Raw genomic sequence first — 144179 nt, 5'->3', positions numbered from 1 at the left:
AAGGCTGTCTGCACATCTCATTTAGGACTTTGCCCCAAATTTAAGTGAGACATTTGTTAAGTGGGTTTTGTCCCATTTTGCAACCTTTCTTGTCAGAGTTGTTAAGTGAACCATTGCATTTGATAAGTTAGTAACCTGGTTGTTAAGTGTTTTCCCCATTCACGTTGCTTCTCAGAAGGTCACAAAACATGACCTTGGGACACAGCAATGATCACAAATATGAGCCAGTTGTCAAATATCTGAATTTTGATCACATGATCATGGAGATGCTGCAAAGGTCGTAACTATGAAAAATGGTCACAAGTCATTTTTTTCAGTGCTGTTGTAACTTTGAATGGTCACTAAACGAACTGTTGTAAGCTGAAGACTACCTGTACTCCTTCTTCCTCCTATTTTCCCTACAACAACAAACCTATGAAGTGGGTTGGGTTAAGAGAGAGTGACTGGCCAGAGTCACCCAGCTGGCTTTTATTCCTAAGGTGGAACTAGAATTCACCCTCACCTGGTTTGTAGGCCAGTATTTTCACCACTAAAGAAAACTGACTTTTTAGTTCATATGGTTGGTGCTGACTCTGCCCGCTTTTAGGAAGGTGGTTAAGACCTGGCTGTTTCCTGTTTCATTCAGGGTGAGCAGAGTCCTCAGTTACACACTTGTAGATTTTAATACTGATTGTCATGTTAACATTAATGGGATATGTTGTATAATGTATAAAGCAAGCCTGCTGTATTGGAAATGCATGTGGGTTTTTCAGAAAACATTTGCAAGTTTCTTTTCTCAGTTTTTCCCAGCAAGGGCGTGGGAAGACTTGACTGGACCTTGAAAGATGGTCGTGCAAAAATTTCCCAGCGTGGGCCGTGCAGTATTGATTTTAAACCAACAGCTTTAAAACAGAGGCAAAGAGGTGTCTGACTCCCTTGCTGATGTTATGTTATGATTAGAAGGTGCATTATATTTTAATGACTTCAATTAGGGAAATTGGAAAGCTTTAAGCAAGTGTAGTTTAAGAAGCTTCTGCTAATTAGACTTTAATAGACCTTAATATTAACAACAACCAAATTCCTGGTTTGTTTTGTTTTGTTGCCTGTTTCAAACTTCTACTTTTCTTTTTTTTTTCCCTGGCTACTAAAGCAAATATTTGAGCAAGGACGACAAAAAAACAACTGGCAAAGAGCTTGTAACTTAAACCAGCCTTTCTGAAAGCTTCATAAGGCAGGGCCTAGTTACTGCCTATTGCAAATCCCCCCTCAGGTAATGAAGTTTATTCTAGTTTATAACCTCATAAGAGGCTTGGCAACAGCACCTCGGCTCTAAAACTCACTGACGCACAAAGCTAGTAGCCATGGGCAGAGGGATAGGCTCTGCTGTCAGCAAGCTATTTTTCTCTGTCTAGGACTCTAAGACAAGGCAACAGGAATGGAGTGTGTTCCAGAATTTAAGCTGAGATTAAATTGCTGATTTGGGGCCTGTTGCTCTTGAAGAAAACCTGCACAAACTCTCTATTCCCTAGGCAACTGCTTCTTACAAAACCTAATTTGCCTAACAGCAAAGTTCAACATAATAAATCCAAGGTGATTTTCTGTTCTTCTCCTTTGCTGATACAAAAATATTTCTCTCAGAACAGCTTTGGGCTGTATTGTCCCCTCCTTATCTACAGACCAAGCATGTAGTTTTCATGTTTTCAGAAGAATTAGATAAAACTGTAATATCTTAATGCTATCATTCAGGCTTGTCTGCAGAGTGTGTGTGTGTGTGTGTGTGTGTGGATATGTCCAAATCTGCAAGATTTGGGTTGGGGATAGAGATGTCATGATCCAAGCTCCTCCCCTTTGATACATATAACAAGAATTTGATTGTAACACTTTGCCCACCTTCTGGCAAATTTTGGCACACAATCCCCACATGCAACCCTGCTGGGATGTATACATTCTATGTTTTAAAGCATTTATCTGTTGCATTTCTTTTTTAATTGTCAACCATCCTTTCCATGCTACAGGCTTTTCAAATGGCTTGATTTTATTACAGCTACTGGATCTTATTTCAGCTACCAAAGCCGGTCATAAACCATTAGCAGTCCAAATGACATATATATGAGCTACCTATTACGTAACTCAGAAACATCTCAGCATAATTTTTCACCCAAATGTACCTTCAGTCCAACATTTGCCTTGCCCTTTTTTGTTCAATTCGTTTCACAGTTATCTTCCAAATCTCTAAGCTGAAAGAAATGTCAAACTGATCAATTGTTTGAGAAGATGCAAGAAATGGTCAGAATCACCTATTGATGGATTGTATTGCATGGGATCAGGAGGCTTTCATGCCTAAATGAGGACTAGAACTCATGGTCTTCTATTTTCTTCTTAATCACTGCATCAACTGGCTCTGGGTCATATGGTTGGCCATGACCCTGAAGGCCTTTAGGGAGGGGGGTTAAGACTTGGCTGTTTCCCACGACCTTGGGCTTTGGGTGAACAGAGTCCTCAGCTGATCTTAAGCTGTAGACTTTAGTTCTGATTACTAAGGTAAAGGTAAAGCTTCCCCCGCACATACGTGCCAGTCGTTTCCGACTCTAGGGGCCGGTGCTCATCTCCGTTTTAAAGCCGAAGAGCCAGCGCTTCTCCGAGGACGTCTCCATGGTCATGTGGCCGGCATGACTAGACGCCAAAGGCGCATGGAACGCTGTTACCTTCCCACCGTAGTGGTCCCTATTTTTCTACTTGCATTTTTTACGTGCTTTCGAACTGCTAGGTTGGCAGAAGCTGGGACGAGTAACAGGTGCTCACTCTGCTACGCGGCACTCGGGATTCGACCCGCCAAACTGCCGACCTTCTGATCGACAAGCTCAGCGTCCTAACCCACTGAGCCACTGAGTGTTAATGGGATATTTTGTTTTCTACGTCTTGATTATAGAAACATTTCCCCCCTCTTCTTTGCTTTTTATATGCTACGCAGTGCCATATAATTTGAGTTGGGCGGCTACATAAATGCATAAACAAACAAACAGCTCTGTACACTCTCCAAAGACAAAGTAACTTGCTTGCTTTCCTTCCCCATGATAGGACTGCCTATTACGTAAACAAACGTAGCTGGCCTCCAAAAGCTAAGCAGGATTGGAGCACCAGGAAACATGGTATCTAAGAACCTAGAGTGAGAAGTTGACTTCCTGGTTGCCAAAAACATTACATGGATATGCTTGTGAAATCTCTAGCGGTTTTACTTGAATCAGAAACTTTTTTAAAAAAGGAAAGAAAAGAAACCAGAAGTCCAATAGAAACCAGTCAGAAGACTGAATGAGCCCCAACTGGTGAGTCATTCAGTAGAAGTGGACTCAATGGACCATTTATCAGGAAGGGAGAAGCATTTTAAAACGTAATGTCTGGATGCTTGAGTAATGTTGGAAATGTGGTAGAAAAAGCACATTTTCTGTGGCATGCACAAGGACTGGAGAAGATAATACTAAAACAACATTCATGTCGCCTTCTACCACCTTCATTCAGATGGAAGTAAATGATCTGAAAACAGCCTCTTCTGGAGCCAGAAGATCCCAAGTCTTGATGCCATCACACTACTGTCCTTAGTGCCATTGCTATGGTAAAGACCCACCAAGTATTTCTCTGGATTTTAATGAACCAAAATGGCTATGCAGTACTGTATACATTTGTTTAAAATGAAATGTGCTATTGACGTTTGAGCAACTTGGCACTCTTTTCCTTGCTTCATTTTTAGCCTTTGAAGGAGCTTTATCTCTGCAGTGATTAAACTGTACTTGTGTTCTGAACCAATTTGCAACCTTCTGGATTCAGTCATTTGAGTCGGTGAAAAGACATTTGCTTTTATATTATTAAACAACAATCCTGTTGGCAATCCCATTTCAGCATGCACTATACCAGTTGACAATCTGTTGGCAATTCCATTTCGATTCAGCCTGTATTATACCAGTTGACAATGTTTACTTACATAGTTCAATGAACAAAAATGTATATACTGGAGAACTTTAAAGCTTACCTATTGGGTCATTTTAGTTGATTCTGATAAAGAGATGGACCAATTGTGATAAGCCGTAGCAAAATGGTTTTTTTTAAAATGCCTCTTTGAATCTTTGTAGGTTTAGCATCACCTTGCATGAGTGAACTCTGATTTATTTAATTTATAGAAAATTCTAATGCAGAATACTTTTCTACTTGTCAAACAGTTCTGAATTAAAATATAGAAAATGCACTGTACTGATAGAATACAATAAAGTGGAGTGTGAATCAGAAGGTTTCCATACGGAATCAAGGACATTTCCTCCCCCCAAAATACAGTTCTTTCACCAAAGAAATGTGAATCTCTCTCTGCAGAGCAATCTTAGCACTTTCCATTCTAGGCCTTTTCTACAGGACTTTCTCAGAAGATCATGTCAGAGAAGATGTAAAAAGAGTGGTTGTTGCAATCTCATAGAATCCAAATCTTCTGCAACAGAAATCCTTGATATGGTGAGTGTAGATGGAAAAGTGGCAACTTTCTTCAAACAGATGGAAGCCCACAGTTGGTAAATGATCTGTTTATCCTTACTCTTATTTCAGAGCCTTTCAATGCAGAGGTCAGCTGAAGTCACAGGCAGCAGGGCTTTTCAACCTTTTCACCCATTGTACCACTTTTAGGATATGGCAACATCCGAGTACCACGTCGCCTAGCAAGGTGTCAAAAACTTGATGACCCAAAAAAAAGAAAAAGAGAAAGGTGATGAAGTACAGGTAGTCCTCGACTTACAACAGTTCACTTAGTGACTGTTCGAAGTTACAATGGCACTGAAAAAAGTGCCCCCCAAGCCACAGCCGAGCAAGACACCTGCCTGCCCGTCGAGCAGCGTTTTTCCTCCTGTCCAAGGTTTTCATTGTTGTGAGCATTTCTGTTGAGGATTGGCAGTGGGGGTGGGGTGGGGGGGTGTTTGGTTTTTATTCCCCCCATCTGCTGGGTGGTTGCAGCAGGTTTTGGTTACTTCACATGACCCTGGGACACTGTGACCGTCATAAATATGAATCAGTTGCCAAGCATCTGAATATAAATCACAAGACCCTGGAGATGCTGCAACATTCCAGCTGATCGGCACTTCTTCTGGGCTCAGCAGAAGCACCAGGATCAGTGCCGAGCTCCAGCTGGAGCCTGGCGCTGATCCTGGCGCTTCTGCTGAGCCCTGATAGCCCTGCAGCTCCAGCCATCTCTCGCTCAGGCTTTGCGGTGCTGCCACCGGTTCAGCTCATTCCCCTCCCCCACTACCACTTTTCTAGGATGGTCGCATACCACCTGCCAGATGCCAATGTACCACAGGTGGTACCCGTACCACTGGTTGAAAAGCCCTGACATAGAGCATAGGGAGAAAAAGGGAGGAAATTACCAATTAAATGCTTCTAATCCGTCACAATCCACCCATGTTTTTAGGCTCACAAGATCTGCCAGACATGAGGAGCATGTTGATTCTTTTTTTCCAGTGAACCCCACTAACAATTCTAGACCTACCATTCCCAGTGGATTTGGTAATCAACTGCCTGGGCACCAAACCTCCAAGATTCAGCCAGTTCGCACCATTTCGGCAGAAGCGGTAGCTAATTTTTTGTTGCCCAGGTCTAGAATGGACTTCCGGAAGTGGCAACCACACAGAGGACTGTTTATTCACATATTTGAATCCCACCACTGGGTAGAGCTACCTTGAGAGATGTGTGTATTTGTATAAGGAGCCATCCTAAGGGAACTCCAGCAGCTCCTGATCTTTCTCCTGACTAGCTTCGAAGTTCTGATTGGAGTAGGAGTGAGGCTGCTTCCCAATATGTGGCTAAAAATATGTGGGTATATGTGGCACAATTCCCTTTCCCCCCCACATACACACCCCAAACCCCTCATGTTGGGTAACTGTATCTCCACCAAAACCTGTTTCAGGTAGGGATCTTTGGGGGATAATCAAATAGGCCTTAACTGATTCCTTGGTTCATATTTACCTTCCTTTGCTATTCAAAGATCAAACTAGGCCCTCTTCCCCTCTCCTTCCTCTCCCCCATTAATCCAATACATTGGTTAATCAAACTCAATATAAACTTTTAGTTGAATAACTTCACAGTTGTTTCCTGTGAAGTTTCCTCGTTTGAGGAGAGGCCTTTTTTCCTGCTTCTCCGTCATCAAAGGCACATTATCCAGGCGTTCTCAGTGGCTGCTTCCCAGCTAAGGCCCTCCAGCTGACTTGTTCCTTGTTATTCTTCTGTCAGCGGTCCAAGAGAGTCCTATTCAAGTGGGCATTGGCCATTTGGCATTTAAGCTGCTTTATCTGCTGAGCTGAATTTCCGTGGATCGGAGGTGATTTGGTTTTTGGTTTTTTGCTTCTTGATGTGTTCTTAATGGCCCCCATTGTTTTAGATTATGTTTTGATCTATGTTTCTTCTGTTTTTATTTTTATTAAAGCTGACCACCTTGTGCCATTTGGGTGGCTCTGGTCTCTAGGTTACACACACAAGAGCCTCACAGTTCTTTAGTACACAATGCAGGAGAAAAACACTGACTTCTTAGCAGCCTCCTGGCAAAGTGCCTCGCTTCGAAATCCTGTGCTGAGAGAGAGGAAGAAAAGGCCCCATCAAGAAAGAAAGAAAAATTAAACTTTGCAGCCTCATTTAAAGCTGTGCATATGTCTACATCAGACTCCAAGCATGAAGTTCCTTTGATGCTGGTATAACAATGATTAAATCCTGTGCATGTATTGGCAGGATAATTATTTCAATATTTAAGTACTTTCTGATTTGAATGCACACCTAGGAAAATTCTTTCTTCAGGCATTAGGCATATTGATCATTGCTAGGACTTAATGCATAATGCAGGGAAGAGCCAGGATGGTTAAACTCAGTGGTGGGATTTGGCCAGTTCGCACCAGTTCAGCAGAGCCGGTAGCTAATTTTTTGTTGCCCAGGCCCAGAATGGACTTCCAGAAGTGGCATACACACAGAGAACCAGTTGTTCACATAATTGAATCCCACCAGGTGTCAAAACTAAGACAGGCAGCATGACTTGTAGCACATCACCAGACCCACTATTAGCATCTCTGGTCTCCTCTCCCTTGTTGAGTTGGCCATTATTGGCTCAGAACAATAGCAATGAAACAATATCAATGCTTGGTTAGAGTCTAGATATGGGAACAATTGAGATTTTGAACTGGATTTCTGGCATGCTTGCCATAAAGATTGGCTACCAGAGGCAATTTATTATTTCCAGTGAAAGATAGTTCCATAGTTCAGGTTTCATGTTGATATTGATGCTTTTTTATTAAAAAAAAGCTGCTGTGTAAAAAGTAAAAAGTTCCATGGAATTGTAGTCTTCGTCACATGGCTTGCAGTGTTCAGCACCATCTTGAAAGCTGAGGCATAACTATCAATTGAAAGTCACATTTTCACTTCCAGTGTACCCATCTTACCATAGTCATATTTCAAGAAATGATTTTCATATTGACGCAATGTGTGAAAGCTGAAACATATAGTTTACTAATCATGGACCAGCCTCTTCAGAGCACTTGGCTCTTGGCAGGATACTGCTATGCCCAAGTTCCCCCTGTTTATCGAGGCAATGTAAATTGGCTGGTTATACAGTCTGGACATGGATTCCATCTCATTAGCTTTATTATTCAATGAAAGAATTAAACAAATAACACTCAACCATATCTTTAATCCATCCCAAGTAGGTCACTTCAAATGGCTACTGAAAAGCTGCTTTCCTTAACTTTTGAAAACCTGTATACCAACTAAGGATTGGAAAATGCAACTGTAAACTTCTAGAGGAAAGCAGGGGGCGGGGTTGAGGGGGTCTTTAAAAACAAGCGCGCGCGCACACACACACACACACACTTTATGAAACCTGAAGAAGGAAATTTTAGGTTAGTTCTTAATTGTGTGTTGGATTTGCGGGAATAACAACAACAACAACAACAACAACAACAACAACAACAACAACAACAATAATAATAATAATAATAGACTACAAAAAGGCTTTTGACTCTCTGCCACATGACTGGATAATCAAGTGCCTAGAAATAACAGGAGTCAGTAGAAACATCAGAAAATTTGTGCAAATGTCAATGGCACAATGGAAGACACAGTTGCAGGTCAATGGTGAAAGACTGGGAGAGGTTAATATCAAGAGAGGAATATTTCAAGAAGATTCATTATCACCACTACTATTTGTTATTGCACTGTTTCCTCTGTCAACAATACTGAATAACTCAGGACATGGCTATCAAACATCAAAAACATCTACCAGACTATCTCATCTCCTTTACATGGATGATCTGAAGCTGTATGGAAAAACATCATTTGAAATAGAATCGCTGCTGAACACTGTCCGTATATACAGCCAAGATATTGCAGTGGAGTTTGGCTTGGACAAATGTGCCACACTTACTCTCAAACAAGGAAAAATAGTGAAAACTGAAGGAATCAAGATGCCCCACGAAAATAACATTAAAAGTCTGGATAAGGAAGATTACTACAAATACTTGGGTATCCTTCAAGCTGACAACATCAAGCACACTGAAGTCAAGAAAAAGATTACAGGTGAATACATCAAGAGAGTGAAGAAGATTTTAAAGTCCAAACTCAATGGAGGAAATACCATGAAGGCAATCAACACCTGGGCAATTCCAGTCATTAGATACACAGCTGGAATAGTGGACTGGACTCAAGCAGAACTAAAAGCAATGGATAGGAAGACCAGAAAAATAATGACAATGAATCATGCCCTTCATCCACGCAGTGACATTGACAGTCTCTATCTACCAAGGCAAATAGGTGGATGTGGAATGCTGCAAGTACATCAGATGGTTGAAGAAGAAAAAATGGCTTTGGAAGAATATGTGAAGGACAATGATGAAGATGCACTGAAATTAGTATATCAGGAAGGCTTACTGACTACTGGAGAGACCAAACTGGCCTACAAGAAAGACCAAATGAGGAACAGAATAGAGGCATGGGAAGACTGAGTATCTGGACCTGTACCAATCGGGTTTCAGGCCCGGGTACAGCACGGAGATGGCATTGGTCGCGCTGGTGGATGATCTCTGGCAGGCCTGAGATATGGGTTATTCCTCTGTTCTGATCCTATTAGATCTCTCAGCAGCTTTTGATACCATCGACCATGGTATCTTGCTGCGACGTCTTGAGGGGTTGGGAGTGGGAGGCACCGTTTTATGGTAGTTCTCCTCCTACCTCTCAGGCTGTTCGCAGACAGTGTTGGCTGGAGGGCAGAGATCAACCCCAAGGCCCCTTAGTTGTGGGGTGCCTCAGGGGTCGGTCCTCTCACCCCTCCTGTTCAACATCTACATGAAGCCACTGGGTGAGATCATCCATGGTTTCGGGGTGAGGTATCATCAATATGCTGATGATACCCAGCTTTTCATCTCCACCCCGAACCAACCCAGCGATGCCCTCGACGTGATGTCCCGTTGCCTGGAAGCGGTATGGATCTGGATGGGGAAGAACAGGCTCCAGCTCAACCCGGCCAAGACTGAGTGGCTTTACGTACCGGCATCTTGTTTACTCCAAGAGGTTCCATCTTTGGTTATGGGAGGAGAGGTGTTACCTCCCATTGATAGGGCGTGCAACTTAGGCGTCCTCCTGGATACACGACTCAGTTTTGAAGATCATATAGGAGTTGTGGCCAGGGGGGCATTTGACAAAAATGCCAAATCCAGTCTGAACATCTGGCTGACTGCAATTATTATTATTATTATTATTATTATTATTATTATTAATAATAATAATAATAATAATAATAATAATAATAATAATAATAATAATAATAATAATAATACATCTGATCAGATATAGATCTACTCCATATAAAACCTCCCTTCACTGAAATCGTAACAAGCAGGATCTTTAAGCCTTATACCCTCCTGGGATTAAATTTCATTTAATAATAGCTGGCTTTATTTCAGGCACCATTAATGAGAGATGCTAGGAATTTACAGCTTAATCAAACACTCTGTCCAGTGCATTTATCCTCCCATAAATTCAGTGTGTGATTGGCTTTAATGTGCGCTTTCCAGGAATTATGATAAAGGAACATATTCTGTTGAGCTAACGGGAAAGGTAGGCTGACTCTGCTTGAAATGGAACAAAATTCTGCCTATGAAAAAGACATAACTGTGATGAGAAGGGGGAGATTTGGGGCTTGGGTGGGGGCTTCCTTGATTTTTTTGGAGGTGAAAGGGGAGAAAGCCCCTTTTTCCTTCTCTGTTTTAGTTCTCTTGGTCTACAAAGACTGCATCTGATTGGATATGTGCTCCGAAGAGAGAACCCAGTTGTGCTCAGCGCAGCACTTTCTGTGACACTGTAGGAGGACAGCTGTGTTCATCTATAGTAGCCAAAAATGGGAAGGAGTCTGGTAGCATCTTGAGGCATCATCAAATGCAGTGGAGTGTCTGGACTGATGTAAGATTTAAATTAGCAGGAGGGGGAAGGAAGGAAAAAAAGACAGGACAGGGGTGGTTATGTGCAGACGCACAAGTAACCCGAAGTAACCCTTCAGTCGGAAAGAACAGACATGGAATGAATTGAGGTCAGGATCCCTGGAGATAGATTCTACTTGGAATGGAGTCACTGAATGATGCACAATCAGAAGATGCTACACATGACCTGGCAGAGTCCATAAAAAAATGCAGAGGAGACTTCATACGCTTTTCTTGGCAATAGTTTGGAATGTTTCTCTCCCCCCACCCCAACTTCCCGGACCAGCTATGAAAGCAGAGTCCTTAAATACTGGTTTTGGAAATTGACTTTCCCAATTCTCAGGATAGAAATTAGTTTGGTCTTAGCTGCTACATTCACTCAAAACTTGATTTGGTGTGCAGTTGGGAAGATTACTTCTAGAAGATCTTCCTTACTGCTGGTATGTACTTGTGGACTATGAGAAACAAGAAACTGATTCAGTGTGACTCAGTGATTAAATGCCAGGATAGTAATATCAATATGGGATGGAGCTATGACTGAATTGTTGCCTCTTACATCATTCGTTTAGTAATCCGATTGATTTTCAAGATATCCTGTGTGCATGTCACTATGTACTTTGCTCTGGAGAACTAACACATACGAAGAATGGCTGCAGGACTTGGATTTGGCTAGTCTAAAGAAAAGAAGAAATAGAGGAGACAGGATAGCAGTATTCCAGTATTTGAGGGGATGCCATAAAGAAGAGAGGGTCACATTATTCACCAAAGCACCAGGGGGCAGGACAAGAAACAGTGGTTGGAAACTGATCAAAGAGAGAAGCAACCTGGAATTAAGGAGAAACTTCCTGACAGTGAGGACAATTAACCAGTTGGAACAGCTTGCCTCCAGAAATCATTGGAGGTTTTAAAGAAGAGATTGGACAGTCACTTATCTGAGATGGTATAGGTTCTTCTGTTCAAGTGGGGGGGGGGCTGGACTAGAAGACCTCCAAGGTCCCTTCCAGCTTCTATTCTATTCTATTCTATTCTATTCTATTCTATTCTATTCTATTCTATTCTATTCTATTCTATTCTATTCTATTCTATTCTATTCTATTCTATTCTATTCTCTTTGCCAGAAGAGGCTTAAATCATGGCTTCTAACAATCTAAATCTATTCATGATAGGTATGAAGTATGAAAATTGTATCCGAGAAGAGCCAAACAGCCTCTGGACTAAAATTGGCCATAGCATTTTAAAAATTGGAGTCATTGATTGATCAAAAATCTAATTATTACCAAGTCCATTTTATTGTTCAGTCATGCGTCAGTTGGATATATGGACCTCATGTTGTTATGCGAGAAGTTGACAATGTTTGCCTTTTCTCTGATATACTTATTGCCCGGTTTGAAACACAGGCATTAGTTTTAAAGTGTATTGACTTCTTTCTGGATTTCTTCTACATTAGAGTTGTGCAGAATAATTCAGACTTGAAACACTGTGGCTCCAAACTATGTATTTTGAGCTTAATGCATATGAAAAAGTTTTGGTGCTTCAATTGAAAGCCAACCAATAAACTGGAAGATGAGTTACTTTCAATTCGATAGGAAGAATGATTACCTTGAACTTCTAAGCATGAAACTGAGAAATGGCAAATTCTGTTAAAAGGAGATGAAGGGCACTTACATTTTGGGGATAAGATTTGGGATTTTAGTCCAATGAATGAAGACAAATATTCATGATTATTTATTATTGTTTAGAAGTTTTATCCCACCTTTGTTATTTTTTATAAGTAACTCAATGTGGTGAACAAAGCCAATACTCCTTCTTTAAACTTTGGACTCATTCCCTGCAAATCTATAAGGTTGTATAACAGGGTTGTCCTGATAGAAAAATCTCACATATCCTTTGACCATTTCTTTCTTTTCCCCTTTCGGTCACCAGTAACAAAGCTTTCTCTATATTCGTGTAAGTGCACACACATATATAAAACTTCCTTTCTCATTCTCTTTCCATCATCTTTCAGGCTTAGGCTGTATGCAGCCAATGGAGGAGACTGTGGCTCACAACAGCTCAGGTGATTATGAATTTATTTTGCCTTTAAGGTGCCGTGAGCTTCTTGGCACCACACTGACAAAAAATAAAATTGAACAGCAGAACTGACTTGTCCTTAAATTATATTCATCTGGTTTTTATCTCTATTGCTTTTTTGTGGTGTTTGTTTGTTCCCCATATTTGTTCCATGGGTTATATATAAATTTAAAGACTGCTCTATTAAAATAATGTCACAGCTGTTCCAACTGCATGCTGGTCTGCCATGGAAGAGAGATAAATTAGAACGCACATCTTAGGATAGCCTGCTGAGGGGTCACTTTGGACTGTGGCCAAAATGCTATCATGAAGCATAAGAAGGAGACAAATGATAACTAAATGGCCATTTGTATAGGTAGAAGCTGCTAATTTTTTTGTCAATTAACCAATAAAAGCAGAATTAACGAAACACCATCAGTTCTACAATGGAGCATCTGAAGCATGTAAGAATGTCTCTTTTATTACTATTATTAAAGAGGTTCTAGGCAAAATATTATAGAGGTCATTTTTTTTCTTCAGGTGTGTCCAGTCTGAGAGATTGCCTGGACAAGTCGTTGCAGCCTTCTTAGCAAGGGTTTTTCCCAAAGCAGTTTGCCATTGCCTCTATCCTGGAGCTGAGAAAGAGTGATTTGGCCTAAAGTCATCCAGCTGCAATGGAGGGATTCAGCCAGTTTGCACCACTTTGGCAGAACTGGTAGCTAATTTGCCTGGGCCCAGAATGGACTTCCAGAATTGGCATCCACACAGAGAACTGGTTGTTCACATATTTGAATCCCACCACTGCCCATTTGGCTTTGTGCCTATGGTAGAACTAGAACTTTTGGCCGCCCAGTTTCTAGCCTGATGCCTTAATCAAGACCCCAGGCCACTAAAAGTATGCAAAAGCAATATTCCAAGAAACTGTTTACATTAAGAAACAGTTCTGATCAAACTGAGAAGACCTGCTACACAGAGGTGGTTTCCCCCCCCCCATGAGGATATACTTATACTGGTGTTTTTTAATTGACAGTTTTGCATTTAGTATTTATTCCTATATGTGAAATCCAGCTCAATAATTATATTCAATTTCTCTAATATGGCACGAGCCTTTTTCTTCCCCGCTCCTTAAGTCTCAGCCACGCTGAGCAGTCAGCATAAATGCTATTCTGTTGCATTAGAGCCCAAAGGAAGTGCTTCATCAGCTGTTTCTGTCAATCCCTTCCATCTGGTTTTAGGTACAGAATCAACAAGAGGTCTCATCTTAAGATGAGTCAGCTCTTCAGTTTCCATCACCTCCGTTTTCCCCCACCCCCACCCTGTACCAGATGAAACAGAGTTTTATGTGCTCAAAATCATTTGCGTTGCATCATAGTGATTTAATTCATAGAAGGCTCTACAAATATTTCCAGTGCCACTAAGGAGTCAGTTCCAGGATTGCAAATGCTTACTACAGCATAGATTTTCTGTGAGAAAAAGTAAGGGCAGCTTATTTTAAAGCAAGATTGAAATTCTGCATGTTGCACCATAACTTCTCAAGATGCAAGCAAGAATAACTCATCGGTATTTTAATTCTCTTAAAATCTACAATGTTCATTTTTTGATGCAATGAATGAAAATGGCAATGGAACTACTGACAAAATCACATAGCTGGCCTGCTTACAAGTCAGCCTCCATCCCAACTCATGATGAAGAACCACGACAATGTTTGCGACATGATCTGTGACACGGCCACTTAAATGTAGATCTCTTACATTCCTTATAAAAGGCATTTTTATGAGATAGATGGCATATATGCAGAGTGGTGCTTTTGTCTTTAAGAGGGAACAAGTTGTTAAATTAAGGAGATGGATAATACGGCCTGTATTATCAAATCATATCTAACCCTTTGGTGATAGATGTGACTCCATCCTTATGACTTGAGCATGTATAGACTTGTTCTTCACAATTGGATTTTAAATATAGAATACACACCATTTATTCACCCATCATGTATTGTAGTGGTATGTGGAAATGGTATGTGGTATATGGGAGAAATGGTATATGGGAGACGGATGAAAAGTCACAGCCATGGCAATGGTTGGCTAAAAAAGGTGTCTTGGCCCACAGCAAGAATGTAGGTGTGGCAAACATCACATCTGTAGTTTCTTAGGCTGCAAAGGCAAGGAGGAGGGGGAGGGAAATGCAGTTTCAGAGTTGCAAGATTCTGTTAATGTAACCTTACAGTAGAATTAGTTCATCTGAGTGTGCTTCTTGTCTGGACTATGAGGCTGACATGTATCAGGTTTGATATTCTACTTTTATTGGGGGCGGGGGTGTGTGCCTTTGAGTCACTGTTGATTCCTGGAAAAACTGCCTGGATAAAACTTGGGTTTTCTTGACAAGAATTCCTTCCTAGGGCTCAGAGAAAATGACTGGCCCAAGATCACCCAGTTGGCTTTCTACTTAAAGCAGGACTAGAACTCATGGTCTCTGGTTTTCTAGCCTGATACTGTAATCACTGCACCAAATTGGCTCCAGTATTTTATTATTATATTAGAATAATTTAAACCAAGTTTAACATTTGATTGTTGTTGTTGTTAGTTGCGAAGTCGTGTCCGACCCATCGCGACCCTATGGACAATGTTCCTCCAGGCCTTCCTGTCCTCTACCATCTTCTGGAGTCCAGTTAAGCTCACGCCTACTGCTTCAGTGACTCCATCCAGCCACCTCATTCTCTGTCGTCCCCTTCTTCTATTGCCCTCAATCTTTCCCAGCATTAGGCTCTTCTCCAGTGAGTCCTTCCTCCTCATTAGGTGGCCAAAGTATTTGAGTTTTAGCTTCAGGATCTGGCCTTCTAAAGAGCAGTCAGGGTTGATCTCCTCTAGGACTGACCGGTTTGATCGCCTTGCAGTCCAAGGGACTCGCAGGAGTCTTCTCCAGCACCAGAGTTCAAAGGCCTCAATTCTTTTGCGCTCAGCCTTTCTTATGGTCCAACTTTCACTGCCATACATTGCAACTGGGAAGACCATAGCCTTGACTATACGCACTTTTGTTGACAGGGTGATGTCTCTGCTTTTTAGTGTGCTGTCTAGATTTGCCATGGCTTTCCTCCCTAGGAGCAAGCGTCTTTTAATTTCTTGACTACAGTCCCCATCTGCAGTGATCTTGGAGCCCAGGAAAATAAAATCTGTCACTACCTCCATTTCTTCCCCATCTATTTGCCAGGAATTAAGAGGGCCGGATGCCATGATCTTAGTTTTCTTAATGTTTAGTTTCAACCCAACTTTTGCACTCTCCTTCTTCACTCGCAACAAGAGACTCTTCAGTTCCTCTTCACTTTCTGCCATTAGAGTGGTATCATCTGCATATCTTAGGTTGTTGATATTTCTTCCAGCAATCTTAATTCCAACTTTTGATTCATCTAGCCCTGCCTTTCTCATGATGTGCTCTGCATATAAGTTAAATAGGCAAGGCGACAGTATACAGCCTTGCCGGACTCCTTTCCCAATTTTGAACCAATCAGTGGTTCCGTGTCCAGTTCTCACTGTTGCTTCTTGGCCCGCATATAGGTTTCTCAAGAGACAAATAAGATGTTCTGGTACTCCCATCTCTTTAAGAACTTGCCACAGTTTGTTATGATCCACACAATCAAAGGCTTTAGCATAGTCAATGAAGCAGAAGTAGATGTTTTTCTGGAACTCTCTAGCTTTTTCCATGATCCAGCGTATGTTGGCAATTTGATCTCTAGTTCCTCTGCCTCTTCGAAATCCTGCCTGTACTTCTGGTAGTTCTCGATCCACATACTGCTGGAGTCTAGCTTGTAGGATTTTAAGCATAACTTTACTAGCATGAGAAATGAGTGCAATGGTGCGATAGTTTGAACATTCTTTGGCACTGCCTTTCTTTGGAATTGGAATGTAAACTGATCTTTTCCAATCCTGTGGCCACTGTTGAGTTTTCCAAATTTGCTGGCAAATTGAGTGTAGCACTTTTACTGCATCGTCTTTTAAGATTTTGAATAGCTCAGCTGGAATACTGTCACCTCCACTAGCTTTGTTGTTGCTCAGCTTTTCTAAGGCCCACTTCACTTCACATTCTAGGATGTCTGGCTCGAGGTCAGTGACCACCTCATTGTGATTATCAGGGACGTTAAGCTCATTCTTGTATAGTTCTTCTGTGTAATTTTGCCATCTCTTCTTAATCTCTTCTGCCTCTGTTAGGTCCCTGCCATTTTGGTCCTTTATCATGCCCATTTTTGCATTGAACGTTCCCTTCATCTCTCCAATTTTCTTGAAAAGATCTCTGGTCCTCCCTATTCTATTGTTTTCTTCTATTTCTTTGCACTGTTCATTTAAGAAGTCATTCTTATCTCTTCTAGCTATTCTCTGGAATTCTGCATTCAATTGGGCGTATCTTTCTTTTTCTCCCTTGCCTTTTGCTTCCCTCCTTTCCTCAGCTATTTGCAAAGCTTCCTCAGACAGCCATTTTGCTTTCTTGCATTTCTTTTTCTTTGGGATGGTTTTGGTTGCTACCTCTTGTACAATGTTGCGAACCTCTGTCCATAGTTCTTCAGGCACCCTGTCTATCAGATCTAATTCCTTAAATCTATTTGTCACCTCTACTGTATATTCAACAGGGATATGATTTAATTCATACCTGACTGGCCTAGTGCTTTTCCCTACTTTCTTCAGTTTAAGCTTAAACTTTGCAACAAGAAGCTCATGGTCTGAGCCACAGTCAGCTCCTGGTCTTGTTTTTATTGACTGTATAGAGCTTCTCCATCTTTGGCTGCAGAGTACATAGTCAATCTGATTTCTGTGTTGACCGTCTGGTGATGTCCATGTGTAGAGCCGTCTCTTGGGTTGTTGGAAAAGGGTGTTTGCTATGACCATCGTATTCTCTTGACAAAATTCTATCAGCCTGTGCCCTGCTTCATTTTGTACTCCAAGGCCAAACTTGCCTGTTATTCCGGTTATCTTTTGGCTTCCTACTTTAGCATTCCAATCCCCCATGATGATAAGGACATCATTTTTTGGTGTTAGTTCTATAAGGTGCTGTAGGGCTTCACAGAACCGGTCAATTTCATCCTCTTCAGCACCGGTGGTTGGGGCATAGACTTGGACTACTGTGATATTGAATGGTTTGCCTTGGATTCGAACTGAGATCATTCTGTCATTTTGAGGATTGTATCCCAGTATTGCTTTTCCTACTCTTTTATTGACTATGAAGGCTACTCCATTTCTTCTGAGGGATTCTTGCCCGCAGTAGTATACCTGATGGTCATCTGAATTAAATTCACCCATTCCTGTCCATTTTAGTTCGCTGATACCTAAGATGTCAATGTTCAGTCTTGTCATCTCTTGTTTGACCACGTCCAGCTTTCCTTGATTCATGGATCTTACATTCCAGGTTCCTATGGAGAAAAAATCTTTACAGCATCGGACTTTCCTTTCACTACCAGACATATCCACAGCTGAGCGTCCTTTCGGCTTTGGCCCAGTCGCTTCATTCTTTCTGGCGCTACTAGTACTAGCCCTCTGCTCTTCCCCAGTAGCATATTGGACGCCTTCCGACCTGAGGGGCTCATCTTCCAGCGTCATATCGTTTTGCCTTTTGGTACTGTCCATAGGGTTTTCATGGCAAAGATACTGGAGTGGGTTGCCATTTCCTTCTCCAGTGGATCACGTTTTGTCAGAACTCTCTGCTATGACCTGTCCGTCTTGGGTGGCCCTGCACGGCATAGCTCATAGCTTCATTGAATTACGCAAGCCCCTTCGCCACGACAAGGCAGTAATCCATGAAGGGGAACATTTGATTAAATATATTGTATTCAACATTGGCTTCAGAAATTTAAAATAAGGTGTGATATAGCTTGGTTATTCTGACGAGGCCTAAGAGGCTGGAAGTCTATGATCCTGTTCTCTCTGGCATTAGGGCTTGTTTGGAGGGCAGGGTTAGATGGCTAAATTAATGATAGTTCCTTGTCGTATAGATAGGTTGTCCAATATTTCATTTTTACTTATTACATTTATATGTCTAAATTTATATTACTGATTTCCTTTAATTGTATTGTTTTCAGGCCACATTATAAACATTGAGATTGGAATAGTCTATAAACCCAGTTTTTTTAAAAAAATAGAGTACACATGAACAATTAAACCATGACAGATGTTAAGAGGCTTACACGTTCATTTGGTGCTTTTCTATGTGAGACAAGCAATCCAAGTGGAGTAACAGATTTTAGGTTTGATATATTTAATATTAGATATGTGGTCCCACTCAAGCTTGGTGTCCCTCTAACTGCTGATTTTCACCAAAATATTATAAATCATATGAATTTAAGATGTACGATGGACTTCATATAAAGTTAAATCTGACCAATATTGATTACAAGTTTGTCTTGCACTGTTCATCTGTTGAAAATCCTCTCCTAATGACAGTATGATATGTGATTCTGAAGTGATATTCAATGATAAATTCCTTAAAAATTTCATGCTTTTCTACTGGAACTGCTGAGCGCATCCAGCTGGCTCCCGAGGCAGAGTATATTTATTTTATTTTAATTTTTTTAAAAGTAGGCATTGCAGTCTAGGGAGAATTCTGTTTTCACAACTAAATGAGGTTGCCATGATCAGTTTCACACATCATGCTTCTTTCAAGCTTCTTATTGTAAAGCTGCAATTGTTAGAATCAATTTTTTTTTATATCCCTAAATATCTGCTTGAATTTTTCTGTTCTGGAGAAAAGAAAGGGCACCATTTACTCAACAAGTTCCTTGATTTTTCTCTTGCTCCCATGATTGAGAAAAGATACAAGTGAGGTCACGAGGGCCATAAAGTGAGATTTTTATCTACCCTGGAGAGGCAGAACCTCCTCAATTTATTCCAATGATTGTAGTGCTGTAATGCTAGACTGCCTTCACCCTTAGAACTTGAAATGTGTTTGTGTATGTGTGTAGTTTTGTAGACAACTATGAAGATTAAAAGAAAAAAAAAATGCCAGTGACGTTCTGCGCTCAATAGACCTTGCAGCCCAGGATTAAAGTTAACTTAATTTGGGAAAGGATGTTAATAGAATAGAAAGAAGTTAATAAGCTTAGATTCGGCATTCTGCACAAGAGAAAAAAGCCACCTCAAAAGTGTTTGAACATGTAATGAAAAAGCAGAATTTTATTGTCATTTTGTCCATTATTCAGCATTGCTGTAAATGGCTTACATTTACGGCAGCTTCTGTACAGACGTGTGGCTTTGAATTACCAGAACAGCAAAATTTAAAAGGAAAATAAATGCTTAACAATTCCACACAAGATTTTACAGTCCAACATTTTCACTGATTATGTTGAAATACACTGTTACTACAGTTATTCGGCATGAATAAAAAACTACAACTTTTGTTTTAGACAGGAGTCACTTGTTTTAATTCTTTTTACACTGTTTAAAATTACCGTGATAAAAATAATGAAAAAAGCTTTTTTTATTAATGCCATACACCAGCATAATATAGCATTTGTCCCCATTATATATTTTTGTATAATATACAAAATAGAATGTTGACAAACTGTTGAATCCGTGCCATTAACTCTGTTGGGTGGAGTGGGTGAGAGGTGACAATTTTCATACATGTGGTCTTTTTCCAGAAAAGCCTCAAAATGGGTCCTTTAATGTTTTTATTTAAAAAAAACACCAATATGAGACTTGCCTGAAAGTATTGTTCAGTGTAACAGCAATAGCATAAAAATGTAGGTACATTAGAATAGCTTAATTCACTTTGTTGTGAACCAGGCGATAGGTGAGGCTTGTGGATGAAAGAGGGGAAAAATTCTGGTCCCTTTCTATAAAATACTCAAGTGCATACTTCAAATTAAAGTGGCTTGGCCACCAGGGCCTTGCCACCCGTTCTCAAAAATTATTGGTCTTAACCCTACTACACTCAGAGGTATCTCAACAGACTTTAAAGAACCATGAAGAAAGTATATTTCCATCCATCCCTGCTGTTTCAGCGTTTAATACAATAAATCTAGTATTTTTGTGATTTGATTCTCTTCCACGTCTGTATGTGTTTGTGTGTGTGTGTGTGTGTGTGTGTGTGTGTGTGTGAGAGAGAGAGAGATATTTTTAAAAGGTTATTAAGAGCGGTAAGGGCAGAATATGAAGGAAATGCACAATATTTACTTTACGAAACTGCACTACTAAAGTAGGCCTACATGTTTTTAAAGTGAATGATTCCACATTTGGGTGGCTCTTCAGAACAGAGAGGAAATGAAAACAGTCACTGGTTCAGTTTTGCAAAGGCTTACACAAGTACAAAAGGAAGCATGCATGCAGCGTCATAAAGGGCAATTTCAATTTCTACAGCCTTCTTGGCTTCTACAAATACTTATGCAAGGGGAAAAAAAGTCTTTGGACTCAGTTTCACTTTCCTTTGGCACAAAATGTAACATATTCTGTTTCTAAAAAGGAGCACCTTCTGCAGATAAAAGTGATACTTTTGAATCCAACATTCAGTTTGAAGGAATATGTGCATTTTTCTCTGCAGTTCCAAGTCTTCTGGAGACAGGAATGATAAACAAAAGAGACCATGCATACATAATGCACTCCTGTATAAATAAAGTCACACAATTTTGTGTTTTTGTTGTGTGAGATCTATTTGACCCAAGGTAGGTTATCAAAGCTCATCCCCTTCCCAGAATGTAGAAAGGTTAAATTCTTTCTGTCATAGTAGTGGACTCTATACCACCATGGAGATTTAAGATCTGACAAACATTTTGAACCCTAAACAAACTGTATGATCCTGATGTTTCTAGGCAATGCCCATCACTTCAAACTCTATTCAAAAACACATCTCATTTCTCCATTCCCTGACTTATCCTTCTTCCCTGTCCTAACATGAAATTATGAAGCTTAGAAGCTGTTTTTAAAGATAGGTTGGCACTTGTTTCCATATTTGTGTTCATTTTATGGTTCTCTTTCCCCCCCCCCATTATTAACTGTATTTTTAGTTTAATCTGACTGGCAAGATTGGCGTACTAATCATAAGCATATATTCTTAGGAATCACTTCAACAGGTAATACAAAAAAGTTAAAAATAAGGATACTTGGGTTTATAGCCAAATAAGCTCCTTCCTTACTTTAGCATTTCATCTCTCCAATTCCATGCCTGAATATATTCTATGAGACTATTCCTACGAATGACCTTGTGAAATGTTAGCATACCACATTCATATATAGCAGACATGTCAAACTCGCGACGTCGTGCAATGTATCGGGACGGTTTTGCCATTGCCAGCAATGGGGTAGGCACGGCTTCCACATAACGCATCCGCCCTGCGGGCTGGCAGTTTGACATCCCTGATATATAGTGCTATCCAAATCATTTCCAGGTCAGCACGATCTGGCAAGGCACTGAAGAGACAGAAGTCACAATTTTCCCGTTTTATTTGCAGTGCTGATTTCCCACAGCACAAAAAAGAATAGCCAAACAAAATCACATTTTGTTAAATGCTTATATATTTAAATGGCTTTTGTTTAAAATCATTTAGCACATTTAAACTGAAATTTTCTAAAATCAGCATTTCTATGTTTAAGAAATTCATAAATTCAACAAATATTTTACATAGAATAAAAGCCTCTTTCCAACCCATAGATACTTTGTCTTCACACAGACACAGGATACCTCACTTGTGTTGGTAAACCATCATCACACACACATATTTGTTAATCATACATTCCTAGCTTTCTTAAACTTTGCAGTGGGGGTGAAAATGCTTAACACATGTCACTTTCCAAGTATAATTTCTGGTATCCTCCTTGTGTGTTATCTTTCCAGGAGCATTTTTGAAAGTAAATACTGAAGCCTGTTAGTGTTAACCAAACACAGTCAACATAGATTTTCAATAGTTTGCATACTATTGTTAAAATATCCACTGATGCTTAAGTAAATGGCTAAACATATAAATGTTTACAAGCTTATTCGGTAGCACAGAATATGATGTGTGCCTGTTTCTGGGTATCTTGTAAATTGTCACTAGAGCAGTAATACTTGGAACTGCTATGTGAGTAGCACCTGAAGAGAAAATCATGCAGAATGCTGGCTTTACACAAAATGCTATTCCAACATGTGGTTTCTCTGTGGCTTATTAGGCTTTGTAAACCTATACAGGGATATCAAGGAAACATGGCTTGGTTTAGTTAGGTGAACCAAGCAAACTGTGGTCTATTCAACAAACTATGATTAAGCAACTGGTGATGGAGAAAGCTTTTTTCCCTGTGCAACAGTCAGAAGATGATTATGTGAAACAGGGACATCTCTTTTCCTTTCTATTCTGTGGTTCTTGCAAACTGCATCTCGGGGCTATCTAGCTGTTTTGAGAAAATTCACAGCAGCTGTTTACAACTAACTCTGCAACTGCAGAGATACCATAAAGAAACATCTTTCCTTTCCTTTCCTTTCCTTTTTTACTCCCAAGTAGTGAATGCAGTGCTCAGGAGATTCTCATTTATAAGCCTCACATTTTTAAAGAGGATTAAGACAAAGACAAAAATAACACAGGTAAAATCTCATTTTACAAGGAGCAATTTTGTTGAATAAGTAGAAACGTACTTGACTGTGTTCAAACTGTGATCTATATTCACATATTGCTGGCACCTATATGCATTTTATTGCCAAATTGGTCTGTTTTGCTATGCTAGAAGAGAGAATATTCGAAAATAATCACAGGTTGGTGGTGTGAACATATAGGCTAAGGCATACATAAGCCCACTATTTAATTTTTTCTTCTTCTGTGTGTTTTGTCTGTAGATATGTGTGTTTGTGTATGTGTATGTGTGTGTGTGTGTGTGTGTGTGTGTGTGCGTGTGCGTATGTAGGGCTTTCATAAACCCATTCAGATTCTAAAGATTCAGTTTGGGAATATGGGGAAACCAAACTCATAGATTGGATTATCATACTTAATTCCCAACCCTTTTTTTCCTACAATGGTCTAATGGATTTACATTTCTGCCCCAGGAACTTCCACTGAATATGGGTAAGTTCATTTAGAACAATAAGGAAAAGAGAAATAACAGAAATACATAATAAAATTAGAGTACCTCTTAGATACTTCAGCACAATGCTGTGAAGACTAATACTTCCAGACAAACCACATTTTTATGGGTTACCATATCAACACATTTGTGACCCTAGAAAAAATATATGTGTCATGATAAAGCAATCTGTCATCTAAAAACCTTTCTTATGATACACTATACAAGCTATTATACAATAAGTTGATAAACTGCATTTAAAGCTGTATTAGCCCTTCCTTTCTTTTTTCCAAACACTATCAGATTCTATACATTTGAAAGTATAATTAAACAAAACTGTATTAGTAACATATCGCATTATGATGGTTAATTCTTGTTAAGCATTATACCTCTTGTTTTATTTTGGCCACTTAAAATATTCTTTTGTTTTTAATGTTTAGAGTGGCATTGTATTTTAAATTTACTGAAAATTCTTAAGGTGCTCAGAGGATGGGCTACTACAGCTTACAAATTGTTTAAAACAAGGGAAAAAATCACAAGACATACATGGTTGTTTTATGGCACACTAGGAGTTTGATAGAGAAGGACTGGAGCTGGACAGAGACCAAATACTATTCTAAAGCACAAAATAAGCAGTGGAATCTTGGTGTTCTCCAGATTGGTTCACTTGAGCGAGAGAGTGAAACATGGAAGTGAAGCCATATACAAGTTTGGGACTTTAATTTTCCATAAAAGTTTTGTCTTCTTCTTGTAGTTTGGTCTGTTTTCTTTTCTGCATAAAGCTAAAAATCTTATATGAATTAAAATCTTTTAAGAACCATTAGAAACATACAGGGTAGAGGTACAATTATTTTGTAAATCCTGATATATATATATATATATATATATATATATATATATATATATATATATATATATATATATATATATATATATATATATATATATATATATATATATATATATATAAAATGTATGTATATGTGTTTGTGTGTGCATGTATGTATATGTATGTGTGTATATCACCCATACACGCACAGTGAAATGTAGTCATCAACTTCTAACTTAAAATGGAGTCAGGGTTGTATACATTTGCCTTCAATCCAGTGTGCAATCTAACAACAGAAACTGGCTTTTTTCAGCTTGCTGAACTGCTTCATCAACACAGCTACTGCAAGAATAGGTGGGGTCTAGGCTCCAGGGACCCTAATCCACTGGAAATGCACTGCCCATCATATTAAGTCTGAACCTTTTCACCCTACTTTCTAGCAGTTCTAATCACATTTGAGGGAAGAGGTTTCCCTTTAGAATCTACCAATTCTGAGATCCCAAAAGAGGTAAATTTGTTATTTGTTCTGAAAAGTATGAATAGGCTACCAATACTGTTTTTCCCCTACATATATATTTTAAAAGCACAGGTTCTGCTATGTCTGAGTGTCGAATGAGAACAGATATGCCAATTTCTGTGCACATCGATTTTGGTATGCACATTATAGCTGCTCTGGATTGTGGCCACTGTATATATAATATACACTGATACACATTGAAGTACACACATATATGGCAATAACTGTGTATGGAAAAAGTTAATTTCTCCATGTATAAGTAAACTTTTAAACAATTATGCATATTTTCCTGAAAGTTTCCTGATGGGCAATCAAGACTGATATTTTTAATGTCAATCCAGCCCAAGATTCTTACAATTATGGCTATTGCATTAAATGCAAATATCTAGGCTGCTTTAAAAATGTTTGTGTTCATTAACACTTTTTAAGACAAAGCTAGTTTTCTAGTAGCTCACAGAACATGCACGACTGATATCAAAAAATAAGCAATTCCAGTGTTCAGGTTAGATTTGGAATATATTTCAATCCCCATTCCCCACTGAAGAAGGCTGAATTATAGGCCAAATTTAGAAGGGTTATTAGGACAGTCATATTAGACAAGCCACTATATTCATATGATTATACTTGAAGTTCATTATTTAGAAGTCATTAAGCTATGAGCTGCCCCACTTTAAAAACAGCTGTACAATAGGCATCTTGAAGTTTTACAAAAATTATGTAAGAAAAAATGAGCAAGCTAGTCCACTGTATATAAAGGTAAAGGAAATTGCTAAAACCAGACAGTAATAGCTATAAAAGGCACAACTTCCCTTTTCTGATATACAGTTGTAAACTTTCCTCATGTTACATGCATAAATCAAAAATGCTACTTTAACTATACAAAACAATCTATATATATACCAAAACAAAAATCTAGAAAATTTTAACCAGCCAACTGCAGAAACTCCTAGCAGAATGTTGACAATGCAGATTCCAAATTTGACAATGCTGCTTTTGATGCATTCTATACTGCCAGCATGATGGTATATATAGAGGAAAAATTCCAAGCCATACTTCTTTCTCTTTCTTTCTTCTTGTATTCATTCAGTTGAGGTGTCTTCTAAAAGCTAGATCTTGGCCCTCTGTAAACCACATGTAGTGCATAATTACAAAACAAAAACAAAAATACCTAATATAGGTACAATAATAGAACCTCTTAGTTTATAAAAAAAGAAGTTATCATTTGACTTTTTTTTTTCTTAAGGCAACCTTTCTGTATTAAGGCAGTCACTTCTGATGAAATAGGAGCTTCTTGATATTCCCATTTGAATATTTTGGTAACTGATTGCTGATGATTTCTGCCAACATTTCTGGAAACTCAATACTCATGGATTTATCCAAAAATGTTTGGAAGCAAAAAGTTAGAAGATTCTCAACCACCTGTAAATGATAAGAAGGAAGGATGAAGATTTTATTGTACTCAAAAATATTTTAAGCATATTTTATCCCTACATCTTTAATACAACAAAGTTGTTTTGAGTACTTATGTAAAAGATAGTATCTGTATGTACACACATATTCCCACATACACACACAAAATAATAGCAAATAAGAAATGTATTTGTACTGAGGTACAAAATAAGATGATAAAAGAACACTGCCTCAATTCAATTATTATATCAAACAAACACAATGCTCTTTAAATATGGAAGGTCTGGACTGAATAGATTCATCATTTGTCTGCATCATATTTTGCATTCCATATTCTCTAGGGGCAGTACATTCAAGAATAGGGCAATTATTTAGGCATCATGCCAACAATAATCAGAATAACATGGTTTATTGATCAACTTTAATTTTGGTATCCAATTAACTAGAAACCTCTTGATTTGGCATACAAATTGTAAAATATAATAAATTCAGTTCAATGTAATGTCATAAGAAAATTCAAGAAATGTGCTTTTCTACACATCCTAGCTTGTTACGTTGAGAGGCAGAATAACATGCAATCTAAATATATATTTAAATAGCCTGCAGCTGGTGTTCAACTTCCCAGCAGGGAACTGCTGTTCAATAAGGATTACAATAGCTGGTATCAATAAATGTAAGTTCTTATAGCTATGCTACTTTATTAATGCTGTGCATTTTAATTATTTTTATATTCACTGAAACAATTAAAACAGGATAATAAGACTATGACCTTCCTCTTCTTCCTTCAATTAATTTAAACATCAATGCATACACATTCACCTGGCTTAAATTTTCCCATTAAACTAAAACATCATCCTTATTGGTGAATTAATTCTCTCCACATTTTTATTGACTATACTGAAACAATTTATAAATACAATAAATCTTACATCATGCATGGAGTCCAAAAGTTTTGTCAGTTGATAAAATCGTTGCCAGTTCTGACTAGAGTTTCCTTCTCTCTTCACAATGGCTTTCCCCAACTCTTTGATGTATGTCATACGAATTTCATCAAAGAGAGCCTGACTCCTTAAGCCCTCCTTAGGAACTGGATTAAGATGACAGAATATTCAATTACATATTACTATTTTACATTCACAATAACCAGTGCAACACAAAAATGCCCTGACCTGTGTTAAGTCTGAAAACATTAGTGTACAACTGCATGGATCATACATGCATGGTAGATGGTCTGTTTAAAAAAAAAGCATGCATTATTGACCAACTTTATATATAGTTAAATACTCTGTAGCAATTTTTGTCCAAATATAGTTATTGGTTCTCTCATTTTTATCCCTTTATTCATCAACATCTATGTTTCTACTGTATTTTGAAAAATGAAACTCTTTTTCAAAAAATCTTAACAAACCAGCCTCATTATGTGGTAGATTTACTGTCAGATTCAATTCAATTATGCATTTATTTACAAAAGGAATGGGAAACTTATGTTCAGTAAGAAACTGTTGGGAGTCCCCTGATCCCTGACCTCTGGTTCGAACAATGGGAGTCACTGAGATAATTTATTTCGAATTTTTTGTGCAATATAACAATCTATCTCAGCAATATGAACTATATTATATATATTGGCCATGGTCAAAATTCCACTTACAACAAAATTGGAGTCATCTTAACAACCAAGCACTATAATAATTTCTGAAAGTAAAATATTTTCTGTCTGGCAGAAATTCTGCAACCTTAATCATCAATAACAAAATAACCTATTTCAATACACTCGGAAATATATTTATAATGGATTCATTACTTATTCCTACTGATTATCCTTAGACAGATAAGAGTTTAGCAGCAAAGAAAATAGCACAGCAACATCTTTTTGGATTGAAACTAGGTTTCATATTTCCCAGATCACTGTTCAGTGATGAAGATGTAGTCACAATTTGCAAGATAGATCAGGGTTGTTTTTTTACAAAAAAAGTAAGGGCAGAAATAACCACTTACTTGTAGAGAGAAGGAGCAAAGTTTTCATGCAGAGATATTCTTCATAGGAAACCTGAAGACGGGCTAACTCATTAGTAACCATCAGTAAACGTTTGCACTGATCATACATGCATGGTAAATTCATTCTCTGCCTGAAAAAAGAGCACACACACACACATCTGTATCAGTAAAAGGAAACCAATAATTTCTTTATGGAATTATTTAAACACTTCTTGAATATCCTTGAAAGTTGAAGAAGTCCCATAGCTTCAATGTTAATATTTTTTTTGAAGAAAATAGGACATATGGCCACATCCCAATACTCTTAAAAGAGACTGCGGTTCAACTAGTTTGGTGGCCAACTATTTACTATGTTTATAAGCTGTATTTACAAAGGCCTCAAATAGGGCTTAAGAGTAAATGTTTCAAATGGACTTTGGACAGCAACTTATATCAACTGGAACTTCTGGACTTCTCTCAAGAGCAGGCTCATATCAAGCATCTTACATAATCTAATCTTGAAATGGCTGGAAGATTTAGGAACTGCAGCAAAAATAGACCAAAAAGGGTTCCTGCTGGCATACCAAATGAATCTGGACAAAAGCTGTCATTATAGCCTTCATTTTTTATTTAAGATGATAACCTGGGAGTGATCCCGAATGAAGTAAACTTCAGAGGAAATACAGATAATTTCATCCAGAACCAAGCGACTGCTCTACTTAGATTCCCCTTCCCTCCTTCCATCTTGTCTGAATAATCGGAACAAAAAAGATTCTGCCAGATTGATAGGAGCCTGGATCGGAGTAAAAGCTAGAATGAAAGATTTGTGTCATACTTCAATTAGCTTACCTCTTCCCAACATTACAGTATCACGCATGTACTCTAAGCAGAACATGACCTAGCTTGAATTTCTCCATTGCTCAGAAATGTATCTTGCAGTTCTTTGAAATACTGACTTATAGGTAGTCCTCAGTTACCAACTGCCTTGTTTAGCAACTATTCAAAGTTACAACAGTTGAAAAAAAAAACCCTCCTATTTATAGCCACTGCAGTGTCCCCATGTTCCTATGATCAACATTTGGGCACTTTTAAACCAGGTGGTATTTTGACAATGACAGCATCCTGCAGTCACGTAATCATCATCTGTATGCCTCACAATCAGCTTCTGACAAGCAGCCAACAGAGAAGCCGGCAGTGAAATCGCAAGTTATGGCCACTTATTTGCTTAACGACAGTAGCAGAAGTGATCCTGTAAGTCCAGTGCGGTCACATGAATTTTCACTTAGTGACCACTGCCTTTAGCATTGGAGTTGCCAATCCCAACTATTGTAAGTGATGACTACCTGTATAATGATGGAGGAAGCAAGGAGAGGGGGTCGAGGAACACAATGCGCTGAGCCTTCTTAATGCCTATGCAGGCAGAAACTCCTGGTGTATCTCTCAACTCTGAAGAACGGCAGCCCCTGAATGGGTAGACCATTTGCTCTTCTCATCTTTCTTGAAAGAGCATCCTCAACACTTCCTTTCAGAAAAGAGCATCCGAATGGAAAGAGGATTGTTAGATATTCTTAGGGTAAGGAACTATGTCTAGAATAAAGGGGGTAGCAGTATATGCTCTATTTCCTCATAATAAATGTTTTAAAATATAATTGCTTACTTATATTTTAGTATGGAGAAAATCAACAAGTAATAAAACTTTTAAAAATTTATCTGTCTTCTTTTCAAACTAAACTTGACACAGTTTAAAATGTTTACCACTGCTGGTAACATTGTTTTATGACTGTAAGATTACTGGAGATGTTTAATGGAAAAAAAATCTGCATTGCCAGTAAATAGTTTTCCCCGTTTTTTCTTTTTAAAAATTACTGAAATATATTTAGTCTCTAGTTGTAAATAGTTCCAACATAGCTTATGAATTGGTCAGAGGAAGGTAAAATTGATTCCTTTTTTCAGAATCCATTTTTGCCAATTACACTGCCATTTTTATACTATGGCAATACTTAATTCCTTAAGAATCCCTAGTTTTTATTTATTTAAGGTGTTTACCGGCCTTCATTTGAGGCAGTTTACAGATTCAAGATATTATCACAAAAGCCATGAAAAGGGGAAGTGACAAACTTATTCACTTCTCCTGGAAGTAAGAGAGATTGAAATAAGACACCCATTAAGTTAAACAACACAGTGATCTTTCTGATTCAAACTTTATGCAATATGCCACTCTGGTTACTTATTTTATTTATTTATTTTATTTTAATTCCATTTATATCCCGCCCTTCTCCGAAGACTCAGGGCGGCTTACAAGCTTAGTAGTAGTAGTAGTAGTAGTAGTAGCAGTAGTATCTATTCATATAGGCTACAGTATTACCTCCTTTTAGCAGAATTCCTGTTTCTCCAGTAAAACATTATTTTAACTAGCAATCTATATGTAGTTCTATGCCTTTTATAGTGTAAGTTAATTACCTGAAAAAATATTTGAAAAAGTAACAATGTTTAAATCAAATTGATGTTTCATTTAAAGATAGGCAATTGTATCCTTTTCTTCATGGAACTTCCTTTAAAGACTATTTGAAAGTTGCAATTAATTACAGCAGCCTTCTGTCAGGTAGCAAAATCCATTACAGCCAGGTACACTGATTTTGTAAGCACTGCATTGGCTTCCAAGTAGAATTCAAAATGTTGGTTGCAAAGCATTTCATGGTTCAGGATCAGTATCTCTCGGATGAATTTTTGGAAATTTATAGATATGGACAAGGAGTTAAGTGCTGACTCACTGCTAGATATGCACGATGTTTGTGTTCCTGCCTGGGGAACACAAGCATTTTGCATATTTTGTAGGAAGGTTAACTTCAACTACACTTGTACAAAAGCGACAATTCATTGTGCTGCTGGAGAAGAATGTGGAGGGCTTGGAGGCACATCCAGCCATATTAAGATTCATCATAAAAGACAAGCAGTTTCTGAGCAAGGCAAAGGGATGTCTATTAAAAGAACACAGGAAAGAAGATGGAAGGAGAAGCTCTGGAAAAGGAGGGTTGACAGCATATAATATGGAGGACCAGGAAAAGCAGGAGGTGGTGCCTGTCACTGAAGAATCAATTCAGTCCTTCCCTGAGGCATGATTCACTTCTGAAGGTTTTCATTCAACATTCAAGTGAAAGGAAAGGAGAGAAGAGAAGAGAAGCTTGGGCTTCCATAGATATGAGGAAACTAATGTCTGTCCTGAAAAGAAAAAGGTGTGTGGTGGTGATAACTGTCTCATTGTTGAGATGAATGGAGTTATCAATTGCAGAAGACAGACTAGCTGAGCCAGGGGGAGGACTCAAATAGGGACTTAGTCTAGAATCCCTACAGGAGCACAAGACAGCGAAGTTCGACCTCCCTTGAATGCTGTTGAACCTCATCTAGTCTCACCTAGATGCAAACCATTAGTCTGAAAACATTCCTGTGTATACGCTTGAGCAATAAAATCAGCTAATTGAATTATTCATGTGTGAACCTGGTTGTTTTGTGCTTGACAACAATCTGAAAATCAAATATGACATCAAGAGAAGAGTGTATTTTCTCCCAGATCTAGGATATGATGAAGAGGCGACCCAACTAATTAAATTACTGATGGTTCCCATCCTTCTGTTTCATGTTGGAATAAATCATACTGTAAGAAAGAGCCTGAAAAGATTATCAAAAGACTATAAGGAGACAGGCAGGAAGGCAAAAGAATTTGGAGCTCAAGAGATACTTTTATCCAACTGAAGATCATGGCCCAAGAATGGAACAGAGGTTTCTGGATGTCAATCATTCTCAAGGGATGGTGTCAGCAAGAAAACTTTGTATTTCTATACAATGATCTACACAATCAACAGGAAGGGCTTTTGGTGAGAGATGGGCTGAGGTTTACCAAAATTAGGAAGAATATTTTCAACAGACATCTTGTTCTCACCATCTGGGGGTCTTTAAACTAAAATGGGGGAGGAAGTACAATACCCAGAAACCCTGAAAAAAAAAGAGTAAAAACCAATAAACCTTTCAATGAGGAAGGAACACACTAAGACAGGGGTGTCAAACTCGCAATGTCATGTGACATGTCGTGACTTTTTTTTTCATTGCCGGCAATGGGGTGGGCGTGGTTTCGGCACGATGCATCTGGCCCGGCAGTTTGACATCCCTGCACTAAGAGATACAGAAGGCAAACCTAAGAAGGTGAAGATGGGGGATTTTAACCATCCTGATATCAACTGAAAAACAAATTCTGCAGCAAGAGGGAAAGCAACAGATTTTTGATATGTCTTGCGAACAACTTCGTCTTTAAAAGAGGGAAGGGATAAACTAAGGTATCAGCTATATTGGGCTTCATATTTAGTAAAAGGAAAAAATGGTAGAGGACCTAGGAATCTTGAGAGACAGTGACCATATCATCCTGCAGGCAGGAAGAACTGCATATAGACAGGTTCAAGACTTCAATAAATTAATGGGAAAAGCAGGAAGGATTCCACTAGCAGAAATTCTGAAGGGAAAAATAGTTTATGAGGACTGATAAATTTTGAAAAATGGGTTATGTAAAGCCCAGGAACAAACAACACTAAAAAGAGAGGGTAAAAGATGGCATCTAATGAAACAGAAATATAATGCCAAGATTGTGTGAAATGATTGTTCTGCTCTTGGCTAGTCAGTTCTGGTTGCCACAGTAAAAAAAGAAAGTTGAGGAATTCAAAAAATGCAAAAAAGAACAATAAAATAAAATAAAAATAAGACAGTGAGATGCTTGGAGAATAATTCCTATGAAGAATGGTTAAAAGATGTAGTCATATTAAAGAAGAGAAGGCAAAGTTGATATATGATAGCAGTCTTGCCATACTTGGAAGGAGGATACAGGTTTATTCTCCATAGGGCAGGACAAGAATCAATAGATAGAAGCATTACAAAAGGACATGCAAGCTTGAAATAAGAAAGAACACGTTTAGGATCTTTTCATTTTTATTATTTTAGTATTAGTATAGTTCATATTTACTGCTTTGTCTTTCATTTTTAAGTTTTATTTGATGCTTTGAGTGCTTGCCTGGCTTGAAAGGAAAGTCAGACAAATAAATGAAGATCTGTAAGTTACTTCAGTTTTAAAACTTTTTTTTAACTTTGTAACACTCCTAAAGCCCCATACTCTGTTACCCGGTTTCGGTTAGCAATATTAAAAGTGCTACTAATAATTATATTAAACATTATTTATTGTGGGATTCAGAAAGCAACAGCTTATTGAGGAAAGGCATGGACATTTAATACTCTTTACTATAATGAAAACAAGGGTTCAAAGATGTTAAAGTAAGATAAAACTGTCTACTGTAGAAATGGATGAATTTATTAGATTTAGTTTCACTTAATATTTCCAAGAAGTTTTTTTTTTCCTATCCCTTTTCTGTTTTCTTATTTGTTCTTTTTTAAGACTATAAAGGAAGTCCAGAACAATTTTTAGAACTTGGGAAAGAGCAAATTCCTTAATACCCAAGACTGCAAGACCTCACTCTAGCAGTTGTGGCTATCGTCTGCTAGCATAGAGACTGCTACATTTTGAACCAGTTGCAGTTTCTGAGTAATCTTCAAAAACAGCCTATTGAAAAAAAGCATTGTAGGGGCTTAGAGCTAACAAAACAGGCGGTTGAGCTTATCTAAAGGGCACTCCATCCACTTCAACCAAATTCATAGGCTGAAATAAATTCCATTTCACATGGCCAAGACTTTTCCCAATTACCACTTCAGAATTTTTCCATAAAGAAATAAAACTCGAGTGAATTAGAACAACTTTATTAGCGAAGTATTACGCAAACATGTCACAGAGGCATGCGGGCAGATTTTTCTGTCCATCCTTCCATAGGAAGGAATGTGCCTCCTTGAATGGCACTGCAGGATGATAAACCACTGGTGTGCAGAGGGGAGAAAAGTATGTACACACACAGTATATGTATGTGCTTATATACAGATAGTCCTCCCTTAGTAATGGTCACTAAGTGAAAAGTATGTGTGTGTGAGAGAGAGAGGGGGGGAGAAGTTGTGAAGATTACAGGTTCCTGCCATCCCATTCAGATAAAGTTCTCTTGTTCAGTGTCTCGTGCCTAACACACATCCCTCCCTTTTACCCCTTATAGAGCAGACTGCTTAAACAAGCTCTCTCTTCCTGAGCTGCTTTTCTCCAGAGCATAGTTCTTTCCTAAAAATGTGCTAACAAGATAACGAGCTCAGCTCTGTGAACCTAATGAACTGACTAGAATAGCAGGCTCGCAGCAGCTGCCTGAAACTGACCAGACCTTAATCAGTTTGCTACTGAAGGCTTTTGTTGTAGTAAATGCACTCGTTACTCTGAAAATATTTTTAAATTATCATTTATTACTGTTGTATTTGTGAATAGTAGCTATCTGAGGTACTGGCTAAATAAGGGTTACCGGTATTTTTTTAACATGGATCTACATAGCTACCTAATCAACACAAGAATCTAGGTGACTTAACAGTCAACAGAACAAAAACAACAACATGTTAAACAAATGCAGTAAATGCATCATAATGTGCCTGGATTGATCCCATAAAATTCACATCCAGTCATCACTCCAAGATGAACTAATGCAGCATCCTGTTCCAATATGTGGTGAAGAATAGGAGATGACAAAAGCTCCCAATAGGAAGTGATAAAAGCATGAGTAACAATATGTATTTATCTCCTTGATCTTCATGGTTTAGGCCAGGGGTAGGCAAACTTGGCTCTTTTATGACTCATGGACTTCAACTCCCACAATTCCTGAACCAGTTGACTCAGGAATTCTGGGAGTTGAAGTCCATGAGTCATGAAAGAGCCAAGTTTGCTTACCCCTGGTTTAGGCTGTATCCTTCCATAGCTATTTTATGTGACCAAAAAAAGGACAAAGCTCAAGAAGACCCAAACTGTTAGACAATTACAGTTACCTCACATGCTAGTAAAATAAAGCTCAAGATTCTGGCATCCAAATTTCATGGAAACATGGAACGAGAACTACCAGATGTACAAGTTAGATTCAAAAGAGGCAGAAGCATCCAAAGCCACATGGTGGACATCCAACAGTAAAAGTAATAATCACTGATGTCAGAACCAGAACTCAGCTTATTATTGACCAAGTTTTGGAAAATGATGGCCAGTGGTTAGAAGCAATTAAACACCACCTAATTAAAAAAACACAAAGTATTTTTATTGATATTGTATTACTTACTCATTAATGATCAAATCTGGAGCAAAACATAGTAGACTTCCATTAGACTGTTTATATGATCTCCATCCTAGAGCAAAAGCCATCAGAAACATCCATGAATACTGCAGTAGAGTCATCTGGTCATCTAGATGCAAGTTTCTGAAGCCTGTGTGAAAATAAATGTGGATCATCTGGACATTATAATTGAAGTACTACTTACCCAAAGTATTGTTTTCATATTCATAACAGTTTCTTGAGAAATTACTTTGTTTAAAGGACTGTTTAAAAACCAAGAGTGGGGAACCTGCAGTCCTTTGCCTAATCTCAAACGTCCACTGAATAGTCAATGAGTGAATTTAGCCTTTTAAATAAGAGCAATTATTCCTCTGATTTCTTGGGAGAAAGAAGAAAAGTGATCTTGCCTATGGTTAATCTGAGGTTCCCAGAGATTACCTTCAAGGTAATGAAAAATATGCCCAAAACAAACAAAGTCACTCCTCCCCTCCTCAACTCATATCACTTACCTGGTATTGCCTTTGCCCATTTCACTGCAGCAACTACTTGTCTTCCACCTAACATATTGAGAGTTGACATTATGCGCCAAGTTGTGTCTGGTATTGTGCTGTCATAGCCTGAAAACATCACTTCTGGCTCAATGACTTCTAGCAGGGAAACGAGGGTAGGAGTCAGCTGTGGCAGTGAGGCAGGAACTATAGCTTTGTTTGTGGGATTTTCAGCAGTATCCCTTCCTGCAGGCACGCTGGATTGTTGAATTCCTTTTATTTTCTTTTTTGTCTTTCGTGCTAGAATGTTATTAGAAAAGAAAATTTAGAAAAGCAAAAACATAGAAAATGTTTTGTTTCAACACCACAGACATTCAACTGATTTTAAAAAGATTTATTTGTATGAACAAAGGATGAAACCATCAATTATATTTGAAAAGAAGCACTGCATGGGGAGAATTAATGAAGCAAGAAACAAATAAAAATATTCTGTGTCTAGCCGTTTCAATAAGCTCTTCTAGTGATAAATAATTATGACACAAAACGTAAGAGACAGCATATATGCTGTAGAACTGGGCATCTTTTATTAAAGAATAAAATTTTGAAACATGGATTATACAAAACTGAAGACTGACTGCTGTACAGTTGGACCAAAGCTGAAAATTTTCCTCGTCAATTCATAATACTTTAGTTAAACCATGGATAAAATGTGCTAGATATACTGCTTAAATTATTGCCTCACAAATAGTGGTCTGTAATTTGCAAACTAATTATTTCACCAGTATGACTTTTTTTACTTTTTATGTACTTAATCCTAACAACAGAATATTAAGGCACAAAACAGCCATCTCTCACTAGACAATTAGATAGGAAGACAGAGATCCAAATTTCTATATATGGTGGTGAGGTAAATTATATCACAGGAATCACACTGGTATGCACATTTCCCTGATCTAATTATTTCCTCTACCTGGTATCTGCCAAGCAACAAATATAAAAAGCAAAGAAATCGTCTTTATGTAGTTCCTGTTATTATTCATTGTAAAAGGACCTATTATTTATTTTGTAATACCAAGAGTTCAAAGTACAAAAGGCCCAACCAATCACCATCACCTATTAGTTAGATGCCACTGATTCAGGTTCAGCTTTTTCTTGCATGAAAATACGATTACCATCTCAGCCTCTCTCTTCAGTAATATTTTGAATTTCTTACAAAGATGTTCCAATAATCTCTTTGATGGCTTACATCCATCCCCTCTATTCAAGATCAATGCTGTCTTCTTCCCTCAGATTTGATAATTGCATTTTTTCCTATTATCATTTGGTTATGGTGCATAATCAAGGCACACAAGTTTCTTCTTGCAGAGAACTCTTTATTTGGTCCAGGGCTGCCTGACAAGAGTTTTCTTATAATCCATGGTATTCTTACTATCCAAATACAGATCCTTAATTTGAAAAGTATCTCATTCTTTCTCTTATTCAGGGTCCAGCTTTCACAAGTGTAAATTACTGCTGGAAAGATGATTCTTTAATTATTCTCATCTCTCAGAACATTTTCCTTTTGTGATCTCGCCTAAATTTGTCATTGCCTTCCTTTTAAGATTAATTGCTCTGCTTTCCAGCTTGCTGTTCTTTTATTCTTGAGGACAAGAAAATTAAAGCTAGTATCTACCTTCTTTTCTTTGTTGTAGACCACATTGTCACAGTATTATATTTTTTGTCATTTAATGTTTAATATTACTGTGATTTTTCATTTTTCAACGAGTTGTTCTAGCCTTATTACTTTCAACTAACAAAATAGTGTCTGCATATCCCCATTCTTACTGTTTTTTAACCAGCAGTTCCCTGCTCCCTCTGGCAATTACTTCTAATCCCTTTCTTGTAGTTTGTTCTCTGTGTAAGTTAAATAATTATGAGGAAAATATGCATGCTTGTTTCATTCCCACCCTTAATTTGAACCATTTCTCCAAATTAAGTACTTATAGTAGCTTCTTGTTTTCTGTAAATATTCCTCACAAAAAATATAAAAATGCATTCTGCCACACTCATTAGTCTTAAAACATTCTACATTCTGGCTTCATTGACATAGTTAATGGTCTTGCTGTAGTAAGTAATGCTTTATTATCCATGTTAAGTTAGCCAAGGCAGTCCTACATTTTCTGAAACCTGCCTGTTCATTTATTATTTATTTATTATAATTTAGCATTTCTTTCTTCACATCCGGTTCTATTATTTAAGATTTTACAAGTTTCCTTATGTGAGGAATTTGTATAATGGTGCAGTAATTTGTGAATTTCTTACATTCTTCTTTGGTATAGCTGTACACATTGAATTTTCCCACACAGGCCACACAGTCTTGTTCCTTACTCAATATTTTTATCTTAATTTTTTGTGATTTTTTTCTTTATATTTCTGTATTTTATATTTTGATAAACTAATAAAAAAAATTGAAATTGATTTTTCTGATCCCCTTAGTTATTTCTTGACATTCTTGATAGATATTAGTGTTTCTTATTTGACAGTGGAAATCTGCATTCAATCACCATATCTTTTTGTTGCACTAGGCTTGTTTTCTGTTCTACTTTGATTATGAAAACAGCTTGTTGACCTTTTTTCTGCTTTGAAACTTTGGACTCCTCCCCCATCCTTCATATTTTTAAGGCATACTAAGTGTGTGTTTGTGTGTGTGTGTGTGTGTGTGTGTGTGACACAGAGAGAGAGAGAGAGAGAGAGAGAGAGAGAGAGAGAGAGAGAGAGAAAGAGAGGGGAGGAGGAGAAGGGGGGAGGGAGATTGATTCATCTAGTGCAGACATGTCAAACACAAGGCCCGGGGGCTGGATCCGGCCCGCAAAGTGGTTTCATGCGGCCCGTGAAGCCATCCTAAAAACAGTGAAGGAACGGCCCCCACTACCTTGGCCCTGGCCCAGAGACCCTCCTTCTGCCAGAGACCCTCAGATCTGTCCCATTCCTGCCCAGGCCCCCATAGGCACCCTTGATGCAAACGATGTAGAGCTGGCCATGCCCACCCAGTAGGCCATACGCACTCTAGCCACGCCCACCCAGTAGGCCACACCCACCCTGGTCATACCCACCCGGCCCCTTGAGGGCAACCGCAATGCTGATGCGGCCCTCAATGAAATTGAGTTTGACACCCCTGATCTAGTGCAGTAATGACGAACCTTTTAGAGACCGAGTGCCAAAACTGCGACCCAAAACCCACTTATCACCGGTTGCCGGGTGAGACGTGGCCCACTGGGTGGGCGTGGCTGTGGTGGTCATGGCAGACTAGGTGGGTGTGGCCAAAGTGGGCATGGTCACCTCGATGTTGCTCATGGGGAGGGGGCCGGACAGGGTTGGGGGAGATCCATGGGGTCTCTGTCCAGTCCTGCGGGGTGAGGCGAAGCAGGATGGGGGTGCCATTGCCATGGGGCAAGGCAAGGCAGGGGCCAGGGCAGCTGCTGCCTGACACCACTGGACCCCGCACAGAGAGGCCAGTGAGTGCATGGGGGCTGACGCTGTCCGTCAGCAGCCAGAGCCTGCCAGCTCCTTGACCAGTGCACTCTGGAGCTCCGCAGCCCACTGCCAGCAGTTCAGAGAAGCTGCCTCTGAGCTGGAAGCTGGCTGACAGCTGAGGAGGCGATGCAGTGGGTTGTGCCCAGGAAAAGGAGAGCATGCGAGGCCAGGAGGGACGGGATGGGAGGGAGGGAAACCAGCCATGCTGGGATGGGTCCAGGCACGTGGGACCTCAGGCAGCTGGCTGAAGAGGGACGGTTGCCATCTCCGGGGCATGGCATGTGTGCCCACAGAGGGCTCTGAGTGCCGCCTCTGGCACGTGTGCCATAGGTTCGCCACCACTGATCTAGTGGTTAAGCTACTGAAGTAGAAAACTGACTGGCTGACCTTGGGCCAGTCACTCTGTCTCAACAATGGTCAATGCTTGGTTGATCTGAAAAAGCTGACCCTACATTTGTAGAAAAAAATGCTAGCAAGAACAAAAGTACTGATTTTTTATTCTTGTAGTCTATATTCTCCATGGAGTATCTTGCTGACACATCTACTATACTGTATTTAATTAACAAGTTTAATCCTTACATCTGACATCAACAATTCATGGTCTGCTCCAAAATTGGAAGAGGTTTTGCTAACTGGATTGCATTTTTCCATCATCTGTTTCCTATTATGTAGTCGGTTTGAGTCCAATATTGTCTGTGCAGTGACAATGTAGTGCATAATCTACGTAATCTAAGGCAAATGTGTATAGTATATAGTCTATGTAATCCGAGGCAAATGTGTATAGTGCATAGTCTATGTAATCTGAGGCAAACATTGGTAATAAACAAAAAAATATTTTTAATAAAATTCTATTATCCCCTACATCATTGCATCTACTCAGCCTATTCCTTCGATTCCCTTCCTTTTGCCATTCTAAACACCCATACTAGAACTAAAACAATTCCCTGATGTTGCCTGATGTATCTCTTATAATTTGCCATAGCATTTTCAATGTCTTCTTCTGTAGTAGATACATATATACTGCTCAAAAAAAATAAAGGGAACACTTAAACCACACAATGTACTGTATTTAATAGTAGGATGTCTTATTTTGTGTTCCCTTTATTTTTTTGAGCAGTATATTTTCCTGTCCCACAGCATTATTTTGTCTGATAATAACTCTGGCAGAATGTTGATAAAAAGGGTACAAGAAATGACAACTACCAAAATTTATCACTTAAGGAATTAATCAGGTAGATGCGTGAGTGGCCTTGGGCATATATTGTGTTTTTGTTTCAAAGCTTTGTTTATTGTTTACCTGATGTTAGCCACTCAGTCACGTCTGCAAATTGGGCAACCTTGTAAACTGACTGAAAGTCTCATTAAATAAAGCACAATATGACGGTAGGCAGGAAATGTGCAAATGTAACTTCTGCTCTTTAGCAAGTCACAAAAGGGTGTATGACCATGAGAAAAAAAAGCATGTTTGCTGAGTTAAGAGAAAATCTATGATGAAGTGATTAGGTTTGCATTATGGGTACAGAGTATATAGTTACCGTATTTTCCGGCGTATAAGACGACCCGGCGTATAAGATGACCCCCTACTTTTAAGAAGATTTTGAAGGTTTTGTCTTATATGCCGGAAAATACTTACCCGCCGGCCCTCCCGCTGCTCCCGCGCTTCTGCCGGCCCCCGATGTGCAGTGTTTCCCGGGCGGCAGGCAGCGCCGGAGGGCAGCCGCCACCCCGCCACGGCCGGCGCCCCTCCTGCTTCCCCCCCAGGCCTTGAACTTCTCCCATTCGGCGCAGGGCGGGGCAGCTCCGCCCGCAGCCTCTTTTTTAGAACTCACGTGCCGCTTCCCTCTCACTGTCGGCCGAGGCGCGCTCGGCCCGGGCTCCCGGTCCCTCTTCCCGGTCGGCTTCCCGCCCTGCCCCTCATGGAGCTGGCCTGGGCGTGCAGCCTCTCGGTGTGGCTGCTTTTCCTGGGCAGCCTGGCGGTGCGGCTCCTGCGCTCCGACCTGTTGCTGAGCCGGCGGCTGCTGCTGCGCGTGCGCGTGGGGCTGCTGGCTGTCCTGCAGGCGCTGGGCCAGGCCGTCCTGCCGCTGCCCCTCAGCACCGCGCTCACGGCGGCTGCCTGCTGGCTCGTCTCGGTTGCGCTGATGCGCCCGAGCGGCTGCTTCTCCCGTCCTCGGTGGCTCGCACTCCTAGTTGCAGGCTGCTCTTCGGTCACCCGCTGGGAAACTTGCCAAACCGGGAGAGCGACTGCCGCGCCCACGCCCCGCCTGGGACGCCGCGCCTGCCTGCCTCTTCTGGGGACTCCTCCTCCTCCTTCCCCCCTCCCGCGGCCCTCTCGCCTCACGAAACGGCCTCTTAGTCCGGCGCGCAGCTCCGATCCCGGCCACCAGGCTGGCTCGTCTCCGACAGCACCGTCCGGCGGAAACGCATCCCCGCGGGGGGAGAGAGCGGTGCTGGTGACGAGTCCGCCGGGCGCGAGGCCCTCCCTATTGATTGGTGATTGGCCCAGCTTTGCTCCTTTCCCGCCAAAGGGGCGCCTCGCCTTATTGTCTCTGAGCTCTCTCGCCTGCTGCGCTGCTGCTCTCAGTTCCGCACTCCGAGCAAGCAATTCTTGTGGTCAGCGCGAGTCAGGCGGTGCCTCGGCGGGAGCAAAGGCTCTCCCTTCCTACGGTCGAGCGGGGCGCCTCTGGGGACCGCCTGCCCATCCTCTCGTCGGGGACCTGACAGCCAAGCATTGGAGGCGCTAGCACGGCCAGTCCTTGAGCGAGCAACGGCAGCAGCTGCAGTAGCCGCCCCAGAAGCTGACGAGAGTTTGCCCTCTATCACCCGTTCGCCGTCGGCCGCTTAACCACGGGTCGCCATCGCCTGCCTCCATTCACCCAGCGATCCCGCCGCCCAGCAGAAAAAAGATCCGAAGGTGTTTTTTTTCCGGCGTATAAGACGACCCGGCGTATAAGATGACCCCCCAACTTTTGAGGTGATTTTCAGGGGTTCAAAAGTCGTCTTATACGCCGGAAAATACGGTATATGGGTTTGAAGGTTGGAGTTGAAGGTTGGTTATTCAATATGGTTAGACAGATATAGTAAGAATCAATGGAATGCCTAGTAACTGGTCCAACACTGAGCAGGGACTAAGATGAGAATATATGATATGCCCTGGATTGTTTGATGTATTTATGGATAATGTACAGTATGGGGAACACATCTGCTGAAATCTAAAGTCTGAGAATATGGAGATTCCCAGTCATTCAGGTCATAGTTATCCAAAAGATGCTTTTTCACGAGGCAACTGGACTTTCTTGTTTTTCTTTCTTCTGAAGACATTTTTCTTCTCATCCAAGAAGCTTCTTCAGCTTTGACTGGATGGTGGGGAATGGAAAGATTTATAATCCTGCAGACAGCTGTTCATTTGCATTCTTTCAAACCAGTGGTCCTCTCTGTCTAAAATGTAGACTTTGCTTTCTTCAAGAGTGGCCGTTGCCTTTTAAATGCAGATGGACTGCTGACTCTTCTCCTGATGTTCTCCTATCTTGTGCCATACGTGTATGAAGTTGTTTTGTTTCCCAATGTACAGATCTGCACATGGCTCACTGCACTGTACTGCATATATCATGTTGCTCAGTTTGTATCTGGGTGTTTAATCCTTGGGGTGGAAAAAACACCCAGCCACAAACTGAGCAATGTGGTATATGCAATACAATGCAACAGAAATAAAGATGGCTTGCAAGGTCAGGAAATTACCAGCAACACCTACTATTTTCAGATGAAATCTAGACTACAATTTTCTATTACCGGTATATTTCAAATACGAAATATATAATTGCTGCATAATTTTCCCCCCAGAATAAAATTACTGCATAACTAAAAACACACATTATTTTTGGAAACCCAATCATGCCTTTAGCTATGATCTAATAAATTTAGTGAATTTGCCTTCCAATATTCATATCATAGGACTAGATTCTAAATTTCATTCTAATATCACATTCCCTCTAAATGCTCACTCACTCGTGAGCTTTACTTTGTTCTACGCAGCTTGCTCTTTACACAGTTAAGTATAAAGAATTCAGGGCAAGACCATTAAAAGTTATTTTATGTCTTTCCTGAAAGACCTGTATTTCAGAAAAATTGAGTTTGTTTTGCTGTTTGAAGTTTCAAAGCACTGCATTAAATCATTAGAATTCATAGCTTCATATATACTGAAAAAGAATTTAGCAGAATATGCAGAATTAACAAAGAACGTACATGCTACTTCCTCCGTGTTTATTTAAGTTTATTTATACCCTGATTTTCTGCTGAGATAAGACTTGAGGTGGCTAACAATTTTTTAAAAAACACAATTCAAAATATTACATTTCATTAATACCCTTCTTGACCAATATTTAAAAAGATGAGGAAAGCGTATTCACAAATTATCTAAATGCCGACACAATAGGCATTTTGTGGGGTTTTTTATTGTTATTTTAATATTTGTATTTACTGTTTTTACTGGGCATATATTTAATCCTTTTTAACTTTTGTAACTCTGTATTTTTTATGCTTGCCCTGTTCACCGCCCTGAGTCCTTCGGGAGAAGGGCGGTATATAAATAAAATTATTATTATTATTATTATTATTATTATTATTATTATTATTATTATTATTATTATTATTATTATTATTATTATTATTATTATTATTATTATTATTATTATTATTATATGAATTCCTGAGAGACTGCACTGTGTGGCTTGGAATCAATACAGGAGGAGGAGGAGAAGGCCATTTCCTGTACACCAGAAGAAAAGTCTCAGGCAGCAGGGTACTCTTTTAAAAGGTCCTTTTCTGCAGTTGGTAATGAGATAGCATACTGAGTTTAGCACCACCTACCATTTCTAGACCCACGAAGAGTATACTGAATGTTCGAAATGGGCAGGCATAGATCACTATCTCTGGATCTGATTGAATCAGGAAAAGTTCCTGCTGACTCATCAAATGTGACAGTGCAAAAGTGTACCAGCCCAGAGTTCTCAACTGGGTTTTAATGAAGAATGAGGTAAAAATCAAGGAGTATTCCCAGATTATCTTTTGGGGGAATAAACTCTATCCAAAACAGGCTGAACCTTCATACCCCATTCCAGTTTCTTATTTAGCAAAAGTACCATCTTATTTAGATTTCAGTTTGTTCTCTCTCATTATCAGACATAAGCAGTGTTCAGAGGTGTTGATTGCTATCTTAGAGCTAGATGGAAAAGTGTGATATGGCTGGCATACTGATAGTATCCAATTCCAAAAACTCTGAATGACACTATGATAAAGCTGTAGTTTCCTAAAACTCTTCCTCATGCCTGCTTTCTTCCTATCCTTCAATCAGGACAAAAGCATGTGGCTATGAAAAGCACTGCCCTATAACCTATTTTAATTGGATCTTGGCCATTCAATGTAATATGGGGAAGTTTTGGAGAAGCGATTGGCTGAATTCCTGCCATCCTCTCCATTCCTATCTGTACAAAAACCCAGAGAAAATGGGTGAAACACCCAGTTGCACAGTCAATAGCAACCTTGCTGCTCTACAGCACCCATTCCATGCCAGGAATAGAGCTACGATCCTACTGCATCATTGTGTAGAGTTTTCTGCAGTGCAATAACTGGTAAAAAGAAGTGTGAATTGACAGTTAAATAGGCAACAGTGAGGAAATAAAGAACTGAACATGAGAAGGAGGGGGAGGTGGAGGAGGATGTAGGGAGATTTCCCAAGGTGAATCATATAGGCAGATACTGAATTTGAAACTGAGCCTTTCTGCAGATTCATTAGTGATTTGGCAATTTAGAGATCACCAATACAGAAATAGTATGACCAAAAAAACATACATTTTTGTCAGTTTGGTATAATGGTTAAGGTGCTTGCCTTAAAAACAGGAGACTAGTGATTTTACTGTGTTTCCCCGAAAGTAAGGCTTACCCCAAAAGTACGGCCTAGTTTGAATTTTGGTGGGTGGGCCTAATATAACCCCTACCTCAAACTTAAGCCCTAGTTTTGGGGTGAAGCACACACCTAAAAATCAAGCTAGGGTGGGGGTTGGTGGAGTTGCCCCACACGCCCTGCACCCACTTACCTTTCAGCCAGGCCTCTCCTCACCAGCCCACTTCTTCTGCGGTGTCTTCTGCAACCAGGCCTCCTTTCTCAGTCCACAGGCCTTTCCGGAAGGCCTCTGTAGCCGAGAACCGAGCTATGGATTCAATCTGTAGCTCAGTTCTGTAAGATCTCTGCAGCCGAGAACTGAGCTATGGTACTCAGCTGCAGAAGCCTTCCGGAAAGGCCTGACTGCAAAATGCAGGCTGGAATGTAGCTGCAGAATGAAGCTGCTCCTTTGGCTGCAGAAGAAGTGGACCAGCTGGGTGGGGCTGTCGGTGCTGGAGGTGAGCATGAAACATTCCCCTGAAAATAAGACCTGGTGCTTCTTTTGGGGGGGGGGAAACAAGACCCCGTGTTATTTTCAGGGGAACACGGTAGTTCTGTCTTAGGGAGAACCAGTTGGTGACGTTAGATCAGTCACTCTTTCAGCCCAACCCACCTTATAGGGTTGTTGTGGAGAAAATAAGCAAAGGGAGTATTATCTGTTATTGTGTATGTTCACTGCCCTGAATTATTGATAAAAATAATAAAAATGGGGAAAAAAATCTAATAAATAAAAATATTTCTTGCCAACCTCTCCGTATAAGAAAAAAGGGTGAAAAAAATAAAATTAAATTCATCATAATTTTACCTCCCAATCTATGTAGCTTGCTTACCATACTTATATAAAAGAAACAAGTATATGCTAAAACATCTCCTATTTTTCCACAATCCGCTGAACCTACTGAATTGAACCCTAAGCCTATTTAAATGAAATTCCCAAATTTAAACTTCTAGAAGAAGCAACACTGTGAGGATGTTTTATCTACCAAGAAGTAACACATTTATTTGTTTATTCAATCAGCAAATGCCACTCCACGTGTGGAGGCTGATTGGTTTTTAATTTTAGTATCAGGACATTAAAAACAAAAATCAATTAATAAAATCATAAACAATGAGTCCAATGTACCACCAGAGTAGCATGATCTTTTATGTCTCAAGCCATAATTGTGGCTCCACAAAAGCATAGTAAGGAAGAATGAGTAGGATACCCAAGGTAAACTGTTCCAAAGGAGTGAAGTCATCTTTGAGAACATTTGAGATGAGGCCACTGAAGATGACATTCCCTTAATAGACTTTCTTTTCCAAATTTTATTTGATAGGCAGATTCCACTTGTACACTTCTGATTGTAATTTAAATTGTACCCACAGCTAATTGGTAGCAGTGGAGGCTGTATTAGTGGTATCATGTAGGTGAATCTTAGTGCAGTTATTATCTACCTGGATGGCTCCATGTTGCACCAACTGAAGCTTTCAACCACATCCCCATGTAGATCACACTGCAATAGCCCAGCTGACAAAGATATGAATAATTGTTAAAAAAAAAAGAATCCACGAAAGGTCACAGCTAGTGCAGAAGATACAATTGTGCAAAGTGCATGACCACAGCTTCCACTTCCCACTGTGGCTACAACTATGAGTTTGGGAGGAGCCTCAAGTTGCAGCTCAGATCGGTCTGAGAAGAACCACTCCATTCAGAGTAAATGTGACTCTCTCCAAAGTCCAAAAGAATCCGTATCCTAATTCAGCCAAAGCTCCTCAACAGGAGTCACCAATGTGGCATCAATCCAACACTAGCCTTGAAATCTAATTGAAAGGGATCCAGATAATCTCTTTCATCCAGAACTGTAACTGTAGTCTAAGCCATTTTTTCCAACAACTTTCTCAAAATAAGGTCAGTGATAATCTAGAACTGTTATCTGCAGTTCTCTTTTACAGCAAACCCAAACTGAAACACGTTAAAACAACCACCTATTAACCTATCTATCATCCCCACATAAAAGTAGCTGTTGTTTCTGTAATTCAATTAATAATAACAAAGAGGCTGTTGTACGATTTTACTCTTAAGCTGAATTTGGGGTCTTTTAATTAGGTTTTGTTGAATTAAGCTATTTCTTAAATCACTAAATAATGTCCGAAGCTCTTAGCTGGTGCACATCCTTAACATTAGCAATTTACATACAGAGAAAATCAGGCTACAATTGTTTAGCATAGAAAGAGAACTCAGTACACAATATGGAAGACGAAAGATTATGAATGCAGAAAAAATGTCCAATTCTATCAAGAATAATGCAGACAGACAAACAGAAGTAGTAAAAAATATGCATTCTAAACATTTGATCACTGTAGTCATTAGTTTAAGCACCTTCATGTATTATTCCTGCAAACAGTTGTTAAATCTGAATACAGGCTAAAGACTCATGAAACTGTACCTAAGCTTGACAAATATGCAGTATCCTAAAGTTCAACATATGATGCATGAATGTCTGAACTATGAAAACCCAATAGATATGAAGTGGACTTTGGTGAAGAATTCATGAACAGCAACAGATACAACTAGAGCAATGTATGCAGCATGTACCTGGTTTAAAAATTCAAGGAGAAAGGAAAGAGTAGCAATACCTACAATCCTACTCCTATCTGAACAGTAACAAAAGAAAGTATTAGAATTTACCTTCAAGGTTCATCCCAGCTTGAAGACATTTCCGGTAGCGACAAGCAGGGCAATTCTTTCTCCGAATTTTATCAATAATACAATCATTTCTTCCAGCACAGAGATAATTGTGCTGTCCTGTATTTAATAAGAACAGAAATTATAAGTAGAAATAAATATAAATGCTCTCAAATGAGAAAAGGAAAGAAGATGCAGCATGCATATTATCCATCCAAATGATACATTCATAAATTCCTTCAATCAAGCATTTAGAAATTCAATTTGTGGTTTTTAAATGTTGTAATAATGTTGCTGAATGGGATCTAGTACTAAAAGTGACTCAGTTTCAAGAGTAAAAATCAAAATAAAAAAAGCTAGGCACGCCACAGCAACTAAGATTTTTATTTCTTTATTAATTAATTTGTAGTATGATAGCTTAGTGACAATATACTGTGAATTAGAAATTTAGTGGCTGCTCTAACAACACATATTTAACTAACTCACATATTGAAGATACAATATTGTTCAAACCATTGCAAGTAAACAATTGAGCAGGAGCAGAAAATCTACTAGACTGGAGTGCATGTATTTCTCTCTTCTGGATCTGGCCCAGCTAACCGTATTACTGAATAGAGGAAAAGCCAAAAAGAACTCCTTTATATAAGGAGTTTACAACTGTAGCATTCATTCCATTTCTTTATTATTTATAAAGGCTTATAGAGATTGCCCAATACTGTTCTATATGTACATGTAGTCCTCAAATTAAAAACCAAAGTTGGGAATGGAATTTCCATCATAACTTGTTGGACCAAATGTTACGACCAATTTTACATGGTCATTAAATGAATCCAGCTTTCCCAATGGACATTTTTGCCAGAAATTGCCAAAAACAGGTTGCAAATTGTGAACATGTGACCACAGGACACTACAACTGATTGTAATTGTGTGCTGACTGTCAAAGGCCTGAGTTGCAATCACATGGCCACAGAGATAGGGGTAATGAGGCTACTTTTTCAGAGACTGTCACAACTTTGAACTGTTGTTATATGATTGGTCATAAATTGAAAATTACCAGCATTTCTGAACATAAGAAAATATCATTAAAATATTACATGTGATTACTTTTACCTAATATTTACATATTATTTTTATATGTGATGAAAGTATCACCTCATCATTCATGATTATGACTGTTTTGTGTCCCAGTACTTAGAATAAAGTTTTCTTCTCTTTTCTTATATTTATTATTAACAGATGTTTTACTAAAAGCTTTTGTTAGCACAGAAGCTAAAAACCTTTTGCTACACACATAAAGGTAAAGGGTAAAGGTTCCCCCGCACATGCGTGCTAGTCGTTTCCAACTCTAGGGGCCAGTGCTCATCTCCGTTTCAAAGCTGAAAAGCCAGCACTTGTCCGAGGACGTCTCCGTGGTCATGTGGCCGGCATGACTAGACGCCAAAGGCGCACGGAATGCTGTTACCTTCCCACCGTAGTGGTCCCTATTTTTCTACTTGCATTTTTACGTGCTTTCGAACTGCTAGGTTGGCAGAAGCTGGGACGAGTAACAGCTCACTCTGTTACGCTGCACTCAGGATTCGATCCACCAAACTGCCGACCTTCTGATCGACAAGCTCAGCGTCCTAACCCACTGAGCCACCGCGACCCTGCTACACACATAGGAATCAGCAAATTCTGTCCAGACTTGGCACTCCTGTATTCCTAAGTATAAACAGAATATATTCCTTTTCTTCCCATGAGTGATTGCCACCTCCTTCCCCTTCATGCATATAGTTGCATGCAATTAAGGAAAAGGAGATATCAATAGTAAAGTAAAATAGAATCTGCATATATCTGTCCTATATCTCTAATCACATTCCATATTTGACATATGGAGCAAAGCTTTCAAGCCTGCATTGATCTGTTTTCTAAAACTTACTACAATATGGATCTATGGTAACTAAATAAAATATACCCCCTCCCGCCCCCCCAAAAAACCCCTGGCTCAGAGTTTAGAACTTATTACCATTTGCATTTTTTTCCAATCCTGCAGATAGTGTGTCCTTTAACATCCAGAATTCTCAGAAATATCCTGCCTTGGAATTCTAGACTCTGCAGTCCATGAATGTGTGTCTGTGTGCGTGTACATATCTTGAGTCAGCACTGACTTCTGGAGACTGCTTGCACTAGTTTTCTGTAGTTTTCTTGGAAAGATTTTCAGAAAACATTTATCACGGGCTTCTTCCTAGGGCTGAGAGACAGTGACTTGCCCAAAGCAACCCAGCTGGCTTCATGCCTAAAGCAGGACCAGAACTGTCAGTCTCACAGTTTCTAGTGTGATGTCTTTAACTTCTACGCCAAACTGTAGACAAACGATGGCAAGACTCTCCCAAATTGAGAACACTGACCTAAGTCACAGGCAAGTAAACTATATGTAGCAAGAGGAAGATTATCATCAAATTCATCCCCACATATGGCCAGTACAGAGATTCAGTCCATGATATTTTATTACAAATGCTATTTTTAAGGGTAGCAAGCTTAAAATGTAATCAGCATGCTTAAAGTCAATTTTAAAGCTACGAACATTAAGACTCTAAATTAAGTAACTTTTGAGACTTAATGTATGTTACTTCTTCAATTATATACGTTTTATAAGAAAAGTATATTCTTTACCAGCTGCTCCAGGAAGAGAACACTGCTGGAAAAAGAGAGCAAAAACAGTACTGTGGAAGAAACTGTGCATGCACCAAGATAGGGATGATCAAAACCCCTACTGAATGAGACCAGTGCAACTAGATATGCATTACTCATCCAAAAAATACAGTATGAGGCCATAAGGAACAACAAAAAAGGAAGAAGAAAAAATTGTCAGAGGAATGTAGAATGGGAATATATAAAGTACTATATTCCTCCCCTCCACCCCCCTCCCACTCTTTTACCAGTCTAATTTAGTTGTTGGAGTGTTAATATGCCTCCAGATATCTGAACTGATTTTATTTATTTGCGCCCCCACCTTTACTATTTTTACAAATAACTCAAGGTGGTGAACATATCTAATACACCTTCTTTCTCCTGTTTTCCCTACTACAACAACTCTGTGAGATGGGACAGTATGAGGCAGAGAGAGAGTGACTGGTCTAAAGTCTCCCAGTTGGCTTTCATGGCTAAGGCAGAACTTTAACTCATGATCTCCCAATTTCTAGCTTGGTGTCTTAAACACCAGACTAAACTGGCTCTCCAGTTTCATACTGGTTTTATTGGAGGTTGGCAATTTAATTCTCCGAAGGATTCTTTAGGGGTGAAAGTAAAGGAACTTGGGATGTTTTCATTACTTCTTACAAATTTGGGTTTTGATTTATTGCCATGAAAAATAAATGGTTAAATGAAAAGTATTTCATCACTATGCATGTGCATACTCACCCATATATATGTAATTTCAATTGCTTTTCTAATAGTGCTGTATTGCCTCTTCAATATACATTATAATAAGAGCAAAAATGTATTTTTATAACTATGAAGAAATTCAATGTAAGATATCTATCAATATTTTTTCCCAAGAAAGGAATGATGCATTATGTGCATTTTTTTTAATTTACATGAAGTTGGAAATACCACAGTAAGCTTCTAGCAAACCCAGTTTGAGAAATCTAGTTTTGAAATGCTGTTTTAGGATATATTGATTTTACCACTTTAAAAGAGCAGGGAGGAAACTATTTGGGTTTTGGAATATATGAAGTGGGCAAACTAAAACCTTTGGAATTTTTATGGAACCAGAGATTCAAGTATAAGCAAACCTTGGCAGCAAACTAAATCTAACTATAGCTTTTAAAGACCAGATTCTTTCCAAATTGAATTATGCAGCAGTATTAAACATGAGCAAAAATAAGAGAAAGCAATGAATAATAACAGATCTCTTTTTATCAGGGTCAGAATAACAGAGTTGGGAGGGACCTTAGAGGTCTTCTAGTCCAACCCTCTGCTCAAGCAGGAAGCCCCATACCATTTCAGACAAATTGTTGCCCAGGCTCTTTTTAAAAACCTCCACTGTTGGAGCACCCACAACTTCTGGAGGCAAGTCATTCTACCAATTAATTGTTTTCCCTATCAGGAAATTTCTTCTTAGTTCTAGGTCAGTTCTTTCCTTGATTTAATTTCCAGCCACTACCACACCAACTTAGAGAGCAATAACGATTTCTTAAAAAATAAAGGGGAGGGGGTGTTAGGGTATTAACTCTGAACATCACAGTGAAAACAGGTCAAGGAGATTAGGGAAAATTGACAGAGAAGGGGTACTGAAGATTCTAGAATGTAAAAACAAACAATTCTTTCCTGATTCAACTTAGAGCTGAATGAGAAGGCATAAGTCTGTTCAGCTGTTTCTTCAAGAACAAAAGAGGTTCCTAAAATTCAGGCCTCTGAAAATCTCTGGACAAAATACCACAAGCAAAGCATCATGATAGATTCATAATTTGGAGGTCCAAAACAGCATCCAAACCTTCTCTAAAGCTTCCGTATATCGTTCCACCTTGCTTCAACACTACTCCACAGAACTGCCTTGTCTGCATGCACGCACGCACGCACGTGCACACACACACACACACACACACACACACACACACACACACAAAGACGACTAGAAGACTGTAGAAGGGCTGCAAAGTAGATGTAGGGAAGCTTTAAGGACCTGCATTGTGCTACTAGCGTAGTCCTCCTGCATGATTTCTCTTTTGCTACTTTTTGTTTTAACTAGAATCTTTATCTTCTTTATAATCAGCTAGTAATTCCTCAAGAAAAAAAATAGTTGTACTGAGATTATGGATATAGAAGAAAACATTTTTTATTATTATTATTATTATTATTATTATTATTATTATTATTATTATTATTATTATTATTATTATTATTAATTATTATTATTATTATCATCATTATCATTATTATTATTATATTATTTAATTAAATTTATATGCCGCCCTTCTCCCTAAGGACTCAGGGCGGCTCACAACAATAAAAAATTAAAAAACATAGAATACAAAGATTACTTATACAATAAAATCCTAGGGACTCAGATTGTAACAATCATATTGCTTCCTACCTTCCACAGCTCTTTTGAAGAATACTTTGCAGCTGCCACATGTCAGGACACCATAATGACACCCAGAAGCCTCATCTGAGCAAACAAGGCAAAGCTTGGGAGGTGGTCCCGTAGTTGCTGAAGAGGTAGATGGTGAACTGCTCACATCAGATCTCACTCCAGGGCTAAAGAAATATTTCAAATAAAATTAAATTTCAAAAAGGAATCCATGGACAAAAAAGTTATAAGAATATTACCAAAATTTAATTTTCTTTTTTGTTCTGGGATCAAAAACCAGTTCAGAAATAAGTTTGTAAAATAAATAGATTTTATTTCTATTTATTTCTGAATTAGAAAGGAAATTTGCTAGGATTGTTATTTTAGCAAATACTGTTAGAGTATCAGCTAGAATCTACCCAAGACAGCTTTAATCTGTTAAAAGCATTGTCTTGAGGCCATTAGGAACAACAGAATGCTTTAATATGTACACATGATACTTTTAGAGAGAGAAAACCACAACACTTTCTTGAGGAAGAAGCATCACATAATTACTGGCACAACAACAACTGGAATGGAGCTGGCTGTTGAAGGAAGTTAAAAATTCTGATGCAATCATTTCCATTAGATGAAAATTAACATCAAAGTTATACAGCAACCTGGATACTTATTTCCGAGACATTTGCTGTGAGTTAGAAACCAGAATCTATGACCTTCCAATTGACACTAAATTGCAATGGCCAAAGTACCTCATCACTGATATAATAGCTTAGGCTTCTCAAAGTTATAAAGCATATCTGGCGAGCCATGTTTTCTACGTGTCTCACTCCACTTTAAATAATAACATGATTGAAGTTACTTTAAAATACAATGCTTTCATATGATTTCAGCAAAAATTTAGGAAAACTATGTCAATTTAAGAATGATATCCATTCAAATAAGTAAATATAGAATAATACTTTTTAACCATACCTTTAATAATTTCCTAATTTTACATTATTGCAGTTAATGAACAGGGGAGAATGGAAAGAGTAAAATTACTGTCTTATTTTATGTTACTTTGCACTTCCTTTTGAGAAAGTATTTTTTTTCCTGAACTGTAATTTCGCAGGATATTTACAGGACTATAGGTAGTCCTCGACACAATTGAGTCCCAAATTTCTTTTAAGCGAGACATTTGTTAGGTGAGCCCCCATTTATGACCTTTCTTGCCACAGTTGTTAATGTTAATCACCACCATTGTTAAATAAGTAAAATGGTTGTTAAGTGAATCTGGCTTCCCCATTGAATTTGCTTGTCAGAACGTAGCAAAAGATGACCACATGACACTGCAACCATTGCGAGTCAATTGCGAAGTATCTGAATTTGATCATGTAACCATGGGGATGCTGCAACTATTGTAAGTGTGAAAAAAGTCACTTTTTTCAGTGCCATTCTAACTTTGAGTGGTCACTAAATGAACTGTTGTAAGTCGAGGACTATCTGTATAATGTTGAAAGCAGGGGTGGCAAACTGATGGCCCGCGGGCCGGATGCGTCATGCCGAAACCGAGCCCACCCCATTGCCGGCAATGAAAAAAAAGTCACAATATGTCACAACACGTCACATGATGTTGCGAGTTTAACACCCTTGGTTTAAAGCAAAAAGAATCAGGGTTGGAGTGCCAAAAGATGCTGAGACTGTAAAAAAGATGTTGAGACTCTAGAAAGAGTACAGGGAAGAGCAGCAAAGATGATTGGGGGACTGGAGGCTAAAACATATAGGGAACGGTTGCTGGAATTGGGTATGTGTAGTTTAAGGAAGAGAAGGGTGAGGGGTGACATGATAGCAGTGTTCCAATATCTCAGGGGCCGCCACAAAGAAGAGGGACTCAAGCTATTCTCCAAAGCACCTGAAAGCAGGACAAGAAGCAATGGATGGAAACTAGTCAAGGAGAGAAGCAACCTAGAACTAAGGAGAAATTTCCTGACTGTTAGAACAATTAACCAGTGGAACAACCTGCCAGTGTTGGATGAATGCTCCAACACTGAAAGTTTTTAAGAAGAGACTGGACAGCCATTTGTCAGAAATGGTATAGGGTTTCCTGCCTGAGCAGGGGGTTGAACTAGATGACCTCCAAGGTCCCTTCCAACTTCTTCTTCTTCTTCTTCTTCTTCTTCTTCTTCTTCTTCTTCTTCTTCTTCTTCTTCTTCTTCTTCTTATTATTATTATTATTATTATTATTATTATTATTATTATTATTATTATTATCTAATCAATTACTATCACTCATGAGAAAAGCAATCTAGTTAAAATTACAGGCAGAAAAGTGAGTTAGAAATAAATATTTTAGATTTTTCAGAAACATTAAAAATTCTATGATTTTTCTTAATTATAAATTAAGCTGAAAAAACTGAATAATTATCTACTTTATTTGGGTTTGAACGCCAAAAGTTACTTTTGCTTAATGGCTTATGCAACCCTTTCCTCTATCACATTAATCAGCAATATAAATTCTTTTCTACTCAAACCTTCATATCCCTACCTTAATACAGTATTACAGATCAAATATATGAACACTAGCTTCTATAGTTTATTATCACAAACAAGGTTTACCTCAGCTCCCGAAAACAAGATTATTATGGCAGCTTACAAAATATAGAAAGTTTCCCATAAATACCACCTAGAATATCCCAGGTTTATTTCTGACATCTTAAAGTAAACTAGGAAACATTATTTTGGTTAACAACAGTAACTGGGAGCTGGCAGGAATAGCCAACACTTCAGAAGACAGGCTTAAGATACAGGAGGATCTGGACAGACTTGAACACTGGGCGCTATCTAACAAAATGAAATTCAATGGTGAAAAAAGTAAGGTTCTATTTAGGCATGAAGAACCAAATGCAAATTGGTTGCAGGTATAGTATAGGGGGTACCTTGCTCAATAGTAGTAACTGTGAGAGGGATCTCGGAGTCATAGTGGACAATCATTTAAATATGAGCCAGCAGTGTGCTGCAGCTGCCAAAAAAGCCAACACAGTGCTAGGCTGCATTAACAGAGGGATAGAATCAAGATCACGTGAAGTATTAATACCACTTTACAATGCCTTGGTAAGGCCACACTTGGAATACTGCATCCAGTTTTGGTCACTACGATGTAAAAAAGATGTTGAGACTCTGGAAAGAGTACAGAGAAGAGCAACAAAGATGATTAGAGGTCTAGAGGCTAAAATATACAAGGAACGGCTGCTGGAATTGGTTATGTCTAGTTTAATGAAGAGAAGGACGAGGGGGGACATGATAGCAGTGTTCCAATATCTCAGGGGCTGCCACAAAGAAGAGGGAGTCAAGCTATTCTCCAAAGCACCTGAAAGCAGGACAAGAAGCAACGGATAGAAATTAATCAAGGAGAGAAGCAACCTAGAACTAAGGAGAAACTTCCTGACAGAACAATTAACCAGTGGAACAACCTGCCTCCAGAAGCTGTGAATGCTCCAACACTGGAAGTTTTTAAGAAGAGACTGGACAGCCATTTGTCTGAAATGGTATAGGGTTTCCTGCCTGAGTAGGGGGTTGGACTAGATGACCTCCAAGGTCCCTTCCAACTTTACTATTATGATTAATTTCTGTCATTAAACGATGCAGTTGCACAGTGCTATGTCACATGAGCACACTGCTTAGCCACTGCAATCTCAGCAGTCACATTGCCATTGTTAAGCAAGGACTTTCAATAAGCAGTCAGTGGGGAATTCAGGGCTTGGGGTGGCTGGTACTGGGACGACATGCAAGCAGCTATCCCAGCATAATGCAAAGCTGCAGCAGTCCCTGCATAGCAGCATGGTATGCAGACCCAGCTACCCCAAGCTTAGCAGCACAGCATGAAGACCCAGCCACACTGACACCGCCAACCTACACTCCATGGACTCTGTTGCCAGAGGACTCTTCTTGTTCTTTGCTGTCTTCTTGTTCCTGCTGCTGCTGAGGTGTGCCCAGTCTGGCCCTGTGGAAGGCAGCTGCTGGCCATGTTAGGCCTTTTTCCTGAAGTCACACAAGGAAACTGAGGAGTCATACCAGGCACACTACATCAGCTGTGGGAGCAAGAAGATGGTGAAAGTCAGCGGGAGGCAATGGAGCATAGGTTGGAAGGGCCTGCAGAGTGCAGGGGGCAAAATGGCAGAAATGGGGGAGAGAGAAAGGTGGAGTTCTGAAGTGGTCTGCCAAGCACCTGAATTTTGATCAGGCACTTGGGGCACTCCAACTTTGGTGGACTAGGTGAAAATATCATTCATTTAGCACCATCATAACTTCAAAATTGTAGCTGAATGAATAGATGTTAAGCAAGGATTTCCTGTAGTTTTTAGCAGCAGTCAATGTAACAGAGAAAGAGATGATGCAAAATTTAGCTGTGTAGCAATGCTTGAATTATGGTCTGGTAACATGTAACAAACATGATACCTTAAGGTTCAAAATGTTAGAGTAAGAGAAACTGGACTACAGATTTACGTACACATCAGATTTCAGGGAGCCAACTGCAGCACACCTAGAGAAACAGGATCTCATGCACCAAAATTGTCAGATCAACCAGAGCATAGGAAATTAAGAGCTTTTCAGAAATAAGATACTGAAAGTGCCATCACAGGCCATTCCAATGAGAAGAAAAAAGCGGAGTAGGGCAACTGAGAAAATAGCTGGGGATGTATAGGGAGTTCTGACTGAGTTAAACATTTAGAGGAAATGGAAGATGCGCTTACCAGCAAATAGCTAATACCTGCAAGGGGAAAAAAGTCAGAAAGGCTAAAACACAACTTGTGTATGTGTTTTAACTACGTCAATAGTCAAAGGAACTGATGGGCCCACTATATGGGAAGGTTAGTAAGATAATTATAGATAACAAGGAGAAAGCAAAGCTCTTTTTAGTCTTTACCTCAAAAGGACCGTGTGTCGAAATAGACCAAAGTAGAATAAATAACAAAAGGGAAGAATAACAACCCAAGGTAAGTAAAAAGATGGTTAAAAATATTTGGCTACCACAAGCAATTTTAAGTTCAAGGACCAGATCAATATCTTATATGTAAGATATACCTGAAGGAGCTTGATAATATCATTTTGGAGCCACTTTCTGTGCCTCCGAATAATCACTGAGGGCAGGCAGAGCACCATAGTACTGAAAAAAGAGTAGAAGTTTTTCCTATCTTTAGAAAGGCGAAGAAAGGGAATGTAGGTAACTAAGACTGGTCACTTTGATGTCGATACTGGGCAAGATTCTGGAACATGTTATTAAGCAGTTAACCTGTGAGCATTTAGAAAAGAATATACTGCTTGTCAGAAGCCAGCACGGGATTATCAAGCATTAATTAATTAATTAATTAATTAATTAATTAATTAATTATTGGGACTTATATGCCGCCCTATCTCCCGAAGGACTCAGGGCGGCTAACAACAAATACTTATAGGATAATGCCAAATTCAGAAGAAGCTTGACAAAGTCAGCAACTCTAATTTCAGTAGGGAGAAATGCAAATTTGAGTAGGGGAAAACAAAAATCAAAGACATGAATGTTGAATGGAGGGTAATACTGAGCCAAAAGGATCTGGGTATCTTGGTGGCTTACAAGCAAGCATGAGCCAACAGTGGGATAGAGATAGAAAAAAAAAGCAAATACAATTCTAGGCTGTAGCAATTAAAATACTGCTCCGAAACCATGTTGCTGAAACTAGTTGTACCTGTAGGCTTATTTAGACTGAAAACAAATTGGAAATTTGGACTGCCATTCTCTAGCAATCTACAGTCCCCTGTAAGCCACGATATGCACTCTAGAACAGTTGAGACAGTATATTTGCTTCAATCTATCACATTTGCTTCAATCTATTTACTACTAAAATTCTTGGTGTCATGACTTTTACTGTGGCGAAATGGTGCACCATAGGGCAACAATTTTTGAACCAAGGTATTTCAAATGGGCTAATTTACAGAATGTGTCCAAAATTCAGGACCCATGACTCCTGAGATAATGACCTTTGGGAAAGTTGTGGCTGCTTCAGTGCTACTGGATGCTGCCATGCTGCTGTAGTCACGTGATCTTCATTTTCAATCTTCCTGACAGTTTCACAGTAGGACTTGCAATCTTTTGCTCCCTCCCCCACCCAGCAGCAAGGAATTGACTCAGAATGTAGCTCTTAAAAAAGCAACAACTTTAAAGTAAATGAGAAAGGCCTGAATATTTGTATTACTTTATGTGCCTGTTTTCTGCCACACAAACATACAGATTTATCTATATACCTTATTTGTTCAGGAATATAAGACACATACATAGTGCCCCATCATCCTACATTTTTTCATAACAACCCTGTTAAGTAGGTTGGGCTGAACGTCACCACGTGAACTGCTGTGGCTGCAGACACAGTGGAAACTAGACCTCTCAAGTGTCAGTCAAATATATTAGCCACTATATCTTAGTCCTTGCTCATGCTGTTGTCTTTTTCAACTGCTTTGTACTCTGAAACTGATTGTAGGCCAGTCCATCCTTCAGCCACTAGAAATCAGGCAGATTGGTCCTGCCCCACTCCTTAGGAGATCATGTGATCCTGTTTTTAAACTCTCTCTGATAGCTTCCTACAACTCACTGGAGAAGCTGGCAGAAATTCTAGTCTGTTCCGAGGTAAGAACAGCAATGTACAACATTGTAGTAAATTAAATTAAAATATCATCAGCATAATTATGCCATATGGAAAGAGAAAGGGGATGTCATGGTCAAGAGATGAAACCAAATGTCATCAGGAAGTGGCAAGGAGGAGAGTAGAAGAAACAGAGGATAAGAGGGCTGTACATCTCCAGAAGCACAAGGAAAAGTATAGGGTACAGAATGACAAGAAAAGATAGAAGAGGAAAGGAAAGATCAGTTTGAGAATATGTGACAAATGTTAAGTACTGTGAGAATTCCTCAGCATGACAAGGTGCCCCCGCACATGCGTGCTGTCGTTTCCAACTCTAGGGGGCAGTGCTCATCTCCGTTTCAAAGCCGAAGAGCCAGCGCTTGTCTGAGGAAGTCTCCGTGGTCATGTGGCCCGCATGACTAGACGCCAAAGGCGCACGGAACGCTGTTACCTTCCCACCGTAGTGGTCCCTATTTTTCTACTTGCATTTTTACGTGCTTTCGAACTGCTAAGTCAGCAGGAGCTGAGACGAGTAACAGGCACTCACTCTGTTACACAGGACTCGGGATTCGACCCGCCAAACTGCCGACCATATGATCGACAAGCTCAGCGTCCTAACCCACTGAGCCACCGCGTCCCTAACAGCATGACAATACCCTACTTCAATTACAACACCTCAACAGAGAAAGGATGAGGCAAAATGCACGACTTGCATGACACAGTATTTCTCCTGATATTGGTTCTATGGCCAAAATCTTCCCTCAGTGTTGTGTATTTTATTCCTTGCAGAAATTGCCAATTTCTGCTGTATGAAGAGAAACGTCAGGATAGGCAATTACAACCTCTGCCTAACAAAAATTCTCAATTTACATAGCAATGATAAACCTATCGCAAAGCAGTTCAGGAAAAACATCAGACAATACCACTGACTTTTTCAAATAATATTCTTTGGTGCCAAAGAAATCTTTCCAATGAGGAACAGGTGGAAACTTTCTGTCATTATTTAAGGGCAGATCCCAACAAGCAAGCCAAATGTATTTACATTTGCTTCATGGATCCTCAAAACAGCACAGAATTGAGAATGGGCATATTCCTCAAAGATAGAAATCAACATGAGATTGTTAAGATATTGTAGATATGATTGTAACAATGAAACTCATACACTATGTCCCTTCAGCTCTTTGAATATATACATTTTTTTCCTCTTGGAGATGATGGCTGGTATCATCAGTTCCACATGACAAACAATAAATTAATGACAATGCATCACTATGCATATTGAATAATGAACCATGAGAATGAGTTTAATAACCTTCTAAGAGGAGGATGTGTATTTCAACACAACGTGGTTGACATAGCTAAGAATGAAGGTGAAAGGCTAAGTTACATGTGAATGAATCAAGCAACCTGATGCATTGAATGATGATGATTTTAGAAACATTGAAAGGTGCATCATCCTCTCTTCAACCTTTACTGGTGGACCATAATATATGATGGAATAATGTCAAAATGGCATGAGGTATATATGGAAGTATGGCAATGCTTCATTTTTCATCACAGTGTCATGCTGTCTAAAGTGCCCAAAAATATAGCAGAATCTTTTTTAATCAGCAGTCAAATGAGTATTCAATTTGAAGAGAAAGTTGTTCACAAAGTAACTCACTTGAACATGTAAAAAAATTAGTGTGCTCCAAAATGACATTGTCATGATCCCAAGAATTATACTCAGTATTCAGAAGGGGAAGAAGTCCCTCTTCAGGGACACAGTTTCCAATACAGTCATGGAGAATGTGCTGATTTATCTGAAGAAAATGGTATTCCTGCATGGTCAGCTGTAGGTCACTTTTAAGCCGAGAAGAAAAAAAAAGAAGCCAAAACTTTACAGTATTCTTAAAGGATGGCAGATCCAGTACAAATATGATCATTAAAAGTGTCTTAGTAAAACAAAAAGCATCTATGTTGCTACACATTTTTCTTCTTTAATAAAATGCTTTATTTTAAAACCAGAACAACAGAAATCTGCCCAGTGATCATTCTGTTTTTCTGTTTAGATAAGGAAATATCTCTGATAAGATGACCCAACAGCTCATGGATTATCTAGTAATGTTTAACAAGAATCTAGTGGCCACCTCTTATAAAAAAAAATTGGAGCCACATTACTTTATACAGTACATTCTATGTACACATTCTATACACTTTATACATTCTATGAAGTATTTTATATGCACATTCTCAAGATATTTTATATGCACATTCTTCAAGATAACCCTCAATATATTTAAGGACAGTCACGGAGGTAGGGGGTGGGGAGTGTACTTCTCAGCCATATTTTTTTAAAAGAAAGATTTGTTTTAAATCTGAAACTATGGATTTTTGAGAGTTTATGAACAGATGTATAATATTCTGAAAGCAAGGGGTCCTTGGTGCTCTGTATACCTGCAGGTACAAGAATACCTCTCTGAGTGCCTCAGCTTTTCAAATGATTTGTAGAGCCCTAAGAATTAATGTCACTGCTAGAATAAAAACAATTTTGTTCTGCAGTTATTAAATTTTCAAACTATATGTTAGAATGTGCTATTAAACTTTAGTTTTGAGCATTTCCTTTACTGCCAGCCAGAGGGAAAAAAACATTGAAAGAAATTTTCTTTTGTAAAGATTAGGGTAAATGAAATGTAAACTTAGGTAGGGTGTTTTTGTATCTTCAGTCATCTACAAGACTCAACAACAACGTTTCTTTACTTCACTATAGGGGAAGAAAGTACTTTACAGCAGAGTTCCTCAACCTTGGCAACTTTAAGGCTTTGGACTTCAAAGCTGGCTGAGGAATTCTGGGAGTTGAGGTTCACAAGTCTTAAAGTTGCCAAGGTTGAGGACCCGCTTTACAGAATATAGAAGTTTTTACAATATTTGCATATACGCTTATTGTTACAGCTAGCTATAATCACATTATATCTTATATCACAATAAATTTAGAGAGAGCTTGGGAAGGATTCCATGGATGAGAATCCTCAAGGGGAAAACAACTCAAGAAGCTTGGGAAATTTTGAAAAGTGAGATTATAAAAGCCCAGTCTAGCACAATACCAATGAAGAAGAAAAATAACAACTCTCAAAAGAAACCAACATGCCTGCAAAAAGAACTCTGCTAAATTGAAAGACAAAAAGGACAAGTATAAAAAAAGTGGAAAGAGAGGCACATAACTAAGTCAGAATGTCAGCAAATAGCCCAAGCCTGCAAAGATGAAGTGAGGAAAGTTAAGGCTTAAAATGAACTAAGGCTTACAACAAAAGTACAAAATAACAAAAAAAGCTTCTTTCAGCATGTAAAAAACAAGAAAAAAGTTAAGGAAATGATTGGTCCATTAGTGGGAGAAAGTGGAAAGAAAGTGACAAGCAACAGGGAGAAAACAGAACTATTTAACTCGTTTTTTGCATCCGTCTTTACAAAGGGAAAAAACAGTCCAACCTATCAAAAACAGTACCGTAAAAAACAGATTAGAAATACAAATTAAGATAGGCAAGAAAATGGTAAGTGACCACCTGTCCAGCCTAGACGAGTTCAAATCACCAGGACCAGATAGATTACACACCAAGGTTCTGAAGGAACTGGCAGATATGATCTCAGAACCACTGAACTATATCTTTCAAAGATCCTGGAGCACTGGGGAACTACCAGAGGACTGAAAAAGAGCTGATGTAGTTCCCATCTTCAAAAAAGAAAAAAAATGGATCCAGGAAACTACAGACCTATCAGCCTGACCTCAATACCTGGGATGATTCTGGAAAAGATAATCAAGCAGCAAATCAGTGAACACCTAGAGGCAGAGTCATTACCAAAAACCAACATAGGTTTGTCAAAAACAGATAACGCCAGACAAATCTTATTTCATTCTTTGACCAAGTGACAAAATTAATGGACCAGAGGAATGCTGTGGATATAATTTACTTGGGCTTCAGTAAGGCATTTGATAAAGTAGACCACAACCTACTACTTGATAAGATAGAAAAATGTGGGTTAGACAGCATCATCACCAGATGGATTTGTACTGGCTGACCGGCCGGACTCAGTGTGTGGTCCTCAATAGAACTGCATGTATTGGAGGGAAGTGTGTAGTGGGGCGCTCTGTACTGGGCCCAGTGCTCTTCAACATCTTTATCAATGATTTGGATGAGGGGATAGATGGGGAACTCATCAAATTTGCAGACAACAAGCTGGCAGAAATAGCCAAAACTCCAGAACAGTGGTTCCCAACCTTTTCTATACCCCGCACCCGTAGAACAGTTCTGATATATTCTCACACCCCTTATAAAAGTTCAAAATAACAGCAATGAATTATACATATACACTATAATTTTGAAAACCCAAGTTTTCACACCCCCTAGAATATCATCTTGCACCTCTGGTTGGGAACCCCTGCTCCAGAAGATAGGCTTAAGATAGAGAAGGATCTTGACAGACTTGAACATTGGGCACTATCTAACAAAATGAAATTCAGTGGTGAAAAAAGTAAGGTTCTACATTTAGGCAAGAAAAACCAAATGCAAATTGGTTGCAGGTATAGTATAGGGGGTACCTTGCTCAATAGTAGTAACTGTGAGAGGGATCTCGAAGTCCTAGTGGACAATCATTTAAATATGAGCCAGCAGTGTGCTGCAGCCCAAAAAGTCAACACAGTGCTAGGCTGCATTAACGGACGGTTAGAATCAAACTCATGTGAAGTGTTAATACCACTTTACAATGCCTTGATAAGGCCACACTTGGAATATTGCATCCAGGTTTGGTCACCACAATGTAAAAAAGATCTTGAGACTCTAGAAAGAGTACAGAGAAGAGCAAGAAAGATGATATGGGGAGTGGAGGCTAAAACATATAAGGAACGGCTGCTGGAATTGGGTATGTTTAGTTTAATGAAAAGAAGGACTAGGGGTGACATGATAGCAGTGTTCCAATATCTCAGGGGTTGCCACAAAGAAGTCAAACTATTCTCCAAAGCACCTGAAGGCAGGACAAGAAGCAATGGATGGAAACTAATAAAGGAGAGAAGCAACCTAGAACTAAGGGGAAATTTCCTGACAGTTAGAACAATTAATCAGTGGAACAACCTGCCTCCAGAAGCGGTAAATGCTCCAACACTGGAAGTTTTTAAGAAGAGACTGGACAACCATTTGTCTGAAATGGTATAGGGTTTCCTGCCTGAGCTGGGGGTTGGACTAGATGACCTCCAAGGTACCTTCTAAATTATTATTATTATTATTATTATTATTATTATTATTATTATTATTATTATTATTATTATTATTATTGATCATCGCACAGTCAGCCAGATGTTCAGACTGTATTTGGCATTTTTGTCTACCTATCGAGTCCTTACCACGGACCTGGGATAGGCAGATGTAGATGATGATGATGATGACGACGACTACTACTACTACTACTGAACGAATGAATGGATAAATTTGGACATCACAACTATGTACAGCAGACATGTCAAACCTGTGACGTTATGTGATGTCGCGCGACATATTGGAGCTTTTCCCCCATTGCCGGCAATAGGGTGGGCGTGGTTTCTTCGTGACGTATCCGGCCTGCAAGCCAGCAGTTTGACACCCCTGATCTACAAGCAAAATGTTAGTCCTGAAAAATAACATTGGCTGCTTCATCTAAGATAGAATAACCATCCATGGTTTACTATGCAGCATAGCTGAAGAATGTTCATGAGTCACCTAACTGAAAATAAGCCATGGTTTGTGTGGGCCTGTTTATGGGACACTTTCAGGTTAGGAAAGTCTAAGCATATCTAGCAGATGACACAATATGCTTAAAAAAAGCAGATAAATATCTTCCACAGATCTTTACTGATTTTTCTGTCATCTGAAATCATCAAATAATATATATGTTAGTTTTCCTATATCAGAATTGCTGCATTGTAATTTCTATCAGACTAGCATGCAAAGCAGGCATGCTTTCAACATTATACCAGTAAATTTGTTAATTACTTGTCTGTAAAACATTTCATGAAGTTGTCATGTCACATATACATCTAGTTACAGTATTGGAATACTTCCTGTCAGAAAAGGGATTACAGTAATTCAACCACAAAACATTTTGCACAATTCTAATGGTAATTCTGGTAATGTCTCAAAGCATATGGAGACATTCTTGGGTAACAAGATAAGAATAATCCAGAAACCGTTCTATAGATGAATGAGACAATTTTTGGTTAATTCCTGGTTTGATTTCTCAATTTCTTATGCCAACAATCAGAAGAAATAAAGACAATACCAAACCAATAAGGAATAAGGTAAAATGCCGACTACAGCTCTAACAAGCCATATTTCAAAGAAACTGTGATTCATAAATGAATTGTGGTTTCAAAATGTAGTTTTCTGACAAAACAGAATTTATAGTTTCATTCCTGTGGTGAATTTTCACATTAAGCTAAGTCGAAATCAAGTAATATTATGCTTGGAACTGTATGTAAAAAAGGCTGAGATTCTTTATTCTGCTCTTGGAACCTATAAAATATTGACACCAACATTCAGTTATTGAATATACAGGATTCAAAGAGCTCCATGTTCATACACTGCAGCAGTGGCCCACATTTCCCTGCCTGATTTGTAGATTTATTTTAAAAAATAATTAAAAATATTAAATGACAAGCTGATATTTTCCAAACAGTTATTATTCAAAGAGGAAGAGGAGTTTGCAACTTGGTGCTAGGGGATAAAGAGGGATTTTGACAAATAGACCAGTTTGCTTTTAGCAAAGGGTTATCTTGTTATAATGGCTATTTTGTTATGGCCCACAAATTCCTTTTAAGGTTTCAAAAATGACACTTTCACAAAATGTTTGGGAGTACAGCACAGGAGTTGCATTATTATTTTTCAGTTCTAAAGCAGATTTTAATGAAGCGGCTATTGGATGCTCTTCAGAAAGAAGTTAAAACATGTATTCTGTTTTAATTACTGAATACTTTCAGTGGTAGTAGGAATTGTAAAAAACCCCCAAAACGTATTCCAGACTGAATTAGAAGACTTTAAAATAACAGATGCAATTCAAAGTAAGCAAGTGCACGAGTCATATTTGTTCTAAAAATTCAAATTTCATACATGTATCAATGGGTCTGAATTGGCAGTGACTCATCAGGAAATGGATCTTGGGAATCAGTTTGGGTAGATGAATCATACTCTTAAAAATAGAACTGAACATATGTATTATGATCTGAGAGAATAAAACTGCCAATATACTAATGATTTTACACGATATAACTACACTTGGAACACTCTGATAATTCTGCATACAGGCAGTCCTCAAATTACAACTATTCATTTAGTGACCTTTTGAAATTACAACACTGAAAAAAGTGACTTATGACCATTTTTCACACTTACAACCTTGTAGCAACCCCATGGTCACATGATCAAAATTTGGATGCTTGGGAAATGGCATGTATTTATGATGGTTCAGTGTTCTGGAATCATGTGATATCTTTGCAACCCTCTGATAAGCAAAGTCAATGGGGAAGCCAGATTCACTTAACTGTGCTACTAATTTAACAACTGATTTACTTAATAACTAAGGCAAGAAAGGCTATAAAATGGGGGACAAAACTCAATTAGCAATGGTCTTGCTTAGAAACAGAAATTTTGAGCTCAACTGTAAGTCAAGGACTACCTATATTGGAGATTTTGCTAAAACCACTTGGGAGGTATAAACAACTTCCCAATATAGTTGTGTTTTTTTTAAAATTCAGAACAAAGCAGCACGAAGTGAAGTAAAATTATATCTATAAATAAAATAAAATTATACAAATTGTAAGATTACAAATAAATACACTTATTTCTGTCCTGCCTTTATTATTTTTATAAAAATTCAAGGCAGTGAAGATATCTAATAATCCTTCTTCCTCGCATTTTCCCCACAACAACAACAACCCTGGGATGAGAGACAGCGATTGCCTCAAAGTCACCCAGCCAGCTTTCAAACCTAAGACAAGGACTAGAACTCACACTCTTCTGTTTTCTATGCCTTAACCAGTAGACCAGGGGTAGGCAACCTTGGCTCTTTTATGACTCATGGACTTCAACTCCCAGAATTCCTGAGCCAGCTATGCTGGCTGAGGACTTCTGGGGGTTGAAGTCCATGAGTCATAAAAGAGCCGAGGTTGCCTATCCCCGCACTAGACCAAAGATAATTATATATTTTATATATTAAAAAAACTAATATAAAGGAAAAAAAGAAAAAGAAAGAAATCAAAAAGAAAGCTAAAAGTACAAGGAAGGGGGAAAAAAGTAAAAGTAGAGAAGAAAGAAAAAAGATACAAAGAACTGGCTTCCAATTGCTTCACTGCAGTTGTAAGTACAATTATATTTTAAACTCTCTCAACAAAGACATACATCACAAGTCATTTATTTTTATTTTTAAGCAAAAAAACAAAAAAACAACTCCACAAGGAGTTTCCAGTCACTAATAAATTAGATGTTATCGTTAGTTAGTTTATCCAACTCAGCAAGATATATTGATTTCACCTAATCATTTCCTCCATAGTGGGTTGCATCGAATCTTTCCATTTTTGTCCATATAATAATCTCTTTGCAGTAATCATATACAGCATTAAAATAATCTTCCATGACTCTTATCTCTGTATCTAATAATCCTAAAAGGAATAGTTCTGCTTTCAACTGAACAAAAATCTTTACGATCCTCTTTATCTATGTAGGAATCTGAATCAATTTTTTTTAGCTTTTTTACATGTCTACCAAGCATGATCGAATGTTCCTTCATATTGCTTACAATATACAATCTGAAGTGCCTGGATACATTCTAGATAATTTCTCTGGCATCATGTACCAACAATGCATTTTATAAAAATTCTCTTTAAAATCATCATGTAATGTAAAGATTTCAGCATTTTTAGCCATATATCTTCCCCCTGATCAAAGGTACCTCTTGTACTTCCTTCCTTGCTAGGTCCCACGCCCTTGGGACTTTCTGCCCCATCACATCTTGCTCTACTTACCCCTTCTGAAGATTGCCTTTCCAAAAAAGTGCCAAGTCAATGTGATAGTCCTCCTGCAGAGGCCACCTTGCAATATTCTGGAGGTGGGCATCATTTACATCTACATGATCTCTCAGAAGGGTGCGATTTTCCAAAACTGAGATATTGCAAGAATGGTGGTCACTTCCAGAATGACACAAGGTGGCCTCTGTAAAAGGCCACGTTACATTGGCTGGGTACTCTTTCAGAAAGGCGATTCCCAAAGATTGCTTTTCCGAAAGAAAACTGGCTAATGTAGCTGTCCTATACAGAAGCCACTTTATGTCATCCTGAAGTGGGCACCATTTTGAGGGTGGCTACAATTCTCAGTTTGTGAAGAGCTTCCAAAATGGTACCCACTTTTGGGATGGTGCAAGGCGTGAAGCATCGGTTAATTCTCTTGAAAGGTGATCTTTGGAAGAGGCAAGTGGAGCAAGACATGATAACTATTGACACCTGTATCTTTTTGCTATTTGTTGCTCTCTTGATTTAATATTAAATTCCCCTTGATGATTTTCCAATGTTACATCAACCATTTTGTCTTTGCCTGCTGTTTTTCTCTTAAGATATGGTTTTTAATACCGATAATGGATTTTTGGGCACAACTTGGGTTTATATGTATTCCACACTTTATTCTCAATAGGGCACATATAATAAAATGATTAACACTGCCTAGTTTCTGCTGTGAAACAAAAGTCTCTGTCTTCAAAAAGGGAGAAGAGGAATGCACTAACTGACTGATACTTGAGGGGATTCTAGAGCTATTCACAAATGTCGTGGTATGTAATTACATTATGGTAATTTTCAGAAGTCAGCATACATCTATCAAATTTTCTACAGGTAATCCTCACACTGTGACAGCAATTAGAACCAGAATTTATGTTGCTTACTGGCAAAAATAGTCATCAAGTTCAATGTCATGTGACCACATCATTTAATGATAGAAATTCCCGGACTCTTCATTACCTTTGTTAACGGAATTACACTGATTGATAGCCAAGAACCCAGTCGATTCCCTGAGCCTTGATTCTTCCAAGATAAAGGACCCACTGCGACTTGCCTTGTGGAGTAGCAAGCCCATAGGACTCTTGGCCCATAGTGGTTCTGAGGCTGCAAGAATCCCTGAGCGGCAGCCACGCCAGCCTGGCACTGCAGAATAGCACAAAACTACAGCTGTCCTGGGAAGCTCCAGGCCCCCTCCCCTGTGATCCAAAGGCCTTGCTGCCCCTGCTGCTCTGGTCTTCACCATTTTCTTGCTCTGCTACTGACAAGGCATTATTCTCAGCCTAGTCCTTAACAAAGGAGCTGCTGGTCAGTGAAGCTCAGGCGGCAGAGCCAGAGAGCAGGCGGCCAAAGGGGGAGAAGGAGGAAAAAAGTGGGGGGAGCTGACGCACCCTTGAAGTTGTAAATGGAGTGGGTTATCAAGTGCCCAAAGTTTGATCTAATCACATGACCCAGGGGAGCACTACAACAGTCACAGTTTTGGGAACAGGGTTTAAGTACTATTCATTCAACTCCTCTATAACTTTGAACAGTTGAACAAATGTTTGTAATTCAAGACCTGCCTGTAGTCAGATTACTACTACTACTACTACTACTACTACTACTACTACTACTACTACAGTCATGTCGGGAGCTCCAACATGCTTCCAGGTTAAAAGGATTGAATGATGACATCACCATTGCCTGGGGGATGCCTAGTTGGGGTCTATTTAATTTTACATTGGATAATTTCCAGAGTAGATTAGGCTAATGTAGCCCTAATCTATCTTGATTTTAGCAAAGCATCAATATTCTATGGTGTACAGCAGACATGTCAAACACAAGGCCCGGGGGCCGGATCTGGCCTGCGAAGTGGTTTCATGTGGCCCGTGAAGCCATCCTGGAAACAGTGAGAGAACGGCCCCCAATACCTTGGCCCTGTTTTGCTAAATTTCTGCAACCCTATAATGTACTACCGTATTTTCCGGCGTATAAGACGACTGGGCGTATAAGAGAACCCCCGACTTTTGAGAAGATTTTCAAGATTTTTTGTCTTATACGCTGGAAAATACTTACATGCCAGTTGCCAAGTGTCCGACACAAGCCCGATTCAGCCCCGTCTGATGCAGATGGTGCAAAGCCTCCCTTTTGAAGCCCAAAGGGGCTTTTCCTTCCACCCACCCTTTGGAATAAACGCAAGAGCTGTGTTCACACGACGCGCTCTTCCAGGCCAGACTCTGCAAACGGCATGCCAGAAGCCGCAACCACCGTGGGAACTCCAAGTCCCCGCCTTTCGGCAGCCTGCACAGCTAAGCGCAATCTGGCTTTGAGAGCACATTTGCAGACGGAGCAGCCGCCGCGTCTGGAGCCAAGCCCCGCCCAGGAGGCGGTCGGCCAGGCGGGCCCGGAAGACGTGCTGGAGAGCCGGGCTTGGGGCGGCCATGCCGAGGCCGGCTGGTGAGGGCCGCTGCGTGGTCTGCGGGGAGAGGGGCACCAGGCCGCCAAGTACCGCTGTCCAGACTGCCGGGAGAGATAGCTGTTCTGTACCAGCCTACTACCGGCCCTGCAGATAAGGCAGGGACAACCCCTTTACAAGAAGGCAAGAGGCTGGAACTAAGCCTGCCAAATTTATGGACACAAAAGCAAACAGAGCAAAAACAAGACACGAACCAAGAAACAGGAGCTTTTCAAGCGGTTGCCTTCAGCAAACCAGCCCTCCCACGCATTCCCCCTTAAAATACAGTTCAGGGTGTGGCTTCTCTCTGCCTCCTTCCAAGGAGCCCCATTGCCTTCCTCTGTTTACTCCTGATTGACTGCCTCCTGCGTCGGGCGTCCTTGAACAGGGCCAGCTGTGGGTCATCTTCATCCACGCTGTCAGGCTCACACAGCTGGGTCTGCGTCGTAACCAGGTGGGAGGGGCCTGGCTGAGGGCTCTCATCAGCAAGCTCTCCAACACCCTCAGCAACCTCTCCAACACCCCCCTCCTCCTCCTTTGAATCATCTGACCCAACTGCCGAACCCACAGGCTGACCCTGAATCACAACAATAGCGGGTAGCAGGGCGTGCTCTGCTTATGCTCAGATGCCGCTTGGGCGAGGGGCTTCCTGCCACTCCTGGGGTCTGGCATTTGCAAGGGGGAGGGGAAGGGGCTTAGAGGCTCTTCGGGGTGGGAAGGGAGAGTCACGTTGGAGGGGGGACTGGACTAAGGAGGCTTGAAGTTGCTTTGCAAGAACGGGGGCGCTCGATTGATTTATGTACTATTTTCCGGCGTATAAGACAACTGGGCGTATAAGACGACCCCCCCAACTTTTGAGAACATTTTCATGGGTTAAAAAGTCGTCTTATACGCCGGAAAATACGGTATGTAAATTTACTGAAAGGTTAGCATCTTATTCTATCTTTTGCCTTACAGGAAACAAATTCAAATTACAATATATGAAACATGTTCAGGAATTATCTGTTAGGATAGCTGCCTATAGATATTTTGGATTTCAACTCACAAAACACTAGATTATAAACCAGAGTGCCAATATGCAAAGAAAAAATAAATTTTGAGTTAAAAATTAAAATCAAGCAATTCTTTTAGACAACATGTATAAAATGTATACTCTGCAATTCTAGGTAAAGTTAAGTAAAATAGCAACTTGATGATGTTCATTCACATTTAAAAAATATGAGAATATTTCGTTCAATAACCTACCTAATATCTCGTAAGAAGAGGATTAGTTACGTTGAGGAAAAAACAAAATGTATACAAAACCAAAGATTTATTTGGAATAAAAGTCTTAAGCTTATAATGAGCTATTAAGAAATTCCTCATTCTAGCTTAAACTAAGAATCTTCTGTTTTGAACTTTATATTTGCTTTAGTCCTAATCTAGTTTTAAGAATATATAAGCACGTACAATTATCCCTGGTTTGTGTCCAAATCTGCGATAAAGCCAATTCTTTGAAGAAATGACACAGACGCAAAGGTATACTGTACCACTAATTTATGTTTATTTGAAGTGGTTTTTTTAAATGTTAAATTGATAAAATATAAGCCAGCAGGCAAAGAACAAAGGAAACCACGGTCCTAGGCTTTGTTTCATCTTTCAGTAAGCTCTTACTAAAACGTCTGGTAAAACACAAGGTTTTAGAAGGATTAACATAGGAACAAAATTTATGCTTGTACATTTAGTGTAATAGTTAGGTAATATGTTTTTTGAACAACTCCTATCTTACTTATACTTACAAGCAGCCTTTCATTTTGATGAATTTCAGAGTATATAAAGAAACACTTTTAATACAGTTATATGTACAAACTACCTTTCATTCATAGCTTCAGGCTGGCATATATAGTCAGAAACTGATTAACAAGATGAAACTAAAAAAGGAATATTTTTCAAAATACAGCAAAGGGATCAAATAATCAAGTAACTTTAGCAAAAGTAAAAAAAGAACAATGTTGGAGGATCCTAGCATCAAATCATAATGTAAAAATCATCATCTTGTGCCAAAAAGATAGCCTTTCACATCATACCATTTACAAGCAGTCCTTGAGTTACAATCATTAGTTCAGTGACTATTCAAAGTTATGGCACCACTGAATGAATGATGCTTATGCCTGAGTCTCCAGAGTTACAGGCGTTGTACAACTTCACATCATACGAACAACATTTGGATGATTGGCAGCCCACCTACACTTACAACCCCAGGGACGCTTCAAATCTCCCTACTTGCCTATCTCCCCCACATCTCTACCCCGCTGCACTCTGAGGCACCTGCTGACCTGTGCTCTGCTGCCCCAAGATGATCTTTGCTGTCTTTTTGCTCCTGCTGCTGACCAAGTACACCTAGCCTAGAGCTTCATGAGGCAGCTGTTGGCTACATGAGGCTTTCTTGAGGCGGAGATAGTGCATAATGGTTTCCTCATCTGGCCAGCAGCTGCCTTGTGAAGGGCCAAGCCGGGAATGCCTCAGCAGCAGCAAGAGCAAGAAGAGATTGAAGATCAACTAGGGGAGCAGAGCACAGAGCAGTCAGGGTGGCAATGGTTGGACTTTGCGCTGTGCTACTGTACTAGGGCTTCTCTGGCTGGGAGACACCAAGCCAGAAATGGCTTGGATCAGGATGGGTCCTTGGCTAACAATGGCATTGGGGAGTGCTGGAATTGCCATTGCTAAGTGAGGTGCTAACTTGATGTTGAGTTTTACGACTGCATACCTTACCAACGGAAATTTCAGCCCCAACTGCTGTTGTAACTCGACGACTACCTTATATAGACCCTATAGGTTGTCCTCACTTACAAACTGCCCTGTTAACCAATTGTTTGAAGTTACATTTGTGCTGAAAAAGAAACTTTACAATATTGCTCGTCCCCACAATCACATGACTGAGATTTGGGCACTTTGGAACCAGCAGAAATTTACCACCATTGCAGTGTCCTGCAGTCACATGACCATCATTTGCACTTATCACAGCTGGCTTACAACAAGCAGTGTTAATGGAGAAACCGGCAGTAAAATTTCAAGTCAGCCATGTGATGTCTCAGTTAACAATTGCAGGCGATTTGCTTAATGACCACAGCAGAAGTAAGGTTGTAGGTCTGCTGGGGTCACCTGATATCTTGTTTAACAACTGTGTCCCTTAGATTGCTGGTCCCAATTGTGATTGTTAAGGGAAGATTAACTGTACTGCATTAAATATTCCAAGCTCCAATATTTGCAATATACAGACAAAAATTCTTACTATTGGATTGTTCTTCTATCAAACCCTAATATTATTGTATCTTTCTAGGAATGAGTCATCAGTATTTGCAGGTATATAAAGAACTTCTATGTATACAAAGAAAGTTTTAAATGTCTTTTTAGCAAAAGTTCTTTATGCCACAGCATTCCAGCATGTACATTTGATGATAAATTTTCAGGTTCAACAGCAGAGGGAGCTGTGAGTATAAGGAGGAGGTATCTGAAATGCTCTCTTGAGCATCGTCCACTGGTAATCTGGCTTCAGTCTGATCCACTAAGCAACTCTTACAATGCAAGTAATCCTTGTTTAACAGCCTTCCAGAATTGGGCATTTATTTATTTCCACATCCACAGCAAACCACTAGTTTGCTTGGCAACCACCCTGTGTTCTTTTAACAATTGTGTCAGCCACTTAATGACCGACACAAAAAAAGGTTGTAAAATTGGGATGGTCACATGGCCCATGTCTTACAACTGTGACAAGTTAGGACTGTGGTGGATAAACTCCATTATGGTCATAATTTGAAGACTGTACTGTTTAAATAGCTACAGATGAATTAGAGATGTTCATTTACATTTAAGAGCTATTTCAGCCAAAAAGTTAGCTAATTCAGCAATGAAATACAAATAAATACTTCATTATACTGCCCTAACTGGAAGTAATCATATTAATATATTTAGGGGATTTAATTCTCAATTTTTTAATAAACGATGAAGAAACTACAAACTCAGCAAGGAATCTTAACATTTTAAAAATAAAATTTTACTATCTCTACCACAAGTCTAGAAATGTATTTTTATTTCACTTAATAACAAGATCAGTTAAAGCAGCTGGCACAAAAACCATTTGTTTATTTAAAACATTTAGGTCCTGCCCACTATCCAAAGACTCTTGTAATGAATTTTTATCCATAAAATGAGAAGTGTACCTTTTATGTTCCCTCTCCCTCTCTCACATACACAGAATCAACTCTTAGCCACTACCTAGATAGATTTTCCCTTTGTTGATCTGTCCCCAGCCTATCTTCCAACAGAGCACTCAATGCCACTATAACTGAGACCATTCAACCACCTTGCTGCTGACTGTCGTCTTCTCTTTCCTTCCTTCTCTTTCTTACCAACACTGGGAAGACAGCTAAGTCTTGGTGTATGACTATTGAGCCTGGTAGTTTGCACCTCAAGAGAGAACTCTTAGTTGATTTGATCAATGACTCATTTGCTTCTTTTCTCACCTGTCCATGATACATGTAAGTCCTTGACTTACAACCATAATTGAGTCCAAAATTAGGCTTGCAAGTTGTGCCGATTGTTAAGAAGGTTATCGTGTGACTATGTCCAATTTTACACCCTTTTTTGCAGCAGTCATTAAGTCAATACAGTGTCATTGGTGTCATTGTCCACAATTGCCATTTTTTGACAGTACTGTAACTGGAAGTCAATTTCCAGCAAAAAAAATTCATAAATCACAGTTACATAGCTGCAGGATGCTGTAAATCGCCATAATGTGGGCTGGTTGTTGAGTGCCCAGAATGCAATCATATGGCCGATGGTGGGGTGGGGAGGAGGCCATTGGAACGTGGAATCTGGGTCATAAATATATTTTTGGGGGTGACTAACTTCAAATGGTCGCAAATACTCTCAGTTCAAAGTTCAAATGGATCAATATTCTTGCTGTCCTCCTTCTTCAAAGTCCAACTTTTGCTTCACAGTGTCACAGGGAATACCACTGCCTGCACTATCTAATCTTTTTAGGTATAAACACATCACAGCACTTCATTACTGTTTCCAAGACCTTCATGGCTGCTCTTCCAGGTGCTAGTCTGAGCACTGAGTACTCTGAATACTAGGCACCACATTTTTAAGATGATTTGGAGAAACCTGAACAGGTTTAAGGAATTTCAAAGAGGAATCAAATGACTAGAAACTAAATCCTGTGAACAGACACCAAAGGAGCTGGGTCTCCTTGCCTCAGAAAAAGGATTACTGAGGGGGGAATGATAATATCTTTATAATACATGAAGAGGAATCACTTAGAAGGGGTTCAAGTTCTTACCCCTCATAATCCAGGTGCAGGTTTCAGAATAATGGATTTGAGTTATGAAACAATGAAGATGTGGTGGACTTCCCTTCAATGGAACTGTTCAAATGGAGATTAGATGTCCGTCAATCTAGGATGTTTTAATTTGAATCCATGCACTAACAGGACCTCCACTTAACAGCCTACTAGGTTATTCCAATTGTATTGTAGGAGATGACCAGGCTGAGCCTGAGGAAAGGGCTCAAACACATCATCAGTCTCAAGTCCCTTCATGTCCACAAAAGATCTACGTCTAGCCCATTTTGAATTCCATTGACTCTTATCCACCGCCAATTTGCTTTGATTGTTAGTAGTTCAGATTCTTGTAGAGAACAAGCTTGAAATAAATCTATATATTCATTTGAAATGCCCGGACTCCTGTTTTCCCATGCTTGACATCTATTATTCTAAAATGCTATGAAGCAGATACAGCTATCTAGGCAAACAATTCAAAACTCAAAACAAAGTAAAACACATACGCAACACAATTTTATAAATCCTCAAATTACTAATTTTAATGTAAGAAAGAAAATCATTTTAATAATAAAATTAAGATGCCAGTCTTATTCATATATTTGAATGGAAAGCAATACTAAAGAACTGTTTTTTGAGAAAATGGATTTGAATATTTCAGCAAAAACTATTTTAAAATGTTATATTCCGGGATTAAACTAAAGGAATGTCACTTTACAAAGGCAGTTGCCAAAGTCTACTTGCAGTTTTACAAACAATAACTCAGCATTACATTTTAATTAGGAGGAGGGTGTTTTGAAATCAACATAAAATACATTTAAAATATTAATTTAATTCAAACAGAACGTGTGTGTGAATAATATACATTTAACTACTGAGAAAAATTAATCTTACTGCTTCAAGAAAATAGTTTGCTTGAAAAGTACCTTACCACTTACACAGCACAGGTATTACTGTTTCTACCAATATATATTTGACAGTAACTGAATAAAAAAAGTAATCAAGTGATTGATGTACCAACCCTAGTTTTAAACACAATGAGGCTAGTTGAACTATTTCTACAACACTTAACAATCCTCTCATAAATGACTAATATAAATACAGTGGGAGTGACAGTCCATTAAAATTTGGGTATCTCTCTTGAAATACTTGGCTCAAAAAATTAATTCTTGATAAGAGACAATAACCTAGAACAGTGATCCCCAACTTTTACAGCTTGGTGGCCTGGTGGGAGAAGAGGGGAACTGTTTCTCTGACCTAGACAACAGGGTGAGGATACCAAACCCTCCAGAAATCTAGACTACAATACAACTTATAGAAAGTCTGAACAGCGGCATACACAACCAATGGTAAAGAAAGAAAAGCAGGCAAGGGGAATAAATATAAAGAACATGTACACAAGCCTTTCCAAGCTGATGCTTTCCTACTGCTTACATTGTCCAGCAACAATGGTTTTCCAAATTAACTAGATACTATGGCAATTAGAACATATGTGGAAGACACAAGATAGGAGAAGCTTGCTGTATGAGTTACACTTGTCCTAAAATGCCCAAGCTTCCTTTAATTCATACATGTCAAAGAACAATTATCACATGCATATATTAAAAATACATCACTGGTAGCAAACTGTTTTAACAGGCACCTCAGGCTATTATTGAGTCAGCAAGCTTTAATATTTCACTCTGGATACTTAAAACATGAAATAGTCATAAAGGATTAGCTTGAAATGTATTGTCTGCTGAAATCAAATTCAGAATAAAAAAATTGGGATTCAAGGCTTTCATTTTGCTACTACTGTTTTACTGAAAATGAAGTTTAAAGATTTTGTTTTTATTCCTATGACCCAGATGTACAGATAGTACATCAGATACCTGCTGTTGCCTGGAACCTTACCTGATAAAATCTAATTGTGAAGAGAATGCTAGCATAATACCTACATAAACAGTATATTCCCAACTGCTATTTATTTATAATTTGTTTAAGTAGGTATGAAAATTTTAGAGCATGGAGAAAAATGACTATGATGGGAGCACAATTGTAATGAAGGCTATAGTAAAAACCATGCATTAATTATATTTATGCTCTGCATAATTTTTATTAAGTCAATGTGGCATACTTGTTTCTTCAATATTGCATATCTCAGTCAAGTAGGTTAAGCCGAGATAATGACTGCTTAAAATAACCAAGTGAATTACATGGTATAGTGAGCAACTTAATCTAGCCTTTTAGATTTGTGTTATTAAAATTTAAAATTATTGTAATATCATGTTACATTAACTATATAAATAATAGGTAGGACAAATAAAAGAGCCACTGTGGTATCTATTTAAACTTTAGACAGAACCCATTTTCTGACTTGATGCCATATATATTTCTCCTGTAATCTTGTACATAATAGTTCTATCCAAGTTTGCTGCAGTAATATGTTGCTAAGAACATTATTCTTGTAGATAAAAATACAGTGGTTCTTTTTCTCTACCCATTTGACTCTGTAACTGACTTTGGGGAAACAGCAAAGTATTTGTCCTACAAAAGATTTCTCAACTAGGCGTTCTCCAGTTCTCCTGGACTACTAGTGATAGCAGAAGACAAAATATAATACATTTGGTGGCCACCAAGTTAAAGAAAGCTAATTTTAGAGTTTAGCTAATAAGAATCTTAACTTCCTATGAGTTCTTATTGAGATACAAGTCACTTTGGATTGAGATGACTAGAATGGGCAAAAATGCTTCAAAACGTATTCTGATACCACCACATGGTGAACACTAGATCAGTCTAATGATCCCAAATCCAAGAACATGTTATTAATTATAGTCCACTAGAAATGAAATTCAACGGATCTGAAAAATGCTTTATTTCATGCAAGTTACAGTTAAGATTAACAGATTATCAGCTGTGTATGAAGAAACAGAAAAATAGAATTCTCAATGAAACAGAAAGAACTTAACAGTCAGATAGTCACTACAACTTATTCTTGTGATAAAAATTAACCATAGTTTGTAGAGGTATGTGTGCAAGGTCCATAATACAAATAAGATGAAATGCATTATAGAATAAAAGCTTTGATATTAAATGAGAAAAAACTGATAGAGGAAATTAACCCTTGGGGCAAGTAAGAGATATTTGTCAATAATATAACAACGCCTCGAATAGTGAGCAGGATATCACAGCAGATTGCAAATTTAGATTTCAACTAGTCTAAACAATAATCTGCACATATGTACATACCAATTAGCTGGCAAATTAACTTTTTACAAAAAAGCAGCAGAGGATTTGAAGGACTGTATCCATTCCATCAGGTCTAGCAGAAGATGCATGTTACAGTCCCATCTACTAAGGATTGTAACTTCCTGTGATCCAGGAAGAGAGTTTTTTCTATGTAGCGCCTGACCTGTAGAACATACCAAGAGCTTAGTCTGGCCCTAGGAATATAGCTGTGGTGTAGAGCCTGTCCAATGATCGTACTGAATGTTATGAATAAATTATACTCTTCTGCTGATTATATTTTTTATGTTTTAAATATATTTATAATAATATTTAGCATGGTTTTGTATATTTGTTTTTTATTGTTTATTGGGTTTTGGGTCTTTTTTAAAAAACTATTGTAAGCCATCCAAAATCATCTATGGGAGATGGTGGCCAAGTAAAGTGAATGAATAAATAAGTCAAGGTGTATTTATATATAAGTGCATTCTGATTGCACTACTATAGCCCTTGAGATGCTACAGGATAATTCAGAGGATGGGGTTTTCTGAAAGCTTCAACTGCATAAGGGGCAAGTTGGTGTCAGATATTCCTTTCTGCCTGTTGAGGCTGGTACTCAATACCACAAAACCCGCTGTTAGGAAGAACCAGAAAGAAGCACTGTAACACCAAGCAGGGAGCACATTGGGAAGGTTTATAGCTGCAACAAATTCAGAATTTTCCCTAATCTAACATTGCATCAGCTCAACAGCTGGTGTGATCTCCCCCCCCCCCCCCCCGCAAACATTCAGGAAGAAGGAAATGCTTTTTGAAAAGAAAATGCTAGCAGAAAACTCATAGCAAAGAACATCCATCACTTTAATACTGTTGGATTTAGTAGAGGGAGGATCTTTGAGAAATGAAGCATATGATGTTTAAAAGCAGGATTACACTAAAGTAACGTAATATAAACATCATAAATTATTTTTCCTGATCTACAAAGACTGCCTGCAGAAGTCTGCAGTTTTCTTGGCCATGTTTTTGGAAGTGGTCTACCATTGCCTTCTTCCTAGGACTGAGAGAGACTCCTGATCACCTTCTTCAAACTTTGTTCCAGCATAGTTGGATAACCAAACACTAAGGATGAAAAATGGAAGACAAAGAGAGAAACAACCTAGAACTAAGGAGAATTTTCCTGACAGTTAGAACAATTAATCAGTGGAACAACCTGCCTCCAGAAGTTGTGAATGCTCCAACACTGGAAGTTTTTAAGAAGAGACTGGACAACCATTTGTCTGAAATAGGGTTTCCTGCCTGAGCAGGGTGGTGGACTAGATGATCTCAAAGGTCCCTTCCAACTCATTACAAGGCATTCCAAGATCCCTGTTTGTATCCTGACAAGATGTTAAAAGGTGCTAACTGTAGATAGAGTGAAAAAGTTTTAATGATATTTTCTATATCCTATAGAAACCAAGCATGCAAAATACTATTATCTAATGTGACAGCATGTAACCTAGTTTTACAAATTTAACTGTGGGTTTCATTCAATATTAAATGATCAGTTTAAAAATAATGGTATTTCCCATCATTCTTCATTTTAGAAACTGTAAGTCCTCTAAATAGATTTAGATACCTTTGATAGGTTTTCACTATCTATTTTGTCTATTTTAGTTGGTCTGAAAGTCAAATATGTATCATTGTTTAGAAAACATATTAAATCATGTCAATAGAAAAGTTTATTTAAGATAACCCCATAAAATAGCTTTAGTTTAATTCATGCTGTTTAATATTGCAGTATTTTACCATGATTGTTCCTAATATTTTGTTCATGTTCCCAAAGTATAAAGAGAAACATAGTTGTTCCAGTTTGCCAGTATTGATTTCCATAATTTCACAAATCTGAACTATTCTGAAACTTAAAAGCCTGTAGGAAGCATAATCTGTTCTAAACCGATTGACGGGCTCAGGAATCACAATAACCTCCGCAATGATGCTCAGCTCCCATATGACTCATAGCCTCAAATATACAAATTCTAACATTTCATATTGAAATATAGAGTCCTTTGTGCTTGCTCTCTGAGCTTGTTTTCTTGCAGACGTTTTGTTGCCCAACTAGCTAACATCTTCTGTGCTAGAAGGGAATGGAGTTTGCAAACTAAACCTTTCACCAAGGACTCCACATTTCAGTCCCAAGATACATGTATTCTCTTCTATTGATATGGAAATATTGCTGTAAAGTACAGTGGAATTAAGAAACATCAGATTCCTATTTTGTATTCTCTAGTAGTACTCTTGCATTTCCAATTTTGTTTTTGCTTTTACATTTCCATCTTATCATTCTATTTTTTCTTACATTATTAAACAACTGCAAGTTCTTTTTTATCCATTATATACTGTAAGCTCTCCCTGAGGTAATAACTAAATCAAAAAGAGCTCAATATTTTAAAGTTAGGAACCAACAGTGATAATCTTGGGGCTCAGAGGAGTTCTTATCAGTAGCAGCAAGATACTTACAATATGTCACCTTGCTACTTAAGCATTTTTGTATGTTTTTATTAAAATAATATTTAAAAATAAACTAGGGCAGAAATGGCCAAATGCTAATGTATAGTATTCCTCTATCCCCAAGTATTATTGCTTAAAAGAAAAATATAAAATGTAAACTTTAAAAAGTGTATATAAAATCTGATCTAGAATTATTTCAATTTAAATAGTGTAATCAAAAGTCTTGTTTTAGATGTTTCTTTTTTTGTAGAAACAGATGCACCCATAAAATAAAAAAATCACCCAATTTAATGATATCAATTAATTTAAATAATATATTGGAAGAAACAATTTTTGTCTTGTCTTGTATTAAAAAAAGAATTTTCATAGTTTAAAAGCTGTGTTAGCCACAAGTTCCTTTTACAATATTCAAGAATATAAAAGTTCTATGTCCTATCATACCTTACAATCCAAAATACCAAATTAATAAAAATGTGACCCAAATCCAGTAATGGAAGAGTGATAGTCATGTTATCTTAGACAAAACCACTATTATGGTGACTAGTTCAAGTAGCAGATTCCAAAAGCTCATATCAACATTTATTTATTTATTTTATTTATTTATTTATTTATTTAGTTGCATTTATATTTATTTATTTTATTTTATTTTATTGGATTTGTATACCGCCCTATTCCCGTAGGACTCAGGGCGGTTTACAGGGCAGTTAAAACCATGAATACAAAAAATTAAAAACAAATAAAACAATTAAATTAAATTCAAGCCCCAAGAGTAAATCTAAAACCCAGTTAAATTAACAACCCCACAGTCTGGACCAAACAGATCGAAGAGCCAAGTTTTCAGGTCCCGGCGAAATGAGCGAAGGTCGGGGGCAGTCCTAAGTTCTGTGGGTAGTTGGTTCCATAGGGCAGGCGCGCCCACAGAGAACGCCCTTCCCCTGGGAATAACCCGCCGGCATACATATATTTACATGTAATTGGGATTTTAGGAATTGAACTCCACTGTCTATTTATTAGCAAAGTAGATGCCTTGGATGGAACACATTCAACTTCTAACCCTTAAGCTACACCAGATGTTGAAGAATGGTATAAAACAAATTTAGAGTAGCACAGGAATGGACAGAGAGCAAGGTGGAAGTTCATTTGCAAACAAGTGGTTAATAATGTTAGTCATTATTATTATTTGAACATATTAATAATTTTGCTTCCATTTAAAAAAATTAAAGTATACAATCTATAATAAACATTTTAATTTCTTTTATGTTAAATACCAGATAAAAATCAAGGTAAGAAAAAAGGGACTTCAACTGAGCAAAAAAAGACAAAAGGTATTTGGAATTCATACACATTTCAGAAACTTTAGACACACCAAACCATCATTTTAAAAGTCTTTAGCATAAACCTCCTAAAGATGTACAGCTTCACTACAAAAGTATAAACTGTTTAAAGGGTGTTCTTTTTGTTGATATTTTTACAAAAAGAATGATACAAGCAGCTTATTTGCAGAATTTTAATTCCATGAGATTTGTTGTAAACTCACCACATAACAATTAACATAAGAAAAATATGAAAAGAAAAATAAAAGGCAACTTGCAACAAGTATGTACTATAAAATTGTTTCTACTTTTAAAAAGGTTGTTTAAAATCAAATTAATATGAAGCAATATACATTGCATTACAATATTCCCTTCTCTATATAGTGATATAGTGTCCAAACTATTTCTTCTTTTCCTCCACCACAGTAATTGTCATGAGTGAAAACATAACATATAGAAAGTAGAAAATTGATGCATGTTTTGTGCTATTTCATATGTGTGCCTATGTTCTTAACAAAGACCAAAAAAACAAAAGAACAAAATAGTTCAATGAAAACTGGACTACTACTAATATACAATACTTTAATATTTTATTCCAATAACAAACTCACAGGTAAATTATATCTGGTTAAGTAAAAATCCATTAGAACTCAACTTTCCAAGGAACAGCAAGTTTACTAAGAAAAATAGATGCCAACATTTGTTAGAAGAAAAAAATTAAGTACTGCAAAAATTAAAGATGATACTTCTGTTAGAATATAGCTGCCTGAAATCACTTAAATATAGATTAAACATTAAATGAAATTTTAATCTTACAGGAAAAAAGATGTAACAATATAGAATTTAAATTGTCAGATGACAGCGACAAATTTTATACTTCTGAATCTTAATATCCAACATTTTTTCCACAGTTAGCAGTGACAAAAACACTATTTCCCATAGCTTAATCTGCACATTGTCCAAAATTTACTCATGTTCAGTATTAAAATTTAAATCCTACTACAAAAATCCTAGGCTTTGTATTTTATTTGCTAAAATGAGTAAAGAATAAATAAAATAGATTTTTGTTCAATATCATGAGAACCAATGCAATATTGAACTGAATACTGAAACTAATTGAATGAAAATTGGAACTAATTTATTGTCTTTAGCTAAAAAGTAACCTGAATGGCAATAGTAGCCATTTTTATTTTCTCTTTTATTATAATTATAAAATGTAAACTTGCAATGACTTGACCCGCACTGTATACAGCTTATTTTTCAACGAACATTATTATTACTACCTTCATATTACATAGAAGCGTTCTATTAAGTTTAAATAGAAAAAAAGTATCTTACCTTGAATATCCATTAGAGAAGACAGATCTGTTTGAAAAATTCAAAGCACCCACTGGTGCAAGGGCATCATCTCCAGATCCCTGGCACCTATTCCAATTTTCTGAACTAGCAGGATGAGACGGAATGGCATTGAAAACTGGTTTCTTATCCTGCTGTTGAGTGTTCAAATCATAGTGGTAAACTTGTCCTCCAGAAGTACTAACACCATGAACAGAAATGGCAGATGTTTTATTTCCAACCATACTTGATCCAGAAAAAGTAGCCTGGCAGTAAGTTGTGCCTATTTTCTCCTGCTTTATTACTCCAGGGGTACACAATTCAATAAAATCTTCTTTTTCAGTTTTCACTTGTGGCATCTGCATTGTAGAACTTGACAAAAGATCCTCACATTCATTAATATTAGGCTTTGTGTCTGGTAAAATGGGAGGCTTGCAATCCTCCATTTCATTTCCTTCCAAAAGAAAACTCTCATCCCCACCAAGAGGCGAAAGCAAGCTACTTTCATCCAGAACAGGATCCATTCTCCAAGGGCTTCCATTTGTTTCTCTTCCAGGAGACACCGGTGGCAAATCAAAATCTTGCAAAATATCAAAGGTGCTTTGGTCTTCCGAAAAGAGCTTCAAGTTGCCACTGTTGTTGTCAACTTGGCCTTGTGCTAAAGACCCTTGATTTAAAGTAAGATCACGACTAGTCATAGCTGGGAACTCTGGTTCTAGGGACACATCAGTAGATGCAACTCCTTTTGAGCCTTCTGTCAGACTAGAGGATTTATTCAAGCTTGCTATGCTTTCTTCAAGGAGTCTAAAATCTGTTTCTCCAGAGGAGAGGCTGATTTGGCCTTGCTGAGGAAATCCAAGTTCATTTCCCATTACTTTTGTATCGGTTTCACCCATATACAGTCCCATTGAGAGTGACACTGCTTTGGAGAGATCCGGCTGTGGCACATTGCTTCCTAACCCTTTTGGCAAGTCACACAGAACAGGTTGCTTGGAGTCAGATTGAGAAGAGGCAGACAGGGTAGATGTAGATACTGGAGTCTTGACAGAAGCACCACCCCTAAAGGATGGATGAAAGTGAACACTTTTCCCTCTTTCCTCCCTTCCAGTGGATTTCAATGATTCTTTGGGCTCCATTATTTTAATACTAATTAAAAAAAACAAAAAAAACACCATTAGCCTGAGATCAGAAGTATAAGTATTTACAAAGTACTGACCCCTAGAAAAGAATATTAAAAAGATAGACTTAATAGTTCCCAATGTCTCTTAAATAATATTTCTAATACAAAGCACCCCGATGGCTTGAAAGTTATCTTAATTTAATCAAATAATAATTGTCTAATATAATCAAACAAAAAAAAACCCCAAATGAGCTATTTAATATAGCATTTAATTCATGTCAAATTAAAGGCAGTTTATAAACAGTAAAACAAAAAGTAACTTTCATTTGTTTCTATACTTTTCCTAAATTATTTTATTTTCAAGAAATCTCTCTCAGGTCTATCTAAATATTGTTGCATTTGTATGTATCATTCATTCATTATCCAAATTTCTCAGTATGATCTACTCTTAACTTTCATTAGGAAAGAAATCTTACTATATAGTGTGGCTGTTTATTTAGAAATAGTAATTTAGAAATAAGATCTTATTCTTAAAATACCAAAAATTATTATAGTAACATTTATCTATCATATTTGCACAAATTTTCCAGAAATTCATGAAACTGCCTAGGGTATTTAAGAATGGCAAGAAGGTGACTTATAATAAACAAAAAGGCAAAATATACAAATGACACAGCCAATTCTGCATATCCTCCTCAAAAGTTGCATGAAACTTTAAAAATTATTTTTGGGTCTTGACAAAAAGAATTGTGCAATTTTAAAAGATCCACATAGCTCTAAAGTAAAAAAAAAGAGGGAAGGACAGAAAAAGAACCGGAGTTACCACATTTGACAAGTTTCTCTCCTTGTCATTATATGACAGGCAACGCCAAAGGGATAAATCTATCATGTGATTCAGTTGCTGGAAGAGAAAAAAAGCAACTCCAAAGATATTTAATCTTTTTTTGAGTTGAAATTCTCCTTCTTGTAAAGATTAAAAAAAAGAAAGAAAAAATGTGTCGGGACCTGTTGAGCATTTGCCTGGCACGCCCACTTCTGCAAAATAACATCAGCCCTTTGGTTAAAAAAAAAATTCCAACCAAGTCCAAGTTTTCAACTCCTTGTCTGTTTCCAATCCATGGGGCCGCCAAAATAAAAAAGGGGGAACAAAAGGGAGGCGATAGCATACTTTTTTTTTAAAAACAGTGAACATTTTTTTAAAAAAACAACAACAACCCCAAACCTCGCAAATAGACTTTTTTTGAAGTCGCGGGGAAGATAAAAGTAGAGGGAGGAACCCATTACATAAGATTTATACTACTTTTGCAGTGCAGTCCCATTTACACGTCTATCAGAAGGAAGTCCCGTTGAATTCAGAGTCCCTTACTCCTAAGTAAACAGATACAGGATTGCAAACTTAAAATCGTTCCTTTCCAAGAAGAGTCCCTATTTTGGACATTCTCTTATGGGATTAAAATGAGCCAAAGATGGTTGTGGAACAGAATAGGAAATCACTCTTCCACCACCCCCCCACACACACACCCCGGTCTACATTATAGATATAGATGCGTACATATATGAGCGTTATTTAAACCACAGCAGAGCCTTCTCCCTCGTCCCAATTTAATGAGGAGGACTTTAAAGTTAAGCGACGCAATGGATCGAGGGAAGGGGCTGCCAACCCTTCCTTCTCTGGCTTCACCACTCGGCACCGAGCCATTAGATCTTAATGGCGGGAGTGGGGGGGGAGGCATTACTGACAGGGTGGAGGGTGACCTCTACGGAAAAAAGCACTCGGCCGCCGCTTCAGCCGTGCACCTCCCTTCGAGAGGGACAGAGCCTAAAAGTAGAAACCATTCCTCCCTCGGCCCACACCTAGGGGGGGGGGGATTGAAGAAAAAAAAGAAGACACCCCTTACCGTATCCAGTGGGGGCGCTGGGAGTCCTCCTAACCACCAACTTCCATGGCTCCAGCACGCAGCGAAGCAAATAAACAACTTGGTGGGGACTGGAAGGAAGCAGTTACGGGGCGACGGGATTGGGGGTGGGGGGGGGTGAAAGCAGCCGCCCCTTTGCAGATGAGGAGGTAAGCAGCCGCCCCCTCCCTTTCCTCCCCACCCGCACACTGACAGGCGGACCGCGCTCCTACACACGCGCACGCGCGCGCGCGCGCACGAACACACACACACTCACACACACACGGCCGCAGCCCCTCACCTGCTCCTCTCCCACCCACCCCCGCTCGCGTGCAGCACACGCACACACTTCTGCCCTCCGCGATTAATTAAAGTCACACTTTCTCCCTCCTCTCCTTCTCCACGTCTCCCCCGCCTCCTCCCTCTGCACGGGCGTCCCGCCCTCCCCTTCTTCTTCCTGTCCTCCTCCGCCTCCTCCTTCTCTTTTTCTTCCTCCTCCTCTTCCTCCTCCCCCCGCCAGCCACTCCGTCTGCGCTCAGCTCTACGGTTTGCCCCAGCCACAAAATGGAGGACGACGACCGTGCTAGCAGCCTCAGCAGCGGCAGCCTCCGCCTCCTCCTCCTCCTCCTCCGTCTTTTCCCCCCACCCTCCCCCAGACAGGGAAAGAGAGCAGAGACGCGGCAGAGCCCGGGAGCGCGCGCAGGGAAGGCGCCCGCGGGCGCGCGAGCGCACGGGCTCGCGCATTGCGGGGCAGCCGAGGGGGAACGGTGCAACCTGTTGACTGAGAACAGCAACTGCAGCCCCCGGCAGGGCCTCCTCCACCACCACCTCCTCCTCCTCCTTTTATTTTTTCCCCTTCTCCAAACGTGCCCCTTTCCGCTACAGTTTCTTTTTTCTTCCCTACCTTACTTTCTTTTTTTCCTTTTCGGTTTCTTATTTTGCCCTCTGCAGCCTACTGGTTTGTTGTTATTATTATTATTATTATTTGGTTTTGTTTTCATAAGCAGCATGTTGATTTAGAAGTCAAGCCCGCTGCATGTTAAAAGGTAACTGCGATGAGTGACAGCCCGCCTTCGCGTATTTCACTTATGAGGAAATATTAATCAACCTCGTGAACTATTTTTTAAATCAGGTCTGAGCTGTTCAAAGCGGGAAAAGAGCGAAAAAGGACGACGAAAAAAGGCAAACCACCCTTCAGAGGATTGAAGGGCCAGCACTGACGCGTTAAGCCAAAGTGACAGGAAAAGGTTTCGATATTTCCTAGAAAATACACTTTTTAGAATTTTAAATGCAGGGTGCTATCTTACATATGCATTATTAGAAAAAAATCTACTTAAACAGGTGAGATTTGGGGGGGGAGTGAATGTGTATAAATTGTATGCTATATAGACAAATGTTGGCTATTAGAGGGCAGGCCTCGTCATTATGTGTCTCATTTTGAAACAGTTTTCAATATTAATTATAGGTCAGCAAGAAAACAAGTTCTGCATTAGCTAATGGCTTATACAGCTCAGTTGTAGGATATACATGTCCAATAAAAGCAAAGTGGAGGAAGACTTGCATGATGAATTTCTGTGCTTATAATTATCAAATGGTTATCTACGGTATGGTATTTTTTCATGTAGTGTTCACATGCAGACCCATACTTCTAGAATATATACATTCAGTTTAATTTAAGCTACACAGAACATAAAAGTTGTGCAAACATATGGAGAGCACTGTTTTGAAGCAAGAATGGCTACTTCAGATGTCCTAAGTTTGAAAAGACAGTAATGAGTTTAATTTGAGTTAGCATTAAATAGTTCAGTTCTGCATCTAACATAAACCTTGGCTGCTTTGAATGAATGTTTCCATGCTTGAATTTTATTTTTGTACTTTGGGATTGGCTTTTTTTTAAAAAAAATAGAAAAACAGCCTGGTCAGTACAATAGCAGGAATACCTTGCTGTTTGTAGATAGGTTTAGATAGGGTGGGTGCCATGTACAAAATGCAGAGGCAAAGATGTAGTTTCTACTAGGGGAAAGGATTGAAGGATCTCTGTTCATTATCTGCTTTTGTGCAGTTCGAAGACTACTTGCAATTGTCTGCTTACCTGGTAAGCAAACTTTATCTGACAAATAAGTTACTGCTGTATTTTCATTTTATTTTTTTGGTTATTAAAAATTAGTGAGTGGATTATATTTCATGTTTTGTGTTGTTTTCTTTTACAGCAGATAGCCTGCAAGTAAAAACAGGTAAACAAGAGTAAAACATAAATATCTTCATAGCAGTTCCCAAATGTTTGCTCATTGCTACCTCTTGAATCCTTTTAATCAGAATATTCTAAACAATTTCTCAAGCATACTTAACAAATGAATTCCCTACTATTTTTTTAGCATTCCTTCTTGCTACCCATGCAAGGAAACAATAATGACAGTGATCCAATCATCAGGCAGATATGCTGGTCTTACGCATATTAAGCAAATCACTATTCTCTTTCATTTCCTCTTCTCCCAACTTTATACACATCTCTGCATCTTCAAAAATTGAAGCCATTCACCTGGGAGCTTGCATCTAGACTCTTCATACATAGTAGGTTACTAATAGATGCCAGGGAAACTGTATGCCAAAGCCTCTATGGGAAGGAGGGGGGATGTAATGTCAAGCTAATTTGTTGGCTGAAAACTTGTCATGCTGCTGAATGTGGAAAAGAAACATTGGCATTGAAATCTGCTCTAATTTGAGCATATGAAAAGTCATGGAGGAGGAAATGGATCGTTTAAAATATTCCATAATGTTCAGCTGGCTAGTTATCCTGGCAGAGCAGGAAGAGATCTTTCTTCAAGGAACGAAGAACTCTAACCAATTGTGATGTCATTCTCCCCATTCCCAAGGAAAGGGAGGAAAAGAGAAAATGAAAGAATTGCCTGAAGATCATCTAATTGAGTCTGTACATATGGATCCTGCTCTAGCTGAGTGCAGATTTAATCAGGTAGGGAAAGAACTTTCCTTCTGGTCCCAAGTTTTCCAGAGTGAACCAGATGCCAAGGAAAAGAGGGGAAAGTTTTCCAGGTGCAGAATGGAGATGGGATAAGGATTGTGAAATAGGGAATATTTTGGTTTAAATGATATATTATCCACTAGCTAATTCTGCAAGCTAGGAACATAAGAAATTAAAGTTAAAATGAGGAAAAAGAATGTGTCCACCTAAGCTGTGAATTTGTGAGAAGTCTGTTCCAAATTGTGGTCAGTTTGGATCTTCTTTGAGGAGATGGCCCCATTGCTAAAAGACTTCTTTAAAGGCCACAAATATCCTAGTAAATTCATGTAAAAATATTTGCCTGAAAATATTGGCAGAGAGTGCCCTCAATGTGGACTATAAAAGTACAGATCTCAAGGGAAAATGGAAAATGTCACCTTGATCTGGATGATAGAGGGTATCTAAAAGATTAATTCCTGTTAAGAAGAAAAGTTTATTAGTGTGTTGGAATCCCATTCAAAATGTACCCCTTCTTGGTAAGATGAGTCGCTGTAGTTTGTGCAGCAAAATTAGGAATAAATTTATGATAAAAATTGGCAAGCTTCAGGAAAAATGTATGTCCCTATCTGGACCGAGACGCCCTACGCACAGTTACTCATGCGCTTGTGACCTCCCGTTTGGACTACTGTAACGCTCTCTACATGGGGCTGCCCTTGAAGACCACTCGGAGGCTTCAACTGGTGCAGAATGCGGCCGCGCGAGTTGTAATGGGGGTTTCCCGATACTCCCATGTAACACCTCTACTCCGTGAGCTGCATTGGCTTCCGGTTGCCCTCCGGGTGAAATTCAAGGTGCTGGTTATCACCTATAAAGCCCTACATGGCCTGGGTCCGGGATATCTGAGGGAACACCTGCTGCCGGCATCAAATGCCCTTCGCCCAGTGCGCTCCCACAGGGAGGGTCTGCTCAGGGTCCCGCCGGTAAGAGACTGCCGGCGGGTGACACCCAGGGATAGGGCCTTCTCGGTGGGAGCGCCTGCCCTCTGGAACCAGCTGCCGGTGGAGCTGAGAACTGCCCCCGACCTTCGATCATTCCGCCGGGGCCTGAAGACCTGGCTCTTTGAGCTCTCGGGCCCAGACTGAGGAGGAATTTTTAATTTGGGGTTCTTTTTAACTGACTACAGGGTTAATTTAATATTTTTTAATTTGGTTCTTAATTTTTGTATTTTGGATTTTTAATTCCCTGTAAACCGCCCTGAGTCCTCAGGGAATAGGGCGGTATATAAATATAACTAAAATAAATAAAATGTCCTTGATAGCCTACAACTGAAAGCAGGTAAACAAAGGTAAAATGTAGGGCATTTACAAATGAATGGCATTTCCCAGTTTCAATTCTTGAATCATTGATGATTTTTGCTCATTTTGAAGAAAGCTCTCAGAACTATATATTCAGTTTTAGTGTATCCATTTGCTTTTTGAGAAAATACAATAGCCTATATAGTCCCATAAAGCCATATCTTTAGTGCAGCATAAGAATTGTAGTTAGAAAGGTGTTGAAGTATGGACACCAAGCAAATGGGCAAGTTGTTCAAATAAAGTACTAAAAAAACCCTCAATTTTATGAGAAACATGTTTCAAAAATCACATGAAAACTGAGTAAATGTATGCTACACTGCTGCATATCCAAATTTCCCATAATGATAGTCAAAGACAGTTAAATATTTGTGGTGTTCTTTCATGCAACTAAAATCACCAACTTCCCTTGATTTATCCAGATACTAAATAGTCATGGAAATAAGTAGTTGACATATGTTGACATATCCTTCAACATTTTCATTTGCAATAAATTTTATAAACCAAGACTGCCTGACAGGTCACACGTTCTGACTGGCACCTGCCAGCTGTTCAAATGGAAAAGGGCAGAGGTTTGAGGAGTAAGAGAATGACATGAGTAATGACAGAGTGACAGAGGCTGATGGGAGTATTAGAATAGGTGGAGATCCTAATGAAATAGTGTGTCATCATTTCACAGTGTTCCAGTTCTTGGTGAAATCCAGCTTCAACTGATTGGATCTCATAGGAGATGACTGTTGAAATATTCCAACATCTACACTACCTCTAGCTGATACTAGAGATGGAGCTTGCTGTTATTACTATATTAATTACCATCCAGCGACAAATGTTCTGATCATCTTACTAAACAGCTTTATATAAATGTTGATAGCAAAATAAGAATTTGGACTCCTATGTGATCCTCAGTGTAGTGTCCATTGGACTAAACAGAGGTCCTCTAAAGCAGAGGTCACCAACCTTTTGGGCACCAGGGACCGGTGCCATGGAGAAAGGTTTTTCTGCGGACCGGAGGGGCATGGTTTTGAATACTGCCTGCATCCCAAGGATGAAGCTTTGCTTGTTTGTGTGGCCTGCTTGCTGGCATGCTGTGGACCAGTGCCAGTCCACGGACCAGGGGTTGGAAACCCCTGCTCTAAAGCAGGGCTTTTCAACCTTTTCACTGATTGTACCACTTTTAGGATATGGCAAAATTTGAGTACCACCAGTTGCCTAGTAAGGTGTCAAAACCCTGATGATCAAAAAGAAAAAAAGTGATAAAGTACTGGTAGTCCTCGACTTAAAACAGTTCGCTTAGTGTTCAAAGTTACAACGGCACTGAAAAAAGTGACTTATGACCATTTTTCACACTTAGGACCATTGCAGCATCCCCAGGATCATTTACATTTGGATGCTTGGCAACTAATTCATATTTATGATGGTCACACTGTCCCAGGGTCATAAGATCCTCTTTTGTAACCTGACAAGCAAAGTCAATGGCCGGGGGGCATGGTCATCTCAATGTCACTCAGGTCGGGGGGGGGCGCCTGTGGGGGGGATCTGGGGTTCTCTAGTGGAGGGGGTTGGGACTGGGGTGGGCACTGAGGCATGGTCCACAGGAGGAGTCTCACTGCCCCTCTTGGGCCATGTGGGGAACTCCCAAACAGTGGTGCAGGCTACCCGGATCCCTGGGCAGCAGAGCGCAAGTGTCCAGCCTGGCCCTCGAGCTCCCAGGGCACCAGGACCCCACAGCCCAACCCAGTCCAGCCCCACTTGCCCAAGGAGGCCCTCGGCAGCGCTTACCTCCTCGAGGCTGCTGTGCTCACTCTCCTTGGCCAGGTTGCTCATGGTGGGTGCAGGAGGGCAAAGTGTACGGGTCAGAGGGAGGCCCACTCCCTCTCCATGCGAGGCGACCCAGCTTTGTAACTAAAGCATCCTCAGAGATCCTTCCTTCCTTCCTTCCTTCCTTCCTTCCTTCCTTCCTTCCTTCCTTCCTTCCTTCCTTCCTTCCTTCCTTCCTTCCTGTTTCCCTCCCTCCTTCTCTGCCTCCCTCTTTCTCATTCCCATCTCCTTCCTTCCTCCCTCCCTCCCTCTGTGCCTCACCTCCAGCTGATGGTGCCTTTCTTCATTCCTCATGGAGGGTGACCCCAGCTGCTTTCCCCCCCTTTTTTTCCTGCCACCTGTGTGCGCTTGGCATGGATGGCTGTCACGAAGTTGTAGATCAGCTCCTGGCTGGCCTGTTTTATCTCCTCTCCTCTCTCCCTCCCCTCCTTTTCTCTTTGGTGCAGGTCCAACTGACTTTTCCTCCCAAGGCTGCTGCTTTTTTTTTGTCTCTCCCGCCAAAACTGCCTCCTTTTATACCCTCTCCTGTCTCCGCCCTCCTCCTCCTTTCTCTTCCAGGTGTGCTGGAAGTGCCAATCCTGGGGCCTTTGTCTTGGCCCAGCAGCCCTGCAGCTCCTGAGGACTCTCTTATGGCAAGTCCAGCGCTGCACCGCTTTAGCTCATTCCGTCTCCCCGCTACACTTGGCTAGGCTGGGCAGGGCGTACCACCGGTTTAAAAGCCCTGCTCTAAAGCAGCGGTCTCCAACCTTTCCAGCTCAGTGGACCGGGGGGGGGGGGAAATTCATTTTGAATTCTGTCAGAACCTCAAGACAAAATGCATTTTCAGTTTTGTGTACACGTGTGCTTTATGACTGCACAACCTAAATAAAATTTGATCTCTTTGTTTAATTATATACTGTATTAACAGGCTACGTCATCTCACTAACCACAAAATTAATTTAGTTGACCTCTTTACTAAGATGAGTTGTTTCCTTTCTTGAGGCCTCCTCATTGCTTCTCACATATCTATTCATTCATCAATTATGGCTTGTCCAATCAACTAATTTTCTGAGAGACGCAATAGCATTAGCAATAGCAATAGCACTTAGCCCTCTCTAAGCAGTTTACAGATTCAGCATATTGCCCTCAACAATCTGGGTCTTCATTTTACTGACCTCGGAAGATGGAAGGCCGGTGAAAATCAAACTGCCGAACTGCTGGCATCTGGCAGTCAGCAGAAGTAGCCTGTAGTACAGCACTCTAACCACTGTACCAGCACAGCTCTTAATATGCACATTTTTATAGCACATTTTTGGGAAAAAATATCATTAGAAAAGGTGCTTTGTTCAATTAAATAGACCCCATCCAATGGAAGATTCAGTTAGGACTTGCTTTGTGCAGCTTCTCTGCCACAATTGTCATATACACAGGAACATCTGAAACAGAGTATGCTATAGGTACACATGAGAATTCGATTATTGTTTGATTAGGTTTGCAGTTTGGGTAGTAGCTTCAGTGAAAAAGTTTCCCGTATACATATAGTCCTTTGTGTGTATAGGAAGTGATGACACCGATCTAGTTACAGTTGCACTGAAATTTCATAGTTTTTCCCCACATGAGTAATATGCAAAATAGCCCTCTTCTAATTCATTCTTTTAAAAACTTCCTTTTCACTTTTCTATTTCCACATTAGTAATCCGTTCCTCTTCTTCTCCATGGTTATATACTTTTTCTCAGTCTCATCTACCTCAGTTCCTCCTGTCTGGGTAGCAACCACACAGACACTTTTTATTGAACAGGTGGGCTGACTAGCAACAGGAAGTACAAAGTAAATGTCAAAGCATAATAGAAGTTAGTTAAACAGAAATAATAAATGAATAAGAATAGCATAATCTTAATAGCTCTAAAGTAAATGAATGAAATCACAGGCCAATCTGCAGATGTGTGTGTGTGTGTGTGTGTGTGTGTGTGTTAGTGTGTGCCTGTGTGTGTGTATTCCCATACATTTCAGTGAAGGTGGAAAGTCGCCAGAGAAAAGGCTAGGTGGGCTTTTTAATAAGCAATCTTGCAGGATAGAAGTACCCATGAGAAAGCCTTTCAGATAACTTCCAAATGCACTAAAGATGACAGAAAAGTACCTCCTGATTAAATTTAAATATTGCAGACTTAGAAGAGGATTCACTATGCCAAATAATCTGGTCTCTGGTTTGGTAGAGCTTTCTAGATTACATCAGAACTATAGCCTGACAGTGCTGTTAATTAATGAAACTATGTAACATGGTCATTAACCATGCAGTTTTCTAAGAATAAACATGAATCTACCAGGTTAACAGCATTTATTATACATTTATCATTGTGCTACATTTAGTAAAGGTGAACTGTAAAATGTAAACTGTAAAACTGCTTGCCGCAGTTCCCATAAAAATTGTGTTTAAATTAAATGGATTTTATAAACAGCAGTGCAGTGAAACTATCTAAAATTATATCTGATAGTGGCATTGTTGATTTTTTAAAAATCTGATTGCCCAGCAATTTGGAAAAGAAATAATTCTTGGTTACTGCTAACAATATTTATTTATTACCTGATAATCCCAGTGAAGATACACCTCAGACATGTATATATACAGAGACTACTTATCAGTACAATCTCTTTGACATATCTTCCTGAAATCTTCATTCCTGCCTGCCATCAAGAACTTTTTGTTTTTGCATGGCACAAGAGCAACGATGATTGATGATGGTAACTAACTTCTGATGAAGCACCAGTGTAGAGTCTCCTCTCCCTCCTACCTGATATTTATGATGAAATTATTGTACCAAAAAGAGAAAGAGGTATTGATATTTAAATAAAGATGCAGAGATAACTGTGGTTGGTTTTTATGCTCCCTTTCCTGTAGTTTGAATAATGCCTTTCTTTACTATTTTTTTAAGAATACTTTTTTCTTAGTCATTACTTCTTAATGGTAATTATTTACACTGCTGTTTTCTTCACCTTGCATATTTTTAAAAGTTTTTTTAAAAATGGCTACAATTATGCTTATCTATTTATTTTATTAGACTTGTGTGCTCTTCTGAGTGGCTTATAAACAATATAGGCTACTCAGACATTGAGAAACAACCATAACATTTATACCAGTTCGCTCTTTACATCCCAAAGGTCTGCTAAAATAAATAGTTCTTGATGGCTTTATGAAATCTATCAAGGTTATAGCCCATTTCATGTGAGGAAGAATCCTGTTCCAGAGAAGACAATTTGAGAAACTCTGATATAGGGAATCTTTACAGATGGCATTTTTTAAGGATGAGGACCCGGAGGAAACCTTACATTACTGACTTCAAAGGACAAGGAGATAACATCAGAACCCATGAAGGGCGTTAAATACAGCACCTTGAATTACACCCAGAAAAAAAAATGGTAATCATTGCAGCCCTCAAGGTGTTACATGGGCAAATTGCATTCTGCATCAGTTGAAGTTTTGGGTGTTCTTCAAATTTAGTCCCATATGTAGCACATCCGAGAAATCTGAATGGGAGATAAGGCATAAGTTGTTGTTGTTGTTGTTAGTTGCGAAGTCGTGTCCGACGTGATCAAAGCTTTTCAGTGCAGAAAAGTTCATAGCTTTTATGAAAAAGTTCATAAAAGTTCATAAGGTGGAATTATGGAAATCTACTTGAATCCCACCTGCTCTTCAAACCGAAGTTGTGAGCCAGGAGGACTCCAGATTACAACTCCCATCAGTCCAAAGCTGAAGATGGGATCAGAGGGCTTTCCCATTCAAAACCACTTTCATTTACTGGGATCGAATTTGAGCAATCGAGAACCTCACAGCCATTAGGTACTGGAGCAATATCTTCACTATGTCTTCTGCTTAAATAGGAGTCAAGGTACACAGCCAAATGTCTTCTATAGAGGGGATGATAACTGACAGATCTATGCAAGAACTTTTATATAAACAAAGGGGGCTAATATATTATTCAAACCCATCCATTACTTAGTGACAGAAATCTACTTCCACAAACACAGTGCAACATAGATTATAGGTGATTTCTCTTACTTGGAAGAAACTACATTGTACATCAGATGTACAATGGATAGTTATTTCAAAATAGTAAACTTCTGCACTTTCCTAATTATGCTCAGGAAGTCAAAATGATTAGTTTTAAGAGGTATTTCTAATGGTATAGGGATATTAAAAGGAAAATGGAAACTAAATATACTCTACACTGAGGCTTCCTTGGAGCTCTCTGAAATATATTTTTTTCTTGCAGACATTTCATTACCCAAACTATGTAACATCATCAGTGCTCTAGTCTCCTTTATTGATACTCTAAACCAGCAGTCCTCAACCTTTATAGCTCTGTGGATTAGTTAAAAAGTGCAAACATGAACCAGTGAGGCAAATACTATTCTTCATAATTCAGAAAATTTTCCTACTGATTGATTTTGTCTCCAATGTTGAAAATTCATCCCAGTTAATAAGGCATTGATAATATCTGAGGTCATAAAACTGATTTAAAGTCAAAAGTAATCATTTAACTGGTACACATTCCTCAGATTTGTTAGTATAGCAACCAAAAGATTATTTCTGGCAAATTCAGATTGATACATTGAGAGTTTGTCTGCAAACCACACCAGTTATATCATTTCTTTAATAACAGGTTCTGTAATTAGGTTTCTGTTTGGTACAACTGTTGAATTGCCTTTAAATATTTTTCATACAGGATTCCAATTTTATTCATTCCTATATTAAAGCAAATGCTTGGAAGCTGCTCTGGTTTCTCCTTGAATCTATTTTTCGGCTCACAGATGCAGTGGTCAGTAATAGTGGTAAAATACTTCCTTCTAATTCTAGTTCATTTCCATTCCTTCTTTGAAAATTAACACCATACTCGTCCACAAATTAAACAAAAAAAGTCAGATTTTTAAAAATGGATTTTTCAAATTTGTTTTAATTATCCTTTCTTGTTGCAGAATCATTAGCTTTTTGGCTGCTTCAAATGTGTTACTGAAAACAGTCCCATCTCATATTTTTTTGTCAAGGTTTTCAGACCCCAAACTGTCTTTATATCCATGTTTTTCTTCCATAGCAGTGAAGTTACATTTGAAAAAATTTAGTACTCTCAGCATAATTGGAGTAAGAAAAGAAGTAAAAATAATCTGAATATTCCAAAAGCTTTATTTTGTGGATGACCATATTTTTCACAAGAGGATGAACTGATCAGTTTGGATAATATTTAAACTAACTGGTATTCTAAAAGGCTGATTTCTAATATTTTTTCTTTCACATAAATCTGAATATTCCTTTACCTATACCGAATGACAAAAAAGAGTTGATTTAAACAGCAGTGAATCAAACTATTTTGTTTGCACTTTGCTCAGTTTTATTTTGCCTGAAATCATGACTTTCTTAACATATGTTCTATCACAGAGGTCCCCAACCTTTTGAGCACCAGGGACTGGTTCCATAGAGAGGTTTTTCTGCGGATTGGAGGGGGCGTGGGTTCATGTACTGCCTGCATCCTGCAGATGGGGCTTTGCTTGTTTGCGTGGACCGGTTTCTGGCATGCCGTGGCCACGTGCCGGTCAATGGACTGGGGGTTGGGGACTCCTATCATATAACTAATAAATTAATTTGTCAAATTTTAAATATATGTTGAATAGAATTGAATATATTTCTGAAATTATACTTTGAACTCTTAATGAGCAAAACTGGAAAATAGCAAACCATCATTCTGTTGGCCATGCATGATAGATCCTGGAGAGCAATTAGTATTCACAGTCTTTCTTGTTCCTGTTCCCAGCCAACAGTTAAGCAAAAATTATTTCATTAATTGATTCCATAACCTTCTGCAACTATTTTACCCATGATGGGGAATATTTCATTTTGGAGTTGAGGTTTACTGTACTTGACATTCTCACTGATCCTTACATTTATTTTTTATTGTTTTTCATAGAAAACTGAAGTACTGTAATTGCAAGAACCACTTTCATTTACTCCTAATTACTCACATCCCAAGTCAGTCCTCAAAGAAAATTGACAAACAACTAAACATTGAACTGTTTCAGCAATATGCTTTCTATAGTATATTTTATTTTCTATAACTTTATTATATTTTTTTTCCTGAAGGGTTTATTCTTTTAACTTTTAAAAAGGTTAATTTTTACCTTTTTTGCTGCAGAAAATTATCTGCTCCACTTTATGGGCTTGTGACTTTGCATGTAAGGTTCTCCCCTCCCCTCTTCTCTTTGCCTTTTTTCCGGCTGCCTGTTTCCTGTCAGCTTATCCTGTAGTTAGAAATGCTGAGTCAGAGCTTACAACACAGCATTTCCTCCATTCAAAATAAAAAATGCAACATCTCCACCAAGTGAATACTCTGACATTTCTGTGATTTGCAAACCATATGTGTGCAAATGGTCAATGATATCTTTGGATATGATTCAGAAGATACATATAGAATAAAATTCCTATTTATTTAATAATTTATCCAATTTATGCAGCCACCCATCTGCATGGTTAATTTTCATTTGAGTTAGTTAACTATCTCATATGTTCTCTTTCTAAAGCACTTGATAGAAGATGAAGGGTTAGATTCATCTCTTAAAGAAGTTACCACTTTTCCTTTGATAGAGTTTACAGAATTAAATTTATTCTAACAAAGGAAATGAAGAAAAATTACTTTAAAGTCACTTTAGAGGCAATAATAGAGCTGAATGAGGGTCTGCATTTAAGAGCAAAAGTAAACACTGAGTTTTTTTAAAGCTGCACCTGTGCCATAAACTTCATAGTTTACCAATCTTATCAGAGTTAAGCACAAAATCACGGGGTTTAAAGTGCAAAAGCCTGGGCTGACTTTATGATCACTTCAAAAATAAGCCTGCAAAGTTTGATCTTGTTGTCTTTCTCAAGCATTTCTCACAGAATTATTACTGTATCTAGCAACAGTTATGACCATCAGCTGGTCCTAAATGACTACAGTGGAGGCAAGAAGAGCAAATGATGACATAGGTTATTATGCAGATCTCATGGTATCATCACAGCTGTCATCATGCAAGAACCTAATTGGGTCATTTACTCAAGGACATCATGAGACCCAAATTACATTGTCACCGTGGCTTGTTTCAGAGGCCTGTGATATTCGGGCTTCCTTCTGAGTTTTCCAGCAATCACTTTGCTTAGCACTTTTTCTGTCCTAATTATTTGTTTTAAAAAGGAGAGCAAGGTGGAGAAAATGTAGGGCTCTTTCACCTTCCTAGAGGCTTTCAGATTTGTATCTGTAGTTTCTGTGAATGAATTTAAATTATTGGAGGAGAATTTCCCTCCAAGTCAGAAAATTTTATTAATTGCTAGGGAACCAGTGCATTTTTGGTATGGCCTTTTGAAATAGACACAGCAAAAATAAAAGAATTAAATCCTTGGTAGATGGAAACAGTATCACAAAAATAGTAGTTCCTGCTGTATTCAGTTACTTCTGCAATAAAAATTTCTTTGATAAGTAGATTATAAAGTCCAAAAAACTTCAGCCTTTAAAAGTTTCTGGTTTTATCTTCTATCCAAAGTACTGAACTATTGGCAGCATCATTTGACTCCTTAAAGACAAAGTCCTTTATTTGTGGCAAATGAGCTATGAAAAATAACCTTTGTATTAACAAAAAGCATTTGTGCTAAGACTACTGATGGTGCTGCAAAACTCTGGTTGTCCATTTAGAGGCAGAAAATATTTCTTTTGGTGGTTAGTGTTTTTCCCCAGTTTTGAACTATTTTCCCTTGCCTAGGTCAGTCATTGCTTTTTGTGTTTTTTTTCTTTGTAAATAAATTGTTGAACTGTAATTCTTGGCTGAGTTAATCATTTCCCCTTGCTGCTGTGAAACTAATGAAAACCCTTTTTTGTGAAATTCAGGGAGAATGTGAGCTAATTAGGTAATTAATCTTTATTTGAAAGTTTGATCTATTGCATAAACCAGAAAAAGCTACATTGCATATGTCTGCTATACATTTACCATACTTTTCTGAAATATCTTAAATCTGTTTTAAACTTTTTTTGCATCCAAAAGAATTTATACTGTATTCCCGTGAGAACATAGAATTCCCAAAAAGACCATTGGAACCAAGTTTTACAACTTTATGACAGAGACTCAGGAAATCTGCTGATTGGGTAATGCCTACTTTTTCTAGATTTATTATTTTTAACAAACATTTCTTCACATGCTAAAGTTTTATCAAATTAAATTCTGGAAGACTGAGTTGGATAATTCCATCATGTGCTTTATCACTATATCTAATAAGCCTTAGAATATGTAAATATTTAATTATAAAATATTAAAAGTGACAGCTGTGATAATCAGGAGGATTTCATTCTAACACTGGCCATTCTGCGTCTGTAGACCTGGTGTTCATAGTTTATTTTATTTATTTATTTATTTATTTATTTAATTAATTAATTAATTAATTAATTAATTAATTAATTAATTAGTTTTCTATACCACCCTATTCCGGAAGGACTCAGGGCGGTTTACAGGGCAATATTTAAAATACAATATAAATTAAGATAAAAATAGAATTAAAAAGAATTAAATTAATAATAGCCCAACAATAAAACAATGTTAAAATTTAAAACTAAAACCCCCCTCAGTCCAGGCCGGATAAATCGAAAAGCCAGGTTTTCAGGTCCCGGCGAAACGAGCGCAGGTCGGGGGCAGTCCGGAGTTCCACAGGTAAATCATTCCAAAGGGCAGGCGCGCTCACAGAGAATGCCCTCCCTCTGGGGATCACCCACCGGCATGCCCTGTGGCACCCTAAGGAGGCCCTCCCTATGGGAGCGCACAGGACGATGGGAAGTTAATGCCGGCAGCAGGTGTTCCCTTAGATAGTCCAGAGCCAAGCCATAACAGTTGTTATGGATGCTGTGACATTCCAAAATGACACCAAAGAATCAGCTTATATGGGGCATCCATCATCTTATCTTTCTAAGATCTTTAGAGGTGGAATCATAGGCAGACATTAAATGCACTGAAATGTTAAGAAAACATCTGATATCAACATGTAGAAATGAAACAAATTATAGAAAACAACTTCTGGTTGGGTAAAGTGATAGATTGGAAGGGACTGTCAAGTCCAATCATGTTTGATCTTATTCAGTCTTCAGACATTACACCCTTTTAAATGATTTTTTAAAGATCCTAGAAAGAGGTTCTAATTGGCATAATCATAAAAAAGTGCAACTATGAAGTGTATTTTCAAAATATATGAACTTCAGTTAACATGATCTTGTACCCAAACCCAGCATTTCTTGTAATATTATTAAACTGATAATTGTTTAATTGCTGTTTAATTGTTATTATTGGAAACAAAGAAAAAAATATTCAACTGTTAGTCTTGCTAATACAATTTAAATATGGGTGGAATTCCAGAAAAATTGGAGGAGAGCCAACCTGCTCTTTTTGTGAAAAACCTAATATGTAAACTATTAACTTTGCAGGAAGGTTATCGGCTAGTTATCAAAAGAACAGACTGAGTTCCACCTCTCTTTTTCAAACAGTTCAGCTTTTCCATTGATTCTAAAGTTTCTCATATGTATTGTAACATAAAACTTGGAAAAAATAGGCTCTAAAGCTTTTATTGAGAAAGAGGATAAAATAGTCCTAAAATATGTTCTTTCCTTATTATACCATGTAAGTTAAAGAATACAGAAAAAAACCTTTTCACCAGCAAGAATGGCTCATGAGGATATCTTCAGCATTTCAGTAGCATCCTAGCTATCTTTATGTGTAAATTTGAAGGCAGGTAATGGTATTGCAGATGAAAACTGTATTATTACGGTATTTCAAGTTCTGACTTAAGAGAACTAAAGCTTCCCATGTTTTATTAGTGGCCTATTTTCAGTTTTAGACGGTCAGTTTATGTTTATCTCAAGTTCATAATTGAATATACATTTGGGGTCTTAAATTAATTTTATTTTAAAACATTTAAAGAATAAAATAAATGAATCCACAAAGAAAAAAAAAGAAAATGTGAAGACACATGGGTACATAGAAAACAAAACAAAACATCAGTAAATAACAGAACATATGATAAGACAATCTTGCCTTTTGGTTCAGCTTCAAACTCCTTTTATTCTGTAGACAATTATTATAAGAAATATGTAATTATGTATGCAGTTATAACATATCCAGATTTAAAAATAGACTAAAGACATAGCAAAAATTATTTGGTAAAGTCCAAAAATTGCCATGCCTGATATATTTACTGGTTGTCAGAAAAATAAATAACAGTCTTAAGAATGGAGGCTTTTTAAGACAAGTGATAGTAACTGAAACACTTATACAGAACTTAGATCACCTATAGATCATATATAAAAATTGCTATTAAAATATGACATGGAGACAGAACAAGTTTAAAGACTGTATGACAAAATGGATGCATAATTTTAAAGAAACAATTACACTACAATACTGGGAAGATTATTTATGGAAAATTCAATAAGATTTATTCCAAGATATAATTTAAGAGATTATATAAAATGTTTTACAGGTGGTATAATCCTTGCTTAATGATCACTCATTCAGTGACTGTTAGAAGCTTCAAAAAGGCTGAATAATGAGATTGGTAGTTGCAGTTGTCACATCATAACTGATGTCATTTGACAACCAGTGTGCATGGTCACATGATCACCATTTGTTGCGTTCACAGCCAGTTTCCAAAGAAGCAAAATCAGTTGGAAAGCCGGCAAGAAGTAGCAAGTCACAGTTAATGAATACAGCCGCAACTGATAAAGTTGGGCACAGTCACTTGATCTTTCATTTAATGACCTTTTAATAATGGATTTACTAGTCCCAACTGCAATCAGTAAGTGAGGACTACTTGTATATTACTCTGTCAATAATAAATCAAATAGTCAAATAATAATAATAAATGGAAATATAACAACAACAACAATAACAACAATAATAATAGAGTTGGAAGGGGCCTGCTCAGGTAGGAAACCCTATACCAATGGTGGTGAATCTATGTCATGCGTGCCAGAGGCGGCACTCAGAGCCCACTCTGTGGGCATGCATGCCACCGCCAGCAGCTCACACAGGTTCATTAGGCTGTCCCCAAAGCGCCTGGCCCGACCAGCACAAAGGAGGCAAAGCGGCCAGCTAGAAAGCTCGAGTAGAGGTAGTAGAACATGCCCATGCTCAGCCCCAGCTAGGATTGCGTGTCTCCCCCACATCTCTGCTGGGCCTGGGTGACCATGACACTGATGGGGATCCGGTTTTCCCTGCTTAGGGTGGCCTTTTGCCTACTGGCCCTAGCCATGCTCTACCGCCTCTATGTGGGGCTTCCTAGCCTACTGCTTCACCTCCTTCGTGCTGGGTGGGCCTGCAGCTCTGGGTGGCAACCTAATGGACCTGCGCAAGTGCCTGGTGGCTGTGGTAGGTACCAAGGTTGGCCCCCATGCGCTCGCTGGCCTCTGTGTGCAGGGACCGATGGTGTCAGGCAGCAGCTGCCAGGACCCCTGCCTCGCCTTACCTTGCCCCATGGCAATGGCACCCCCACCCTGCCCCTTGCCTCACCCCGCAGGATGAGCCTCCTGCCCACCGCGCCACCCACCAGAGACCCCCTGGATCTCCCCCAACCCTGCATAGCCCCCACAGGCGTGCCTCAAGAGGAACATCGAGATGGCCACGCCCACCCCGCCCATGCTCACCCAGTCTGCTGTGACTACCACAGCTATGCCCACCCAGTGGGCCATGCCCCCCACCTCCCCTGAAGGCATCACAATGCTGATGCGGCCCTGGCACTTTGCGATAAATAAGTGGGTTTTGGGTTGCGGTTGGACACTCCATCTCTAAAAGGTTTGCCATGACTGCCCTATATCATTTCAAACATATGGCTGTCCAGTGTCTTCTTAAAAACTTTCAGTGTTGGAACATTCACAACTTCTGGAGGTAAGTCTGATTAATTATTCTAACTGTCAGGAAATTTCTCCTTAGTTCTAGGTTGCTTCTCTCTTTGATTAGTTTCCATCCATTGCTTCTTGTCAGGTGCTTTGGAGAATAGCTTGACTCCCTCTTCTTTGTGGCAACTCCTGAGATATTGGAACACTGCTATTATGTCACCCCTACTCCTTCTCTTCATTAAACTAGACATACCCAATTCCAGCAACTATTCCTTATATGTTTTAACCTCCAATTCCCTAATCATCTTTGTTGCTCTTCTCTGTACTCTGTACTCTTTCTAGAGTCTCAGCATCTTTTTTTACATCATGGTGACCAAAACTGGATGCAGTATTCCAAATGTGGCCTTACCAAGGCATTATAATGTGGAATTGTATATATTGTGATACAGAAGGAACATTTTATCACATCTGATGGTCATGTAAACAAATTCAAATGTACTGAAAAAATAGGCAATATTATTCAAAATATCTTCACAACAAAGTGTGAACTAAAACCACAGTGGTTTTGGTTTCTTTTTAAATCAATTTTTTAAAAAATTTCAAAAAGTATTGATATTTGTTATGATACTCATGTAGAGTATATTACAGCATTCAGCAAGTGATCAAGGCAAGAATAAAGCCTCTGGGTGCAGGAATGGGCACAACTGGCACACAATGTGTAGTCACACAGTCTTCCTGGCACAGCTGCTATCTGCTCTATGAACAGCAGATGCAAGTCCAGACTCCCAAGTTGCACATAGGTTCTGTTTGGGTGTACTGCTACTCCATTCAGAACAAGTATAAGAGATAAGTCCCTGGAATCAGAAGGCCCCCAAACCCAAAGCTATAGATCTTGCTAGGGTTTTCTGAAGCCTGTTGTTTCCTATCCAAACTCCCACCACCTCCAGATACCAAACCAGAGTATTGACAGCATCACTTAATTCAAAGATGGTACTCAGGAGAGTGGGCAGAATTAGCTTGCAATACTGTATTGTAACCACTGCACCACCAGGCCTCAGAAGTCAAATAGATAAAATTTTCCAAAAGCACAATATCATTAGAAAGTGCTGGTTTTGCCAATAGACTCTATAGATTCTTATATATACATTCAGTATAAGGATAGAAACAAACAAACAAAAAAGATAAAAATTCTTCCTCCTCCTCCTCCAGCCTAGAATAAATAGATGGGATAATTATTATCTACTGCAATATGTCAAATGACTTTTGCTATTGTTTTCTGTTTTTAATATTCTTCAGGCAGTTTCTTTTGTAACATTAAATGAGAGTATTAAATGGATCACAATAGAAAAAGCAGAGTTTAAGATTTAGTTATATGCATATTTAACTATATTTATTGTTATTTATGAAAATATGACAAACTGCTGCTTCACCTCATGTTATTAAAACATTAATTTGACATCTTATTACTCTAAAAACTGGAACAAATCAGACTTGCTGTAATTGTATCCTATTACTCCTTATTGAAGGAGTCACCACTAAAACTGGGTGTTGTGTTCTGACTTTTTTGTATATATTGGTTTAAAGGTTCTTGGAAAGCCTAGACCAAGAAAGGGATTCTGTGAAAAAGAACAAGGAAAAAACAACAGCAACAAATGAAGCTAAAGGAAGAATTTACGAAATTAGATTCAGAACTACAAAGAGACCCACAAAAGAAAACTCTTAAAAATAAATAGAGATAATAAAACACAAATTAAATTTAATAGAAGCTGAAGAAATGGCCTAACAAATTAAAAGAGCAAAACAAAACTTTTTTGAAAATGTTAACAAGCTGGGTAGATGGTTAGCTTATAAACTGAAAAAACTGAAAAATAAATTGCAAGATGTGAGAGGCGATTTATAATGTCAAAATGATATAATAAAAAATACCGGTAATTAAAGAATTTTATGAAACACTTTATGATATAGAAGAAATTACTCAGGGAAAAATAAGGCAATATATAGAAAATGTCAAGCTACCAAAAATTTCAGAGAACTTTAAAAACATGCTAAATGGAAAAATAACGATGGAGCTGACAGAAGCTATAAAAAGAAAAAAATGACAAGACAATTCTACTCACAGAATTTTACAAATGTGTACAAGACATACTAAGCCCATTAATGCAAGAAGTGTGTAATGAGGTACTGAAGTGGCTGAAGGACCACTCAGTGACAGCTGGCTCATTAACAAGGTTTATTTAGAGCAAGGCCAAAGGGTACAACGGGCTCGGCTTTTATAGCCGGCAGCCGGCCGGCCGGTCCAATCAGGTTTCAGTCTTTTCGTGCCGCGGTTCTCTCCTCCAATCGTCTCGGCCGCCTCTGACAGTTCTCTCTCCTCGTGGCTGGGCGGTTCTGCGTTGTTTTGACAGCCGCGAGCTGTCAACCGGGTTGCGCTTGCGCACTGCCGGGGAATTTTGACAGCTGTCAAAATTCCCGCGTGTTCTTCTGTCAGACGGCTTACCTCATAACTTTAACACGGTTAACAATAGTAATAACTTATGTACATATAATACAGGTACTATTAGAGGCCAAATCACCAAATACGTGGACAGAAGCCAATATTACAATACCAAAAGAAGACTCAGACCTTACGCAGATAAAAAACTATAGACCAATATCTCTATTAAATGTGGATTATAAAATTTGTGCTTCAATAATAGCAGAAAGATTGAAGAGATTTTTGATTGAATTAATACATCCAAACCAAAATGGATTCTTACCAAAGAGACAAATAAAGAACAATTTAAGAATGATCTTAGATTCACTGGAATATTATGAAATGCATCCAGGGAAGCAAATGGCGCTAATTTTTTTAAATGCACAGAAAGCCTTTGATAATGTTAATTGCCAGTTTATGGTATAACAACTAAACTATGGATTTTGGAGAAAATTTCATAAATATAATTAAAACAACTTATGATAGACAAATGGCTAAAGTAATTCTAAATGTAGATTTCACAGAGAAATTTAATATTAAAAAGGCACAAAACAAGGGTGTCCACTATCTCCATTATTATTTATTTTAACTTTGGAAGTGCTGAATAGAAATGTCAGACAGGAACCAGAAATTAAAGGAATGGGGATAAAAAAAACTACAAGCATTTGCGGATGATTTGGTATTTATATTATAAGACACGTTGGAGACAAGCCCTAAATTATTGATAAAGATTGAAGTATTTGGAGAAGTAGCAGGACTGAAAATAAACAGAGAAAAGACTAAAGTGATAGTCAAAAACCTTACAGACAAATAAAAAAACAACTGTCAGAAAAAACAGACCTTCAGGTAGTCAAGAAAGTTAAATACCTGGGGATATATTTAACAGCAAGGTGTGCAACAATAAACTAAGATAATTATGTAAAACTATTAAAACAGATAAAACTAGACCTGGAAAAATGGAAAAACTTACAAGTATCAATATTAGGAAAATTAATAATGGTAAAAATGAACATTTTACCAAAACTACTTTTTTATTCCAAACAATACCTATAAAAATAGAGAATTTTTTTTGATGAGTTAAATGCATCGATTTTGCAATTTATCTGGCAAGAGAATAAAGCCAGAATTAGACTGAGAATGTTACAAGAAATGAAAGAAAATGGAGGACTTGGGTACCAGACTGGGCTCTATACTATCAAGCAACTGCATTAACATTGTTAAAAGAATGGATATCCCTTAGACCCAAAAGATTACTATACTTAGAAGGATATGACTTACAACTTGGATGGCATGCCTTTCTCTGGTATGGGAAGAACAAAATCCATAAATGCTTTCAAAATCACTATGTAAGAAATGCTTTGCTTCTAACATGGGAAAAGATAAAAATGAAAATTTATATGAAAATACCAGGATGGATCTCGACAATGGGAGCGTTTGTGCACCCAAATTTAATTAACTATGAGAAACCTCTGACTTATAGAGACATTTTGAATACTGAAGAGAAACTACAAACTAAACAAGAACTGGAAGAATAGGGCATTGAGCTATCCTGGTGGACACACCTGCAAATGCAAATGAGTTAGGAGAAAAATGCCAAAACATATGGTTTTTATAAAGACCAGACAGTGTTTGACCAGATACTGTTGTCATCAGACGAAAAATTGATTACAAAACTGTATATTGTAACTTTCTGTTAAGCTTAAAGATGGAAGATGAACGTGAAAGAAACAATAATAATTTGGGCAAAAAACTTTGGGCACAATGTAGAGTTAAAAAAATGGCAAAACTTTGGGAAAGTAACTATAAAATAACAAGGGTAGCTGCCTATAAAGAAAATTTATATAAAATGTTTTATAGATAGCATTTACCACCTGCAAGTTTAGCAAAAATGTTTAAAAACATGTCTAGTAATTGTTTGAAATGTAGGCAAAAGCCAGGCACGTAATACCACCTTTGGTGGACATGCCCTAAACCAAAAAAATTCTGGTCAAAAATACAAATGTGGTTAGAGAAAAATGTTAAGAAAGCATGTAGATTTTAAGTCGGAACTATTTTAGGTATAATCACAGAAAACTATGATAAAGAATGTGTATATTTAATATTACATATACTAACAGCAGTGAGAATTATATTTGCACAGTATTGGAAAAATGAACAAATACCAGCTGAAGTAGATATAAATAAGAAAATTCTGGACTGTGCAGAAATGGACATGCTGACATTGAAAATGAAAGGGAAAGAAGATACAGAATACTTTCAAACATGGGATACTTTTTACAAATGGCTAGAAAAACGGAATAGAGAGTAGGAAATGGAAGTTGTATTATTATGCTACCCAGCCCATCGCCAGCCAGCCGGGCATGCCGAGCTCGGGCCTTGGCAGATGGAGGCCGGAGGGGAGCAAGAACTGTGGCTGCCTGGCTCCTCCACCTGAGAACGCGTGCAGGGAGTGGCATGCCCAGCTCGGTAAGCCGCAGTCCACCCGTAGAAGGAGCATAAGGATGGAGGAGGAGGGCTGGCCGGGGACGGGCACAGGGCTGACCATGGGGGGAATCTGACCAACCCCAGCTTGGAGGGGGGGACAGGCTGAGAGAGCTTGAAGGGAGGCATCCCGGCATGCCTGGCTGGCCAGTGATGGGCTGAGGAGCGTGGGATGGCAGCCACTGCCCCAGGATGAGCAGTAGGTGGGGTGGGCGCTTCCGATGTCCATGGGGGAAGAAGCCATGAGGATGCTCCATGTCCAGTCCAGCCCAGTCCCAGCATGGCACGGAAAGCGAGGCAGCAACCCTATGCGCGTCCCTGTGCACGAGTGTGCCCCTGCCCTGCCAGGCAAGCAGAGCCATGGCATCTTTGGCAGAAGAGCACAGGTGGGCAGCAGAAGGTAGGAGCCCCGATCCCAGCACAGACCCTGCTCCCCCCCTCGGAAGAGCTGCAGGGCTCAGGAGTCTCCCCCTATTCCCCCCACCGACTGAGCAAGATACCTTCCTGCTCACTGCCCCACCCACCAGAGGAATATTGAGGTGGCCATGGCAGCCCTGGCCACATCTACCCAGTCTGCCATTTCCATCATAGGCACGCTCACCTGGCGGGCTACGCCCACCAAACGGGCCAAGCCCACCCGGCACCCAGTGATAGATAAGTGGGTTTGGGGTTGCCATTTGGGCACTTAGTCTCTAAAACAGGCATGTTAAACTGCCGGCCTGCCGGCCGGATGCATCACAAAACTGTGCCCTCCCCATTGCCGGCAATGGGGAAAAAGTCACATACATATACACATACATATACAGGACATATAGTATATACAGGTAGTCAGAATAACAGAATTGGAAGGGACCTTTGAGGTTTTACTTCACGTGATCTTGATTCTATGCTTTTGTTAATGCAGCCTAGGATTACTTTGGCTTTTTTGGTGGCAGCTGCACCCTGCTGGCTCATATTTAAGGGTTTGTCTACTAGGACTCCAAGATCCCTCTCACCATTAAGCCAGTAATATAGTAATATAAAATACCAGGGCTTTTTTTCTCATAGAACGCTCAGAATGGCGTTCCGGCACCTTTTTTTTTGCAAAAAAAAAAAGCCTTTGCACAAGCTGTGCTGCTATTGGCTTAAGCCTATTGCAGGCTTTGCTCTTTTATGACTCATGGACTTCAACTCCCAGAATTCCTGAGTCAGCTATGCTATTGGCTTTTGGAAGCCAATAGGAATTGCTGCTGAGCTTGCCAAAAGACCCGGCAGGCAAATTTTGCACAGGCAATTTGTAGCGAAGACAGGAATTTTGCACTCCTCTCTGCTCCCCAACTACACCCTCACAACTAGGTAAGTAAGATATTATTTGCAAATAGGATATCCAAGTATGACTCAAGGAAATTTTCCCTGCATGGAGGGAGTAGTGGTTTGTTTCACTTTGTTTTACTTTTCAAATTGCTGTAGGGAAGAAATGATGATTAGAAAAAGGCAGGAAGTTATTTTTATTAGGAAGAATTCATTTATCCCATGCTAGATCTTTGGGAGCTTAGTACCACCAGCACAGAATATTTGCTTTTCTGAAACTTCATTCAAATTCAATTCCTGATAGGGGCATTTGAAAAAAAAAGTTATTAAATTTATATGCTGACTATCTCACCAGGATGACTCTGAAGTCAAGGAGAGGTCTTGCAACTTCTGTTTGTAGTTATCCACTTTTCTGTACACTGAGATAATTGGCCATTGGACAAATACAGAGCCTATCATGCTTTTATATTTATATGGAACAGATACATTACCTGAAATTTTTGGAATGTGTAAAAAATTTGAACCAGCCCAGAAACTCATTTCCCATTGTTTGTTTATATAGAAAGTAAACCCTGAAATAGATTTGGAAAGAGCAAGGACTTTGATTAAATGGAAATGTTGCTAAGCATAGAACTGTTGAGTTAATTTGCAGCTGTTTCTGCTGTTTTCTTTGTATGTGCTTATGATTTTACATCACATTTTAAAATCAGCCAAATTGAATAGGAATAATATTGTGACTGAAAGAATACTAATTCTGAAATATAGTAAATATCTTTAACAAGTAACGTTAAATTTAGCTTTAGTGTAATTTGCTTGTTTACTGTAGCTAAAACTGGAAATTATATTTCTAAAGCATTAGTTTGGATCATTGGAAAGAAAAAAAAGATTTAATATTTATAATTCAAAAATATAAATATGTGAGAAACATGTTTTTAAAGACCTTTGCAGCTTGTTCTCATATATACCCTGCCAGAAAGGAATAACTAAAATTATGACATTTAGAATCTACCATGCTTCCCTCCCATGGACAGAAGACAATCCATGGGAAATGGGAATCCGTAATCCATAGCTGTAGCAGCAATAATAAATCTAATTATGCTATGCATATTTAAGTTAGCCAAACCATGGAGCAGTGGTAGCAATCTTCTATCACAATGGCAAGCCCTTTAAGATTATATAGTGTTAATCATATAAGTGAAGAAATGAGGAAAACTGTGGTTAAAGAAATTGTTTGATCCAATAATAAAATTTCATTGATAATTGATGAATCAACCACAATAAGAAAAAAAAACTACCCTCATAGTATGTGTTCAATGCTGTATCGAAGGTATGGGAATGAATTCACCAGTAAATTTGTTTTTGGACTTGGTAGAACTTGAAAAAGTAACAGCGGAAGGAATATTTGATTCCTTACTCCAATGTCTTTACTCTTATGGGATGATAGAAGATTATTTGAAAAAATATTTGATTTCTCTGGCATGCGATGGCACCGGTGTGATGATGGGATGTAAAAGTGGAGTGAAAAAATTGCTGTCAGAACGTTTTCCTTCTATTATAGTTTGGCATTGTGCTAATCACAGACTAGAATTATCAGTAGGTGATGCTGCCAAGGAAACTTCAGGAATAAATAGATTCCAATCATTTATTGATAAACTGTATGTCATATATCATGCTTCACCAAAGAATAGCAGAGAGTTGCATTCATGTGCAGAATTACTGGGGACTGAGCTGCTGAAAATTGGAAGAATTTTAAGTACCCGATGGGTGTCATCTAGTTTGCGTACAGTTTTGGCTGTATGGAATAATTTTGAATCCCTTGTGTATCATTTTGAACAAGCAATGCATGATCCTACAAGAGATAAAAATGATAAATGCACTTATGATGGCTTGTAACATCTACAGAATTTTTATTGGACCTAGGATTGATGTGTGACGCTCTCCAAGAATTGTCAGATTTAAGTTTGGATCTACAGGACCGCAACATCGACTTGTATAAGGCAAATAAGAAAATAAAAATACTGGTACAAATTTTTGAAGAAAGAAGACAGAACTTTGGGTCCTATTATAAATGTGCTGTTGCTGCTGTAAGTGATCTTCGCTTTCGTGGAGTTTTACTTCACAAAAGAGATTCAAAAAAGGATCCTCCCATTGACCCAAGTATATTTTATACAAAATTGAAAGTGTCAATTGAAAAAAGATTACTTGATAGCAAAGATGATGAGTTGGCATATTGGTCTCACGTACTTGATCAAAAACATTGGCCTGAAGATGTTAATACTCAACTGACATTTGGAGAAGTGGAAATTAGAAACTTATTAATCAGACTGCAACTAAATGAAAGAGAAATGATTCGTGGATTCCATGAATACATTCTCGAAAAGACATATCCAGAAAAACTGTTGCATTTGATATGGACTCTGAATACCATTCCTATTTCTTCAAGTGAATGTGAACGTGGGTTTTCACAGATGAATCTAATTGCCACCCCAACAAGAGCTTCGTTAAAGACTAAGACAATTTCAGCACTTTTGTTCATCAAACATGTTGGACCACCTCTGAGACTTTTCGATCTTTCAAAGTACGTTGATCTGCGGTTACTCAGAGGACGATATTCGGCCATAGATACTAAGAGCAAGGAAAGGAGTCAAGAAGATTTGCCAGATGAGAATTGGACAAATGTTTGGAATTTTCTATGAACATTTGCCTTAAATACAATAAATTAAATGTATGTTAAGAATTGAATATATAATTGTTTAATTATATAAATAAATATATAAATAAAATTATATAAATAAAAGATTAACAAGATGAGGGTTCCGGCACCTTTTTTTTTAGAAAAAAAGCCCTGTAAAATACTCTATATGATATAAGGTTAGAATACTATATATTAATGCTATAAAATACTAATAATACTATCTGGAACAACCATTGTATTTTCTAGGTTAGGAGCTCCAATATTATGATCTTATACATATATGTTGATCACTTATATGAGACCCAACTGCCATGTTGATGTAACTTGAATTTGCTGAGATATTTGTATAACTCAAGCACTGCAAGAGTGATTATTCAGAAGTTATCTGTCCCCAAAACTGTAGATCAGAATGTTGATCAGAATAAAGAGGTAGAGGTGATACTTTAACATGCATCATGATGTGTTCAGTGAACTAGGAGGTCAGTTTTTCAGCCGCTTAGTTGTCATGGTCTATATCTTGAACTTCTTTTCTTTGAGAAGCATTTATTGCCACATCAGATAATTGGAAGAAGATATCACTGGAGAGAGGGGGAGGGACAGAAAGAAAGCAAGGGAGGGAGAGAGAAAGAGAGAGGAAACTAAATAACAAATGTAGATTGCCTTAATCATGATTTATTTAATCAGTTTTTTTTAATAAACCACAATTGTCTAGGTTTAGTCATACAATATACTGATATAAAGGAAGCAATGTTTTGGTTTAGGTGACGTTTGGACTTAGTCAAAGTCAAAGTTTATGTTACAGGATATTTAAATGGCGTCATGGCATTATAAAGGCTAATTATTTACTGGACCTCATATGCCACTCCAATCCAGAAGAACTCTGAGCCTTTTAATACCTAGAAGGACATCAGAGCTAAGCAATTACTCCATTGCCATGAAATTGTTTTGAAGCCAAATGAACAGAGGAGGGAATAAGATCTTAGCAGGCGTGCTTTTCAGCCCAGAAGTCCCTGCTTGCCAATTTCCAGAGACAGGATAGTATTTCAGAGTGCTGAAGACATCTGGAAGAGGAATCAAGGTGTGTAAAGTCATCTCATTTTTGTCTTCAGAAAACATCTTTTGGGTAGCTAGAAATTGCAAGTGATAGGGTACCAATGAAGAATTCTTGCTCACTGGGAAGTGAAGTTTCTGTCAAATAGAACTGGGCTAGTTTGGAAGAGGTTCTGGGCAATTTGCCAGGAAAATACACAGTTGGAAGCAGTGGTGCAGCAAATAGCAGTGAGAGAAGAGATAGGATGCTATTAGGAATGCAAAAAATAAAATAAAATCAAAATTAAACTAATGAGTAAAGGTGGGTCCCTAGCATTTGCTCCACTATGACATAAGGCTTTTTCTCACTGGTTTATGAGAAAAATCAGGAGACTGTGATGTTATATATTTATTCAGTGACTAATTCATTCAGGTAGCTATTATATAAACAAAATAAATAGGACTTTCCTTGAACTAAATCAGCCCATTAGTCCTCAGGACTGTCACATCTGTTCTAACTGAAACCTGTTCTCTGGTTCTTTTATTCAAAGGTAATGGAGATTGAATCTGAACCATTATTTTTAGCTATTTGGATATATAGTATTTATTTTATCACAGAATTGGTCCTATAAAAATGAAATTGTTGCTCAGATAAGCATTTGAGACCCCATCACATCTCTCAAAAACCACCCTTCAGCATTATCTAGATATGCAATTGAACCTATAACATAGTACTATATAGTATCTTCCATAACAGAAGATGGCCACTTGATTAGTTTTGGGGTATCCCTCCATATGGTATATTCCAAATCAAAGAACTCCGTCAACGTTTTACACATGCTTCAAATTTATCATTCTATCACAAAGAAAAATGGAGAGGTAGTCTTAAAAGAATAACAACTACTAATTTAGATTGTGCAGGTTTTTAAATGACCTTGTTGGAGAGTAATTCATAATTTCCTGTAATGGTTTATAAAAACTGCTTCATTTCCCCCCCAACAGGTTCTGGATGCAAAGAACTAGCAAACCATATTCTCCAATTCCCAGAAGAAGGTAGAAAGCATCTTTAATTTATATTCTTTCCCCTCCCAAACAAACAGGCATCATCTATTGAATTTATTCTATGATTAGAGAAATTCTGAACAATTTTTTTAAAGAAATATATAGCTGAGCCAAGGTAGGGTAGTTTGGCTATAAACAAAAGCAAAACAATCAGCATCATTTACAGCCCCCCAAAAGTCAAATGAATAACTTGAAGACTTTATACCAAGGCTCAGTATAAGTTGGTAACAATATGCTACTTGCAGTAATGTTTATCTGACCTTGATGGAATGTTCTGCAGAAGTAAATTCCTGGAATAAGGTACTGAATAATACAGATGAAAATCTCCAGTAACCTCACAATGTAATAAATTGCCAGGAAGAACTTGCATTTACCGAGATATAACTGCTTTCAGTACGCTTTCTTTATACGCTGAAATTATTTGTGTAACAATTGGTTTAATAGCTGGTTATTTTCTTTTTTATAGAAATAAGGGGGAAAAATTACCCTCAACTTTTGGGACTTCACCCCATATTTTGTATTTCATTTCTTACTCTCCCCCACTCCCCAATGAGGCCAAAGTGCAAAATTCTCCCCAGCAGTTTTGACCCAATTCTTGTGAATTCCAGCTTACATATCTGCCAGCAAGGATAAAAAAAGACAACAACATTCCAAGTTATTTACACTAGCAGAGGGACAGAAAGAGCACAGAATGACCTTAGTCTCAATATTACATATTAACAAGACCTACATTTAGTTCATTCAGTGGTCATAACAATTCTCAATAGAGCAGATAAATATTCCTCTAGTCCTGGAGTTGCCAAAAATACAGCCCTCAGATTACACTCTGCAAAATAACAGTTCAGACCTCTAATAAGAGCAATCTGTGCTTCTCCCAGTAGCCCAAGTGTTAGAAAAGGGCGGAACAGAGAAGAGAGTTAAGCAAAAGTGCATATCAGTAGCAGAAACAGAAGTATGGCATTCACCTTTGACCACATCCACCAATAACCAGAATGTGACTCTGCCAAATAATGCTGGCAAAGTTCTGCACCTTTGCTGTAGCTTGTGTAGCAGCCATTTTCAACTGGGGGGGGGTATTATACCCCACACCTTTACTACAGGAGATGCACCTAAGATGAAACTCATTAGAAACTTTCCCCTGCTCCCTTTTTTCCTTCTAACATATATCCTGGCCATGAAAAATAAAAGTGCTATAGTGGATAACCTGCTGGACTAAGACAGGGGAAACCCAACTTCTTCTTTACCCATTGAAAATATTTGGACGGGACAAGGTATTCTGTCTCGACCCAACTTTCATAATTGTGGGGGAAGATTGCAGGAGGATTTGCTATGGATACATACCATCCCAAGTTTTGTTTTTGTTTTTTCTTGGAGGGAGGGAAGTGGGTATAAATCTAACAAATATTTTACAGATGTCTTTTATTCAGCTTGAGTGGCCGTAGTTGGAAAATCTGGACAATCAATAGTTGTTAATTAAACTGTTACACTTTTTTTATATTTCTTTGCTGCCCTCTTGCAGTTATTTGGATCTTTGCAGCTTAGATGTGGTAGGGTACTCTAACCCTTTAGCTTTTGTCAATAAATGCCAAAGGAAGGACATTCTTAATGGTAGGGTGCAATCAGAAAAATGGGGCCAGTTGCAGTGTAGCTATCCTTCATTCAGTTTCCTGTTATTGACAGTTATCAGTAAAAAGGGCTCTTGTTCAAAATAAATTGCCTTTTAAAAAATCTTGTTTCCTTGAATAACCACAATGTAAGGAAAATTATGTTCAGTACTCAGAACTACTAGAAACTACTTCTAACCAGCTTCCAAAAACTATCAAGGCAGAATTTTGACTTAGCCGAATAAAGCTATTGTCAACACAGAACTGACAGTTTTTCACAATCATAATAAAGGAAGATAATTAGGGTGTGCAAAAAGTTTAATTCTCAAAATGGCTTTTTTGAAAGTTCCAGGCAGGGAACAAAATACCTTGTGTCTTGGAGTTATATACTGTGTTGTTTTAATTCTCCTGTCATTCTGAAATAAGCTTTAAAAATATGAAGGCTGAGGAAACCTGGAATATTAGTATATTCAGTAATAACCACCACCAATCCCCAGCACAGAATCCATCCTCACCACCAGTAGCAAAAACTAATTGTAATGAAGAGAAAAGTATCGTTCTAAATGCATATAGAGATGGAGAAATAGTTGTGGAAATAAGAAAAAGGCTGTAGCCACAGCTGGTAGATAGATTTATGCTGATTTTTGAATACCCAGCTATTGAGAACTTGGTTTTTACAAAAGCAATATGCAATATGTAAATTTGATATAGAAATAAACACTGTTCCTGTTTGTGTGTATTGACTTTTTTTCCAGACAGACAGAAAGATGTACTTTACATGTATGTACAGAAACAGTTGCACCAAGGCATGCACAGTTCTCATTGGAATGAAACATTACTTTTCTGAACCACATTCCAATGCAGCCATTCAGAACACTACATTCTTTTACTACAGAAGTTTTATTATAAAGTGCTTGGAAAGTTTTGGCTATTGGGCAGCTTAAAAAAAATATAAAATAGAACAAAACTGATGGACAAGCCCTGCAGGGTTAATATGATCCAGAGGAGGAAATATAAACATTCTAGAATTTTCCAGAATGTTCGGTTTTTCTAAGTTATTTATCTCACCAGTTGCTATGTTGTTGAAGATTGAAGTTGCCAAACGCAACAATTATGTTGTGTTTGTTGGCATTTGCAAACAGACTAAATATAAAAAAAACATTAGAAATAAGCTTCTGGCCAATAGCCAGAGAAGTATGTTTTTGCTGTTGTTGTGTTGTTTGTGAACTACATTTGAAGATTGTTTTTAAAAAAGCAGTTGTTGCTTTATGGGGTTCAGCTCTGAGGCTGTTGATGCAGACGTAGGTTGCACAATGCTTGCTTTTGTTTTAGTTTATGAAAACTTTAAAAAGTTTATTTTTAAAAAAATCATTCCCTTGGCCATTTTTTTCTGGAGGTTGATAGTTAACTGGCATTTAGCATGAACTACTAACCTACCTAATTTGTTACTGTAGGTTGCAAAATGAAAGAGCATTGCCCTTTTTCCAAATTTCAATTTCTCAACTTTTAAATTCAGAAAAAAGGGTGATGTTTTCTTCTGAACTAAATATTTTTCACTCTGTGTACCTCAATATGGTGAAAAATAGTGGCCCCTTTAAGCTTTTTTTTTTAATTGCAGTTAATTATCTGGTCAGTCAAAACAAAAAAAGTCACTTCCAGTTTATACTAACTTGATCATCGGAAGAAAAGGTAGCTCATCCAGATTCCCACCCTCCTGGTTGTAGGGAGGAGTCCAGGTGGATCTACAACATGAAAAGAAGAGGCGGCTATTTGAATGAGACTCAGAGAGCTAGAGAAAGAGGATGTAGTGGGATTTGCTTTTCCATGGAATGTATAAGCTGACCTCTATTTATGTTCAACCTCTGTATTTGTAAATGAACACTAATTTTGCAAAATGCCAGTAAAATTCCACTAAATTCATTGCAGGGAAATAAAATCTGGAAAGGTACTGATATTCATTCAGACCAATAACAAAAAGGTGTAGACATTGTTTTGCATTTACAATATGTACATTTACAGTATAATTCTACCTTGAACTTTGGTTTTTTTTATTGTCATTATCATTGTCTTTATTTGCGCAGGAAAAAAAATCCAAGTTAATAATTTCTGGTTCTGAACTATGTGGCTTAAAATAGAATGTTTATTCTGCCATTCTCTTATGAAAAACTCCAAAATATTTATAGAAGAATCTGCAGTACAATCTTAAGAATGCTTGGCCAGAAATAAGGTCTGTATCATTTACTAATATTGCACCAACTAAATTCTGCACTAAATTCTGCTATCATGGTTGAAATACATAGTACTGTAGCCTCAGCTTGATCCTTGCTTTTTCTGTAGCTGCCGCTAGATTTTTAAAGTAAAAATGTCTTTTTCTAGTGATTTTTCTGTGTTAATGTTGGTAATTCATTATGCCCTTAGAGATACCCTACAAGTGCATATATTGCTGCTGTTATGAATGATGTTAAGAAAGACAACCATATTAAAACCCATTATATAATTGAGTGTTATACATTAATATGATGTGGGATGAAAAGTATATACAGAGAAGAGAATATATAGAAGAAGAGAAAAAGGAACTATTTCATTTCAACCGTAGAATTTTACTATCAAGATTTGCAACATGTACATACACTAATGATAACTGTCTATGGCAAGTGCACCTAACATCATTTTCAGCCTTGGCAGCTAAATGTTGAAAAAAACCTCTTACACTGTTGTACATAATTGCTCATAAAAAAAGGATGCATTTAAACATAATACCAGGGAAAAAACAACAGCAGCCCTGTAGAAGTGTATCTCATCCTGAGCACTTGGTTTTGCAAAAAGCATAGAGATAAATATTGAAATAAACAGATGTACAGGATGATCTCTAATCTGATGGCAATCTTCATTTTTGTCTTAGTAGTTCTGTCTTGAAGATCTAATGGTTGGATTAACAGAGTCCCTTGCTGGTAACTGCCAGAGTTGTCTGCAATACCACTTTTGGTGGTAGATAAGTTTTGGCATATAACATTGAAACTTGGCTGAGCAAAGGCAACAATATTGCCACATCACAAACTATTCAGCTTGGATTTAAGTTCTCCATTAGCTTTGAAGCCAGGTTAAGGAGGTAGAGTGGCACTGATATGTTATGAGAACTTACCTATGACCAGGGTCACTATTTTTGAAGTGGAAGTGTGAATGCCCATGTTACGTTGGTTACTAAAGACAAGCTAAGAGTTCTGCTGATGTAGTGGCCACCCTGTTGCCTATCAAGTTCCTGACTTTTACTTCTGATTAGGAACCAGAAAGAGAAGCCGAAAGAGTTTACTTTGAGTTAATATTTGTGATTGTAATGCCTTCCATGGTACACTTTCATGAACAGATCTTTCACACCATCTTTCATGTTTGACTGTCCATGACATTCTTTCAAAATCCAAGTATGCTTAAATAATACAGTATTTCTGGCCATTGGAACAGATACTCCTAGAAGGATGTGGACCTGAAGTAGAACTAACTGACCAATAAATTGCTGGCAATCCAACCTGAAGTTTTACTCCCCCTTCCATCCATCGATTGGTGTAGGATTAGAAGCATTTACTGTAATTGACAGATGGAGAAAACAGACTCTCTTCTAATTCAGTGACAGAAGAATTAGTATACTCCTTTGCGGTATACTGTAAAATCATTTCTGTGCCACCTTATTTTCAGAATTTTTGTGGTCAGCCAATAATGGAAATCTGGTTTATGGAAAAGGTCCTTTCCTGGAAAAGAAAATTGTGTGCTGTAGTACAGGTTTTTTTGCATGAAGCAAGTGCACCATCTGTTATAATATAAGGTTACATTATTAACAGAAGAATGTGAAAGAATGATTTCTGAAACTCAGAGCCACAATAGAAAGCACTAGATTTGTAATTGCTGAAAAAGACTCTACACAGTTTGCACTAGTTTGCAAATGCTAGATCTGGAATTTTTCAGATCTTGAACACAATTGTGCAAATTGAACTGCGTTTACCCTCATCTTTGTTTTCACATCAAGATCCTTCCACTGTCCTTGTCTAACCTCTCTTTCCTAATGCCTTTGTAAGAAAGTATTGCAGATAACATATTTAAAATGTCTTATTTGACTGACTTCCTTGATTTAAAGCATGGTTTTCCAAACTTTTTGCTTGCCTGGCCCCCATTAAGTAAAGAGAAATTGTCTTGGGCAGCATATAAAATGTACATTAGTGTATATAAATAATAAACATCCATTTTTTAATTATCTTACTAGCTGTCCAGGGCCACATGTGGACTGTGGGCTATGCACTGGGCACACCTCATTGAAAGGAAAAGGGAAGGAGTAAGCTTCCCTGAACTACCTGCCTGTTTTAAGTACCCAGCCAGTGGGACAGACAGGGAGATATTCCAAAGCCTCCCGATAAATTTGATTTTTCTCTTTGCATTTTCTCTTTCTTCTAATACGGTAAAGGTAAAGGTTCCCCTGCACATGCATGCTAGTTGTTTCTGACTCTAGGGGCCGGTGCTCATCTCTGTTTCAAAGCTGAAGAGCCAGTGCTTGTCCGAGGACGTCTCTGTGGTCATGTGGCCGGCATGACTAGACGCCAAAGGTGCACAGAGCGCTGTTACCTTCCCACCGTAGTGGTCCCTATTTTTCTACTTGCATTTTTACGTGCTTTTGAACTGCTAGGTTGGCAGAAGCTGGGACGAGTAACAGGCACTCACTCTGTTACGCGGCACTTGGGATTTGACCTGCCAAACTGCCAACCTTCTGATCGACAAGCTCAGCGTCCTAACCCACTGAGCCACTGCGTCCCTTATTCTTCTAATAGGCAACATTAATTTCTCTTTTAAATAATAAAGACAGGATAGTGAAAATGCACCCATTCAATTGATAATTATTTATTCAATGAAATTCATTCAATTTATATTACATGTATTATTATAATATCAATGGGTTATAGGTTGAAGAATTGGAAGTATTAAGCAAATAAGCATCTTATGCCTCAGTACACCTTGGTTTCTTGCAAAGAGCTTCTCAGCTCTTCCACAGGTCCTGCTGATCCATCTTTCAAAGAGATTATGATGATCATCAATTTTGTAATGATGGGTAGTACTGGACAAGTATATTTTCAATTAGTAAATTCAAATTTACAATGTTTTGTCTGGCCTTTATTAATTAGATGTCCTAGAATCCTCAAAGGTCTTAACAGAGGCTGAAAAACTTAAAAGATGATGAATAATGATTACTACTGACTTAGAAATGGCCAGTGGATTGTTACTGGTGGGATATTTTTAGTCTGCATGCATGGGAGGAAAAGGCATGTGAGAGGAAAAAAACCAGTGGATTGGTTCTATGTTTTAGGCAGAAGCCTCCATGAAAGGCAGGGATTTCACATCTGTCTCATAAATGGACATGTTTTGTTTTCATAACAGAACCCTTCTCTGAAACTGGAATGAAGCACAAGATTTCAGTTTTTAGAGGAAAACAGTCGGGCATTCAGAGTAATGTGTTTTGTTTTGTTTTGTTTTTAACCAGGCCATCACTTTCAAGCAGTCCTTTAATAGCTTGGACAAGATCAGAGGTGAGAAAATTAGAGACCTAAAATGGTTGCTAACTATAGCTTGCAAAATTTCTATTGCTCACTGAAGCCTTCAGATGTAGATAGACTTTCTTTCAGTTCTTAAAATTCACCATGTATGCCCTCTGGCTAGAGAGATGAAATAGGGATCCAAAAGATCAGTAACAACATAAACAAGAATAACAGTAACAATGGTGGGACAACCTAAAGAAATACAACAAGAATGCAGTTGAGTAAAGCAAGTGGATCAAGAAAAAAAGAGAAGGCAGAATGAAAGAACTTGTAATAACAGCAGAAATGGTGGCAAGGAGATCAAGAACTGGTCAGCATCAGATGAAGATGAACTAGTGACTACTTTGCACTTATTCATTGCCAAACAGTTTAACACCACTTTCCCTCAGCCCAAACCAACTCACTGGGTTGTTACTGAGGGAAAATATGGACTTCATAACGGTGGAGAAAACAGACAAGCATATTCCACCCCAACAACCAGACTTAAATATTATTTATTTATTTATTTATTTGATTTGTATACCGCCCTTCTCCCAAAGGACTCTGGGCGGTGAACAGGGACATAAATATCAAAATACCCAAAATACAGAAATTAAAAACAAATTAAACCCTAGTGCCCAAATGCAGAAAATAAATTACATTAAAACAATAATTAAAACAAAACCCATCAGACCAGGCCGGCTTGTACAAACAAATAGGTTTTTAGGTCGCGTCGGAAGGAGCGAAGGTCGGGAGCCATCCGGAGCTCAACCGCTAAACAGATCCACATATTCCATATTGTTGATTAGAAAGACAAAAAAGTCTACTAATAGTAATAAGTGCCCTGGATGCAATCCCAAAACATCTGGAACATCACCTGAACAACATTGGCAAAATCACCATCAGTCCCTTGCAAAAGCCAGCTTTATTTGGAACAACAAGGGTGTCAAACCTGTTGGCTTGCAAGGGTCACATTGAGTGAAGAGAAATTGTCTTGCATTGCATATAAAATATATAATATAGTTAATGTATATAAATCACATAATAAGATTAAAAGTTTACCATCTTGTGGGGCCGTGTTATTTGCTACCCAGGGCTTCATGTGGACCACAGGCCAGGAGTTGGATATGCCTGGCTTATGTCTTACAATGATATCTTTAATGCCATCAAACAATATCTGTCAAACCTAGATTTTGAGAGGATTTTGATAGGTTGATAAAGATACGAAATCCAGTCTTAAACATCTGGCTGACTGTGCATCCACCACCACCACCAATAATAATGCTTGATCTCATAAACCTTTGGAAGGAAGGTTCCCTTTGTAGTTTGACTGACAGAAAATCATTTGAAGAAACTGAATTGCAGCATTAAGGAAGTGACACAGTGCTGATGAATGTTGAAATCGGCATTGGCCAGAAGCTGCAGTTTGAAATGAAAACAAAAAGGTTTCCAAGCAAGTGTATAGTCATTGTCAATATCAGAAAAACGTGTTAGAAATGGGTCATAAAGGCAGCCACAATCAATTTTTAAACAGAACCTTCTGTATTGTTTTTAGATTAGTGATGGATGAGAATAAATACAGTCTTAATTTTTATATGCATGTAATTCCTGAACCTAGCATTCATTTGCACATCTGCATATTAAAAATTGGATTGTCTGGAATTTTCTGATGTTCTTTGAAACTTAACAAATTTTGGAAATTTGAGTAAGTGATGAAATTATGCATGTACAAATATTATAAAAACGCTGGCAAAAATACCTATTAGAAAAAGAACATACAAAATTCAGTATGTTAAGGAAAACATGCATTCATTTTTTCTACAGACATTTTTTTTATTGAAAAGTTTTTCAATACATTTTATCTTTAACAAAACAACCCCTCCCCACCCCCACCCCCCCTTCCCAACCCAACCCAACCCTCCCCCCTCCCCTTCCCCCCTCCCCACTTCCCAGAGCTAAATACAAGGTATAAAAGTAAAAAAAACAATCATAAACTATTAGGTCTATCGCACTTTAGCTCCTATAAAATGACTACAAGCAATATAATTTTCTACAGACTTTTTGTTTGCTAAAGTCAGGAACTAATGAAAAAACAAATTTATGACAGGAAAAATGAAAAATTGGATGAAGTCATAAGAGGCAGATTCTCCCAAACTGCATTCCTGTATACTGAGGTCATGCTTTTCAAGACAAGATAGGGTTGTTGTTGTTTTTTAAAGCATTCACCTGTTAAATATGAAGTTTTATTGGAGAAATGGAACCAGTAAAATCTTGCCTAAAAGAAAAGTGTTGCACCATACGTTAAAGGTTAACAGATCCTTAACCAAAAGAAAAAAGAAGAAAAACAATAACCTGCTTTTAAAATGTTAATTTGTCATCATAACAGACAGTGCTCTTTGCCATCAGTTCCATAGAGATAAGACCTGTGTTCCTGTGTTCCCCTACTCAGAGCATTCCAATTGGCCTTATAATTCCTTTTAAGTTGCCTAATGAGGGAGGTGAATTCAGGTAAGACCACACAATGCTTTATAAATTAAACCTGTCACCTTACATAGCACTTTGAGACAAAGAATAACATAACAGGATAATAGTATGGATCACTGGATACAGACACACATTTAAAAAAATAGCAAGTACTCATTCATGTGTTCTCAACTTATAAATCTTCTGTTTGTAAGCATATTTTATTCAAAAGACTAAGAATATTTTGATTTCATTCCATTTTAAGAATAGTTTGAAATATTGATGGGATTTTTCTACAGGAAACTGACTTAGATAATCAAACAAATGTGCATGTCACATCAAGTAGCGTTAAGCATCGCTAGTCCTATAGAGTGTAATGCATGACAAGCAACATAAATTATATGCCATATTTGGGGGGAACAGAAACTTTGCTCATAAAACTAAATTTCTTGACATGAGATGATTAACCATACCATGTGTAACATCTTGTACAACAGTTGACATCCAGTGTTTAATGAAACAAAGGACTTTATTGGTAGCTGAAGCATATAACTTATTTCAAGGCTCTAGGACTATGTGAGTCAACCAAACTCTTAAGTCATAAAGGTTGCAAGGTTATATTTGAATCTGAGATTGGAAAACAGCAATACTGATCAAAGTCTACAATGAGGAGGCATTACAATTTCTGCAATTGTTTCAGTTTTCTTGGCAGAATAGAATCAAAATAACAATGTCTGTAGGCGACTGCAACCAAGTAAACTATGGAGGGCTGACTTGTTTATTGCCATATAGAAATACTCTCCTCTTAACTCCTTTGAAGTCTGAGACAGCAGAGATGAGAAAAGGTTAGCAGAGAAGAATTCAAACTGCCCTTGAAAAAGTCTACTTAGGAAACGGGATAAATCGATGCAGAATGTGGCATACTTTGAGTAAAAGAAATATTTGAGTAAAAAATGATTTCAAGAGGAAGCTCTTTCTAAAGAAAAGTTAATATCACTGGCCACTTGCTTGTTGTCACTGGTAGGATTAGGCTGCCTCTTTTAAGAATCACTCATAACATGCTGCTTATGCAACTGTTTGTTTTTAAAGAGAAAAGGGATGAAATAAAGTCAGTATTTTGTATGTAACATTCTAAAAGCAAGCATGCTTCAAATTCACTCAGCCAGTGGGGATATAGAATTAGACAGAAAAAGAAAGTGTTTTTGTTTTTGAAGTAGGGAGCACAAAAGAGAATGAAAAGAAGGTCTGGGAACTTTCAGGAACTATAATAATATGGGTCAGACTGAGAATGAAAGGAGCATTTGAGATAGGTAATCATATCTGAACAAACCAGATTTAAAAAATGGAGCAACAGAACAAGTCGGAGTCTCTCTCTGTCTGCCTCCAAGCAAACCTGCCCAAATCAAATTCACTCAGAAAAGAAATACAGCCAACAGAAAAGGCACCTGTCAAATTCTTTTGCCCTCTTTCCCTCAGCCCTGTTGACAGCTGAAAGTAAAGTGGCAACAACTTTTGAGAATGCAAGGTAGGGAGGCAAACTGAAAATATATTGAAGTCCTTTTCAGGTGCTATTTGTGGGCACCAGATCCTATTCAATCCTTTTCATTGATCTGATGATGCAGTTCAAAGATTATATTTGGATTCACTTTTCTGGGGGAAAGATGTGATCTTTCTCTTTCAAATCAAATCAAATCATTTCTTTCAAGCTTTACCCATTCACTCCTACCAGGCAGACTGTCAGGACCCACCTCAATCCACATCTTAGGAAATAAGAAGTCTTGGATGCAAGTTTGTCCAAAAGGAAAAGTTTACTAGGATGAGATCAATTGTGGTAATACAAGACAGGATCTAACAGAGTTACATTTCAATCCTGTATAAAGCATTCCCATTTCAGCCCCCTCCCCTCATCCATTTGGTCAGGCTCACATCATCCACTTAGGTGTCAGGCCCTTCCTTGTTTTTATTGTTATTGCTTCTTCCTCTCAGTTGCAAATGGAGATGCAGCCCAGATCTCTCTTTCCCCCCCCCGTTCCCCCCAGATCAAAAGCCCCCCTGGTCTTCGAAACACAGCTCACTGCAATCTGAGTAACCATCCTCTCCCCCCCCCTCGGAGAGATGGCAGAATCCCCAGAATAAACACAATATTCTACCCATACATTTATGAAATGTGATATAAATGGATTCTGACAATCGGCTCTCCTTTCAGAAAAAAGATGGGTCCATCTGCGGGAAAAAGAAAACATATAAATGTTAGCCCGGTTTGTTTGGATATTCTGTATGAAACCTCTTAAGCAACTTTGGTGCTTTAACATGGAGTTTGTTAACCCACTCATTTTCTGAGGAGGGGAGGTGTTTCCATGCCACTAAATATTGTATTGTTCCATGGTGTTTTCTGGAATCTAAGATTTCTTTCACTTCAAAATGTTGTTCTCCCTCCACCATGATGGGTGGTGGTGGTGGTGGGATTTTTTTTCGTAGTGGTGATTGTTGTTCTCTCTTTATTAGACTGCAGTGAAAGGTTGGGTGTATTCATCTAAGATTTTTTGGTAGTTCTAACTGAACTGTTACTGGGTTTATGATTCTTTTAATTGGAAAAGGTCCAATATACTTTGGTCCTAGTTTTTTACACGGTTGGAGTGATTTCAGGTATTTTGTGGATAAATATACCATCTCTCCTACCCTGAATGGTGTGGGATCAGTTCTTTTTTTGTCTGCCTGTGTCTTGTATGCTTTTCTGGCATCTTCCAACGCTTTCCTAACTATTGGCCAGGTATTTTGTAGTTGAGCAATCCATTCCTTCAGTTCAGGAATGACCGGTTCTTTTGGGGTTAGTTCTGGTATTGGGTTGAAACTTTGGCCTGTAGCTACTTGAAAAGGGGTGTAACCTGTGCTTGAGTTGACTGCATTATTATATGCTACTTCTGCGAAAGGCAGTAGGTCTGTCCAGTCGGTCTGCTGAAAATTAATAAAGCATCTTAAATATTGTTCAAGTACAGTATTAAGTCGTTCAGAAGCCCCGTCCATCTGAGGGTGGTGACTAGATGACAGTCCTTGGGTAGTTCCTAAGAGGGATAAAAATTCTTTCCAAAATGCTGACGTAAATTGCACCCCTCTATCAGATATGATGCGTTGTGGTACCCCGTGCAATCTGTAAATATGCTGTACAAAAAGTTTTGCTAATGCTTTTGCAGTCGGGATTTTTTGGCAAGGTATGAAATGTACTTGCTTAGAGAACAGATCTGTGACAGTCCAGACTACGGTGTTTCCATTACTTTCTGGCAGTTCTACGATAAAATCCATGGCTATTTCTTTCCATGGGGCTGAGGGGTTCGCCACCGGTTGTAACAGACCTGGCAGTTTCCCTTGCAGTCTTTTGGCCATCGTACAAATTTGACAGCTACCCACATAGCTTTCTATGTCCTTTTTCATAGATGGCCACCAAAATTGCCTTTTAGTTAAGTGTAAGGTTTTTACAAAACCAAAGTGTCCTGCTGATTTTGTATTGTGGCACAGTTGCATGAAATTGATTCTGTGTGTGGCAGGTATATATAGCTTCTCCCCCACCCATGGCAGTCCATCTTTAATTGTGCACCCATGTCTATTTTTCTGGAACCATTCATCACTTTCCAAAGACTTCCTGAATTCTATTCCAGTTTGGCTATCTGCCTTCAGCTTCATTTTTCCTTGTGCCCTGGTGGTCACTGGTGCTGCCAGTTGTTGTTCCAGCACAAGTGGTTTAAAGTCAGTAACTCTTGTGCTGTTATATTGGGGCATGTGGGATAATGCATCTGCCAGTAAGTGTTTGAGAGTGAAATTGAATCGGTGAAAATGTTGGGACCAGCAAGCTTGCTTAGGAGGGAGCTTCCTGGGTGTTTTTAGTGCTTCCAAATTCTTGTGGTCTGTCCAGACCTGGAAAGGTATTTTATTTCCTTCTAAAAATTGGCGCCATGTTAGTAATGCCCACTTCAATGAGAATGCCTCTTTTTCCCATATTGGCCAACGTTGTTCTGTTTCTGTGAGTTTTCTGGATGTGTACGCGCATGGTTGCAATGTCCCCCCATCATTTTCTTGTAATAGTACGGCTCCTACCGCTACATCGCTCGCATCTGCCTGTATTATAAAAGGTTTGTCAGGATCTGGGTGTTTTAGGACAGGTTCAGCAGAAAAAAGTTTTTTTAGCCTCTCAAATGCTGCTTGACACTCCATTGTCCACTTTACAGGCTGGCTGGATTTCATGGGGGACCCCCCTTTCGTTTTAAACAAGTTTGTCAGGGGCATGGCTATTTGGCCAAATGCAGGGATGAATTGGCGGTAGAAATTTGCAAACCCCAGGAAACTTTGCAATTGCTTCCGTGTGCGGGGTGTGTGTGTGCCCACTCTAATACTGCCCTGACTTTCTCAGGGTCCATTTCAATGCCCTCTGGGGATATGTGATATCCTAGGTAGTCAATTTTTTCCTGGTGGAATTCCTGGTGGAATTCGCTGAGACTGGATGATTAATCAGGTTCCAATTCAGTAGCTTCAGAAATCAGTGGAAAACATTTGGTTGCCATCTTTTGTACTTAAAATGCAAATCAAAGATTAATGCTTGGCATATGTTTTTGCCATCACCTTGTGAAGATGCTGTCAGTTTAAAAACAAAAACACTAGTAAGAACACATACTGAATTACATAGGTAAGAATGGTATCAGCCAGATTACTGAACTGGCCCCTATATTTTTTGGCCTTGAACTCAATTGTCATTTCGGTAAAATGGAAAGCTATAATCATATTTAAAAGGCAGTTCTGCTTCCCAACTTACTAAAATGTATAACTTTAAAAACTCCATTCTAGATTGTCTCACCAAGGTTAGACATAAGAAGCTGGAGGTTAATGAAAACAGTTTAGCTAAGACAAAGACAAATGGTGTATAAAAAATATTAGTGACTGGACTTCCGGTGGCGACGCGGCGCCGAAGACAGCCGCCTCCGGGCTGTCCGCTCCGCAGCTGTGTTTTTCCATCGTAAACAGCGCCGATCAGCTGTTTAGATGGATTTGAAGCCCCCTCCTCGGGAGAAGAGGAGGGGGTGAGGCCCCAGGTAGGGGTTGAGCTCTCCGGGGCCGCCTGAACTGAGAGTTTGGGCGGCTGAAGGATTGAGCCCCCCCGAAGCCTGGGTTGCTCCGAGCTGCGCAGTGTCTCTGCTCCGTGATTTTTGGAGCAGAGCCAGGCGTTAGCAACCACCCCTGCCAGAAGGAATACTTTTGAGTATAAAGATGCAGGCAGAGCGGTACAGGAGGTCAAGGTGATGTGGACTTTTATTTTTACTCTCTAGCTCAACGGATTTTATAGCTTTAAAGTGAAAGTGCGCAATAAGTGAAAGTGACGAAAGATGGCGGCCGAAACGTCTAAAGCTCTTCGGAATGCGGGGTTTTCCCCGGTGCAACAGACCTCATTGCAAGCTTTGCTTCCTCCTGTACCTCCTCCGGCGTTGATGCTTAAGGATTTACAAGATGCCCTTGAAAAGCATTCACAATTAATATCTGATATGATGGATGAAAAGTTGAAAAAGCTGGAGGAGAGGTTGGAGAAGAAGATGGAAGAGAAGTTTAGAGCAATGAGGGTAGATATGTTGTCTATGATTGAAAGTGTAGCTAAATGTGTGCAACAGCTGGATGCAAAAGTGGAGGATCTCAGTCAAAAGAACTCTATATTAGAAGCAAAGGTATTAGAGAATGAAAATATAAGGGATAAAGTGGACGGAGAATTGAGCCTCGCTCAGTATCATCAGATGCAGTATGCTATTAGAATTAGGGGCTTAAAGGAGAATTCTAAAGAAGATTTAAAGCAGCTGATCTCTGAAGCTTTGGAAGCGGTATTGGGCCAGCCAGCATCTGAAATTGAGGGAAGTATGGATAAAATTTTTCGTGTTAATTCATGGATTGCAAGACAGAGGAAGTTACCCAGAGATGTGGTGGTCTATTTTACAAAGAGAGTAATTAGAGATGAAGTCATTCAAGCTGCTTATGATACTAAATTGGTAGTTGCTGAGCAAGAAGTCTTGGTTTTAAAAGAGATTCCTCCAAAGATTTTAAAAAGAAGGAAAGATTTTGCATTTCTTGTACAGGAACTTAAGAAATGTGATATTAAGTTCAGATGGGAGATTCCAGTTGGACTGGTAGTGATGCATGAAGGTAAAAGACATCGTTTGGTTACTGTGGCCCAGGCACGTGATTTTTATAGCAATGTGTTAAAAGCAATCCCCCTACCACTTCTGGAAGCTGCAAAGGGATATGGTGAGGGAAAGCTTCAAGAAGTTGCAGATAGACAGACAGAGGAGAATGGTGCTGGAGGGGATCAAGTTACAGTCTCATCGGTTGCTGCAGGAGAGCAGAGGATGACACGTGCCGCCCTAAGACGAGCGAGACGAGAGCAAGAGCAAGACCAGCAGAAAGTTATGGAACCTCCAAAGCGTACTTACAGTGAAGCTGTGGGAGGGGCGCGGTCTAAAGAAGTTGAAGGGGTCATTTCAGATATGCTCCAAAAGCTTTGGAGTGTCAAGATTGGTGACTAAATTTCTAATTAGAATGTCAATGGATTGAATTCATCATAGAGGAGAAAGAAAGCTTTTTAATATTTAAAACAATTTAAGACTGATGTTATCTGTTTGCAAGAAACGTATATTAGGGTTGTGGACTAAAAGTATTTGTATGCAAGCTTCTAATCAACAACAAGTTGATTTTTCTTAACTTACTATAAACAAAGGTTACCTAATTGGATTATAATTTTTTTTAAATTTTTTATTTTATTCTTATTGGAGATTGGAATGGTGTCCTAGACGTATAGATGGATGATCTGGAACTGCGAGATATTTGGCGTGATATATGCAAGAACTATTTTTGATTATAGTTCAGTTTGGTTGGAGATTAATAAGGTTAATAGAGATAGGCGTTTTTGGCGCGTAATTGAGAATTTGTCTAGAGATTAGAGAAATGTGGGAGAATGTAAATAGTAGATGAAAGTTTTTTCTTTGAAATTAATATGAATAAGGATTGGGATTAAGAAATTTTATTTAGCATTTGAGTAAAATTCCTTTTCTGTTTTCTTCCTTTTTTTTCTTATCTGTAATATTATTACTGTTTGTAATCATTTTACATGAGCCAGAGGATGATAGAATTAATAGTTTATTGTTGATAGCATATGGATGCTTATGTTTGTTTTTCGTTTTTATACCCTGTATTTAGCTCTGGGAAGTCGGGGGGGGAGGTGGGAATGGGGGAGAGGGATAGGGAGGGTTAGATGGGGGTGGGGGAGGGGGGATTAAAGTTAAAATGTATTGTAAAACTTTTTAAATAAAAAAAAATATATTAGTGACTCACCATGCAAAACAGCCTCTACTGTAAATAAGAATTAAAATGTATCTCTTTTAACTTTTTTTTGGACAAGGAGACAGCAAAATTGGCCAGATATGTTTTTTACCAGCTACATTTCTTGCATGAACACAGCCAGCTGTGATTTACTCCATAAACAATGATGAACTAAAACTTGGGTTAAAACAATTGTGGTCCAGAGAGGTTGAAAAATTAATCACATATTTAAGCCTGAGATAGTGACCAAGTAATGCAACTTTTATCGATAAACTACAGGTAGTCCTTGCTTAACAACCACAATTTGGACCAGCAACTCCATCACTAAGCAACACTTGTAAAGCAAGATTTGAGTTGTTGGATTCCATTGCCAAATATGGGGCTTTCATTACCTGCCCTATTGAGAGGATGTTATATACATCAGAGATATTGCTCATGCTTTGTTTGATTGTTACCTCTATGCCCTGCTTATTTAATATCACTACTTGAAATAAGAACAGCCCACCAGGATATGAATTGGAGCCTCTGCCTTGTCTTGGATTACAGAATAATTCTATTTTATCTCCAGCATATTAATAACAACCTTTGAGATTTCACTGGAAAGTTGAAATTGCTTAAGAAGCAATTATTAGATAGGTTTTCCCCCTTTTCCTTGTGATTGACAATAATAGCTTTGCTTTCAATTTACAAATTAATAATTTGTGAAATGAATGAGCAAGACAATTGCAACATTTTTTCCCAACCATCTTTTTTAAAAAACAAATAACTGTATTTAAAATATAAATTCCTATTGATTATTGAGAAAGCTCAATACTACTTAGTTCCATTTAACACAATCTTTATTCATCCTAGAACCAATTAAGATCAGGATAAAATCACCTGGCAGTGTTTCAAAGTCAGCAGCTATTCTTGAATTCTGGGACTTTTTCTTCCTGAAGTAAGAATAAATAGTAATGTTGACATTTGAAAAAGGCCTAAAAATAAACATTGTGCTCAAACTTCCTAGTAGGGATCATAATGTTTCAATCATTGTTTTACCATGTATTCTAGTGTAAATCACTTTGAGACAGAAATAAATAAATAATATGCAGATGTAGTTGGACACTAAAGGTAAAACACTTGTTGCAGATGAAGACTTTTCAGTTTTAATTCCAGATCCAATCTGAAGCATGCAGAATGTCTGTTCTTGATTCCAAAACATGTTTCTGATTAAAGCTTGTGCCTTTCAATTGCAATGCATGGTTTCTTCTTGCCATCTTTGCATCCTGCCATATCCCTCTTTACTCTTTTCAGAAATTAAGCATGGGTAACTTTAATTAAGGTTAGATAGCAAGTAAATTGGACAGCAGCGTTACAGAAATGATGGGCTACTTTGAACTATACACAAAATAACTGTCCATCTATGGAGAATCTCAACCATCCAGGTCATGGTTGTCCCAAAGATTCAGAACTGAAGAAGCTTCTTGGATGAGAAGCAAAACATTTTCAGGGAAAAAGCCAAGAAAGTCCAGTTGCTTTTGAAAAGGCACCTTTGGGAAAAACAACTGTCCCAATGACATTAAAATACTTCCCCCTCTTTCTAGCACCATGCTAGATATGCATGGTGCATGCAATTCAAGATATATGAAATCTATCCACTGATTGGGTGCAGAGTTTGTAGATTTGACCGTAATGCAATTTGGATCTGAAATCCATGGTCTATTTGTTATACAATAGCCCTTCAGGAAATTAACCAAAAGGCTAGTAGGATAGAGTTCTAAAATTATCTTGGTTTATACCATTTTTTTACTCCAACTAATTAAAAAAAGTCTATACCTACCAGCATTTTCAATGTGCACTAATTATGTCTATATACATGATTAATAATGGCTATTGTTTTATGTTTAATCCCATTTACCATTTACTTTCAACATAAATATAATGATTTGATACATTTGTCTTCCTGCCAACCAGCCTGCCTATCCTTTATACTTATCAAACAATCCACAACACATTAATTCCATTTTTAAAAACAATCTTTTTACTATCATGTTTGTCTTTCTCTTTTCTCTCAAGCACAGAAATTCCTATGATTAAATTCATATTGTTGAGCAATTTTAATCTTGTAGATTTCATGTATATCATTGGTTTTAATATTGTATTTTGCATTTACTTTTGCTGTTAGGGTACACTTCTTAGATTGAAGCAATTTCTAAACAAACAAACAAACGAATGAATGAATCCTGAAAACTGTGTCAACTGATATTAGTTTCAATTTATTTCAGGCAAACAATTAAAACATCATAGCAAATATTGTCTAATTTTATTTATGTTTCCCACTTGGTATAATTTCCAAAACAATGTCTGCAAATCAAAATGATGAACAGATTGTATTTTTTCTCATAAAATATCCTTTTTGAAAAATCCTTACCATTTTGCATGGTTTTCATGATATCTTTTTTTCCTTTAGTATCATTATAGGCCATTCAAATACCTCTTGTGAGGCTTTGTGGTTTTGAGATATAGTGCTAAAAACTTGATTCGGCCATTAAGTCCTAGATGTGAGAAGTGGGAACAAAAATGTTGGGAAAAGACAATGGCAAAACACTTCTTTATTCATGTCAATGAAATTATATTGGCAATATAATTTTCCTATATTTTTCTTAAAATCAAACTCATTTTACATTAACTCTCCTATTCCTTTACAGTTTCATTCTGTACCGAATCACAAATACTCCTCAGATGTAGAGGAAAATGCCTTCTCCCTGTGCAATGTCTACAAGCCTTAAGTCTGGGAGGTAAGGCAGGAGGGGAGATGGTTACAAAGGAAAGTGGGGACAAAGAAGGAAGAGGAAGGTGTGGCTGAGGTTGTGTGGATCGAATGTGTGTGAGAAAGAATGGGATGCTGTGGGCAGAATGAGAGATGAATAGGATGCATTTCCAGAAATGTAGATGCATTTGAGCTTCTGAGAATAGGTAAGTAGATATTTTTGTGTGTGTGCACGTACCTTCAAATAGGTTTTAGATTATTGGTGACTGGAGAAGTCCCTGCATTTTTCTCAGCAGAATTTTCCAGCAATGATTTGCCATTTCCTTCTTCCTATAACTGAAGGAGAGAGACTGGCCCAGGGTCACCCAGCTGGCTTTGTTCCTAAGGTGAAACTAGAATTCACTGCCTCTCAGTTTTTAGCTTGTTTCCTTAACCGCTGCACCAAAGTGTCTTCACATGGTTAGAAACTATATGAGAAACCCAGAATGGGAAAGCTGTAGCCCTACCACTTTTTTCCTTTCTCTTTCCTGTGCTATGGCCTTCAAATGTTTGTGTCTGGGAGTTGCTTATTTCAGCCATTTGCAAACTCGTATTTTGGGGACAGCTCCTTCCAGAAGAGCCTGTCTGCCCAGCTGTTGACTATTCTGGCTGAGAATGATAACAGCTGTAGGTCCAACAGCTTTGCAAGGCACTGGGCTGTTTTAACTGATGTTGGTTTCATATTTCATTACCAAAGAACGGCATCCTTCCAAATTCCTTCCACAGAGTTGGATACACAATCTACATAAAATCATTCACATATATCTCTTCTAATAAAGAAAAACGTTCTCTCCTCCTGCTTCCCATTTTATGAAGATCTATTTTGGTGTTGACAGCTGCACTGGAATTGGCAGCAGTGGGACTTTTATGTGGACTAAAAGTAAACTGGAATATTTTTAATGTTAAAAGAAAATATGAATCCAGATAAAACAACTCCTTCCCAACTGAAATATAGAATTTCCATCTGCCACTTAACTTAATTAGTCCCATTTGACATAAATGGAATAAATCATCGAGTGGCAGACATGAAATGGATACTCCCTTATTCCCCCCCACCCTTGGTTATATGAGCTCCACTTCTTGGGAATGTTTGATTAAAAGATATTGGGGGAAATAATGAGGCCAACTGGTTTCATTTGTTTCTTCATCTAAAAGCAGCCTAGACTTTTACAGCTTAAAAAAATATGACTCTGCTAAGATGCAATTAGGGAAAGCAAGGAAGTAATTTATTATAGGATTACCCAGAAAAGGAAAAAGGGAAGGACAGGGAAGAAAAAATTAAGGCACTGATTTTGAGCCTTAAATTGTAGTCTTTAGTAATAGGTAAATGGAAACTGTTCAAGGAGAGAGAGAGAGAGAGAGAGAGAGAGAGAGAGAGAGAGAGAGAGAGAGAGAGAGAGAGAGAGAGAGAGAGAGAGAGAGAGAGAGAGAGAGAGAGAGAGAATGGAGTAGGGTTACCAGATTTAAAATCAGGATGACTATTAGAGATACACAAAACTCAAATTCTTTGCCCTGATTTAATGGTTTCCATTTTTTGCTGCCGAAATCTGGTAGCTCTGCAGTGGAGCAGGGTCACTTTCTTTTTTTCTAGCTGTTGCCAGAGGAAAGTTAAAGCATTGATCACGTGAAGTACTAATACCACTTTACAATGCCTTGGTAAGGCCACACCTGGAATACTGCATCCAGTTTTGGTCACCACGATGTAAAAAAGATGTCGAGACTCTAGAAAGAGTACAGAGAAGAGCAACAAAGATGATTGGGGGACTGGAGGCTAAAACATATAGGGAACGGTTGCTGGAATTGGGTATCTGTAGTTTAACAAAGAGAAGGGTGAGGGGTGACATGATAGCAGTGTTCCAATATCTCAGGGGCCGCCACAAAGAAGAGGGAGCCAAGCTATTCTCCAAAGCACCTGAAAGCAGGACAAGAAGCAACGGATGGAAACTAGTCAAGGAGAGAAGCAACCTAGAACTAAGGAGAAACTTCCTGACAGTTAGAACAATTAACCGGTGGAACAACCTGCCTCCAGAAGTGGTGAATGCTCCAACACTGGACGTTTTTAAGAAGAGACTGGACAGCCATTTGTCTGAAATGGTATAAGGTTTCCTGTCTTAGCAGGGGGTTGGACTAGATGACCTCCAAGGTCCCTTCCAACTTATTATTATTATTATTATTATTATTATTATTATTATTATTATTATTATTATTATTATTATTATTATTATTATTATTATTATTATTGCGAGACAGAAACACAATTACCTGTAACAGGCTTAGATTTCCCCCCTCTCTTTATTTAATTTTCCTTTCAAGACTGTATAAAAAAAATTAGTACCATTCACATCATCTTTAACTCCAAACAATTTTATAAGAAGCCTTCTCAATAAAGCACAATATCCATTTGCCATCTTTCTAAGTCCTATGTCTGGAGGGAAAAGTACCCCACACCTATGAAGCTCATGGGAATGACACTGTCAGCTGCACTCAAAGGAGGGAGGTGCCTGACCCAGAGAATCTGACTGGTTTGAAAAAAAAATTGCAAAATATGGGGACAGCTGCCTAAGGTAGTAAAATATGGAACTATGACAAAAAGCAGGCTGGATTGGAACATTCAAAGGCTTGTACTGAATACTTTGCTGAAATTTTTTTTAAAGGGTATTAAGCCCACCTACTTATTTTTTTTAAAAAATGACCACCACGCATGTTTCTATTTTTTAAAAATGTTTTTATTTTTAATACTACTGCAGAAAATTGAAGCTGCGATCTTAGACTACATGCTACCCGAAGCAAATGCCATTTAACTCTGGCCAGCTGGTTTCTGTGCTGATTTGGGACAGCACAGTCTGCATTTCTAATCTGTGAGCTGGGGATGTATTAATAGAGGGAAGGAGGGTGGGCGGAGACAGAGATGGAGATTCAGTCGGGAAGTCTAATATGCAGTCAATGCCATCCCACCCACATTCCTTTTGAGCTGGCTGGTGTGTTAATGATCAAGTCACATGCTGGCTGAGGGTGGTGGAGGTCAACCACACCCACTGGAGAGTATGTGATGTTTTGCAGGAGAAGCGGTGCACGAAAGGCTTGCAGCCACAAGCTGTGAGGTTCTGCAGTTAGGGTCAGCGCTGCTGCAGGGAGCTAGAGAAAACATGTCATGTTTGTGCACAGGAAATACCTTGGCTCCACAATCAACCTTCTGAAAACCTTCCTTTCTTTCTGTTTTGGAAAGCATAATTGCTTCTGGTCCCCTGACTAGCCTGAAGAAGTAAGAATGGTAAGGATGGGCAAATCTGCAAATAAATGTGGACTTCCCTCTGGACAGGTCTGAGTTTGCAATTTTGCCAAAGAGATACTATGTTTGCAAATACTTTCCCTTCTGTGGAATGCATGGGATGCTTTTTCCCTGGATATGCAGTACAGAATAGTGTAGTGTAGTACAGTGCAGAGCAGTGCAGTCCAATATAGTAGACATCTAAAAAAATTGCTGAACTCTACTGCAAAATTAAAGAATGGAAAAATCTGCATGACAATTACATTTTGGATTCTGTGGTGGTTTGAAATTGAAAAGTTAGACAAGTCTGCATTTAGATTCAAACTAAATGAATTTCTTCCCCATCTCTATTCTGGGGAAGTGACCTCCTACTGCTTTTCCTCTTCTTGCTTGTGGTCATTGTCTGCATCTACAGATGTTTTCTTGCAGTCCAGTTACTCTTCACTTCTTGCTGATTTTGTTTGGTCTTCTGCCAGTTGCTCAGTTTTGCCTGGGCTTGTGTTTCATGTGTTGCGCAGACAATAGTGAGCTATTCATATAAATGAACTGCTGACTATTCATTTGATTTTTAAAATTTTTAATTTTAAAAATTCTGACTTTACAGAGGTCAGCCGGTAAAACGGACATAAAAATATGGCTGTCTCTTTACTTCTGGTTTTTTTTTTGAAGATCCTCTATTTGGTATGAGATGATATAACTGCTTGAGAATGACAGTATAAGAAGTTCCCCATAGATTTTAATATGTGAGTAAGTTGCTCTGGGCAAGTTTGGATACATGGTTATGCCATGTGCCAGAGAAGAATGAGAAGCAGAGTTATCATTCCTTGTTGTGCATAGATTACTTATTCCACCATGAATATTAATTTGAAAGGGAAAAGAAAGCTGTACCAACTGGACCTAAATTTAGGCCTTTAGAAAAGCTAGGTTTTAACTTGTTCTTGAATTGACAAGCATGCTGACCTTGAATCTTCTTCACCCCTTAGCAAAACATATTTGCTTTAAGTAGCAACTAGCAGAGCAGAAAGGCAGCATCTCACCTGCATCTCAAAAATTCAAAAGCTCTTGCAGAGAAAGCTAGAAACAAATCATAAACAGACCCCAAATTGTGTTTTACTTATATCTCAGTTTTCTGCCAGGAAGATCAATGTCATTTGCATTATCCCATGTTCTCTTTTCCCTCCCTCCCTCTCTCCCTTCCTTCCTTTCCCATTTATCTTTCTAAAAATCCTCTGAGGGTACTAGTGTAGTCTTAAAGAAAAATAATCAGCCATAAAGTTATTATTTACCTTTGTTCTGCCCTCTGAGGCCTGAATATTTTGCAAGGAGAAGAAGATGTGCTCAGTGACTACAGCCACTCAGAGGACTAATTGCCTAATATGATCATAATATGACCTCTTTCCCCCCCTCCTCCCCGCACAAACCCCTTTGGAAACAAGAGGGAGACCCTGATGTTTAAAGAAACAAAGCAAAAGAGAGAAATCTAACCGGGCCCATAAAAGCCCACGAATACGATTAAAGTTGTTGTTTGGATTTTGGCCATAATATCGTTAAACTGTAAAACCTCAGAGGTTTATAGTGTAAAACCTCAGAGATTGACAAAGGTTTTGTGAAATGCACTGGGGACTGTGTGTGGCCAGGCAAGGGGGAAATGTGAGCGTAACAACAACAACAAAAATTAGAAGAACAACAACAACAACCCTCTTTTAATCTTAAAGCAGCTTTCCTCCTCTCATCCATCCTCTCCCATCTGACCCAGACTTAAACACTCAGTTTGATCTTAACTTACTAAATATTTTAGTTTTATTGTGGAACCTGTCAGTCAGGAAGGAGATGCTGGTCACCTTTCTCCCTCCAGAGCCCGTATTTACCTTAGTTATACTCTTTCCCTGCTCCTTTCCTAGGAAAAAATATTGATCTCCAAAGAGAGATTAGGGCATATAAATTATTAGTGGGAAATTAATGTGTTGTTTCAGATGATCAGATTACACTCAGGGAAACCCAGATTTAAATCCATTCTCTGCTTTGAAGTTCACAAGGTGACAGGAGGTGGGGGGAGGGAGGGAGGGGTGCATTTTTTCTTTAAGACTACACTAGTACCCTCAGGATTTTTAGAAAGATAAATGGGAAAGGAAGGAAGGGAGAGAGGGAGGGAGGGAAAAGAGAACGTGGGATAATGCAAATGACATTGATCTTCCTGGAAGAAAACTGAGATATAAGTAAAACACAATTTGGGGTCTGTTTATGATTTGTTTCTAGCTTTCTCTGCAAGAGCTTTTGAATTTTTGACAGAGTATGGACTCAAGGTGCAGGTGATGCTGCCTTTCTGCTCTGCTAGTTGCTACTTAAAGCAAATATGTTTTGCTTTGTTTTTACAAAGCCTTAATAGCCAGTGAGAAGATTCACAGAGAAGGCAAGTGTTGCTGCAAAGCAGGACAGAACAAACCCTGTTTCCCCTGACTTTGGCCATTCACATTTGCTGCTGTGGAACTTGGCGCAAAGCTTCTCATAACAAACATAACTCAAGATATTTTTAAGAGCAGTAGTTTGCTATATTTTGCCTTTTCCAAAAGGGAACTTCAAAAATCATTTCTGGGAGGTAGAGGAAGGATATTATGGTCCTCATTTATCCACAGGCACACTGGGAAAGGGGAGGGAGGAAAAATACAGAAACCAAAAGTGAAGAGGTCTTGAAAAAGTCTATATTTCGGGCACCTTACACCCAGCCGTCTCTGAAGCCAGGAGAAGAATGTATTCACCCACAATCTACGAAACACATGTTGTTGTGAAGCAGATACTGACCGATACTGACAAGCAGCTATGGAGTACTTTTAAGTTGTAGTATAGCATCTTCATAGTACAGAGAAAAGATTCTTCAGCTGCATGTTTTCCTGCAATGATGTCTAATTTTGGACCCTCTTCTAACACTTCTGAAGGGCTACACATTTAATTTCTAAAAATGCAAGAGTAAAACAAAGGCCTGATATTCTTTCCAAAGAGATTTGGAACAGGTTGATATATAAAATCTCTTTAGTTTTTTCTGAGTACAGAAAAGTCTTATCTCAAATTACTTCTTCCAAACTCATTGCAATCAGACTGAGGGAAGTGAGGGAAGTCAGCTCCCCAGAAAAGGAAATATTAAAAGGGCAGGAAAATATATTTCCTAAAAAGACATTGAAGAACCAGGAAAGCATGCCCAGTTTGCTTAACAGCCATACCTCTCCCTCCCCCAAGCTCTGTACAAATGCAGATGTAGGAGGCTAGAATCTTAGGAAGACAAAGACCTAAAATCTACATACGCCACCCAAACTCTAAGACAGGACATAATAGGATGGATTGACCCACAACAATTGAGAATACCAGAAAGGCACACCTAGACTCAGGACAGAATATGTGACACAGGAACTAGCCTCACACAGGAACAGGAAGCAACTCCAAACAAAAAAGTCCAGGGGGTATAAAAACCTACTCCCCACATGTGCTCTTTCCTTTTTTTCTGCTGGATCCATCTTTCTGTCTGGCTTTCCTCTGCAATAAACTGTAACCTTTTTCCTAAAGCAGTCGCCATGTTATTTATCCCCGGCTTGGATGGAACCATGATGAAGACTTTTCTTCCAACAGAAGGAAAAATGAGAGTGTAAAAGAGCAATATCAAAGAATTCTGGCTTTTAATAAGCCTGTTTATTTTATGTACATTCATTCAAAACCAGATGCAATGTATAATTTCCCTTTGCAATTTTCTAATAACAAGAATTTAACAACTATTGTTTCACATTATTCCTTTTTACATTCAGGATGTATCCTACAAAGTACTATTCTTGCTTACGAAAAGTACTAAGCACTATTTTAGAAGCATACAAATGTTTGTAAATAGAATATATATATATATATATATATATATATATATATATATATATATATATATATATATATATATATATATATATATATATATATATATATATATTATCCCTATATACTCATTTTCTATTTAGCTAAAGGAAACAGATTTATGCATATATTGATATACTTCCTTCTATAAAAGTAAACTTACAGCTCAGCTTTGGTGGAGTAGTGTCTTAATTGAATTTTTGACTACCATATAATTTTCATTCAAATGCCCTGATTACTCTGGTACAGTTCAATCTATCAGTTCAACTATGAGTAAAAAAACCCCTTCTGTCAAATCCCCTATCACTGATCCTCTAAAGATCCTCTGTTTCCCTCTTTAGTTGTGATCCTGATAGCCTCTACTCTGGCTAAA

General features: G+C 38.5%; 1 protein-coding gene and 2 long non-coding RNA genes across 5 annotated transcripts; 2 read left to right on the top strand and 1 right to left on the bottom strand.

Moving 5' to 3' along the window:
• Positions 1-24487: 24487 nt before the first annotated feature.
• On the bottom strand, positions 24488-88293 carry NR3C1 (nuclear receptor subfamily 3 group C member 1). 3 transcript variants are annotated; one of them, XM_081319963.1, is made up of 9 exons: positions 87882-88293; positions 84867-86009; positions 53126-53289; positions 48055-48171; positions 35960-36238; positions 35457-35601; positions 28258-28388; positions 27192-27349; positions 24488-26271 (listed from the first exon to the last, which is right to left on the bottom strand). In XM_081319963.1, the coding sequence occupies exons 2-9, from the start codon at positions 85997-85999 to the stop codon at positions 26119-26121; spliced, it is 2280 nt and encodes a 759-aa protein (XP_081176089.1). In that variant the 5' UTR covers positions 86000-86009; positions 87882-88293; the 3' UTR covers positions 24488-26118. The 3 variants fall into 3 exon arrangements, with proteins under 3 accessions (XP_081176089.1, XP_081176087.1, XP_081176088.1); XM_081319961.1 differs by lacking the exon at positions 87882-88293 and adding an exon at positions 86989-87306; XM_081319962.1 differs by lacking the exon at positions 87882-88293 and having other exon boundaries at positions 84867-86574.
• Positions 88294-89059: 766 nt separating this feature from the next.
• LOC308663502 lies at positions 89060-108018 on the top strand. The gene is made up of 5 exons (XR_014025412.1): positions 89060-89219; positions 90092-90112; positions 98709-98801; positions 102040-102140; positions 107454-108018. It is a non-coding gene; the product is annotated as an uncharacterized lncRNA (long non-coding RNA).
• On the top strand, positions 90175-94883 carry LOC308663503. The gene is made up of 3 exons (XR_014025413.1): positions 90175-90449; positions 90752-90849; positions 94566-94883. It is a non-coding gene; the product is annotated as an uncharacterized lncRNA (long non-coding RNA).
• Positions 108019-144179: the final 36161 nt, after the last annotated feature.

This window comes from Vipera berus, assembly GCF_964194415.1.
Source record: "Vipera berus genome assembly, chromosome: 2".
Taxonomy (NCBI): Eukaryota; Metazoa; Chordata; class Lepidosauria; order Squamata; family Viperidae; genus Vipera; species Vipera berus.
The sequence above is the reverse complement of the archived record's forward strand: the minus strand, read 5'-3'. Positions and strand labels throughout refer to the sequence as shown.

Excerpts from the sequence above, each read along its gene's own strand:
- NR3C1 (XM_081319961.1), bottom strand. The coding sequence starts at position 87,149 with ATGCTATCGCCTCCCTTTTGTTCCCCCTTTTTTATTTTGGCGGCCCCA. Across the intron at positions 53,290-84,866 it reads TTCTCTAATGGATATTCAAG|CCCTGGAGTGAGATCTGATG; the intron begins GTAAGATACTTT and ends ATATTTCTTTAG. Across the intron at positions 26,272-27,191 it reads TTTTGGACTCCATGCATGAT|GTGGTTGAGAATCTTCTAAC; the intron begins GTAAGATTTATT and ends TATCATTTACAG.